Source organism: Gorilla gorilla, chromosome 10, assembly GCF_029281585.2.
Source record: "Gorilla gorilla gorilla isolate KB3781 chromosome 10, NHGRI_mGorGor1-v2.1_pri, whole genome shotgun sequence".
NCBI classification, from domain to species: Eukaryota; Metazoa; Chordata; class Mammalia; order Primates; family Hominidae; genus Gorilla; species Gorilla gorilla.
The window spans coordinates 135,898,464-136,039,140 of record NC_073234.2 but is presented as its reverse complement, the minus strand read 5'-3'; the positions used below and the strand labels follow the sequence as shown (position 1 = coordinate 136,039,140).

General features: G+C 46.6%; 4 protein-coding genes, 1 long non-coding RNA gene and 2 pseudogenes across 9 annotated transcripts; 5 read left to right on the top strand and 2 right to left on the bottom strand.

The window, feature by feature from the left end:
* The first annotated feature begins 19,445 nt into the window (after positions 1-19,445).
* Positions 19,446-19,996, top strand: LOC129525888 (large ribosomal subunit protein uL5-like; annotated as a pseudogene).
* Positions 19,997-32,769: 12,773 nt separating this feature from the next.
* POP5 (POP5 homolog, ribonuclease P/MRP subunit) lies at positions 32,770-35,136 on the top strand. Of its 2 annotated transcripts, none has more exons than XM_004054008.5 (5): positions 32,770-32,832; positions 32,918-33,060; positions 34,258-34,407; positions 34,584-34,667; positions 34,769-35,136. In XM_004054008.5, the coding sequence occupies exons 1-5, from the start codon at positions 32,813-32,815 to the stop codon at positions 34,861-34,863; spliced, it is 492 nt and encodes a 163-aa protein (XP_004054056.1). In that variant the 5' UTR covers positions 32,770-32,812; the 3' UTR covers positions 34,864-35,136. The 2 variants fall into 2 exon arrangements, with proteins under 2 accessions (XP_004054056.1, XP_018893698.1); XM_019038153.4 differs by having other exon boundaries at positions 34,530-34,667.
* Positions 35,137-37,279: 2,143 nt separating this feature from the next.
* On the bottom strand, positions 37,280-78,909 carry RNF10 (ring finger protein 10). 3 transcript variants are annotated; one of them, XM_004054005.4, is made up of 17 exons: positions 78,264-78,909; positions 66,522-66,718; positions 61,820-62,019; positions 59,730-59,820; positions 57,071-57,255; positions 56,855-56,991; positions 53,636-53,796; positions 51,451-51,576; positions 50,903-51,179; positions 50,583-50,716; positions 49,341-49,458; positions 49,001-49,102; positions 47,238-47,393; positions 42,893-42,993; positions 38,484-38,541; positions 38,222-38,380; positions 37,280-37,577 (listed from the first exon to the last, which is right to left on the bottom strand). In XM_004054005.4, the coding sequence occupies exons 1-17, from the start codon at positions 78,418-78,420 to the stop codon at positions 37,501-37,503; spliced, it is 2,436 nt and encodes an 811-aa protein (XP_004054053.1). In that variant the 5' UTR covers positions 78,421-78,909; the 3' UTR covers positions 37,280-37,500. The 3 variants fall into 3 exon arrangements, with proteins under 3 accessions (XP_004054053.1, XP_018893697.1, XP_055214137.1); XM_019038152.2 differs by lacking the exon at positions 78,264-78,909 and adding an exon at positions 73,754-73,850; XM_055358162.2 differs by lacking the exons at positions 37,280-37,577; positions 42,893-42,993 and having other exon boundaries at positions 78,264-78,905.
* Positions 78,910-84,013: 5,104 nt separating this feature from the next.
* Positions 84,014-109,680, top strand: COQ5 (coenzyme Q5, methyltransferase). The gene is made up of 7 exons (XM_004054006.4): positions 84,014-84,282; positions 91,923-92,072; positions 97,495-97,716; positions 102,841-102,947; positions 107,981-108,069; positions 108,878-108,989; positions 109,074-109,680. Exons 1-7 carry the CDS (start codon positions 84,081-84,083, stop codon positions 109,173-109,175), a joined length of 984 nt encoding a protein of 327 aa, XP_004054054.1. The 5' UTR covers positions 84,014-84,080; the 3' UTR covers positions 109,176-109,680.
* Positions 84,221-91,911, top strand: LOC109029126 (large ribosomal subunit protein eL29-like; annotated as a pseudogene).
* A 4,796-nt stretch (positions 109,681-114,476) lies between the features above and the next one.
* DYNLL1 (dynein light chain LC8-type 1) lies at positions 114,477-116,886 on the bottom strand. Of its 2 annotated transcripts, none has more exons than XM_063694406.1 (3): positions 116,745-116,886; positions 116,408-116,559; positions 114,477-114,897 (listed from the first exon to the last, which is right to left on the bottom strand). In XM_063694406.1, the coding sequence occupies exons 2-3, from the start codon at positions 116,537-116,539 to the stop codon at positions 114,760-114,762; spliced, it is 270 nt and encodes an 89-aa protein (XP_063550476.1). In that variant the 5' UTR covers positions 116,540-116,559; positions 116,745-116,886; the 3' UTR covers positions 114,477-114,759. The 2 variants fall into 2 exon arrangements, with proteins under 2 accessions (XP_063550476.1, XP_018893696.1); XM_019038151.4 differs by having other exon boundaries at positions 116,408-116,545; positions 116,745-116,874.
* LOC109029125 (uncharacterized) lies at positions 116,880-125,810 on the top strand. The gene is made up of 2 exons (XR_002008147.3): positions 116,880-117,138; positions 120,836-125,810. It is a non-coding gene; the product is annotated as an uncharacterized lncRNA (long non-coding RNA).
* The last annotated feature ends 14,867 nt before the right edge of the window (positions 125,811-140,677 follow it).

The following is a 140,677-nucleotide window of genomic DNA, read 5'->3' as shown; positions in this document are numbered from 1 at the left end:
AAGACATTGTTTTAAAAATGAAACTGTAAGCCACAGATCAAAAGAAAATATGCATTATATAAATATGACAAAAGACTGAATATATAAATACTCAGTATCCAGAATATATAAATAATTCTTACAACTAAATAAGGAGAAAGCAGATAATCCAGTGTATTAGTCAGGGTTCTCTAGAGGGAGAGGACTAATAGGATAGATGTATATATGAAGGGGAGTTTATTAAGGAGTATTGATTCACACGATCACAAAGGGCAGTCCCACAATAGGCCATCTGCAAGCCGAGGAGCAAGGAAGCCAGTCCGAGTCCCAAATCTTCGAAAGTAGGGAAGCCCACAGTGCAGCCTTCAGTCTGCGGCCAAAGGCCCAAGAGCCCCCGGCAAATCACTGGTGTAAGTCCAAGAGTCCAAAAGCTGAAGAACTTGGAGTCTGATGTTCGAGGGCAGGAAGCATCCAGCATGGGAGAAAGATGAAGGCTGGAAGACTCAGCAAGTGGGCTCCTTCCACCTTCTTCTGCCTGCTTTATTCTAGCCAGACTGGCAGCTGATTAGATGGCACCCACCCGGATTGAGGGTGGGTCTGCCTCTCTCAGTCCACTGACTCAAATGTTAATCTCCTTTGGCAACAAACTCTCAGACACACCCAGGAACAAAACTTTGCATACTTCAATCCAATCAAGTTGACACTCAATATTAACCAACACAAGTCCACTCCTTGTCAACTTGAACCCATATACATCTCCTGAAATCATACATAACCTTCAAATAAAGACAATAATAAGGTCATAATTACACCCAACATAATATGGCTATCCTTTGTGCAACCGGTAGCACGCTAATCCTTAACCTAAATGCTATCACATAAAGTTAACAACACTTAAATGCTGATATGAAGTCAGTAAATCTTATGTCACATGATAAAGGAAAAAGAAAGGAAATAAAATGAAGACATTTTCTTAGTACAAGTGTATACAGGCACAAACATATTCTTAACAAAATAAGGAGGATATTCAATATTCAATGCAATTACAGTCCTTGTTTCTGCCACCAGTCACGTGGTGGTAGTTGTATTATGACTACCTTCTTCTACTACCCAAACTGTATTCCCTTTGCCTTCAGCAAGCACCTCAGTGGGTTGTGGTTTTTTTTTGCCTGGTGGAGTGACCCAAACCTTCATTCCTGTAGGGTCTGGGCCATTTGCAGTCCTGCCTGGATTGGGTTGTTGTTGTTTCCCATTGACCTTAATCACAGGGCACGGGAATACTAAGAGATGCCCTCTGGGATCTCCTGTATTTCACGCATACTCTTCCTTACCTCCATTGTGGAGCAGTACACTGATTTCATCTTGATAGTCTGAGTCAGTCACCCCAGCCAATACTGTAACTTTCTTCTTAGCCCGTTGACTTAGAGGCAGGAGGAGCCCAAAGTATCCAGGTGACAATCTTAACTTCCACTTTAATGGAATCATTGTTGTGTCTCCTGGTGGCAGTGTTCCTCCCTCTGGAACTAAGACCTCTAGGCTAGCAGAACATAATGTTGCGGGAACAAGAAGCAAAAATTTTGCTAGTGGGTCACTTGGGGTGTCGGTGATTGGTGCCACTTCCACTTCCACCCCTGGACCCATTAATCCTGGCTATGGGGGAAACAGTACCATATATTGGACACTGATTCAGAGCATATGTGGTCTTCTGGAGAACTTTGCCCCAGGCCTGCAAACTATTGTCACCTAGTTGGCACTGTAATTGTGACTTCAAAAGGCCATTCCACCGTTCTATCAATCCAGCTGCTTCGGGATAATGAGGAACATGGTAAGACCAGTGAATTCCATGAGCATGAGCCCACTACCACACTTCTTTAGCTGCAAAGTGAGTGCTGTGGTCAGAGGTAATGCTGTGTGGAATACCATGACGGTGGATAAGGCACTTTGTGAGTCCATGGATGGTAGTCTTGGCGGAAGCATTGCATGCAGGATAGGCAAAACCGTATCCAGAGTGTCTATTCCGGTGAGGACAAACCACTGCCCTTTCCATGATAGAAGAGGTTCAATATAGTCAACCTGGTTCCAGGTAGCTGGCTGATCACCCTGAGGAATGCTGCCATATCGAGGGCTCAGTGTTGGTCTCTGCTGCTGGCAAATTGGGCACTCAGCAGTAGCTGTAGCCAGGTCAGCTTGGTAAGTGGAAGTCCATGTTGCTGAGCCCATGCATAACCTCCATTCCTGCCACCATGGCCAATTTTTTCATGGGCCCATTAGGTGATGACAGGGGTGGCTGGGGAAAGAAGCTGAGTTGTGTCCACAAAATGAGTCATCCTATCTACTTGATTATTAAAGTCCTACTCTGCTGAGGTCACCTTTTGGTGAGCATTCACCTGGGATACAAATATCTTCACAGCTTTTGACTACTCAGAGAGGTCCATCTACATACCTCTTCCCCAAATTTCTTTGTCACCAATTTTTGAATCATGCTTTTTCCAAGTCCCTGACCGTCCAGCCAAACCATTGGCCACAGCCCATGAATCAGTATATAATCACATATCTGGCCATTTCTCCTTCCAGGCAAAGTGCACTACCAGGTATGCCACTTGAAGTTCTGCCCACTGGGAAGATTTCCCTTCACCACTGTCCTTCAGGGATGTCCTAGAAAGGGGCTATAGTGCTGCAGCTGTCCACTTTGGGGTGGTGCCCGCATATCATGCAGAACCATCTGTAAACCAGGCCCTAGTGTTCTCTTCCTCTGTCAACACATCACAGGGAACTCCCCATGAGGTCATCGGTGCAGGCTGGGGAAGAGAAGGCAGGGTGGCAGGAGTGGAGTTCATGGGCATTTGAGCCACTTCCTCATGTAACTTACTTGTGCCTTCAGGACCTGCTCAAGCCCCATCATGTACATACTACTTCCATTTGATGATGGAATGCTGCTGTGCATGCCCAACTTTATGGCTAGATGGGTCAGAGAGCACCCAGTACTTGACAGGCAGTTCAGGTCACTTGGTGACTTGATAACCCATCGTCAAATGTTCAGTTTCTGCCAAAGCCCAGTAACAGGTCAAGAGCTGTCTCTCAAAAGGAGAGTAGTCAACTGCAGAACATGTCAGGACCTTGCTCCAAAATCCTAGAGGCCTCCACTGTGATTCATCTATGGGAGCCTGCCAAAGGCTCCAAACAGCATCCCTGTCTGCCACCGACACCTCAAGTGCCACGGGATCTGCTGGGTCATATGGCCCAAGTGGCAGAGCAGCTTGCACAGAAGCCTGGACCTGTTGCAGAGCCTTCTCCTGTTCTGAACCCCACTCAAAACTGGCAGCCTTTCGGGTCACTCAATAAATGGGCCAAAATAACAAACCCGAATGAGGAATGTATTGTCTCCAAAATCCAAATAGCCACGAGGCGTTGTGCCTCTTTCTTGGTTGTAAGAGGGTCCAAATGCAGCAACTTATCCTTTACTTAGAAGGGATATCTCAACGGGTCCCACACCACTGGACCCCTAGAAATTTTACTGAGGTAGAAGGTCCCTGAATTTTAGTCGGATTTATTTCCCATCCCTTGGCATGCAAATGTCTCATCAAGTTGTGTGTGTTTGCTATTTCTCGCTCACTGGATCCAATCAGCATAATGTCATCAATGTAATGGACCAGTATGATATCTTGTGGAAGGGAAAAACGATCAAGATCTCTGCCAACCAAATAATGACACAAAGCCAGAGAGTTGATATACCCCTGAGGTAGGACAGTGAAGGTATATTGCTGGCCTTGCCAGCTGAAGGCAAATTGCTTCTCGTGGGCCTTATGGACAGGAATGGAGACAAAGGCACTTGCCAAATCAATGGCTGCATACCAGGTACCAGGAGACATGTTAATTTGTTCAAGCAATGGAACCACATCTGGTACAGGTACAGCAGCTGCAACTGGAGTCATCACTTAGTTAAGCTTACAGTAATCCACTGTCATTCTCCAAGATCCATCTGTCTTCTGCATAGGCCAAATAGGAGAGTTAAATGGGGATGTGGTGGGAATCACCACCCCCGCATCTTTCAAGTCCTTGTTGGTGGCACTAATCTCTGCAGTCCGTCCAGGAATGCAATGTTGTATTTGATTTACCATTTTTCTAGGTAGAGGCAGCTCTAACGACTTCCATTTGGCCTTTCCCACTATAATCGTCCTCATCCTACCAGTCAGGAAGCCAATGTGGGGGTTCTGCCTGCTGCTAAGTATGTCTATGCCAATCATGCATTCTGGTTGGGGAAATGACCACAGGATGAGTCCGGGGACCCACTGGACCCACTGTAAGTTGGACCTGAGCTAAAACTCCGTGAATTACCTGACCTCCATAAGCCCCTACTTTAACTGGAAGACCACAGTGTTTTGAGTTCCCTGGAATCAATGTCAGCTCAGAGCCAGTGTCCCATAGTCCCCCAAAAACCTGATCATTCCCCTTTCCCCAGTGCACAGTTACCGTGGGGAGGTCTGCCTGGGGAAGGATGGAAGAAAGATTAATGGTATCGATTGTCAGAAAGGTAGTGGGGTTCTTCCTCAAAGGGACTTGGCCTCCCCTTTATTCAGGGGTTCTGGGTCTGTAAACTGGTTCAAGTCTGGAAATTGATTGAGGGGCCGTGATTCTCTGTTTTTATAATTCAAATTAGTCTTTTGTCCACTTGACCTGGAAGTTTTCTGCTTATACAAATTAAGTAAGAATGCAGTAGGCTTCCTCTCCATTTCATTTCTAGGAATACCGTGATTAATTAGCCAATGCCAGAGCTCTACATAAGTCAGACTATTCTGATTGCTGCTTTGCCTCTGCTGTCCATTATGGTAACTATACCCACCTTGCCTCTGACAGTTGAGTGCCGCCACTTGGCCCCTGACACCTCAGGATCCAATTATTCCTGTTGCATTTAAATTTTCTAATTGAGTGACTGCAGTTCCCACTGTAAGATCTGGCATACAGAGAAGAGCACTCACAGGGCTCCTCAGGGATGCAGGTGCTCCCCTCTCAAATCTATTTCACAAAGTATTGGTGGAGGGTATGTCTTCTGGACCCTCCCAGCTGGAATGAGTAGGTCTAAAGTGACTAATCCATTCCAGCATCCCAATCTCCCTAAGCCTTTGGATCCATTCCTCTATATTAAACCAAGAGAGATCAGGCATTTCCAGCTCGTTCACAGTGGGCCATCTTTTGATTCCTATTTCAGCTAACCAAGCAAATAAACAGAACATTTTTTTAACTCCCCAAGCTGCAACATTAAATGCAGGATCCCTGCTTAGTGGGCCCATATCAATAAATTCAGCCTGATCCAACTTCATGTTCCTTCCACCATTATCCCACACCCTTAAAATCCATTCCCATGCCTGTTCTCCAGATTTTTGCTTATATAAGTCAGAAAACTCAAGCAGTTCTTTTGCAGTGCAGCACACCTCCTTGAGGGTCACACTCTGAACCTCACTTCTACGGGCCTGCCGGGACTTGAGTCTAGTTACAGGTCTAGAAGCAAACAGGGGTGTTGGTGGTGGGTCCTGAGGAGAATCAGCATTGTCTTGCCTGGCAACTGCCTCAGGGGAGGCCATCACTGTTGCCTCAGACAGTGCATGGTTAATCTCCTTAGACAAAGGTGGAAAGGCTGATGACAGCATAGGTGGGGAGGGGATGTTGTCACCACTAAGGGTGGGGAGACTGTTTCCTCTGGCAAAAAAGGCTCATCAGCGTTTACATGCTCAGTGTCCCTGGCTTCATCAGGTTCCTCCCAAACGTCCCCATTCCAAGTTGCAGACCCCATTCCTTTCCAATCAATGCCCTAACTTTAACAGTAGATACCTGGCGAGACTGAGCATGCACCTTTCCTTGCAGGTCAGCCACTCTCATGATAAGGGTGTGTGTCTGATTTTCCACAATTTCAGCCCTTTGTCTACAGGAGATAAGACTCTCATTCAGGGCAATCTTAGAAGACTTGAGGCTCAGTATGTGCTTCTGGAGCTGGGAGTTAGAACCCCTGAGCTCATCCTTTTCTTTCGTCACTTTGTCCAGCAAACTTAGGAGCAATCAACCAACTTCATTATATTCCTTGGTTCTCCACAAATGGCCAAAGGTATTACGTATAGAGTCACTAACTTCCTTGCCTTTCGCCTCTCATGAGTGGTGGATCAGGCGTATCAAAAGCATTTATTTTGCATAACTTTTTTTTTTTTTGAGACAGAGTCTCGCTCTATCACCAGGCTGGAGTGCAATGACGGGATCTCTGCTCACTGCACCTCTGTCTCCTGGGTTCAAGCGATTCTCCTGCCTCAGCCTCCCATGTAGCTGGGACTACAGGCAAGCGCCACCACACCCAGCTAATTTCTGTATTTTTAGTAGAGACGGGGTTTCCCCATGTTGGCCAGGATAGTCTCGATCTCTTGACCTCGTGATCCGCCGGCCTCGGCCTCCCAAAGTACTGGGATTGCAGGCATGAGCCACCACGCCTGGCCCTATTTTGCATAACTTTCTAAACAGTTCACCCCAAGGACTATCAGTCTTCTCCATACTATTAGAAGTAGAGTCCTTAGCATTTTTGGGTCTAATCAAATTAAGCAGCCAACTCCAGAGACCCCAAAACCAACTAAAAAAATCCATCCTTAAAATTCTGTTCCTCGGCTGGGCGCAGTGGCTCACATGTGTAATCCCAGCACTTTGGGAGGCTGAGGCGCATGGATCACCTTGGGTCAGGAGTTCGAGATCAGCCTGGCCAACATGGTGAAACCCCATCTCTACTAAAAATACCAAAAAAAAAAAAAAAATAGCTGGGCATGGTGACAGGAGCCTGTAATTCCAGCTACTCAGGAGGCTGAGGCAGGAGAATCACTTGAACCCGGGAGGCGGAGGCTGCAGTGAGCCAAGATTGTGCCATTGCACTCCAGCCTGGGCAACAAGAGCAAAACTCTGTCTCAAAAAAAAAAAAAAAAAAAAAAGAAATTCTGTTCCTCTAGAACCACCCCATTTTCAGTACCAAAATCTGTATTAGTCAGGGTTCTCTAGAGGGACAGAACTAACAGGATAGATGTATATATGAAGGGGAGTTTATTAAGGAGTTTTGACTCACACGATCACAAAGTGAAGTCCCACAATAGGCCATCTGCAAGTTGAGGACCAAGGAAGCCAGTCTGAGTCCCAAAACCTCAAAAGTAGGGAAGCTCCCAGTGGCAGCCTTCAGTCTGTGGCCAAAAGCCCAAGAGCCCCTGGCAAATCACTGGTGTAAGTCCAAGAGTCCAAAAGCTGAAGAACTTGGAATCTGATGTTCGAGGGCAGGAAGCATCCAGCATGGGAGAAAGATGAAAGCCGGAAGACTCAGGGAGTCTGCTCGTTCTACTTTCTTCTGCCTGCTTTATCCTAGCCGCTCTGGCATCTGATTAGATAATGCCCACCCAGATTGAGGGTGAGTCTGCCTCTCTCAGTCCACTGACTCAAATGTTAATCTCCTTCAGCAACACCCTCACAGAAACACCCAGGAACAATAATTTGCATCCTTCAATCCAATGAAGTCGACACTCAATATTAACCATCATGCCCAGTGAAAAAAAATAGGCTAAATAATTGAACAAAAACTTTACAGAAGACATACAAATGGCAAATAAGCATGATGAAAAGATGCTCAATATCTTCAGTTGGCAGGGGAGTACAAATGAAAACCATAATAAGTCACCACTACACACAGACTAGAATGGCTAAAATTAACAAGACTGATGATACAAAGTGTTGGTGAGGACATGGAGCAACTGGAGCTCTCATAAGCTGCTGGTGGGAGTGTAAAATGGCACAATTACATTGGAAAAGTTTGGCAGTTTCTTATAAAGTTAAATATACACTTCCCATATGATCTAGTAATTCTCCTAGCTATTTGCCTGAGACAAATGAAACTATCTGTCCACACAAAAGGCATACATGAACTTCATAGCAGCTTTATTCAGAAGTGCCCCAAACCAGAGACAACCCAAATGTTGCTCAACAAGAGAACTGAATAAATGACTTGTGTTATATTGATATGGTGGAATAGTATTGAGCAATAAAAAATAAGTAATTATCAGGCCAGGCACAGTGGCTCACACCTGTAATCCCAGCACTTTGGGAGGCTGAGACGGGAGAATCGCTTAAGGCCAGGAGTTTGAGGCCAGCCTGGGCAACATAGTGAGACCCCCATCTCTACAAAAAAAAAAAAAAAGGAAAAGGAAATTAGCTGGGCATGGTGGCATGCACCTGTAGTCCCAGCTACTCAGGAGGCTAAGGCAAGAGGATCATTTGAACCAGGCTGGTCTCAAACTTCTGACCTCAGGTTATCTGCCCGTCTCAGCCTCCCAAAGTGCTGAGATTACAGGTGTGAGCCACCGTGCTGGCAGTAACTGTTCTTATCAGTTGAATGTAGTGACAGATAGCAGATGGGTGATTACCTAGAACAGGGCCAGGAGGATGGACTGCAAAGACGCCTGTAATCCCAGCACTTTGGGAGGCTGAGGTAGGTAGATCACCTGAGGTCAGGAGTTCGAGACCAGCCTGGCCAACATGGTGAAAACCCCGTCTCTACTAAAAATACAAAAATTAGCTGGGGGTGGTGGCGCGTGCCTGTAATCCCAGCTATTTGGGAGGATGAGGCCAAAGAATCGTCTGAACCTGGGAGTTGGAGGTTGCAGAGAGCTGAGATCATGCCACTGTGCTCCAGCCTGGGCAACGGAATGAGATTCCATCTCAAAAAAAAAAAACTTCATGGCCAGGCACGGTGGCTCACGCCTGTAATCTCAGCAGTTTGGGAGGCCGAGGCAGGCAGATCACGAGATCGAGATCAAGACCATCCTGACCAACATGGCGAAAACCCATCTCTACTAAAAATACAAAAATTGCTGGGTGTGGTGGCGCATGCCTGTAATCCCAGCTACTCGGGAGGCTGAGGCAGGAGAATCACTTGAACCCGGGAGGCAGAGGTTGCAGTGAGCTGAGATCATGCCACTGCACTCCAGCCTGGCGACAGAGTGAGACTCTGTCTCAAAAAAGAAAGAAAGAAAGAAAGAGAGAGAGAGAGAGAGAGAGAGGGAGGGAGGGAGGGAGGAAGGAAGGAAGGAAGGAAGGAAGAAAGAAGGGAAAGAAAGGAAAGAAAGAAAGAAAGAAAGAAAGAAAGAAAGAAAGAAAGAAAGAAAGGAAGGAAGGAAGGAAGATCTTCACCTGGGTTCAATTCTTGGCTCTGCCACTTCCTAGTTTACAATCTTGGGCAAGCTATTTCACTTTTCTGTGACTGTATTTTCTCATCTGAAAAGAGAATAATACTTTCTTTCATGGTAAAGTAATAATAATAATCATTCTCTTACAGGATCTTTGTTTTTGTTTTTTCAGATAGCCCCATAGGGTTTTGAGACTTAAATGGAATTTTTTTGTTTTGTTTTGTTTCGTTTTGTTTTGAGATGGAGTCTCACTCTGTCGCCCAGGCTGGAGTGCAGTGGTGCAATCTCGGTTCACTGCAACCTCTGCCTCCCTGGTTCAAGTGATTCTCCTGCCTCAGCCTCCTGAGTAGCTGGGATTACAGGTGCCCAACACCACACCCAGGTAATTTTTGTATTTTTAGTAGAGATGGGGTTTCACCATGTTGGCCGGACTGGTCTTGAACTCCTGACCTCAAGTGATCCTCCCACCTCAGCCTCCCAAAGTGCTGGTATTACAGGCGTGAGCCACCGCACCCAGCTTAAATGGAATTTAAATTAGCTAATTTATTGAGAACCATGGCAGCCAACCTCCACGAAGGCCTCCAATGGTTTCTGCTTCTCGGGATTCAAGCACCTCCACATTAAATAGGGCTGACCACTGTCACCAATAGAGATAGTGGAAATGACAGCCTGTGGTTTTTGAGATGAGGGAGGCCATAAAACACATTGACCACTCTTTTTTTTTTCTTTTTGTTTTTGTTCTTTTTTCTTTTTGAGACAGAGTCTCACTCTGTCACCAGTCTGGAGTGCAGTGAGCCGAAATTGGGCCACTCCGCCTTCCGGGTTCAAGTAATTCTCCTTCCTCAGCCTCCCGAGTAGCTGGGATTACAGGCACGTGCCACCACGTCCAGCTAATTTTTGTATTTTTAGTAGAGACGGGGTTTCATCATGTTGGCCAGGATGGTCTCAATCTGTTGACCTCGTGATCTGCCCGCCTCGACCTCCCAAAGTGCTGGGATTACAAGTGTGAGCCACCGTGCCTGGCCTTTTTTTTTTTTTTTAAGACAGAGTCTTGCTCTGTCGCCCAGCCTGGAGCGCAGTGGCATGATCTTGACTCTCTGCAACCTCTTCCTCCCAGGTTCAAGAGATGCTCTCCAGCCTCAACCTCCCAAGTAGCTGGGATTACAGGCACCTGCCACCACACCTGGCTAATTTTTGTATTTTTAGTAGAGACGGGGTCTCACCATGTTGGCCAGGCTGTTCTCAAACTCCTGACCTCAAGTGATCCGCCCGCCTCAGCCTCCCAAAGTGTTGGGATGACAGGCGTGAGCCACCGCGCCTGGCCTGATCACTCTTTCATGGGGAAGCCAACCACCATGTCATGAGGACATTCAAGCAGCCCTGTGGAAGGGTCTGGATGGCAAGTAACTAAATCCTCCTGCCAGAAGCCAGCACCAGCCTGCCAGCCATGTGGGTGAGCCGAGTAGGTCCTTCAATCCCAGGCAAGACTTTGGGTGACTGGCTGACATTTTTTTTAACCTAAGTATTTTATTTAATTTTTTAATTTTTATGGATACATCGTAGGTACATATACTTATGGGGTACGTGAGATGTCTGGATGCAGGCTTGCAATGTGAAATAATCACATCATGGAAAATGGGGTACCCATCCCTTCAAGCATTTATCCTTTGTGTTGCAAACAATCCAATTACACTCTCGAGTTATTTTAAAATGTACAATTAAATTATTAGGCCGGGCGCAGTGGCTCACGCCTGTAATCTCAGCACTTTGGGAGGCTGAGGCGGGCCGATCATCTGAGGTCAGGAGTTTGAGACCAGCCTAGCCAACATGGTAAAACCCCATCTCTACTAAAAATACAAAAAATTAGCCAGGCTTGGTGGTAGGCACCTGTAGTCCCAGCTACTCGGGAGGCTGAGGCAGGAGAATCACTTGAACCCAGCAGGTGGAGGTTGCAGGTGAGATCGCACCACTGCACTCCAGCCTGGGTGACATAGCAAGACTCCAACTCAAAAAAAAAAATTTAATTTAATTTAATTTAATTTAAAAAATAAATTAAAAAGCTAAAATGCAACAACAATTTTATATATATATATATATATATATATATATATATATAAAATTGACCATAGTCACACCCTGTTGTGCCATCAAATACTAGGTCTTATTCATTCATTCATTCACTTTTTTTTTTTTTTGAGACAGGGTCTCACTCTGTCACCCGGGCTGGAAGGCAGTGGCATGATCTCAGCTCACTGCAGCCTTGATCTCCAGGCTCAAGCCATCCTCCCACCTCAACCTCCCAAGTAGCTGGGACTACAGACATGCACCACCATACCTGGCTAATTTTTGTGTGTGGTTGCGGGGGTAGAGAAGGGATTTTGCCATGTTGCCCAGGCTGTTATTCTTTCTTTCTAGTTTTTTTTTTTTTTTTTTTTGTACCCACGACCACAACTTCATGAGCCAGAACCGCTCAGTTAAGCTGTTCCCAATTCCTGGCCCACAGAAACCATGTAGGGTAATAAATATTATTGTTTAAAGCCATAAAGTTTTGGGGTAATTTGTTACACAGCAGTCAATAAACTAATATGAACACTACCAGTATAATAGCTAATATTTATTAAGTATATATTCTATCACTTACTATTCCTACCCCCATTACTACTAGCAGGGAAGAGGTCCGATATCCTCCATTTGCCCATCTGGGGCACTTCCCCAGCCTGCCATGTGCCCAAGGAGACTCAGCTGTTCAGACTCAACAGCCTTCCATATCCCCTGGCTTCTAATCTGGTTTGGGCAAGGAGGAGCCCCCGGGAGGAGACTGAAGGGAGAAGGTGGAGTGACTCAGGGTATTTATGCATCTGCTTCCTCCTGAAGGGCACCTCAGGCTGGTTAACAGAAGGTCACAGCTTCTCTTTTTTTTTTTTTTTTTTTTTTTTTTGAGACGGAGTTTCGTTCTTGTTGCCCAGGCTGGAGTGCAATGGCGCGATCTCAGCTCACTGCAACCTCCGCCTCCTGGGTTCAAGCGATTCTCCTGCCTCAGCCTCCCAAGTAGCTGGGATTATAGGCATGAGCCACCACGCCCGGCTAATGTTGTATTTTTTAGTAGCGACGGGGTTTCTCCATGTTGGTCAGGCTGGTCTCAAACTCCCGACCTCAAGTGATCCGCCCGCCTCGGCCTCCCGAAGTGCTGGGATTACAGGCGTGAGCCACCGCGCCCGGCCTTGAGACCTCATCTCTACAAAACATAAACAAAATTAGTTGGGAGTGGTGGCAACTGCCTGTAGTCTCATCTACTCTGGAGGCTGAAGTAAGAGGATGGATGGAGCCCAGGAGGTAGAGGCTGCAGTGAGCTAACAAAAAAAAAAAGGAGAACCCCTGCTTTAGAGAAGGAAATGGAAATTCAAAGAGGAGCAAATGGGAAACCAACAGGGGCCACCTGGGGGTGTGCTCAGCAGCCAATAGGCACTAGTGGAAGCTTGATAAATATCTGAATTAATGAGTGAATGAATGACTTGCTGTCACTGGGAAGGACCCACCTGCCCTTACCATAGGTGCTGGAACAGCAGGTCAGTATCTGAACTACTTCAGCCCGACACTGGTGACCAGTTCCCTTGCCCAGCCCAGAGTCTTAAGCTTCAGGAAGTTTTGCATTGGAAGGATTAACACACAGCCCGGGACACCCAGGAAGCAGCCCCCAAGCTCAGTGAGAGACTCAAGAGTTATTTTTGAAAAGCAAGCAAGGCCTGCAGGCGGCCCTGGCAGAGGCAGAACGCAGAGCTGGAAAGAAGAGCCAGGAGCAGAGAGAGAACAGACAGCTACCACAGAACCCACGCCCCACACCTGTGACGTGGGCCCCACGCACGGCGACATAACATGGTGGCAGAGGCGGGGAGGCGTCCTGTGACCCCTTGGGAATTTTATTTTAATTGTGGTAAAATATACATCACATAAAATGCATCCTTGGGAGTTTTTACTGCTCCCGCCCCAGGCTGAATGACATTGAGGACTGGGTTCCCACAGGAACAGGGAGTGGGAACACCAGCCAAACACATTTGCATCCAAATGGTGTGTGAGCTTTTGCTCAAGTCTGGGAAAATCCTGGAACTGGAGGGAGGGTCATTGCTCTGAGGCAAAGTTGGGGGTCTGAGGATTAGGACACAGGTGACAAAATTAACATTAGCGGTGCATGGTGGCGCATGCCTATAGTCCCAGCTACTCGGGAGGCTGAGGCAGGAGAATCGCTTGAACCTGGGGGTGGCAGTTGCAGTGAGCTGAGATCGCGCCACTGCACTCCAGCCTGAGCAACAGAGCGAGACTCCGTCTCAAAAAATAAAAAATTAAAATGGTAATTAAAAAAAGAAACAGATAACAGCCTCTATCCCTGCAAAATAGTGGGGTGGCAGGAGTGGCTGTGGGGTCCGGGAGGAGGGGAGCAGGTGCTGGCCCTCGAGGTAGGGCGGGGAACTGCGGGCACGGAAAAGGAGCAGCTGAGCAGCAGAATGCGGCTAATGAGCCGTGCAGGTGAAGGGAGAGGTGTCTGCAACGGGGTGGAGGTCGCAGGCAGCCAGAGGGAGCCATCAAGGCCCCAAAATAACTCCTGCTTCTGCAGGAGAAACTGGAACTAATCAAGGTGGGAATAATCCGCAAATCCCTCAGAGAGGGGCTGCTAAGAGGCCTTGTGTTTCCAAGCAGGGATTAGAGGGGAAGAAAATAAACAAAAGATGGAGTTTGTCCTGGAAAACGGTGCCAACATGAAAGCAAGTTCTTCCTAGGGCCTTGGTCAGAGGGCCACCAGTAGCTAATATCCATTGAGCGCCTACTATTGTATGCCTGATGCATTCATATGGCTACGCATGTGAGCTCTGAAGTCGGCCTGCCTGGATTGGAATTCCTGCTCTACTTCCTGCTAGCTGTGTGACCTCCGAACAGTTATTTCCCCATTCTGAGCCTCAGTTTCCTTATCTGGAAAATGGGGATAAAATTCATACCTGCCCCACAGGGTAGTTGAGGATAAGTGCTTGATACATGTGAACTTTTATTATAATAGAAATATTTCCAGGGGCTCATTTCCTGGGATTACCGGTGGCTCATACCTGTAATCCCAGCACTTTGGGAGGCCGAGGTGAGTGGATCACCTGAGATCAGGAGTTGGAGACCAGCCTGGCCAACATGGCAAAACCCTGTCTCTACTAAAAATACAAAAATCATCCAGGTGTGGTGGCAGGTGCCGGTAGTCCCAGCTACTTGGGAGGCTGAGACATGAGAATTGCTTGTACCCGGGAGACGGAGGTTGCAGTGAGCTGAGATTCACTGTGACTCCAGCCTGGGTGACAGAGACTGTCTCAAGAAACAAAACAAAACAAAACAAATCTTTCCAGCAATGCTGGGGAAGAGGGTTAGGTTTTGTCTCCTCATTCTACAGGGTAGTGAACCAAGGCTCAGAGAGCCCAAGGTCACATGGCTAATAAGTGAAAGTGTCAGGATGGTGACTCATGTGAGTCTAAGTCAGGAGCATGTGAATTCACTAGCCCGGGCCACCCTGCTCGCTCCTCAGTGGGCAGGGAGGAGGGCAGTGGCCCACAGGCAGGGCGCAGCCCCTCACCCACCGCCTCTCTCTGGGCCCCATGCTGGGAGCAGATACAGCATGCACGTGGGAAACAGCCTCCGGGTGAGACATGTACAGTGGAGAGGGACGCGCACTGCCCTTGAGCATGGAAACTTGGCTGAGTTCTTTCCTCTCTCTGGGCCTCAGTTTCCCCAGTTGCAGAACACGGGCTGGTAACAGGTGACTCGAGTCCTGGAGAGTCTAGATTCTTGCTCCCTGGTTCTCTGGTGAGTATCCGGTGCAGGCAGCAGTGAAACGAGGACAAGAGAGGGACCTGGGCCACTGCCAGGCGATCTCCCCTTTGTCACTTCCCTCCCTTCTCCTGGTGAATAGTTCCAGGCAGAGAGAACAGCAAAAGCAAAGGTCGGGAAATGAGAGCGAGCATGGCACGTTTCGGGAGCTGCAGGTAGAAGAATCCAGTCACCCGGTTTATTCATTTATTCAATTATTTAATCAACGTTTAGTAACCTGGTTTACTCATTTGATTATTCAACCAGCATTTATCACTGTGTGCCAGGCAGTGTTGGAGTACTGGGGATACAGCAGTGAACAAAACAGAAAAAACCACCATCTTCACGAGGCTCATTCTTTTTTCTTTCTTTCTTTCTTTCTTTTTTTTTTTTTTGAGATGGGATCTCGCTCTGTCACCCAGGCTGGAATGCAATGGTGCGATCTCGGCTCACTGCAGCCTCCACCTCCTGGGTTCAAGTGATTCTCCTGCATCAGCCTCCTGAGTAGCTGGGATTCAGGTGTCTGCCACCATGCCCGGATAATTTTTTGTATTTTTAGTAGAGACAGGGTTTCACCATGTTGACCAGGCTGGTCTCAAACTTCTGACCTCAAGTGATCCAACCACCTTGGCCTCCCAAACTACTGGGATTACAGGAGTGAGCCACCCCACTCAGCCTCATGGGGCTCATTTTAATTGGGGGAGATGGAAAAACCAAGTAAACAAATCAATACCCAGAATCATTTCAGCATGGGATAAGCATTTACGTGAATAAAAGCTAATACGTGTAAAGCGTCTGCTATGGTCAGGCATTGCCAACAGATGTTAAATAATTTGATCCTTGCTACCACAAAATGAGGCTGTAATCACAACTCCCACCTTACAGCTGAGGAAATTGTGGCTTAACAGAGAAGTTAAGTAACCTGCCCAGTGCCACACAGCATTGGAGCAGGTGGAGCTGTGATTCAAATCCAGGCCATCTGGCACCATTGTGCTGGCTGGTGAGGAGAGCACTAAATAGGGCAACTTGTCCAGGGAATAGCCCTCTAAAGAGGTGACATTTGAGCCAGGACGCATGAGAAGACATCCGCCATGCAAAATCCAGGAAGCAGAAGGTTCCAGATGGAGGGAACATTGAGTGCAAAGGCCCTCAGGCAAGTAGGGGCTTCACAGGTTGGGAGAAGAGCGAGGAGGTCAGTTTTAGCTTGAGGAGAGGATAGAAGAGGTCAGAGCGGTGCGCGGGGCAGACACGTGGGGTTGGGGAGGAGCCTCCTCTGTCCTCCTCAAGGAGGCCCAGGAGACGTTCCCAGGAGCCTCCCGGCAGGTCTGAGGGATGCTTGGGAAGCAGGGCCTGAAGTCGTTCTGACAGGTGTGGCTCGCCTCCTCTCCCCTATCAAGTCGATGAGGCGTGGTCAAAGCTGATCTTCCCCGGGGCCCATTGCTGGGAAATGAGTGCAGCTGCAACCTGCCGTGTAGCCTCAGCCAGCAGCACCCACAGGTGGCCCCCTCCCTGACTGATGGGGACATGGAAGGGCTCGTCTCATTCTTCCCTCTTCACCCTAAATCCACATCCTCCCTGGCCCTGTACCTCCCACAGAGCCACAAATGAGGGGCTCCCATTCTCCAGTAGAGGCTGGACTACCTAGCTCCTGCCCTCAGGGTGCCCCCCAGAGGTCTGAGTCCAGTCCCAGCTCAGGGAGGGAATGGGGTGTTCCCCAGCTTGGTCTCAGAGGGTCTGAGAGTCAAGAGTCTGACCTTAGGGAGAAATCTTGGGGGGCTGGAAAGGGATCCACGTTCCTAGTCATATAGACCTAAATTAGAGTCCAGACTCTATCCCCATGTGGTTTTGGGAAAGTCGCTTCACCTAAGTCTCAGTTTCATCATCTGAAAAATGGGAATAATCACACTACCTACCTCATAGGGTCAATGTGAAAATTACATATAACATGGCTGAGAGGGGGCTTTCTGGGGCTGGAAATGTTCTATATCTTTACCTGCAAGGTGATATATAAAATTCAATGAAATGTACATTGTAGGGTGGGCTCATGCCTATAATCCCAGCACTTTGGGAGGCTGAGGCGGGTGGATGACTTGAGCGCAGGAGTTCGAGACCAGCCTGGGCAACATGGCAAAACCCCATCTCTACTAAAAATACAAAAATTAGCCAGGTGCGGTGGCAGGTGCCTGTAATCCCAGCTACTCGGGAGGCTGAGGCAGGAGAATCACTTGAGCCTGGGAGGCAGAGATTGCGGTGAGCCGAGATCATGCCACTGCCCTCCAGCCTGGGCAACTCTGTTGGAATCTCATTCTTGAGATTCCATCTCAAAAATAACACCGCCACCATGGTAGATTTATACATTTTACCGTATGTATGTTACAACTCAATTTTTTTTTTTTTTTTTTTGAGAACAGAGTCTTGCTCTTTCGCCGAGGCCGGACTGCAGTGGCACTATCTCGGCTCACTGCAAGCTCCGCCTTCCGGGTTCACGCCATTCTCCTGCCTCAGCCTCTGGAGTAGCTGGCACTACAGGCACCCGCCACCGCACCCAGCTAATTTTTTGTATTTTTAGTAGAGACGGGGTTTCACTGTGTTAGCCAAGATGGTCTCGATCTCCTGACCTCGTGATCCGCCCGCCTCGGCCTCCCCAAATGCTGGAATTACAGGCGTGAGCCATTGCACCCGGCCATAACTCAATTTTTTTTTTAAATGCAAAGTACCTGACCCATGGCTAGCCCCGCATAAATGTTAGGTAGTATTAGCATAAAGTGTTCCATAAATATTTATTGAATATATTTGTTAAATAAGCCCTTGTAAGTACCCTTCCATGTTTTATCATTTATTTGATTCCCAGGGCTCCTGGGGCCTGGATGCCTACGGGAACTCAAACTCAATATGTCCATGACTGATTTCCTTCACCTCATTCTTGCTTCTCCCCAGGCTTCTCTAACTGCCCAGTGGCTCAACCCATAAATGTGGATGATACCCTGCCTGCCTTTTTCTGTTCTTCTTCTCTCCAACCCCTTACAGCCAACTTATTACCAAAACTTCCTGTAGTAGACTCTCTCCAAAGACGGCCCCCAACCATTCCCCCGCCACCCTATAAGGGCATGCTGACCTCCCATCAAGAGGTAGAGATTGAGGCTGGGCACGGTGGTTCACGCCTGTAATCCCAGCACTTTGGGAGGCCGAGACGGGCAGATCACCTGAGGTTAGGAATTTGAGACCAGCCTGGCCAACATGGTGAAACCCCGTCTCTAGTAAAAGTACAAAAACTGCCCAGGCATGGTGGCACACACCTGTGGTCCCAGCTACTTGGGGGACTGAGGCACAAGAGTCACTTGTACCAGGAGGTGGAGACTGCAGTGAGTCAAGATTGTACCACTGCACTCCAGCCTGGGTGACAGAGTGAGACCCTGTCTCAAAAACAAACACACAACAACAAAAAATAGATCAATGACATAAAGGTAGGAGCTAATACCATAGAAAAATTAAAAGAAACCATAAGGCCAGGTGTGGTGGCTCACGCCTGTAGTCCCAGCTACTCGGGAGGCTGAGGCAGGAGAATCACTTGAACCTGGGAGATGGAGGTTGCTGTGAGCCGAGATCATGTTATTGCACTTCAGCTTGGGCAATAAGAGTGAACTCCATCTCAGAAAAAATAAAATAAATAAAATAAAATAAACCACAGGGATAAATCTTCATGATCTAGGATTTAGCAACAGATTCTTCAATTTGACACTGAAATCACAAGAAACAAAAGAAAAAAGAGACAAACTGGATTTCATGAAAAGTAAAAACTTTTCTGCATCAAAGAACATTATCAAGAAAGTAAACAGGCAACCTGCAGAATGGGAGGCAATATATGCACATCGTATGTCTGATAAGAATTTAGTATCCAGAATATATAAAGAACTCAACAACAAGAAGACAAACAACCCTTCTAAAAAATGGGCCAAGTGAGCCAGGCACGGTGGCTCACGCCTGTAACCCCAGCACTTTGGGAGGCCGAGGTGGGCAGATCACGAGGTCAGGCGTTTGAGACCAGCCTGGCCAACATGGCGAAACCCTGTCTCTACTAAAAATACAAAAATTAGCCAGGCGTAGTGGTGGGTGCCTGTAATCCAAGCTACTCAGGAGACTGAGGCAGGAGAATCGCTTGAACCTGGGAGGCAGAGGATGCAGTGAGCTGAGATCGTGCCACTGCAGTCCAGCCTGGACAACAAGGACAAGACTCTGTCTCAACAAAAAAAAAAAAAATGAGCCAAGTAAGCTAACAGACATTTCTCCAAAGAAGATAAACAAATGGCCAGAAAGCATATGAAAAAGATGTTCAACATCATTGGCCATTAAGTAAATGTAAATCAAAACCACAATAAGATATCACAAAGTAGGATGGCCTTAATTTTTAAAAAGGGGGCAGAGCTCTTCCTGTTCTCCGTCATGGCACAGGATGAAGGTGAAAAGGAGAACCCCACATGGGAACTTTGCATTCACAAGCTCTGCCTCGACATCTGTGTTGGGGAGAGTAGAGACTGATCCCTGCAGCCAAAGCATTGGAGCAGCTTGCAGCCTGGACCCTGTGTTTTCCAAAGCCAGATACACTGTCATATTGTTTGACATCCGGAAAAATGAAAAGCCGAAAATGCTGTCCGCTGCATAGTTCAAGAGGCCAAAGCAGAAGAAATCCTGGAGAAGGGTCTAGAGGTACGGGAGTATGAGTTGAGAAAAAATAACTTCTCAGATACTGGAAACTTTAATTTTGGGATCCAGGAACACATCAATCTGGGTATCAAATATGACCCAAGTGTGGGTGTCTATGGCCTGGACTTCTCTGCGGTGCTGAGTAGGCTGGGTTTCAGCATCACAGACAAGAAGCGCAGGACAGGCTGCACTGGGGCCAAACACAGAATCAGCAAAGAGGAGACCATGCGCTGGCTCCAGCAGAAGTGTGATGGGATCATGCTTCCTCGCAAATAAATTCCCGTTTCTATCCAAAAAGCCAATAAACAGTTTTCAGGGAAATATAAAACAAAATAAAATAAGAAGTGGGGAGAGAAATAACAAGTGCTGGCTGGGTGCGGTGGCTCGTGCCTGTAATCCCAGCACTTTGGGAGGCCGAGGCCGGCTAATCGCCTAAGGTCAGGAGTTCGAGACCATCCTGGCCAACATGGTGAAACCCCATCTCTACTAAAAATACAAAAATTAGCCAGGCGTAGTGGCGCACACCTGTAGTCCCAGCTACTGGGGAGGCTGAGGCTGGAGAATCGCTTGAACCTGGGAGGTGAAGTTTGCAGTGAACCAAGATCGTGCCACTGCACTCCAGCCTGGGCAACAGAGCAAGACTCCATCTCAAACAAACAAACAAACAAACGGAAATAATGAGTGTTGGTAAGGATGTGGAAAAATAGACACTTCTGTTGTGTTAGTCCATCCAGGCTGCTATAACAAAGTACTGTAGACCGGATGGCTCATAAACAACAGAAATTCAGCCAGGCGCGGCGGCTAATGCCTGTAATCCCAGCACTTTGGGAGGCTGAGGAGGGTGGATCTTTTGAGGACAGGAGTTTGATACCAGCCTAGCCAACATGGGAAAACACCATCTCTACTAAAAATACAAAAAGTAGCCGGGCATGGTGGCTGGGGCCTGTAATCCCAGCTCCTCAGAAGACTGAGGAAGGAGAATCGCTTGAACCCGGGAGACAGAGGTTGCAGTGAGCCGAGACTCTGCCACTGCACTCCAGCCTGGGCAACAGAGTGAGACCCTGTTTCAAAAAAGAAACAACAACAACAAAAACCAGAAATGTATTTCTCGTAGTTTTGGACCCTGGAAGTGTGAGGTCATGGTGGCCAGCATGGCCGGGTTCTGGTGAGGGCCTTCTTCTGGGTTGAAGACTGTGGACTTCTCATCGTCCCCTCACGTGGTGGAGAGAAGGCAACAGTGTTCTCCGGGGTCCCTTTTCTAAGCACATTCATCCACTGATGAGGGCTCCACTCGCATGGCCTGTTTACTTCCCGAAGGCTCCACCTCCTAATGCCATCACTTCATGGGTGAGGATCTCAATATATGATTTTGGGGAGGACATGAACATTCAGTCCATTGCACTCATCCATTGCGGCTGGGAGTGGAAAATGGTGCAGCTGCTGTGGGAAACAATTTGGCAGTTCCTCAAAAAGTTAAACATAGAGTTACCATATGACACAGAAATTCCATTCCTAAAGAACTGAAAGCAGAGACTCAAACAGATCCTTGTTCACCAATGCTCATAGCAGCATTATTCCCAAGAGCCAAAAGGTGGAAACAAGCCAAATATCCATCAACAGATTAATGGATAAACAAATGGTGGTCTAGCCATACAATGGAATATTATTCAGCCATAAAAAGGAATGAAGTGCTGGCGCATGCTACAACATGGGTGAACCCTGACAACATCATGCTAACTGAAAGCAGCCAGACACCAGAGGTCACATATTGTATGATTCCATGGATCTGAAATGTCTGGAATAGGTAAACCCATAGAGACAGAAAGCAGATTCATGGTTGTCAGCGGCTGGGGGGAGGGAGGATGGGGAGAGATTGCCATATGGGTATGGAGTGATAGGAAAGTGTGAAACTAGGAAGAGGTGGTGGTTGCTCAACATTGTGAATGCACTAAGCTGAGGCTCCCCCCAACCAACAGCCCTAACTGAGCACCCAGCCGGCAGCCAACAATGACTGCCAGCCACGTGGGTGAGGCCACTTGGGACCTTCCTGCCATCCCAGCAACCCCACGTGATGCAGAACTGCCCTCTCACCCTACAGAATCGTGAGAAAAAAATAGTGTTGTTGTTTTAAGGCACACAGTTTTGGGGTGATTTATCGTGCAGCAAGAGGTAAACAGTTCTACGTGTAAACACTTTGCAAAGCCACCCGTTTCTCTCTATCCCACCACCCTCATCCAAGTCCCTCTTCTCCCTCCAGGCAGCAGCTTCCTCCCCAGGGTCACTACCTCCAGTCCAGCCGCCTGAGGTCTATTCTTCCCTGCAGCCAAAGGGAAGCTTCCAGCTCCCAATCTCATTCCCTCAGCCATCCACTCAGTATCCAAGCATTCAGTGTGCCCAACAAGGCCCTGAGGGACCCGTCCCTGCCCATCTCTGCAGTCCCAGTCCCCCTCACCCACACCTCTATCCCCTACAACTCACAGTTCCTGGAACTCAGCACGTCGCTTCCTTAGCACAAGCAGTTCCCTCTTCCTACAACACTCTTTCCTACCTTCTCTCTCTTCCCCTGGCTCTTTTTCTCCTTCAGGCCTCAGCTCAGACACCACCGGCTCCAGGAAGCCTTCCCTGACCACCTGGGCTGAGTTAAGTGCCGCCTCCAGGCACCTGTTTACCCCCGTTCTTACAAGAGCAGTAGCTGCTCTTGCCTTTTGTTGTTGTTGTTGTTGTTGTTGTTGTTGTTGTTGTTGTTGTTGTTGAGACGGAGTTTCACTCTTGTTGCCCAGGCTGGAGTGCAGTGGCACGATCTCAGCTCACTGCAACCTCTGCCTCCTGGGTTCCAGTGATTCTCCTGCCTCAGCCTCCTGAGTAGCTGGGATTACAGGTGCCCGCCACCATGCCTGACTGATTTTTTGTATTTAGTAGAGACAGGGTTTCACCATGTTGGTCGGTCTGGTCTTGAACTCCTGACCTCAGGTGATCCGCCCACTTCTGCCTCCCAAAGTGTTGGGATTGCAGGTGTGAGCCACCGCGCCCAGCCTACCTTTTTAACAACCCGTCTCACCACCTAGTGAGCAATATCAGGGCAGGGACAAAGTCCTCTTTTGTTCTCAGAGCCTAGTGCAGGCCTGGCACAGTAAGTACTCAGGGAAACCCAGTGGAAGGGAGGTAGGAATTCTGTAATGCAGGCTGGGGACCTCACATCTCACATGAGACTGGTACATGAGTGAGGTTGGGCTGTGGGCTTCCCCGAGCCTCCCTTCTCCCAAGAAGGCCCTGGCCACTTGGAGAGGCCTGGAGCAGAGGTCAGGGAGGGACCACTGGGGGCTGAGGTCATAAATGTCCAGGCTGAGGGAGTGGAGTCCTCCTCCAAGTGCCAAACGCCTGGGCAGTAACAAGTGAACGACATGTCTGTCTCCCCTATAAAGAGTGTCCCAGGCCAGGCACAGTGGCTCATGCCTATAATTCCAGCACTTTGGGAGGCTGAGGAGGCAGATCACCCAAGCTCAGAAGTTTGAAATCAGCCTGGGAAACATGGAAAAACCCCATCTCTACACAAAATACAAAAAAAAAAAAAATTAGCCAGGCATGGTGGCGCATGCCTGTAGTCCCAGCTACTTGGGAGGCTGAGGTGGGAGGATCACCTGAGCCCAGGGAAGTGAAGGCTGCAGTGAGCCATGATTGCACCACCGCACTCCAGCCTGGGTGACAGAGTGAGATTCTGACTCACAAAAAAAAAAAAAAAAGTATCCTGGCCAGGAGCGGTGGCTGACATCTGTAATCCCAACACTTTGGGAGGCCGAGGTGGGCAGATCATGAGGTCAGGAGTTCGAGACCAGCCTGACCAACATGGTGAAACGCCATCTCTACTAAAAATACAAAAAAATTAGCCGGCTATGGTGGCATGTGCCTGTAATCCCAGCTACTTGAGAGGCGGAGGCAGGAGAATCGCTTGAACACGGGAGGCGGAGGTTGCAGTGAGCAGGGATCGCCTCACTCCACTCCAGCCTGGGCGACAGTGTGAGACTCTGTCTAAAAAAGTGTCCCGATAAAGAATGTCATGCAGTGGTTACTTCCATGGGCTATGCAGGCAGGCAGACTGGGTTTCAAATCCTAGCTCTGTTACCTCCCAGTTATGTGACCCTGGAGGAGTGACTTCACCTCTCTGATGTTCGCTCTGCTCATCTATAAAACTGAGCATAATACGGCCGGGCACCGTGGTTCACGCCTGTAATCCCAACACTTTGGGAGGCTGAGGCGGGAAGATCACTTGAGGACAGGAGTTCAAGACCAGCCTGGGCGACATAGTGAGACCTCATCTCTACTAAAAGTAGAAATAAAAATTAGCCAGTCATGGTGGCATGCACCTATAGTCCCAGCTACATGGGAGGCCAAGATGGGAGGATCGCTTGAGCCCCAGGAGTTCAAGGTTGCAGTGAGCTATGATCATGCCACTGCACCAAAGCCTGCAAGACAGAGCAAGACCCTGTCTCAACAAAAAAAGGAATCTGGGGAAAACACAATAACAATAGTACAAAGAATAATTCACTCAGTCTTTACAACCATTAAAGGAGGTGGGTACTCTCCTTGTGCCCATTTTATAGATGATGAAATTGAGGCCTGAGGGCGTGCAGGACATAGGTAGCTGAGGCTGGATTTAAACCAGGCAGTCTGAGTCCTCCAACCCTTTAATCACCGCCCTATGCTGCTCTCAAAGCCCCAAGGCCTACCTTTCCTATAAGTCTGGCTGCTGCTCACCAAACAGATCAGCTGCATGATCTCAGGCATGTGAACCTTTCTCTGGGCCTTAGTTTTCCCACCTTCCCAGAGAGGATCACAGAAGTCAGTGCTGAAGGACACTCCCTTTTGGTTTAACAATCCAGGCCATGGCCAGTGTCTGGCTGGAGCTGGTGACCCACTGACCAGCTAGCCCCAGCTGGGGCAACACACTCCATGGGCTGGACTGTCACAGGCGGGTCACCGCACATAGACAGCTGTACCATCCCCTCCACATTGGTGGGGTTCTGGCCTCTGCCCATTTCCAGCCCCCCAGGGTCCTTGAGGGAGGCTGCAGCGGCCACCCCCAGATGTCTATTCCTGTCCCTGGCCTAGCGCCGTGCTGGGGAAGCAGCAGCTATTTTGAGGTCCTTCTCCCTCCAAGTGTGAGCGGTGGGAACGCGCTGGGAACATCCCGAACTGGGAGGCCGCCCGCCCGCCCGCCACAGCCTTGCCTTGGATCCGGGCCACACCAGTCCTGTGGCTCTGCCTCTTCTCCTAAGATCAGCTCTGGCAATGTGATCAGCTCTGATCACAGCCACCGCCCTGGGATAACCCAGGAGAACTGATTGCAAGGGGCTTCTGCTGGAGATGGGAGCACAGGGTGGCTGGGCTTTGCCCCTGGGGGGAGAACTGGACCCACTAGCTGGGAGAAGGAACCACTCTGAGCTTGAAATTGGGGACAACATTGAAAACAGTACTATAAAAATACCTGGCCAGCCGCAGTGGCTCATGCCTGTAATCCCAGCACTTTGGGAAGCCAAGGTGGGAGGATTGCTTGAGCCCAGGCCTTTGAGACCAGCCTGGGCAACATAGCGAGACCCTGTCTCTATTACATTTTAATGTATATTTTTAAAAAATACCTGACATTTCTTGAGTGCTCACGATTAAACAGGCCTTGTTCTAAGCATGTGACATGAATGTAAACTGTTTAATCCTCACAGAAAGGAAACAGGTTCAGAGAGGGAAAGTGACTTGTCCAAGGTCACACAGCCAGTAATGGCTGAATGAAGACTTGAACCCAGGTCAGCTGGCTCCAGTTCATGCTTTTAATCACTTTTCTCCCCTCTGAACACTCCAAGCCCAGGGGCTAATATGAATTAGGAGAAAGACCACTAGCTTGAAGAGTCCATACCTCTTTGTAATTGGGCCAGGCAGACTACCTCTGTGAGCTCAGCTCTCTCATCTCTGAGATGGGAATAATGATAGTACCCACTTCCACAGCTAAGGTAAGGACTGGTATTAACATACCTTGGGGACTGGGGCTCAGTAACTTTTTTTTTTTTTTTTTGAGACAGCCTCACTCTGTCACCCAGGCTGGAGTGCAGTGGTGCACTCATGGCTCACTGCAGCCTCAACCTCCTGGGCTGAAGCAATCCTCCCACCTCACACTCCCAAGTAGCTGGGACTACAGCCAAGTGTCACCATGCCTGGCTAATTTGTACTTTTTTGTAGAGACGGGGTCTCACTTTGTTGCCCAGGCTGGTCTTGAACTCCTGGGCTCAAGCAATCCTCCTGCCTCAGCCTCTCAAAGTGCTGGGATTATAGGCATGAGCCACCGTGCGTGGCCAGTAACTTCTTTAAATTATGAAACTAACATATGCACATCTCCATTTGTCTTTTCAGGATGCTACAACAAAAATACCACAGACTGGTTGGCTTAAACAACAAATATTTATTGCTTTTATTGCTCACAGTTCTGGAGGCTGGGAAGTCCAAGATTAAGGTGCCAGGAGATTCTGTGTCCTCATGTGGCAGGAGAGGGAGAGAGCACTCTCTGGGGTCCCTCTTTTTTTTTTTTTTTTTTGGAGACAGGACCTTGCTCTGTCACCCAGGCTGGAGTGCAGCGGTGTGATCTCAGCTCACTGCAACCTCTGCCTCCCAGGCTCAAGCTCAAGTGATTCTCCTGCCTCAGCCTCCTGAGTAGCGGGGATTACAGGCATGCACCACCACGCCCAGCTAATTTTTGTATTTTTAGGAGAGGCAGGGTTTCACCATGTTGCCCAGGCTGGTCTTAAACTCCTAGAATCAAGTGATCCACCCACCTCAGCCTCCCGAAGTACTGGGATTACAGGCATGGGCCACAGTCCCCAGCCTGGGGTCCCTTTTATAAGGGCACTAATACTATTCATGAGGGTTCAACTCTTATGACCTAATCACCTCCCAAAGGCCCCACCTCCTAATACCATCATCTTAAAGGTTAGGATTTCAGTATATTAATTTGAGGGAACATAAACATTCAGCACACAAACATATGGCAAAATAAAATGGAAAAACAGAGGACATGGTAGAAACTAAGGCCTTCCTACTTCACACCTGAATTCCTCTCCCCAGAGGTAACCACCATCAACAGCTTCTTGGGTCACCCTTTGGAAATTTTCCATGCAAATAAAGGCAGAGAAGCCATATAGAACAGTGGTTAAGAACATGGACTGCCTGATCCAAATTCTGGCCCTGCTGTGGACACGCTACGTGAAGCTTAGGCCAACAGTTTGTTCTCCCTGAGCCTCAGTTTCCTCATCTGTAAAATGGGGTTAATAAAACCAAGTACCTACTTTATAGGGTAGTTCTCAGGATTAAATGAGTCAGTCTAGGCAGTGTTTATTTGTTTATTTATTTATTTATTTTTTGAGACAGAGTTTTGCCCTGTTGCCCAGGCTGGAGTGCAGTGGCACAGTCTCAGCTCACTGCAACCTCTGCCTCCTGGGTTCAAGCGATCCTCCTGCCTCAGCCTCCCGAGTAGCTGGGATTTACAGGCAACTACCACCATGCCCAGCTAGTTTTTTGTATTTTTAGTAGAGATGGGGTTTCACCATATTGGCCAGGCTGGTCTCGAACTCCTGACCTCAAGTGATCCGCCCACCTCGGCCTCCCAAAGTGCTGGGATTGCAGACGTGAGCCACTGCGCCCAGCCTAGGCAGTGTTTAGAATGAACATTCCCTGGCCCATAGTTGTCCTATAAATACACACATACAGTGGACCCCTTCTGGTAAACACTGAGGTGGCCTTTTGCTATAACCAACAATGCTGCAAGCAAGACACATCCTTGTTCACCTGTCATTTGGCACAAATGCGACAATCTCTGTGGGAGAAATTGCTGGTGGAGAAATTGCTGGGTCAAACGGTAGAGCCCTTGTAATTTCAATTAATTTTTGGATGAGCGAATTCTCACAGCAGGCAGGGACAGGGAAAGAGGTTCACAGGGCAGCGAGGACAAAGGAGGAGCAAGATGCAATGTTTTGACTGAAATCCAGGGAGGGCTGCATCTGTCCCAGCAACCTGGAGGATGCGGCAGCTCCCCAAGCCCCTGGCTAAGCAGATGGAGGGTTTAATTTCATCTAGATTGTCCCCATAAGGGTTTTACAGAAAATTGGTTAAGATTTGAGGAGTAGGAGCCTCTTACGAGCAGCGGCTGCTTAATAAAATGCTGGAGCAGATACAGTTTCCCTTTGCCACCATCCACAACAGCAGCATCTGGGCTCTGACAGAAACCCCTCGGATGCCAAAGTCACCTCAGAATGGTACCCCAGTTGCACTCTCCTTCCTCAGCATCTTTCTAGGTCCCAGAATACAGAGTAGAGAGCAAGGGGTTAAGAGCACGGGTTTTAGGGTAAGATAGATGTCCACCCAAATTTACTGTGTCAACTTGGGCAAGCCATTTTCCTCCCTGTGTCTCAGAGGATAATGGGCCCTAACTTCATGAGGCTGATGTGAGGACTCAATCAATCAAACCCAGAAAAGACAGTGGCCAGCACACTGGGAGAGCCCAATTAATGATCACCCAGGAGACACGGATGAAGAACAAAGACAGTGATCCTGGCTGGACACGGTGGCTCACACCTGTAATCCCAGCACTTTGGGAGGCCAAGGCAGGCAGATCACATGAGGCCAGGAGTTCGAGACCAGCCCAGCCAACATGGCAAAACTCCGTCTCTGCTAAAAATACAAAAAATAGCCAGGTATAGTGGTGGGCACCTGTAGTCCCAGCTACTCAGGAGGCTGAGGCAGGAGAATCGCTTGAACCTAGGAGGCAGTAGTTGCGGTGAGCCATGATGGAGCTACTGCCCTCAAGCCTGTGGGACAGAGTGAGATCCTGTCTCAGAAAAAAAAAAAAGACAGGCCGGTCGCAGTGGCTCACGCCTGTAATCCTAGCACTTTGGGAGGCCAAGGTGGGTGGATCACGAGGTGAGGAGATGGAGAGCATCCTGGCTAACACGGTGAAACCCTGTCTCTACTAAAAATACAAAAAATTAGCCAGGCGAGGTGGCACGTGCCCGTAGTCCCAGCTACTGGGGAGGCTGAGCCAGGAGAATCGCTTGAACCCGGGAGGCAGAGGTTGCAGTGAGCTGAGATCGCGCCACTGCACTCCAGCCTGGGCGGCAGAGGGAGACTCCATCTCAAAAAAAAAAAAAAAAAAGAATCTGAGAAGTCCCAGGACGACTGTAATAATGCTAACAGTAATGACAACAGTGACCACCCCATTGATCCAGGGGATACCTGACTCGGCTAAGGGCACAGAATGGGGTCAGACAGACGTGGATTGGGCTCTATTGTGCACCTGGGTGAGTTGTGATGTCGCACCTGGGTGAGCTCACGTCTCAGAGCCTCATCGGCTTCCTCACCTGGGGAGGATAATGGCTCTGCGGCCCGGCTGGGGAGAGAACCGAGGAGGGGTTGGGGTGTGAGCCCCCGCCGCTGCCCCTTCACGGCCGGGGCACACCCCTGTCGCCGTCCAGCGGATCTCCGGGCCCCGGGGAAGACGGCCGCTCCTCCTCCATGCCTCCGCGGGCGGATTCCCCCGCAGCCTCCCGCGCCGCGCAGCGGGGACCCGGGTGATTGCAAACAGCCGCCGGCCTCATTAGGAGACTTGTAATTAGCGGCTGGCGCAGCCCGAGCCGGCGCGCGCTAATTACCGCGGGGAGCCCGTCGCGCCGCCACCGCACCAGCCCGCCCGCCCGGCCACCGCCGGCGTCTGCACCCTCCTGGGCCAGAAGAGGCCGGGCCTGGTCCAAGACTGGGAGGTCGCGGGCCGTGCCAATGTGCTTCCTCCCGGGGCTGTGCCTGTGGGGGAGAAGTAAATCATTCGTTCAGAACAGCGTTTACTTGCCGGGGGCGGTGGCACACGCCTGTAATCCCAACACTTTGGGAGGCCGAGGCAGGCGGATCACTTGAAGTCAGGAGTTTGAGACCAGCCTGGCCAAAATGGTGAAATCTCTACTAAAAATACAAAATTAGCCGGGCGTCGTGACAGGCGACTTAATCCCAGCTACTCTGGAGGCTGAGGCAAGAGAATTGCTTGAACCCGGGAGGCAGAGGCTGCAGTGAGCCGACATCGCGTCACTGCACTCCAGCCTGGGCGACAGAGCAAAAAACTGTCTCAAAAAATTCCTGTTGTTTGGCTATATTTTCTTTTTTCTTTTCTTGTTTTTAAGACAGTCTTAAAAATCAGTCTCAAAAAACAAACAAAACAAAATAAACAAAAACAAAAAAAAAGGGCTTACTATGCACTCGCTGTGCCAAGCATTTTGTCCACATGACCCCGCTTAAACTTCATATCCACCCACGAGGGAGGAATCATTGTTATCCCATTGCACAGATGAGGAAACTAAGATCTGAGACATGAATTAACCCTCCTGACAGCACCTGGCCGGGTCAGTAAATGACGGAGTGGCGAATCGAACCTCCATCTGTCGTCTCTCCATCTTATTACACTAAATGGACGAGTGAAACCCTGCACGGGAGAGCACCAACCGTGTTGACCAGAACAAGGAGTCAGCTGGCTTTGGGTTCGAATTCTGATCCTGCTCCTAACTGGATACGAGGCTTTGGTCTGAGCCCCAACTGCATCTATAAAATGGGCGAAGCATTGCCGTTGAAATGAAGGCTGGGAAGTGTTAGGAGTGACATTTCTATGAGGGGTGGAGCGCTCAGGAGTTGGGGGTGTCTTGCTCTCTCCGCGCACTTTGGGCCTCTGGCGCCCCCTGTTGGCCAAAGGAGGATGTCGCAGACACTTTCTGGTGAAAAGTTGTTCTTGGGTGGAGTGCCGTCACTGTCACTGGTCCCTCGGCAGGGCCACGGCGTTCCCTCTTCCTATTCTTTTCTTCCCTACCTTCCCCCACATCCCTCCTTTAAGGTGGCCAAGAAGAGTGGGAGATGGGAAAATTCAGAACTCATTCCAGATCTTGCAAAAATCGGTTGTGAAAGCTGCCTCCATTACAGACCTCACAGGACCAGCCAAGGCCAAGACACTTCTACAAATAATCAGGGATGGGCATAAAGACTAAGCTACAAAGCCATGCATCAAAGTATTAGGTATAACAAGAAAACCTAGAAATAATGTAAACGTCTACCAAGGGGATACTGACCAACTTCATAGTGGTACGTCCAAACAATGCAATACTGCACAGCTAAAAAAACAGTATTGTTGCTGAAGAGCTGACATGAAAATATAGCCAAATGGCCAGGCGTGGTAGCTCACGCCTGTAATCCCAGCACTTTGGGAGGCCGAGGTGGGTGGATCACCTGAGGTCAGGAGTTCAAGACCAGCCTGGCCAACATGGGGAAACCCTGTCCCTACTAAAAATACAAAAATTAGCCAGTTGTGGTGGCATACACCTGTAGTCCCAGCTACTTGGGAGGCTGAGGCAGGAGAATCGCCTGAATCCAGGAGGCGGAGGTTGCAGTGAGCTGAGATCGTGCTCCAGCTTGGGCAACAGAGTGAGACTCCGTCTCAAAAAACTAAATAAATAAATACAAAAATTAGCTGGTCGTGGTGGCAGGTGCCTGTAATCCCAGCTACTCGGAAGGCTGAGGCAGGAGAATCGTTTGAACTCAGGAGGCGGAGGTTGCAGCCAGCCAAAATCGTGCCATTTCACTCTAGCCTGGGCAACAAGAGCAAGACTCTGTCTTAAAAACAAAAAAAGAAAAAAGAAAATATAGCCAAACAACAGGAATCAATCTTACAATCATGTTGAGCAAAAGAAGCCAGACACAAAAGAAAACATGCTGGAGAACATTTATATAAAGTTTAAGAACAGGCAAAATTAATCTAGCAGGGTAGAAGTGGTAATAGTGGCTGATAGCAGTAAGCAATTTGACTGGAAGAGGGCTCAGGCAACCTTCTGGGATACTGGAAATGCTCTTTATTTTAATCTTGGAGGTGGTTATAGAAGTCTATCCATATGTAAAAATTCATTGAGATGTACACTTAAGAATATGTACTTTATGTAATACCCCATAAGACATTTTTAAAAAAATACTTAAAAATAAAAGAAAAAACATAATTTAACAGAGGGCATAGTTCTCAAGCTGTTTTCTCTGTCTCAGGACCCCTTTACACACGTTACTGAGGATGCCCAAGAGCTTTTAGTTTTGTGGGTTATATTTACTATGGACATTAAAGTTGAGAAACGTTTAAAAAATATTTACACAATTCCTAGAGCAGTGACGTCATCACGTCAAGCAGCCTCTGGAAAACTTGACTGTTCACTCTGAGAGAATGAAAAAGACAAGTAACATCTTAGCATTATTATGAAAGTAATTTTGACTTCGGGGACTCCCAAATCGAGTGAGTTTAGGAAATCTCAGTGGTCCCCAGACGGCACTTTGAGAACCACTGGCGCAGGGGGAAAATGACAGAAGAAAACACACTACACGACAACAGTTATTCTCTGTCAGTGCTGGGATTATAATTTATTTGCTTCTTTGTGCTTTTCTGTTAAAAAAAAAAAGGTAAACAGAAATGGAAAATACAATGACCACGTATTGTTTCTGCGAGCAAAAAACGAGACGGCACACTCGCCTCCCTAAGATTGCTGAAAGGCCCAAACAGCAATAGCATATTTAGCTGTATGGAAGGATTAAACTGAGCTCAAACCTGAAAATAAAGGTCCGATTTCCCGTTTGTCAATCCCTGGGCTGTGAGGTGCAGGGTCTTGCCCTCAAAAGCTCCACCGTTCACCTTGGGGAGAGAATATACTCGCATACATAACTGTGGTGCAAGGTTCCCAGGGCCCCAAGGGTAGCGGCTGCATCCTACACACTATTGTAAACTTCAGTGTGCAACAGAACCATCCATTACAGCTGCAAGCCGCTCCATCCCGGGGTTCAGCCCTCAAACTAGTCAGTGACCCTCCGCAGGACGCATGCGCGCTTACAAACGCAGCTGGGCGGGGCTTGAGGGAGCTGACACACTTCGGCCTCTCAACTTTCTAGCTCCGCCCTAATATCCTGTCTCCTTCTCTGAATGGCTGAAAGGCTGCGGAAGCAAGCTTCCCATTGGCCGCGGACAGAACTCACATCCGGTTTGCACCGGACCGGAGAGCGCGGAGGCAGCCATGGTGCGGTTCAAGCACAGGTAAGCATTCCCTTCCAGACCCTCCCAGTGCCTTGCTGGGTCCTCGCGGTCCCGCTAGTGTCTACCTTCCTCTCGCCTGCCGCAGGTACCTGCTCTGCGAACTGGTGTCTGACGACCCCCGCTGCCGCCTAAGCCTCGATGACCGAGTTCTGAGCAGCCTCGTACGGGACACGATCGCCAGGGTGCACGGAACTTTCGGCGCAGCCGCCTGCTCCATCGGCTTCGCGGGTGCAAGGGCGCTGGGGGAAGAGGGGAACCCGGGAGGATGGCGGGATGTGGAGGGGGCAGGCGCCGGAGGAAGAAAGAAGGGGCACGAGTGGCCAAGCCCGTGCACCGTTTTTTGTAAGGTATCTCTTTAAGCGCCTGGGACCCCAAGCGAGAGTCCGAAATTAGCAGAGCGCTAAAAGGAGGGGCCCGAAGGCAGTGGGGCTTTGAGCTAGAAGCCTCTTTTTACCTGCTTGACAGGTAATTTCTGTAATTGGTTGTGATTGAATTTGATAGGGTAGAGAATTAAATGAGGGAAGCTGTGTATACTTCCTAGTAAGAGCTATTATATGACCGATTACATTGACATCACATGGAAAAAAATTGTCAAAAGTACCCCGGGAAAGCCCTTAAATAGTTGGTAAAGTACAGAACACATGATTGTCAATATATGTAAACACAGGATGAGCTAGGACAGAGGGGCCCTTCTTTCACACCACTTAAATTAGTTCCCTCTTTTACCTTGTTTGAGATTGACTTCTGGAGAGTTAAATGCAGATAGACTTAACTCTCCTAAGTCAGGTGAGACTCAGAGCTGACTGCTACAATAATTACAGAGCCCAAATGCAGTAAAACAGCCTGTTTTTCAGGCAAGGGTTTTGTGGGGGTTTTTCCTAAATTAAAATGGATCGCCTCCTACCTGCTCCTATTTATTGAATTAACTAGTGAATTAGAAAGCATTTTAAATTCTAAATTCATTCACCAGTTCTGAGTGGTGTGCAACACAGTGGGTGTTTTGGCTTTTCTCTTTTACTCGCTGATAGATCTACGTGCCACTTGCCTACAACATACTTTTGGCACATAGTAGGCTCTGTTACTCCAAAGTTTTCCTTTTTTCTTTTTGAGACAGTCTGGCTGTTGCCCAGGCTGCTGTAGTGCAGCAGCGAGATCGGGGGTCATTGCTGCCTCTGCCTCCTGGGTTCAGGCGATTCTCCTGCCTTAGCCTCCTGAGTGGCTGGAATTACAGGCGCGCACCACCACACCCAGCTAATTTTTGTATTTTTAGTAGAGACGGGGTTTCATCATGTTGGCCAGGCTGGCCTCGAACTCCTGACTTAAAAGTGATCTGCCCGCCTCAGCCTCCGAAAGTGCTGGGATTACAGGCGTGAGCCACCACACACAGCAAAAGTTTTCCAAAATGATTTTTCTTTCCTGTTGTAGTTCGATACCTCAATGCCTATACTGGAATAGTGCTACTTCGATGCAGAAAAGAATTCTATCAGCTTGTGTGGTCAGCTCTTCCCTTCATCACATACTTGGAGAACAAAGGACACCGTTACCCGTGCTTTTTCAACACGTTACATGTGGGAGGTAAGAGTGAGGTGGTATGGCTACTGATTTTCAATTGGTGACACGTTCACAGTTCAGTCTAGACTGGTGGGTGGGTCTTCCTGCTGTCCCGCTAACAAGACACTTCCCCCTACCTCTGAAAGTCTGTAAGGTCGAGACTTTTCACAAGCTGTTGACCACAGTAACTCATGTGCCAGGTACAATAAGAACATGTCAGAAGTTCCTAATTCAGTACAACAGGAGACAGCTGTTGATCTTGTTGCAGAACTGCACTGATGAAGGTAAGCAACACTAGCCCAGTGCCCACTGAGCAGTGACTGACCTTAAGCTGAAGAAATCACTCCCAAAGGTATCTTTCATCCCTGTTATCTGCCTTCTCCAGGAGAGCGGGAAGCTATCCAGAAGTCTGTGACAAGAAGCTGCTTACTAGAGGAGGAGGAGGAGTCAGGTGAGGAGGCTGCAGAAGCAATGGAGTGAACCTCTGCTCCCCACACAGCTGGCTACACTGCTCAGGCTTCAGGCCCACTTGTTGAACAGAACAATCTGGGTAGCAACAGCATCTTCCACAGTTTTCCAAACTGGATAGCTGCCAACCAGCGGACATTACCCACTTGAAATGGAGTACTCAGTTAAACTGAAGTTGCCTTTACCTAGCATTCCCTGGTGAAGTGTTGCAGGTTGTGAACTCTGTAGACATCTTTATTGCTTGGCTAAGAGTAGATTTAATAAATGTATCTGGTTTCTGTGGCATTTAGCATACTTATATTACAAAAAGGGCTTATGGAGTCCATGCTTGGCCAAGTCTCTGTTCTCTCTCTATCCCTAGCCTTGGTGGGAAGACTGACTCCCTATGTGGTACTAAACTTTTTTTTTTGAGACAGTCTCAGTCTATCACCCAGGCTGGAGTGTAGTGGCCCAGTATCGGCTCACTGCAACCTCTGCCTCCTGGGTTCAAGCAATTCTCCCACCTCAGCCTTCCAAGTAGCTGGGATTACAGACGTGCACCACCACGTCTGGCTAATTTTTGTATTTTTAGTAGAGACGGGGTTTTGCCATGTTGGCCAGGCTGCTGTTGAACTCCTGGCCTCAAGTGATCGGCCTACCTCGGCCTCCAAAAGTACTGGGATTAAAGGGTGAGCCACTGTGCCCGGCCTAAATTTTCAATACTTAGCCTTCTACCTGAAGCCTTGTACCCCCGGCCCCATGATGGGCCCTAAGCAAGCCAAGTCATTTGGAATAGAAATATTAGTTGAGACACAGCAACTGAACTGGCAGAGATCTATAGCCCATCTCAGTACTGAACCACAGGGTCTTACAGATACCAGATTCCTTGCCAACAGTTAATCAGGTAACTTAAAAAATACAACTTTGGGCCGGGCGCGGTGGCTCACACCTGTAATCCCAGCACTTTAGGAGGCTGAGGCGGGCAGATCACAAGGTCAGGAGATCAAGACCATCCGGTCTAACGCAGTGAAACCCTGTCTCCACTAAAAATACAAAGAATTAGCCGGGCATGGTGGCGGGTGCCTGTAATCTCAGCTACTCAGGAGGCTGAGGCAGGAGAATGGCGTGAACCCGGGAGGCAGAGCTTGCAGTGAGCTGAGATCCCGCCACTGTACTCCAGCCTGGGCTAGAGCGAGACTCCGTCTCAAACAAAAAATGCAACTTTTGCAGTTGGGGTGGGGGGGTGCTGGCCTCATCTGACATTACTGCATGGTCATGTAGCAGCTGTCCACTTAAGGAACTTAAGGTAGTTTTTGTAGTTCCGCTCTTCTTTATTGCGCCTTACCCTGAAGACAAGTCAGACTGCCATACTCACAGGAAGTAGGAACGGCGGGAGACTTGTGATCCAGGTTTGATCTGCTACCTACTGACATTTCTGGGATCTGTTTTCTCCATAATACAATGGATGAGACTGAAAGTACCATACACATTTAACAGAAACACTGGTGATTCTGGCTTCAACATGCCCCCTCATCTGGAGGCCAGAACACCCTCATCCATCCAGGAAATTTCCTGATAGGATTTCTTTTAAAATGGCAGGTTAAAGCTAAGCCCAGCTCTAGAACCATTTAAACCTGACACCAGAAAAGACAGCCTACAATATCATAGTAGCTGTCACGTTAACCTATTCAAGAAATAACTTGTCTAGCTAACCTGTAATGAACTTAACAAAACAAAAAGCTCACATTGCTTGTGCAGGTGATTTATTGCAACTATTTGCCTTCGCATTCTAATGCACCTAGAGGTCACTTTATTAAGCAGCAAAAGAATTCACATCAAATTCAGCTCAAACCAAGGCATAAGAAAACTGCTCTAGATGAGAGGGAGATGGTGGCAGTGCTACCGCTTCAGATGGCCCTGCTCTCCTGCAGCTGTACCAGACTCCTCCTCCTATGACTCAAGCCAGTCACTGAAAACAAGCTCGATCTTAGGGGTAGCAGGTCTCAGGGCTTCGTGAGTTACAGCTTTCCTTACCAACTCAAGCCATGCTCAAGAAGAGGCAAAACCCTCCTTTCACACATGCAAGTGCCAAGGACAGCCTACTCCATTAAGCTGGCACCACAGCCTGGCCATGTGTCAGAAAAAAAAAACCTGCAATTCAAACTGGGTGTCCTAAATCCATTTTATTCCCACCCGTTTCTTTAACAAGGAGAACTAAATAGGTAGTAAAGATTCAGCTGTTTTTTAAAAGACAAACTGAGAGGTGTGCTGAGTCCAGGAAGCCCTGACATGATGCTACAGCAGAGCAGTGTGTGCCATTCTGGGTTGGACTGCTCTAATGCATCTCAAAGGGGACTCAATCTTATTTTGGGTTGAGAAAAATTAATTACACATGGGTCAAAAAGACTAAACTGGCAATGAACTAAAAACCTTGGCAGGAAGAGATCTCTTGTGAGTGTCAATACTTTATTTTGGTGTAAAGACAGGAAGCTGGAAAATACACTGTATTTAAAATTTTCTTGGTTCCCCCTCACATTGTGGAAACCCCCTCCCCCCCCAGAGCTAATCTGTTCAAACTCAAATACTTAAAAATTACAGCAGCCAAACAAAAGCATGGGGGAAAAAAAAAACAAAAAAACCAGATGGAGAAGGTAGCCTGGGCCAGTAGTATCACTTGGTGTGGACGACTGAGGTGCTGAACAGGAGCTTCTGTTTCTGTTTTTTTCTTTTCTTTCCTCCTTTCTCTTCTAAAGGGAGACACAGAAAGAGAGCTTAACTTAAAATGCCATCCCTTGTCCCCTGGCCAGTTTTCATTACTGGGAGTCACAGAGTGGGAGCTAAGAGTGGAGGCTCTGGAATTAGACTGCCTAGATGCCAGTACCAGTCTTGGTATACACCAAGTGGGTGTCTTTGGGCAAATCACTTTTACCCCCCTGGACCTCAGTTTCCCCATCTGTAACGTGAGGTACACCCATTTAACATGGTTGTTGGGAGAATAAAATTAGCACAGTGCTAGGCACATAGCACGCTATACATATGTGATTCTTGTCTAGTCATGAACAGAGTGCAACAGGCTTCGAGACTGACTTCTCCATCTAATTAGCCACCCTGTACCAACTCAAGATTCTAAAGGATACAGGTTGTACACCCCACTGTATCTTGGAAGAGTTCCTCAGAATTTCACTTTGAGGCGTCATCAATTTCTCTGGGGTGGCAAATAGGTCCTATCTGACATACCAAATGGAGTATTATTTAAATGACACTAGAGTGTGCTGAAGGGTTCAGAAGGGAAAGAGCCTAATTAGTGATGTCTGCCACTGAATCCAGGCGGGAATGGCAGTACATGTGTAGTATGTTTGACAACCCTGGGCACTCCAGCCTCTGCCCTTACCAGAGAGGGGATCTGAAGTAGCTGGTGTGTCCAGTTTCATGAAGGCTGCTTCAATAGCTTGGCTGAAGGAATTTTGAAAACTGGGCACAGGAACACGGTCTGAATTATCACTCTCCCCGTCGCTGTCCACAGGGGCAGGAGGAACTAAGCTGTTCTCATCTAAAAAATACCAGTGTTAAAACTATAGAAACAACTCTTTTTCTAGAAATAGCCTTTTATGGAAAGAAGCCAAACTCCCCCTTCACCAGTGGACCATCCTCACCTTTCTTTGGAGCAGTTTTGGGCCACACATCTGCTTTTGCTTTTCCAACCCTCAGCATCTGCCAAAGTAGGAAAGAAGTGGAGGAGAGAATTTAAGTAGCTGGTCCAACTTCTTTTCCAGACCTACCTTGACTGATTGGAGAGGCACAGAATGAACTATCACCTTTGAAAAGATTTTCCAGGTACTTCTCTCCTTAACACACTGTTCTAGTCATGTCCTCTATATCCTGGCTAATGGAAATGGCAATGAAACCCACAAGGTAGTAAACCATAAGCTGTTTGTTCCTTAGGAAATGGGTAAAGAACACTGCACAGAAGGCACAAGAGATTCTTACTGAGACCCTCAAATTGGGAATTCCGACTTTCTGGTTAAGTTTTTCTGCCCTTCCTGGGACCCCTAAAAACATCGAGCTGTCGGGGGAAGCAGTGGGTAGTACCCTCCAGTTTTTGTTTTTTAGACAGTTTAGCTCTTGTTGCCCAGGCTGGCGTGCAATGGCACAATACTGGCTCACTGTGACCTGTGCCTCCCGGGTTCAAGCAATTCTGTCTCAGCCTCCCAAGTAGCTGGGATTACAGGCACCCGCCTGGCTAATTTTTGAATTTTTTTTTTTTTTAGTAGAGACGGGGTTTCACCATGTTGGCCAGGCTGGTCCTGAACTCTTGACCTCAGCTAATCCACTCACCTTGGCCTCCCAAAGTGCTGGGATTATAGGCGTGAGCCACTGTGCCCGGCATAGTACCCTCCAGTTTTTTTTGTTTCGTTCGAGATGGAGTTTCACTCTTGTTGCCCAGGCTGGAGTGCAATGGCGCAAATCTTGGCTTACCGCAACCTCTGCCTCCCAGCTTCAAGTGATTCTCCTGCCTCATCCTCCTGAGTAGCTGGGATTATAGGCATGCACCACCACGCCCAGCTAATTTTTGTATTTTTACTAAAGACGGGGTTTCTCCATGTTGGTCAGGCTGGTCTCGAACTCCTGACCTCAGGTGATCCGCCCACCTTGGCCTCCCAAAGTGCTGGGATTACAGGCATGAGACACCGTGCCCAGCCAAGTACCCTCCAGTTTTAAACCACATGGCTACTAAACTTCAGTTACCTAAAGCCATGAAAACTAACTAAACTCTCTCCTGACACCACTTCAACAGCCCCTCACTACCTTTTAGTCTGCTTTTCCAATAGCTCCTTCATCATTAACTTTCAGATCCAACCACAGGCCAGTAAAATTCCTGCAAGGACAATAAAATCAGAACAATCCTCATGCCCCTGAGGAATTTTCATTCCACTTGGCCAAGGCCAGCTTTATAACTGCTGAAGGCCACTATGAGCCCCAATTGCAAATATGCCACTTAAAAGGCAGGGAACATTTTATTCCTGGAAAAATATCAAGAGACAAACCCCATGTGGTTCAAGCAGGGATGCCTTGTCCTTAAATCATATATTCCAAAGTGAGGAATGCCTATTACTCAAGATGAGTTTGTGTTGGCAGATGCTGATTTCATTAAATAACCTTTCTTCATTATGTTCCACTTTGGTGAACTTCTCTCTTTGTCTCTAGGAGTTTGGGTCTCCTATGGTTTAGACATTTGACCCTCACAAGCCTCATGTTAAAATCTGATCCCCAATGCTGGAAGTGGGGACCTAATGGGAGGTGTTTGGGTCATGGGGGTGGACCCCTCATGAACAGATTAATGCCCTCCCTGGGGGATGGGAGACCTATTCTCACATTCATTCCTGAAAGAGCTGATGAGTGATGTCTGCCACTGGATCCAAGTGGGAATGGCAGTACATGTGTGTTTGACAACCCTGGGCACTCCAGCCTCTGCCCTTACCACAGAAGGGATCTGAAGTAGCTGGTGTGTCCAGTTTCACAAAGGCTGCTTCAATAGCTTGGCTGAAGGCTATTTTGAAACTGGGCACAGGAACACGGTTGTTTAAAACGGCCTGGCACCTCCTCCCCTCCTTGCTTCCTCTTTAGCCATGTGATCTCTTCACAAGCAGGGATCCCTTCACTTTGTGTACCATGAGTGGAAGCAGCCTGAGGCACTCACCAGATGCCCAGTCCTCCAGCCAGCAGAGTCATGAGCCAAATAAACTTTTTTTTTTTTTTTTGATAAATGACTCGGCCTCGGGTAATCTTTTATACCCACACAAATGGACTGAGACAGTATCCAAATAGTTTGACATGTGAATTGTTTTACTCTTAAAAGGTAATCAAAATGTCACCTATGTCTTATTCTTACCAAAATGTTTAAATGTTTAACCTGAATCCATTCATGAGAAATCATACAAGTCCAAACTGTAGGATATTCTATAAAACAACTGGCCATGGAAGGGAAAAAAAAAAAGAGGGGATATGGGCAAAGGAACGGTTATAGATCAAAGGAGACTAAAGAGACTTGACAACTAAATGCAGGGAATAACGGGATTCTGCCCTGAGTTGAAAATGAAGGACGCTGAGACAAATGGGGAGATATAAATATGCACCATATTAGATATTATTGTGGCAGTGGAATTTCTCTAATGTGATCACTGTGGTTCTATAGGCAAATATCCCACTTTCTTTGGCATGTATCTCCTAAGTACTTAGTGGTAAAGTATCATTCAGGATATCCGCAACTTCTTTTCAACACAGAAAACAGAGAAAGCAAATATATAACAGCAAAATAATAACAATTAGTGAATCTAGGTCAAAAGTTTAAGTGTTCATAATACTATTCTTTCAACTCTGTATTTCAAAATAAAGTTCAAAGGAAAAAAGCAATAGCAATAAAGCCTAGTTTAAAAAAAAAAAAAAAAAAAAGGCCAGGCGCAGTGGTTCATGTCTGTAATCCCAGCACTTTGGGAGGCTGAGGCAGGTGGATCGCCTGAGGTCAAGAGTTCTAGACCAGCCTGGCCAACATGGTAAAACCCTGTCTCTACTAAAAATACAAAAATTAGCTGGGCATGGTGGCAGGCGCCTGTAACCCAACCCCAGCTACCCGGGAGGCTGAGGCAGGAGAACTGCTTGAACCCGGGAGGCGGTGGTTGCAGTGAGCCGAGATCACGCCATTGCACTCCAGCCTTGGGGACAGGAGCAAGACTTCAACTCAAAACAAAACAAAACAGAACAAAACAAGTATTTGGCATAACTCCTGGGAGCCACTTGTTAATCATCTCTGAAGTCCAGCAGTTAATTTTCAGGATCCCCCTCTCTTCTCACCTCACCTCCACAATTATTTCATGTTCCTTGACTTCGGAACCCTCCTTACCAAAGCTCAATTCTTGCTTATTTCTCAGTACAAACTGCTGTAATTACATAAGAAAAATCCGTATCAACTGCTCTGAAGAACTGTCAATGGCCGGGCATGGTGGCTCATGCCTGTAATCCCAGCTCTTTGGGAGACTGAGGCGGGCAGATCACGAGGTCAGGAGATTGAGACCCTACTGGCTAATACGGTGAAACCCTGTCTCTACTAAAAATACAAAAAATTAGCCGGGCGTGGTGGCAGGCACCTATAGTCCCAGCTATTCGGGAGGCTGAGGCAGGAGAATGGCATGAACCCGGGAGGCGGAGCTTACAGCAAGCCAAGATCGCGCCACGGAACTCCAGCCTGGGGGACAGGGAGACTCCGTCTCAAAAAAAAAAAAAAAAAAAAAAAAGAACGGTCAAGATAATGATTCTGCACTAGCCTCAAAGAAGTTTATACGGACTTCTTACAAGGGCACATGTCAAGCTGTCCATCCATCTTCCTCACTTATCTGAATGCAGGAATGCTGAATATTAGCTTGTTATCTTAGAGATTAACAAAGTGGTTTCACAGCAAGCCTCACTAGCCTATCGTTCCCCCACCCAGCTCCAAGGAAGCTGCTTTGGCTAGGTGCAGTATAACCAAGACAATCTTCCCCTCTCAAAGTGAAGAGAAATGGCTTATTTTATGTAACAGATAGATACCACCTGAATCAGAGGTCCTAGAACCAGAGACCAGTTAAAACTGATGCTGTATCCCCAGCCCCTACAATAGTATCCAGTACACAAGCTATCAAATGATTTTTAAAATATTCTAAACTCTGATTCTGCCTCAGCTATTCTTGGCCTCTTTCCTGGGTACGTCTACAGTAACATCTGAGGACTAAATCCATGAGCTTTCCTCTTAAGAATGCCTCCCATGATTATTAGAGTCAGTGCAACATTAGCCTGTTAAGTCTCTCCTTTTCCAACAGAGCGGACGTCCATGACATAATCTGCCCTCAACCAACTCCATGCTGCATAAAGCTCCGACAGGCAGTTAACTTCCCTCCTACCCATCAGATGACTCAATTTGTCCAGCCGTATTAGAATGAGAGGTAACAATCCCTGGAGGAGGTTCCCATAATAATGAGCAGCAGAGTTCATGTTAAATACCCCTGGGCTGCTTCACAAGCAAAGGATTTACCTGGGCAAAGGAAGGGAAGGGAGAGTCTTCTTCCAGACTCCCAACGCAGAATGAGGGACTGCCCTGACTGGCAGTGGGTGACAGAGGGGTCAGCAGAAAGTCTGAAAGGGAACCAGAGACCTGATTATATTCGTCACGTTCCAAGGGGTGTCCTTAACAAGAGAGATGAGTGAGCCCTGAGTCAGGTCTGGAAAATTACAAATCATCCCCTCAAAAAAAAAGCAAACATTGATCCAACTTTCAACTCTTCCATGTTCTTAAAAAGCCAACAATATCACCAGTGAAATCAGTGACCGGTAAAGGAAGAGGGAAGAGCTTCATCGTTACAGTAACTCTAGAAGTCATGGTAGAATCTACTCCAACTGTAAGAAAAGTCTTTGCTTTTGAAATGCTATACTTTCCACAAAGGCTGGCTCTCAAGGATAGGTACTGTCAGGGACTGGTTTTACAAGGATGAAACAGCTCCAAGAAAATGATAAAATTTAATCAGCTCAGCCTTTACATTCCCGATAGTAGACACTATGACCTGGGAGTATCCAATTAGAATCCAAGACACATCAACAAGATCCAGCACAAGGATGCAAACTTTTCCCTGATACTCCCTAGGTAATACACTTCTCTATCCATTCTGACTAGAGCTGAACACTTCCCACAGATGAGTCTATCCACTGCCCTGAACAGTGTTGGACGAGAGGGGCCCTATTCTCTCCCCCAGCAGCAGGCCCTCACATGGTCAGTACTCTTATTACTAGGACCAACCAATTGCTCTTGCTTAAATACATTAAAAGCTTAAACTTTCAGAAAAGCCGGGTGCGGTGGTTCACGCTGTAATCCCAGCACTTTGGGAGGCTGAGGTGGGTGGATCACCTGAGGTCAGGAGTTCAAGACCAGGCTGGCCAACATGGCAAAACCCCATCCCTACTAAAAATACAAAATTAGCTGGGCATGGTGGCAGGCACCTGTAATCCCAGCTACTTGGGAGGCTGAGGCAGGACAATCACTTGAACCTGGGAAGTGGAGGCTGCAGTGAACCGAGATCGTGCCATTGTGCTCCAGCCTGGGTGACAGAGCAAAACTCCATCTTAAAAAAAAAAAAAAAAAAAAAGGCTGGGTGTGGTGGCTCACGCCTGTAATCCCAGCACTTTGGGAGGCTGAGGCAGGCAGATCACGAGCTCAGGAGATCGAGACCATCCTGGCTAACACGGTGAAACCCCATCTCTACTAAAAATACAAAAAATTAGCCAGGCATGGTGGCACGCTACACAGCTACTCAGGAGGCTGGGGCAGGAGAATCGCTTGAACCCGCGAGGGGGAGGTTGCAGTGAGCCAAAATCACACCACTGCACTCCAGCCTGGGCGACAGAGAGACAGACTCCATCCAAAACAAAACAAAACAAAACAAAAAAAGCAGCTTTCAGAAAAGACAGTATGTGAAAACACAATCTTGGTATCACAGATAGGCTGGGCACAGTGGCTCAGGCCTATAATCCCAGCACACTGGGAGGCCGAGGCAGGCGGATCACTTGAAGCCATGAGTTTGAGACCAACCTGGCCAACATGGCGAAACCCCATCTCTACTAAAAACACAAAAATTAGCAGGGTATGGTGGTGCTGCCTGTAATCCCAGCTACTCGGGAAGCTGAGGCACAAGAATTGCTTCAACCTGGGACGCAGAGGTTGCAGTGAGCCGAGATTGTGCCTTGTGCCACTGCACTCCAGTTTGGGCGACAGAGCGAGACCCTGTCTCAAAAAAAAAAAAAAAAAAAAAAAAGATGCATATCACCAATAATGTATTTAATGATCTGCCACAGTCCTTCGTATGCTCCTTTTTCAGTTAAGCAGAAGAGCGTCACAGTAGTGCAGTCCTCAAGAACCAGGTTCTAATCCCAGTTCTTGCCACTAAGTACCTGCCTCAGCCACAGGTTCCTAATCTGCAAAATGATATGCATATGAACAAAATGGTCACCACAAGTTTTAAATATTCCAATGATGGACACTTTGTTAAGAATGCCCGACAGAGGCCAGGCACAGTGGCTCATGCCTGTAATCCCAGGACTTTGGGAGGCCAAGGCAGGTGGATTACCTGAGGTCAGCTGGCGGATCACCTGAGGTCGGGAGTTTGAGACTAGCCTGACCAACATGGAGAAACCCTGTCTCTACTAAAAATACAAAATTAGCCAGGCGTGGTGGCATATGCCTGTAATCCAAACTACTTGGAGGCTGAGGCAGGAGAATCGCTTGAACCCAGGAGGCAGAGGTTGCAGTAAGCCGAGATTGCAATATTGCACTCCAGCCTGGGCAACAAGAGCGAAACTCCATCTAAAACAAAACAAAACAAAACAAGAATGCCTGAGAAATCAGACGTAAGCATCAAAAAGTATCTCTCTTGGCCAGGTACAGTGGCTCACACCTGGAATCCAAGCACTCTGGGAGGCTCAGGCAGGAGGATCACTTGAGCCCAGGAGTTCAAGACTGCAGTGAGCTAATGAATGCATCACAGCACTGAGCAAGACCCTATCTCTTAAAAACAAACAGGCTGGGCACAGTAGCTCCCACCTGCAATCCCAGCACTTTGGGAGGTTGAGGCAGACAGAACACTTGAGGCCAGGAGTTCGAGACCAGCCTGGCCAACATGGAGAGACCCTGTCTCTTATTAAAAATAAAAAATTAGCCAGGCATGGTGATGCACACCTGTAATCCCAGCTACTCATGAGGCTGAGGCAGGAGAATCGCTTGAACCCGGGAGGCAGAGGTTGCAGTTAGCTGAGATTGCACCAGTGCACTCCAGCCTGGGTGACAGAGCTAGACTCCATCTCAAAAAAAAAAAAAAAAAAAGAAATTAATAAACCATGTGCCAGGCAGATGAAGACCACAAAAGATAGTTCTCTGAAATTATAGTAACTCTTTAATAAATGTTTAATTTCATAACACTTTAAACATTCTTTATACATAAGACAAACTTTTTGAAGGCTAAAGGCCCATTTGAACATTTCAATCCAGTCTCATTCCTTAGAATGTAACACTACTACCAATTTGGAACACATCTGTCTCAGTATTTTTCTTTTTTTTTTGAGAGGGTCTGGCTGTGTTGCCCAGGCTAGAATGCAGTGGCCCAATCTGGGCTCACTGCAACCTTTGCCTCCTAGGCTCAAGCCATCCCCCCACCTCAGCCTCCCAAGTAGCTGGGACTACAGGTACACATTACCACACCTGGCTAAATTTCGTATTTTTTGTAGAGACAAAATTTGGTTGGTCTTGAACTCCTGAGCTCAAGGGAATCTGCCCACCTTGGCCTCCCAAAGTGCTGAGATTACAGGTGTGAGCCACCGTGCCTGGCCTTCAATTCTTTTCTATACATTTAATATTTTTTTATTTCCTCCCCTGCCTTCTAACAGAAGTTTTTCTATACATTTACATATATATATATATATACATACACACACACACACACACACACCCATAATGAAATGCTTTAGTTTTGTGGTGGTGGTGGTGTTTTTTTTAAACCCACGAACATTTATTCTTGTTCTACAAATTACTTTTATCTTCCCATTAGTACGTGAATAGAAGAACTACATTCCCTTCTTTAACAGGTGTGATTTTTTTTTTTTTTTTTTTTTGAGACAAAGTCTCGCTCTGTCGCCCAGGCTGGAATGCAGTGACGCAACCTTGTCTCACTGAGACCTCCGCCTCCCAGGTTCAAGCAATTCTGTTGCCTCAGCCTCCCAAGTAGCTGGGACTACAGGCGCCTGCCACCATACCCTGCTAATTTTTGTATTTTCAGTAGAGACAGGGTTTCACTGTGTTGGTCAGGCTGGTCTTGAATTCCTGACCTCGTGATCCACCCGCCTTGGCCTCCCAAAGTGCTGGGATTACAGGCATAAGCCACCACGCCCGGCCTTCTGGTGTGAAACATTTTACAGTATAAATACTATAATTTAGTCATTTTCTTACTGGTAGGCTTTCTAAACTGTTTTTTTTTTTTTTTTTGAGCTATTAAAACGATGCTACAATAAAGAGACATGTACAAAGATGTTTAGGCATACAGGGGAGTATCTCAAACAAAAACTAGAAACAAAAATAGGTGGGTCAAAGGGAAGACTCCATTTTCAACTATCCTGCCTAAAGAGCTCCTTGAGGTGCTTAGAAGCTGGCAGGGTAAAGCAGTCAGTATAGCAAGTGGGAAAGATGAATAAAAGAATTTGATGTACCTCAGGACTACCAAAGTAAGGTTATGCCCCTGAAGTCCACACCATGCTGAGTGGGCCGGGGTTGTAAACTCAGACACCAAAGCTTTGCATAAGGTCTAACTGATGGGTGAATTCATTAAATTTCACCTGTTTACCTGCATGGGAACCTGGACTTCTGCTGAGAGGAGAAATGGAGAGGGCCCCATGGCCCTCGGTGCTGGTGGGACCCAAAGCAGAATCAGAGGAGCAGGTGTAAGAATTGAAGGCAGGAAACTGCTGTAGATTCTCGAGGGGAATGTGGACTTCTGGGTCTGCAAAGGAAAGATAACCCTTGTAAACCTATTTACAGAATTCAATTTTTTTTTTTTTTTTTGAGATGGGGTCTCACTCTGTCACCCAGGCTGGAGTGTAGTGATACGATCTCTGTTCACTGCATCCTCTGCCTCCCAGGCTCAAGCGATCCTCCCACCTCAGCCTCCCGAGTAGCCGGGACCACAGGCACGTGCCACCACACCCAGCTAATTTTTTGAATTTTTAAAGAGATGGGGTTTCACCATGTTGCCCAGCCTGGTCTTGAACTCCTGAGCTCAAGTGATCTGCCCACCTTGGCCTCCCAAAGTGTTGGGATTATAGACGTGAGCCACCACACCTGGCCTGAATTTTTCAAATAGTTTCCAACAGTTGAGGACATCACACATGCGGCACACCCCCAAAGGTCTAGAGGATGCAGACAGAAGCTAAAACCCAAATTTACAATAACTGTCCTTCTATAATGTCTTTAATATAGTTAACCTTGTTCTAACTATTCATAATTGAGGCTGGGTAACAAACATGCAGGTTAATTACACTGTTCTACTTGTCTTGATATTTCCATAATAAAAAGGTTAAAACAAAAAATCCTATTCCTGAAATATCAGTTTTCTCAAAGTTCAGGACATGTGCCAAACACCTACACAGTGTTGGGACCCCAAGTATACACTTGTCCCACTTGAGATATAAAATGTATGTTTCCATGCCATATGGAGTCAAAACACCAAAGTCCTTTTCTGGGCCAAGGACTCAGTTCCTTGTGTTCTAGTGGATAATGGGACCTCATGTCACACTAATCCCCTGGATTCAATGAAACTTATTTTGGAGAACCAGATCAAAAGGCTGTGCTGGCCGGGTGCGGTGGCTCACGCCTGTAATCCCAGCACTTTGGGAGGCCGAGGCGGGCGGATCACGAGGTCAGGAGATCCAGACCATCCTGGCTAACACGGTGAAACCCCATCTCTACTAAAAATACAAAAAATTAGCCGGGCGTGGTAGTGGGCGCCTGTAGTCCCAGCTACTCGGGAGGCTGAGGTAGGAGAATGGCGTGAACCCGGGAGGTGGAGCTTGCAGTGAGCCGAGATCGCGCCACTGCACTCCAGCCTGGGTGACAAAGCAAGACTCCGTCTCAAAAAAAAAAAAAAAAAAAAGGCTGTGCTTACTGCTACGAAAGATCTCTTAAATCCAACTTCCTGCACTTCCTAGTCTATCAAAGTTTCCATCTTATCAGACCCACCTGGCAGACTTGCTGTGTATAGCTGGTCCCTTTAATAAAGAATCAGAGGTAAGGTCAGTGATCCAGAGAGCATGGGGAACGATGGCCCCCAGCATTCTTAGCGAAGCCCCAATTCCCATCTCTGGAACAGGTGTATATCACCCACTATTACCAAGGCTGAATTTCCTCTTAATCCTTACTATGTGCTAGGCACTTTGACCCATATTAACTCATTATATTTGCAAGCAAGCCTATTAAGGAGGTGCTCTCATGATTCACATTTAAAAGTTGAAGAAAACAAGTGGCTAAGGTCTGGCTCCTGGGTCCCAGACACAGAGTTCTATACAATGATGTACAGCAGTGCTAGTCAAAGATGAAAGTTCCTGAACTTACACTTGCCCTGTTTCTTGTTCTCCTCTATCTCAATCCTGCGCTCTCGGCGGCGTTCCTCCCGAGCCTTCTTTTGGCGCTGACGTTTCCTCTTCTCAATGTCATCTGCAGATTGGTCGGGTTGTAAAGAGGTAGACCCAGGACAACCTGGTCATTACCTCCTCCCAGTATTAGCAGCTAAGCCCACAACAGTAGGCCCAGCTGGACTAGATGAACAGATGAAGTGTTTAGGAGGTACTAAGACTCATGATACAGTTCCATAAGTTTCCTCCCCCGCTGGGTTTCTAGCCACAAGAATCCCTGAACCCTACTATAAAGAGAAGCAGAGCAGGGGCATTCTCACCTGAGAACATCTCTAGGGTTTCCTTAGAGACCACAGGAGGTTGCAAAGCCAGTTCACAGATGCTGAACTCACAGGTGAGTGGCAAGTGAGAGAGATATCTGTGACGCTGTCGAACATCCTACATTGGAAAAAGGACCAATACTCAAGCAAGCCTAACTCTGAAAGCAGGGGGTCCTAACCCCGATATCCAACAATATATACATAACACAGCCAGCACTGGGGTTGGAAACAGTAGTGCTCAATTATCCTCATTTTGAAAAGCCAAAGAGAAACTGTCAACCTACAGCAAGGTGGAATAAGCAACCAAATCCAGTTATTTTTGGTTTGTACTGCAAAGGAGTGAACTGAGTCCAGCAACAAATAATCTAAAGCCCATCAGCTGTTTCTGATTTTTTTCAAGGGCCCACAGCTGAGGGGGATGAACAGAGAAGATAAAGTTATTTGTTGGCAGAAAAACAGAACAGAAAAAAACCTGGGAACCACTGACAGAATTAATAACTGGGAAGGAAGATAAAGCAGATCTCCCTATTGAAAGACACTTGGCCTGAAATAGTAGAAAATGAAGCCCAATTTTTTTTTTCTGAGACATGGTCTTGCTCTGTCGCCCAGGCCGGCTCACTGCAGACTTGATCTCCCCAGCTCGGGTGCTCCTTCTGCCTCAGCCTCCTGAGGAGCTGGGACAACAGGAGCACATCATCACACCCAGCTAATTTTTTTTTGTATTTTTTGTAGAAATGCCCTGGCTGGTCTGAAACTCCTAGCCTCAAGCAATCTGCCTGAATAGGCCTCCCAAAAGTGCTGGGATTACAGGTGTGAGCTACCACATCCAGCCCATTTATTTTCATTTCTATTCTTTTTCTGCATAAGTTTGATGAAAAATTTATAGTACTCAAAGAGTCTAATTTTAAATCTTACAACAAATTTGTGACATTTCTCCCAAGCAATAAGGAGGATAAGAAACAAAAATAAACTCCATCTTGAATAAAAGAAATATCTACATCCCCAAACTACAATCAATGAACCAGAGAAGCAGGGAACAGCACTAACTGATTTAACAGAACCCTGGCATGCTGAGGGGACACTTCACTTACAAAGAATTCAGAGCACCATCACTGACAGAAAGACTAAAAATACAAAAACTAAAGGCCTTGAAGGTTTGTGAACTTAGGATGACTAGGCCTACCTCAAAGAGATTAGGTTAATGCTGCTGCCTGACCCTCCATTTCTACAGGAAGGCCTCACCTCAGACATGGAGTAGCCAGCAATCTCCACCACAGTTGCTGAGATCTTCTCGGGGCTCCTCTCCAGGCTGCCGTACTCCCGCACGAGGCAGCGCACATTCACAGGGTGCAGGAACATATGCTGTCCATCTTCCGCTGAGGACAAGGGGCTCTATCATACACCAGTCTTGGCCAGTCCCCAGAAGGCTCCCCACCCCTCCCCATGCCCAAGGGCTCAAGCCACCCAAGCCACAGGATCTAGTGGCGCTCCTCTGCTTAGAGCACAGGGTCACCTCTGAAACACCTCCGCGGCAACCCAGCCCTCTCTTCCGGCACCCTCACCTTGGTAAAAGTAGTAACAAGGAGAGCTGCTGAGGCGTGTGAAGCCTGACTTGGTGATGGGTTCCTGCTGGCTGGACTCAGTACAAATGGTCCCCTCTTTAAGATTGTCATCTGCTAACTCCAAGTCATCACAGGCCTCTGGCAACCCCTCAGGCTCTGGTTCAGACACTGCTTCCTCCTCTTCTACCAGAGGGAGAGCAAGAGGTCTAGAAGGAGTGTCCAGAGAACAAACTTCCGTGGTTTCTTCATCGAAGGCAGACAGATACTCCAGCACACCCTGTTGCAGCAAACTCTAAGTCAACAGAAAGTATATCTCCTGCTTTCCGAAAGCAATGTGGCAAATGCAGACCTAAGAGCCAAGCTCCCTAGATGTTTATCTTAGCTGTCGTGTTCACTGATTTAACACCCCTGGGGAAAGAACTAATAACAAGCATACAGAAAATACTCATTGTCCCCTCTTGAGAAAGTTTAGATCTCACAGTAATGCCTACCAGCTCAATGACAGCATTTGAGGAATGGCAGCCACTTAGTAACAGGAACACACTAACCTTCCTGGGTTGAAAAACAGACTCCTTCGCCAAGGGAGCCATCAGCACCAGTTGTTCCAGAGCAGCCACAACACCAGTGACCTCCCCTCTGCTTCCAGCCAATCCCGACAGAGCCTCTTCCCGAGTCTAATGTGGCCAGAGAGAACACCAGAGAAGGTTAAGTTTCCAGACACACACTTAGCTTGAAGGACAAGGGCTTAGAATGGCCTCTCAACAGGACCAAAAGTTAAAAGGCAATGAGACCCAATGGGAAGGAGTTAGGTGCTTAAATATCTCAACTTTTGAGGGAAACAGGAAGCAAAAAGCATGCAATACCCACTAAGGATTGGAATCTGCTTAGAATCTGACACCGGGGAGTGTAAATTAGTTCAATCATTGTGGAAGACAGTGTGGTGATTCCTCAAAGACCTAAAGACAGAAATACAATTTCACCCAGCAATCCCATTACTGGGTATATAGCCAAAGGAATATAAATCATTCTACTGTAAAGACACATACGGCCGGGTGTGGTGGCTCATGCCTATAATCCCAGCAGTTTGGGAGACTGAGGTGGGCGGATCACCTGAGGTTGGAAGTTCAAGACCACCCTGACCAACATGGAGAAACCCCATCTCTACTAAAAATACAAAATAACCCAGGCATGGTGGGGCATGCCTGTAATTCCTGCTACTCAGGAGGCCGAGGCAGGAGAATCACTTGAACCTTGGAGGCAGAGGTTGTGATGAGCCGAGATTACGCCACTGCACTCCACCCTGGGCAACGAGAGCAAAACTCTGTCTCAAAAAAAAAAAAAAAAAGAAAGAAAAAGAAAAACCAAATATCGCACGCATGTTCTCACTTCTAAGTGGGAGCTAAATGATGAGAAAACATGGACACATAGAGGGGAACACACACTGAGGCCTATCAGAGGGTGGAGAGTGGGAGGAGGGAGGGGACCAGGAAAAATAACTAATGGGTACTAAGCTTAATACCTGGGTGAAAATCTGTATAACAAACCCCCATGACACAGGTTTACCATGTAACAACCTGCATTTGTACCCCTGAACCTAAAAGTTAAAAAAAATAAATAAAAGAGCATCTGATACTAACAACACTACACAAAAAACTTCCAGAACAGAAATCTAAGAACATGAAACTAACCTAGTTTTTACAAACTATGCTCAGACAGAGGTCCAGAGTAGTAGGAAGGGTTTAGCTAACTCCACCTCAGCCTGGACAGCTCTAATTCTGTGTAGCCTTTCTTATGCCTGTAATGGCATTTGAACAAATACGGCTGCAACGTATTATAGAAAGAAAGCAAAAGTTAAATATACAGGACTCTACCCAAGGAGCCCTTGGGAGTCAGGGAGAAGGGAATTCAAATACCAGCTGCATCCCTTACTAGCAAATTACCCAACCCAGGATTCAGTTTCCTCATCCATGAAAGGGGATAGTTCTATCTACCACACTAGAAGCTTAAGTGAGATAAATGTGTATAGCACAGGTCCTATCAAATGCTGATCACTCAATAAATACGGGCTTCTACTGCTCTAAGCTAGATCGGTGGTTCCAGGAGCGTGGTCTGGGGATGAGCAGCCATCAGAATCACCCTAGAACTTGTTATATGCAAATTACTGAGCCTACTGAGCTTAACCTATGCAATCAATATCTCAAAGTGGGGCCTAACAACCAGTGGTTGTGATGCTTCAAGAATCTCTGTTGTGGAAGATAAAAGACCCAGGGAATTCTATTCTTGTGTAATTCTTGCCGTTTCAGGTACTCCTAAGGCATACTGGGCAGGCCATAATACCTTCTCCACAATGTCTTTCAAAACACCTCTAGAATAGAATCTTAAGTATTTTCCCAGAAAACAAAGAACTCTAACTTGCTTTAAGAACATAGCTAATCTAAAAAACTCCACTGTCACAATTAGTTATAAAATCATTTTGACTTGCTCCTTTCAGCTCTAGAAAGAGCTTTAAAAGCCCTAGGTTAAACCTTCTCTACTGTCATCAAACAAAGCCCAAAACAAATTGGCTTTTTTAGCCATTCTCTGCTTATTGTCTTAAATGTGGAATGGAACTAACTTAATCCCCAGCGTCCATCATCTCACCCCCGACAGAGTGAAAAGGTTTAGCATTTCTGGTTTTCACCACAGAACGCCGAGAAAGTGAAAAGGTTTACCATCTCCAATGCATCCTCTCACCTTGAGCTCCTGGATAGCTGCCTCAATAAAGCAGGACTCGGGAGTGTGCTTCTCCTCTGCCAGCTGCTGCTCTAGTGCTACTTTCTCCTCCAGAACTACCCGGTGCAGCACCTGCTCCTTAGAGGCCAGCAGCAACTTGGAGTACTGGCTGTGCTGTTCATCTATAAGAATGCCAGCAAGATCAAAGAAATGCAACATTCAAAGCTCATGACGGTGTAGCTAAATAGGAATTTTCAAATACAGCCTTTTCTCTGGGGTGAAAATGGGGTAATTTAGCATGATTTCCTAGAAAATAATTTAACAATGGTCTTAAAATAAGGTCTGTAGCTCTGCTCTTGATATAAGAAATCTAAGAAACCCAGAGATGTAGTCAAAACTTTAGTCACGCATTTATTATTACAGCATTGTATGTAATATCAGAAAAGCTCAAACCAGCCAGGTACCATGGCTCACACCTGTAATCCCAGCACTTTGGGAGGTCAAGGCGGGTGGATCACTTGAGATCAAGAGTTCGAGACCAGCCTGACCAACATGGTGAAACCCCGTCTCTACTAAAGATACAAAAAAATTAGTCGGGCGTGGTAGGGCATGCCTGTAATCCCAGCTACTTGGGAGGCTGAGGCAGGAGAATCGCTTGAACCCAGGAGGCAGAGGTCGCAGTGAGCCAAGATCATGCCACTGCATTCCAGCTTGGGCAACAAAAGCGAAACTCTATCTCAAAAAAAAAAAAAAAAACACACACACAGAAAAAGAAAAGCTCAAACCAACCAGTAAAACCAATAATAAAGAATAAAGAAATGGTGGACCAGCGCAGTGGCTCACACCTATAATCCCAGTACTTTGAGAGGCCAAGACAGGAAGATTGCTTGAGTTTAGAAGTTTAAGACCAAGCCAGCTGGGTGTGGTGGCTCACGCCTGTAATCCCAGCACTTTGGGAGGCTGAGGCAGGTGGATCGCCTGAAGTTAGGAGTTCGAGACCAGCCTGGCCAACAAAGAGACACCCTGTTTCTATTAAAAATACAAAAAATTAGCTGGGCGTGGTGACGGGCGCCTGTAATCCCAGCTACTAGGGAGGCTGGAGTAAGAAAATCGCTTGAACCCAGGAGGCAGAGGTTTCAGTGAGCCAAGATCGCACCATTGCACTCCAGCCTGGGCAACAAGTGCAAAACTCTGCCTCAAAAAATAAAATTAAAATTAAAAAAAAATAACACCAGGCGGAGCACGGTGGCTCACACCTGTAATCCCAGCACTTTGGGAGGCTGAGGTAGGCGGATCACAAGATCAAGAGATCGAGACCATGCTGGCCAACATGGTGAAACCCCATCTCTACTAAAAATACAAAAACTAGCCAGGTGTGGTGGTGCGTGCCTGTAATCTCAGCTACTCAGGACGCTGAGGAAGGAGAATCTCTTGAACCTGGGAGGCGGAGACTGCAGTGAGCCAGGATTGCACCACTGCACTCCAGCCTGGCAACAGAGTGAGACTCCATCTCAAAACAAAAACAAAAACAAAAAAAGCACAACACACACACACAAAAAAACAAAAATTAGCCAGGCGTGGTGGCAGGTGCCTGAAATGCCAGCTACTCAGGAAGCTGAGGAAGGAAAATCGTTTGAACCGAGGAGGTGGAGGTTGCAGTGAGCCGAGATCACACCATTGCACTCCAGCCTGGGAAACAGAGGAAGACTCCGTCTCAAAAAAAAAAAAAAAAAAAAAAGAGTAGTTCAAGACCAGCCTATCAACATAGCAAGACCTCATCTCTGCTAAAAATAAAAATAAAAAATTAACTATACCAGCATGCCCAGTTAATTTTTTAAAATTAAAAAATATAATTTTAAATTAAAAGTTAAATTAATTTAATTAATTAAAGTAATTAATTTTAATTATTTTAATGAATTTAATTAAAAGTAATTATTGCCACTGCACTCCAGCCCGGGCGACAAATAAAGGGTTAATGACATGATGGTATGTTCATTAACGAAAATTCTGTGGACACTAAAAGTGGTTTTCTTGGCCGGTCAGTGGCTCACGCCTGTAATCCCAGCACTTTGGGAGGTAAGGCAGGCAGATCACTTGAGCTCGGGAGTTCGAGACTAGCCTGCCAACATGGTGAAACCCCGTCTCTACTAAAAATACAAAAAAAATCAGCCAGGCATGGTGGCGGGCACCTGTAGTCCCAGCTACTCGGGAGGCTGAGGCACGAGAATCGCTCGAACCCGGGAGGCAGAGGTTGCAGTGAGCCAAGATCATGCCACTGCACTCCAGCCTGGGTGACAGAGCCAGACTCTGTCTCCAAAAAAAAAAAAAAAAAAAAAATATATATATATATATATAAAATATTATATATGTATAAATAAAATAAAAATAAAATTTATCAATCTTTTACAGCATCTATCATTTCAGCCTGGTTCAAAAATCCACCCATATCTGAGGATTTTTTTTTTTAATTAATACACATTTTTAATGTTTTAAGTTGTTAAACATTTAAACAGTCAAAATCACTAGGAAAAAAATATTACACACACACACATTTACCACCCAAATGAGAACACACAATCCTTCAGACAGATGCACATCTGAGGATTTATAAAGAAATTGTCCTATATTTTCTTTTAAATAAAAGGGTTAAAACTTTTGGATTTTTTACATTTACTTCTTCAATCTATCTGGAATTAATTTCATGAATGGTATGAAATAGGAATCTAATTTTATTTTTTCCTTAGGGAGAATCAATTGTTTCAATACCATTTATTGAGAAATCTATCTTTTCCCCAGAGACTGAAATGCTATTTTAATCAAATGCTCATTTCTGCATGAAACACACGGAATACATCTCTGGCATTCATTGTGAGCACTTATCACACTCTTTATCCTAATGGCCAATCTACCAGTCTGTCTCTTCTATCGGACTACTGAGTTTCTTGACGACAGGCACCAAGACTGGCTGACCACAGAATCTCTAAGACTGGGCACAGTGAAAGACACTATGTAATAAAACCTTGTAAAATGAAAAATTAGGATGTATAGATTAAACAAACTTGAAACCAATAATTAATCTACTCTCTACAAACCCCACCCTAACCTACTGGAATCCTGTGACTAATATGAACATGCCAGATGTGCCCTGCCCAAAGGCTTCACTTTCTGATGCTTAGATATATTCAATTACCTTAAAGAATGTACCCAGGATTATTTGTCCCCAAAATTTAAAGAACTCACCTCCTAGATGAATGGGATGGTCTACATTCATCCATTTGGATTTGGGCAAAGCCACCAACACCCCTTTCTCCCTCTTCATCAGCTGCATCGTAATGGTATCACCAACAACATACTGATGTGACTCTGTGGCAACAACACTGAAACATGGACACTTATATGTAGCAGGGCAAGGAGTGAACAGATTGGGATCTAACTGAGTAAATGTCTCAATCTCACCTCTTGAGATCCTTCTTATGCACAGAACTGTAACAGATGGGACATTTACTCCACGTCTTCTCACTCAGTGAAAGATAGTGCAGGATGCATGCCCAGCAGAAGATGTGTCCACAACGGGTTATCTTGGCTGCAGTAGGTGGATAGAGGCATATTGGGCAAGATGGCACTTCATGGCTACAAATGCGCTGAAACAAAATGCCACCAGAAGGTTCACTGCTTGAAGAATTGATTAGGGACTGTCAAAGTTTTAGGCCTCTCTACTCTCTCATCCCCATCTCTCTCATCTCTATCCCCGTACATCCTTATACTCAACATATCTTCCTAAAATTGTTTACAATGTAGGTACATGTATGATAATTTTTTTCTTTTTTTTTTTTTTTTTTTTTGAGATGCTCCACCTCCCTGGTTCACGCCATTCTCCTGCCTCAGCCTCCGGAGTAGCTGGGACTACAGGCACCTGCCACCACGCTCAGATAATTTTTTAGTAGAGACGGGGTTTCACCGTGTTAGCCAGGATGGTCTCGATCTCCTGACCTTGTGATCCACCCGCCTCGGCCTCCCAAAGTCCTGGGATTACCGGCGTGAGCCACCGCGCCTGGCTTTGTATGATAGCTCTTTAAGCAAAGCATTAAGGAAACCATAATAACCGTTAAATATAATAAAACTAATACACAACAGGTATTTTGGGGGTTCTACATTAAATAGAAAAAAATGACAAATCACTATATTCCCATTTATAAAAAAACTTAATATGTATGCATAAAGGCCTAAAAAGGGTCTAGAAGTAGTCTACCAGTAACTTCCAACAAAGAACGCATTAAAAGACTTCATTTTTTAAATAAAACTTAAGTTTTTATGCTTTCTATGTCATTCTCAGATGATTTTATAAATTTTCACAGTAGTGAGAGTTCAAGCTTTTTTTTTTTTTGAGACAGAGTCTCACTCTGTCACCCAGGCTGGAGTGCAGTGGCGCCATCTCGGCTCACTGCAAGCTCCATCTCCCGGGTTCACGCCATTCTCCTGCCTCAGCCTCCCGAGTAGCTGGGACTACAGGCACCCGCCACCGCGCCGGGCTAATATTTTTATTTTTAGTAGAGACGGGGTTTCACCGTGTTAGCCAGGATGGTCTCGATCTCCTGACCCCGTGATCCACCCGCCTCAGCCTCCCAAAGTGCTGGGATTATAGGCGTGAGCCACCGCGCCAGGCGAGAGTTCAAGCTTTAAGGTCAAAAGCCCCTGCTCATAAAGAAAAAGTGCCCATCATTTTGAAATTATTATTCTTCAACAGATACCCTACTAGGACCAACAAGGGGATACCTAGAGTTTATAACTTCAGTAGAAAACACATCAGTGGCTTTGAAAGTGCAACTGAAGCTGGGCGTGGTGGCTCACGCCTGTAATCCCAACACTTTGGGAGGCTGAGACAGGTTGATCACTTGAAGCTGGGAGTTTGAGACAAGCCTGGACAACACGGTAGAACCCCGTCTCTAATGAAAATACAAAAATTAGCCAGGCATAGTGGTGCACGCCTGTAATCCTAGCTACTCAGGAGGCTGAGGCATGAGAATTGCTTGAACCCAAAAGGTGGAGGTTACAGTGAGCCAACGTCGCGCCACTGCACTCCAGCTGGGGCGACAGAGCAAGACTGTCTCAAAAAAAAAAAAAAAAAAGAGTCCAGGTATGATGGCTCATGCCTGTAATCCCACCACTTTGGGAGGCCAAGTCGGGAGGATCACCTGAGGTCAGGAATTCAAGACCAGCCTGACCAACATGGAGAAACCCCATCTCTACTAAAAAAAATACAAAAAAAAATTAGCTGGGAGTGGTGGTGCATGTCTGTAGTCCCAGTTACTCGGGAGGCTGAGGCAGGAGAATCGCTTGAACCCGGCAGGCAGAGGTTGCAGTGAGCCAAGATTGCACCACTGTACTCCAGCCTGGGCAACAAGAGCAAAACTCCATCTCAAAAAAAAAAAAAAAGTACAACTGGGCCAGAGAGAGTGGCTCACGCCTGTAACCCCAACACTCTGGGAGGCCAAGGTGGGTGGATCACTTGCAGCCAGGAGTTCAAAAACAGCCTGGCCAACAAGGTGAAACCCCGTCTCTACTAAAAATACAAAAATTAGCCAGGAGTGGTGGCAGGCGCCTGTAATCCCAGCTACTCAGGAGGCTGAGGCATGAGAATTGCTTGAACCCTGGAGGCAGAGGTTGCAGTGAGCCAACGTCACACCACTGTACTCCAGCCTGGGCAACAGAATGAGACTCTGTCTCAAAAAAGAAAAGTACAACTGTGTGGCTCATTCATGTGCCTCCCTGCCACAAGGCTGAGGCCTACTTTGATAGTGATTGCTACGAATGGCTGCCAATGAAGCAATGGCCCTGTAATGAGCCCAACCCAGGTCAGGAGGGTAAGGGGTTACTACTTCCCAGCTTACACATCTTCAGATCAGAGCCTTTCATACACCATCCCTACAGGCCAGAGCCAATTAGTCACAAAATGGACTCCAGGAAGAACCAGGAACTGACCTCTGGGAAACATCTATAGAAAGGCCAGGCAGAAAACGGTATCAAGCAGTGCACACAGCCAACAGCTGCTGCGTCACCACAGTGCCTTTATTTAGTGCTCCCATTCATAGCTTGTGGGCTTGGCTGAGCTACTCACCACTTGTTCCACAAAGTCCCAGTTAACTAATGTATCAGGATCAGCAAAATGAGCTGTGTAGTCTTGGTCTTCAGACACCACAAATTGGCAGCTAGAAATAGGAAAGAAGACAGGAAAAAGCTAGACTGTCAGGATCTACCAATAAACCCTCAGCAGAAATTGTCATCTATTCACTTAGAAATCAAATGCAGGCCATTAGCAGCCCTGGTTCATGAGGCACTGCACTGGGACCTCAGCCTCAGTTCTGAGCTCCAGCTCTGGAAAGAACCCAAAGACTCAGCAGGCAGAAGTCTAAATCCATGAACTGTTTTCTTCTGCTTCCAAGTCCAGCCAAATTCCCTGAAGGCATCCCTTGAACTAAAATTAACCTAGACTGTGACTCCATCAAACAGCAGTAAGCCAGATTTCCTCTCTCACCCCTTAGAACCCCAGAAAATGGCTAGTCTTCAAGGCAGTTGAAAAGACTGTTCTCGGCCAGGCACAGTGGCTCACACTTGTAATCCCAGCACTTGGGGAGGCCAAGGTGGGTGGATTACTTGAGGTCAGGAGTTAGAGACCAGCCTGGCCAACAGGGTGAAACCCCATCTCTACTAAAAATAGAAAAATTAGGCCAGGCGTGGTGGCTCACACCTGTAATCCCAGCACTTTGGGAGGCCGAGGCAGGTGAATCACGAGGTCAGGAGATCAAGACCATCCTGGCTAACACGGTGAAACCCCGTCTCTACTAAAAATACAAAAAAAAATTAGCCGGGCGTGGTGACACGCACCCGTAGTCCCAGCTACTTAGGAGGCTAAGGCAGGAGAATCACTTGAACCTGAGAGGCAGAAGCTGCAGGGAGCCGAGATCACGCCACTACACTCTAGCCTGGGCGACAGAGGGAGACTCTGTCACCAAAAAAAAAAAAAAAAAAAAAACAGAAGACTGTCATCAATATTTGAAACCAGTTCATCAGTTCATATAAAGTACAAAATGGTTACTTCAGTCTAGATCCAAAGTCAAATCTTAAATTATGACTAAGGCCACACAAAAGGAAACAAAAGGGGATCATATTTGAGCAAATGTATGCCAAGCACTTCAACTTGTCATTCAATTGTCTCTTAAGAAATTTTCTCTTCCTGGTTGGGTGCCGTGGCTCACGCCTGTAATCCCAGCACTTTGGGAGGCCGAGGCGGGTGGATCATGAAGTCAGGAGATCAAGACCATCCTGGCTAATACGGTGCAACACCATCTCTACTAAAAATGCAAAAACAAAATTAGCCAGGTGGTGGGCGCCTGTAGTCCCAGCTACTCGGGAGGCTGAGGCAGGAGAATGGCATGAAACTCCGGGAGGCGGAGCTTGCAGCGAGCTGAGATCGTGCCACTGCACTCCAGCCTGGGTGACAGAGCAAGACAGACAGAGCAAGACTCTGTCTCAAAAAAAAAAAAAAAAAAGAATTCCTCTTCCTGGCTGGGCGTGGTGGCTCATGCTTGTAATCCCAGCACTTTGGGAGGCCGAGGCAGGTGCATCACAAGGTCAGGAGTTCGAGAGCAGCCTGGCCAATATGGCGAAACCCCGTCTCTATCAAAAAAAAAAAAAATACAAAAATTAGACGGGGGTGGTGGTACGCACCTGTAGTCCCAGCTATTCGGGAGGCTGAGGCAAAAAAATCACTTAAACCCGGGAGGCAGAGATTGCAGTGAGCCGAGATCACGCCACTGCACTCTAGCCTGGGTGACAGAGCAAGACTACATCTCAAAAAAAAAAAAAACTTTCCTCTTCCTTATAAAGGAGAGACTAAATCTCAAAGCTGTTAAGTTACTTAAGGTCAAAGGCTGAAACAAGATTCAAATCTAGGTCCAATTCCAAACATGTTTTCTACCTTATCATGATACTAACAGTTATTTAAGCATTATATTAAGTACCAAAAACATCCACCTGGAAAGTGGGTAAAAGAAAGGAAGGGCGGGGCAGTGGCGAACAGAAAAAGAACGAGACTAATTCCCTTTCTGCTTCTTTCCCACAATAGCTTAAAAAAAGCCTCTCACAGTGGCACCACAGCTATCCGGAGAGTCCTACTTTCCCTTTCCTCTGAGGGGTAGCAATACTCACTTGGCCTGTAAAAAGAGTTCCTTGTTAAAAGGCTTATGTCCCCACTTGTTCCTCTTTCCCCAGCTACCATGTCCACTGCCTTCAAAGTGACCCGTCTGGCCACGGGGTTCAAAAGTGAAATTCAACAAGTGGTTCAGGTTGATCTTCTTAGGACCAGAGAACTGGGCAGGGCTAAACTCTGCCCGTTGAGCCTCTGCTACCTAGAGAGAATGAGAATGAATCAGTATTTCAGATTAGGATGACACTGATTTATAGCAGAAACCCAAAAAAACCCTCCTTTTACACAGCTTTTTTTTTTGAGACGGAGTCTTACTCTGTCATCCAGGCTGGAGTGCAATGGCACGATCTTGGCTCACTGCAACCTCTGCCTCCCAGGTTCAAGTGACTCTCCTGCCTCAGCCTCCTGAGTAGCTGGGATTACAGGCGTGTGGGATTAAACCACACCCAGCTGATTTTTGTATTTTTAGTAGAGACAGGGTTTCGCCATGTTGACCATGCTGGTCTCCAACTCTTGACCTCAGGTGATCCACTCACCTCAGCCTCCCAAAGTGCTGGGATTACAGGCATGAGCCACCTCGCCCGGCCAGGAAGAGGAATTTTTTTTTTTTGAGACAGAGTCTCACTCTGTCGCCCAGGCTGGAGTGCAGTGGCGTGACCTCAGCTCAAAAAAAAAAAAAAAGTATGTAGCATTTCCTCTTATGCAGTCTTCCTCCTAAGATGTGCCTGCTTCCCGTTCTCCCGCTGTAAGTTCCCTGAGGGCTCCCCAGCCATGTTTCCTGCACAGCCTGCAGAACTGTGAGTCAATTAAGCCTCTCTTTTTCATAAATTACCCAGTCTCAGGTAGTTCTTAATAGCAATGAGAGAATGGACTAATACAGTCTTTAAAAATAAATACAAAGCTAGGCAACGGTAATGCACACCTGCACTCTCAGCCACTCAGGAGGCTGAAGAGGGGCACCTGAGACCAGGAATTCAAGTCTGCAGTGCACTATGATACACCTGTGAAGAGCCACTGCACTCCAGCCTGGGCAACAGGGTGAGATTCTGTGTTTAAAAAATGAAATCTAAAATTTAAAAATAAAATCAGGATGGGTGACCAGGAATAGTAGCTCATGCCTGTAATCCCAGCTCTTTGGGAGGCTGAGGTAGGCGGATCACCTGAGGTCAGGAGTTCGAGACCAGCCTGGGCAATATGATGAAACCCCATCTCTACTGAAAATAAAAAAAAAAATTAGCCGGGTGCAGTGGCAGGTGCCTGAAATACCAGCTACTCAGGAGGCTGAGGCAGGAGAATCGCTTGAACCCGAGAGGCAGAGGTTGCAGTGAGCCAAGATCACACCATTGCACTCCAGCCTGGCATCAAGAGCAAAACTCCATTTCAAAAAAAAAAAACAACACTAGGATGGGCGCAGTGGCTCACATCTATAATCCCAGTGCTTTAGGAGGCCAAGGAGGGAGGATCATTTGAGGCCAGGAGTTTGAGACCAGCCTAGACAACACAGGGATCCCATGTCTCTACAAAAAGTTTAAAAATTAGCCAGGCTTAGTGATGCATGCCTGTGGTCCCATCTACTTGGAAGGCTGAGGTGGGAGGATAATTTGAGCCCAGTAGGTCAAGGCTGCGTGGGCCACGATCATGCCACTGCACTCCAGCCTGGGCAACACCACAAGACCCTGTCTCAAAAATAATAAATTAAAAATAATTAAATACAACTGGAGGTATACCATCCAGTCAGATAACTTCCTTTTTTATATTAACAACCAAGCTTAAAGATAATGCCGCATTCTGGGCCGGGTGCGGTGGCTCATGCCTGTAATCCCAGCACTTTGGGAGGCTGAGGCGGGCGGATCATGAGGTCAGGAGATCGAGACCATCCTGGCTAACACAGTGAAACCCTGTCTCTACTAAAAATACAAAAAATTAGCTGGGCATGGTGGCAGGCGCCTACAGTCCCAGCTACTCGGGAGGCTGAGGCAGGAGAATGGCGTGAATCCAGGAGGCAGAGCTGGCAGTGAGCCGAGATCACGCCACTGCACTCTAGCCTGGACGACAGAGCGAGACTTCGTCCAAAAAAAAAAAAAAAGCAAACAAAAAAACGCCACATTCTCCACATTCTGTTTGCTTGTGCAACACAGGAAGCCCAAGACTTCCAGGTCATCCCTTATTTTTCATCTCCACATGGCTCTGATCTCTTTAATCAAACAGTCTTCCACCCTTAATGCCCCAAACTTAGATCTAAGAGCTTGTGCTCAGTCAACAAAATCCTCCACATTCTCAACCTTTTATCATCTTCAGCTTGTCCTAGCTGGCCCACTCACTTTCTCTGACGCCACTCATACTTCCTGATTATCCTCGCAATACCCTGAACTCCAGGTCCTTGACCTCCTCTCTTCCAATTAGCTTGCCCCTCCCATCTCAGCCAACCACAACTACAGGTTTCCCTTCTACAGCTGTAATGTCCAACACAGCAGCCAGTAGCTACATGTAGCTACTAAGCACTTGAAATGTGGCTGTACCACGTGGTAAACTTATAGATTTTAGATATATTGAGTTTAATATATTAAACGTATTAAAATGGACTTTTTACTTCTCTAGCGCAGGCAGCTAGAAAATGTATGATTACACACATGGCTTGATCTATTAGACAGGAGTGTTCTGTAGTCTAGACCAACAACCACAACCTCTTCCACTATCTTAACTTTGAGCATTCTGTTGTCCAGACAGGAATACACTCCTTCCCCAGGTTTAGTCCTGACTCCAACAATTCTTTACCCCCACTAGGACCTCCAAATCAATGATCCAACCCCTCAGATTTGGCTTAGATCCTGTGGTCCACTGCCCACTTCCTTTTTTAAATTTTTATTTATTATTTATTTATTCACTTATTTATTTGGAGATGGAGTCTTGCTCTGTCGCCCAAGCTGGAGTGCAGTGGTGCGATCTCAGGTCACTGCACCTTTCACCTTCTGGGTTCAAGCAATTCTCCTGCCTCAGCCTCCCAAGTAACTGGAATTACAGGCACCTGCCATCACGCCCGGTTAATTTTTGTATTTTTAGTAGAGACAGAGTTTTGCCATGTTAGCCAGGCTGGTCTCAAACTCCTGGCCTCAGGAGATCCACCCTCCTTGGCCTCCCAAAGTGCTGGGATTACAGCTGTGAGCCACTGCGCCTGGCCCCATCACCCACTTCTTCATATATCTGCTGTATTCACCTGGCAAAACCTTCCCCTGATTAATTCAACTCTTTTCCTATTCCACATCAGCCCTGGAGCAGACAAACAGGGTTAACAAATACAACCACAGCAACCAGCCTCACCACAGTAGACCCTCATGTGCCTGGAAGTACTACAATCCTAGTACGCTTCTGCAGTCCATTCATTCCCTCACTTTCCCAGACAACTCCTTCACTCCTCAGGCTTCCAAATCTCCTCTTGGCTCACCTTATATATTCCATTGAGAAAATTAGAACAATCAGAAAAGAATTCCAACTACCTCCGAACCCACCTCCATCACCAGGCCTTCCTTTTGTTACTGGGGATGAACTGGTAGAGTTCCTATCTAAGACAACTGCTCCACTTCTCACTAGATCTCAAGGACTCAAGGACATTGCTCAGCAATTCTCTCCCTTTTCCCCACATCACTTTGCCTCTCACCAGAACCATCCCATGAGCAGAGACAAGCTATCATTTCCCTAATCTTAAAATCCCTCAGCCGGGTGTGGTGGCTCACGCCTGTAATCCCAGCACTTTGGGAGGCCAAGATGAGAGGATTGCTTAAGGCCAGGAGTTCAAGAGCAGCCTAGACAACATAGTGAGATCCACTCTCTACAAAAGAAAAAGAAAAAAATTAGCCAGGCATGGTGGCATGCACCTGTATTTCCAGCTACTCAAAGCTGAGGTGGGAGGATCACTTGAGCCCAGGAGGTCAAGGCTGCAGTGAGCCATGATCATGCCAATGTACTACAGAGCAAGACCATCTTAAAACAGAGCAAGACCATCTTAAAACAACCATATAGTGTGCTCCCTTGCTTCTTTTAGTCTCTCTCAAAATCCACCTCCTCAGAGAAGGTGTCTTTAAAGCACCTTCTAAAACTGTTTTCCTTGTTACTCTCTATCCCTTTACTTCCCTCAGTCTATATATTTTTTTTATCTGTCTTACTCTATCATAATTGCATGGTATGAAACGTAATTTACTCTATCAGTCTCTTGTAGATAGGCATTTAGGTTATTTCCCAATTTCGCAACTACAAACAAAGCAGTGAATACCCTTGTACATAAATGTCTTTATGCACTTACAGAAGCATAGCTAAGAAACTCCTAAAAAAAATTTGAGACTATAGATATATGCATTTTACATTTTGCTAGATTACAAAGGCAAATGTCATTAATGTCATTTTATTACCTAAATATTCCAAAAAGTACCTCTAATTCAAGAGTGATAACAGAAAGACCATACAAATTAAGGAACCCCAAATTTGTCATAAAGGAAATTTTCCTTCCTCCAAAGAAATTTTCATAACCTTCAGGGGAAAAAAGGAGGCAAGGTTTCAAACCTGGTTAACCCTCTCACCTACTCAAGACTGCTTTGATTATCTATTCCTCTACCCCTTGTTTCCGTTCTCAACTACTGATAAACTGGGGGACGGGGGATGGGATCAAATCTCATGCTTATGCTCTAGAAAGGACATTCTCAAATTCCATACCTCATCTCGTCTTCCACCATTAAAAGAAGAGCTAAAGAGTTTGCTGCTGCCGCCGCCCCTTTGAGGAGGCATCTTGTTAAAAGTCTTGCTTTTCTGTGAACTGGAGCGACGGGATTGGTTGTTAAAACTTTCATTTTTGGGGTAGGAAAGTTCACGTTTGCGATTATAACGCTTGGATCCACTGGAGTTCTTTCCATCTGAAAGCAAGAAACACAAAAGAACGTCTTAAGATGATACATTCACTTAGCCAACTGCCCTCCACCTCCCAGCAAAAAATAAGGGTGAATAGGCCCTTTGACCACCTTCAGGAATCTGGGTTTGGGCCAGAGCAGGAGTGCTTTGAGCAAGACAACACATAGTAGAGTGTTTTTTTCTTGCAATAATGAAGCCTAACGGGTCCCCTCCCTCAAAACAAACACAGCGTAGATCAAACCACATGGATTCTCAATCCATAATGTCTTTACTTTACACAGCTTAACCACTGTCCTTGTAAAAGTTCAGTCAGATAAAGTTACAGGAAATGAAACAGCCATTCTGTATTAAGGAAAAGTATTTTACCTGGTAACAGGACAGAAGAGATTCCTTTTTAAATTACCAAATTCTATACTACAAGGGGTTGTCCTAGGCCTTAGCAAATATATTCAAAAGGCATAACAGCAAAACCGTGTTTACAGAAGCTCTAGAGGTCAAATTCAGAAGCTGTTAAATTGACAGAACAAAAGAAGCTGAGCTCTAAAAGCATACTGGGGGCTGGGCGCAATGGCTCACGCCTGTAATCCCAGCATTTTGGGAGGCCGAGGCAGGTGGATCACCTGAGGTGAGGAGTTTGAGACCAGCCTGGCCAACACGGTGAAACCCCATGTCTATTAAAAATACAAAAAATTAGCCGCGCATGGTGGCGGGCACCTATAATCCCAGATACTTGGGAGGCTGAGGCAGGAGAATTGCTTGAACCTGGGAGGCAGAGGTTGCAGTGAGCCGAGATCGTGCCACCGCACTCTAGCCTGGGCAAAGAGCAAGATTATCTAAAAAAAAAAATTTAATTACATAAATAAAAGCATATTGGATCAGATTGAGTCATATCCTTTTTAAAAATGGCCAGGCGCGGTGGCTCATGCCTGTAATCCCAGCACTTTGGGAGGCCGAGGTGGGCGGATCACGAGGTCAGGAGATTGAGACCATCCTGGCTAACACAGTGAAATCCTGTCTCTACTAAAAATACAAAAAAAAAAAAAATTAGCCGGGCATGGTGGCGGGCACCTGTAGTTCCAGCTACTCGGGAGGCTGAGGCAGGAGAACGGCGTGAACCCTGGGAGGCAGAGCTTGCAGTGAGCTGAGATCGTGCCACTGCACTCCAGCCTGGGCGACAGAGCGAGACTCCGTCTCAAAAAATAAAAAATAAAAATGTTGTTTTTCTCTTCAATTATAATATGTGTTCAATTCTGAAAATAGTGTAGAATAATTTAAAGTTGCCAGTACCCACAGAGCACTAACTCATTAACATTGTTTTCCTTTTAATCTCCACTTTACATACGTGTCACAAATCTTATATAAAATGACAAGCATAGAAGATATATTGTTTTCTGCTTACTACTCTGTGAGCATTTTTATGCATCCCTAGTCTTCAAAAGCATGATTAATTGCTGTACCCTTCTTGGCCACATACTTACAGAATAATGTAACCAATCTCCCATTGTTGTATATTTAGGTGGCTTCTAATTGTTAGTTAGTTTAATATAATACCATTGGGAGTCTCTACACAGAGGCTTATGTGATTATGTCAAATTCTCAAAAAGTGGAACTGACAGATAAAATATGGTCATTAAAGCCATTTACACATTCCTAGGTTGCTTTCTAGAACCGTTACACCGATTTATTTATACTCTAACAACATAATAATTACTTATGCACTTTATTTATTTAGAGACAAGGTTTTGCTCTGTCACCCAGGCTAGAGTGCAGTGGCACAATCTCGGCTCACTACAACCTCCACCTCCCAGGCTCAAGCCACCCTCCCACTTCAGCCTCCTGAGCAGCTGAGACTACAGGCACTCACCACCATGTCCAGCTGATTTTTGTGTTTTTTGTAGAGATGAGGTTTGCCTTTGTTGCCCAGGCTGGTCTCAAACTCCAGAGCTCAAGTGATCCATCTGCTCAGCCTCCCAAAGTGCTGGTATTATAGGCATGAGCCACCACTCCCAGCCAATTTTTTTTTTTTTTTTGTAGAGTTGGGGTCTCACTTTGTTACCCTGACTGGTTTCCAACTCCTGGACTCAAGCAATCCTGCCTTGGCCTTCCAAACTGTTAGGATTAAAGGCATGAACCACCATGCCTGGTTTATCTTTTTTTTGTTTTTAACAGTCTCACTCTATTGCCCAGGCTGGAGTGCAGTGGCGCAATCTCGGCTCACTGCAACCTCTACCTCCCGGGTTCCAGCAATTCTCCTGCCTTGGCCTCCCAAGTAGCTAGGATTACAGGCATGAGCCACCACGCCTGGCTAATTCTGTATTTTTAGTAGAGATGGGGTTTCGCCACATTGGCCAGGCTGGTCTCGACCTCCTGACCTCAGGTGATCCACTCACCTCGGCTTCCCAAAGTACTGGGATTACAGGCATGAGCCACCACGCCCAGCATGTTTTATTCCCCCAGGGTGGAAAGCAGTGGTGCCATCATAGCACACTGCAGCCTCAACCTCAGCTTAGCATCTTTCCAACTCAGCCTGCCAGCTAGGACTGCAGGTGTGCACCACCACACCCAGCTAATTTTTAAATTTATTTTGAGACAGGATCTTACTTTTGTCACCCAGGCTGGAGTGCAGTGGCATGATCTCGGCTTACTGCAGCCTCCATCTCCTGGGTTCAAGCAATCCTCCTGCCTCAGCCCCCCAAGTAGCTGGGACTCCAGGCATATACACCATTCTTGGCTTATTTTTATATTTTTGACATAGACGGGGTTTTGCCATGTTGCCCAGACTGGTCTCAAACTCCTGAGCTCAAGCGATCCACCAGCCTCAGCCTCCCAAAGTGCTGGGATTACAGGGGTGAGCCATCAGGCCCGACCTAATTTTTTAATTTTTTTGTGCAGACAGGGGTCTCACTATGTTGCCCAGGCTGGTCTCAAACTCCTGGGCTCAGGCGATCCTCCAGGCTCAGGTGATCTTCCCATCTCAGCCTCCCAAAGTGCTGGGATTATAAGCATGAGCCATGGGGTCTGGCCCCACTTTTATCTTATTACAATGATTCTCAATCTTGCCAGTTCATAGGAATCACACAGATGAGCTTTTATGGAATTCCTATGCTCAGGCCTCACCCTCTAAGATTCTGATATAACTATACAAAAGTACCCGTCTGCAGACCTGTAATATTATCTGAGTAATTTTTTAAACTTAGAAAAAATTATTTCTTGGTAAGTACAATCACCAGCTTTTTATAGCAGGCTAAATAAATTCAAGGTTAAACAATGCCTCAGAAAGAAAAAAATGTAAGTTAATAAATCAGAGACCAAATTTTGAAAGCAACCACTTCACGCCCATAGTCTGTCAACCTCACTGTATAAATGAGATGTCATTCTCTGCAAACCTGACCACCTAAAACCTGGGAGTCAATCTAAACCATGTGAAATGGCAGCAATGTAAACAGAACAGTCACAGAAACAGACTAGGTTCACTCCTACCAGTTACCCTTAAATCCTGCTTACGGACAGTGACCCTTACCTTAGTTACAATTTAAGGCCAGGCATGGTGGCTCATGCCTGTAATCCCAGCACTTTGGGAGGCCAAGGCAGGCAGATCACATGAGGCCAGAAGTTCGAGACCAGCCTGGCCAACATGGTGAAGCCCCATCTTTACTAGAAATACAAACATTAGCCAGGTGTGGTGCCACACGCCTGTAATCCCAGCTACTTGGGAGGCTAAGGCATGAGAATCATTTGAACCCGGGAGGCAGAGGTTGCACTGAGCTGAAATCATGCCACTGCACTCCAGCCTGGGCAGCAGAGTGAGACTCTGTCTCAAAAAACAAATAAATAAAGTTAGAACTTAAAAACTAAACTTTTACCTATTACTTCAGTTAGCAACAGTTAGTGTCAAACATGGCACTAATAGTAACAATTAGAAAGCAAAGTTTCAGCGCTGGACTTGGTGGCCCATGTCGGTTATCTCAACACTTTGGGAAGCCAAAGCAAGAGGATCACTTGAGTCCATGAGTTTGCGACCAGCCTGGGCAACACAGCAAGACCCCATCTCTACAAAAAATTTAAAAATTAGCTCAATGTGGTGGCACACCCCTGCAGTCCTAGCTGAGAGGCTGAGTTGGAAGGATTGCTTAAGCCAAGGTTGAGGCTGCAGTGTGCTATGATGGCACCACTGCTCTCCACCCTGGGCTACAGAGTGAGCCTCTGTCTCAAAAAAAGAAAAAGATAAACCAGGCATAGTGGTTCAAGAGTTCAAGGATGATGGCACCACTGCTCTCCACCCTGGGCTACAGAGTGAGCCTCTGTCTCAAAAAAAGAAAAAGGCCAGGCACGGTGGCTCACGCCTGTAATCCCAGCACTTTGGGAGGCTGAGGCGGGCGGATCACGAGGTCAGGAGATCAAGACCATCCTGGCTAACATGGTGAAACCCCGTCTCTACTAAAAATACAAAAAATTAACCAGGCGTGGTGTCGGGAGCCTGTAGTCCCAGCTACTCAGGAGGCTGAGGCAGGAGAATGGTGTGAACCTGGGAGGTGGAGCTTGCAGTGAGCCAAGATTGCGCCACTGCACTCCAGCCTGGGCGAGAGAGTGAGACTCCATCTAAAAAAAAAAAAAGAAAAAGATAAACCAGGCACAGTGGTTCAAGAGTTCAAGGATCTCTTAAGCCAAGGAGTTCAAGGTTTCAGTCAGTTATGTTTGCACCACTGCATGCCAGCCTAAGTGACAGAGCGAGAGCTTGTCTCAAAAAAAAAAAAAAGCCAGGCACGATGGCTCATGCTTGTAATCCCAGCACTTTGGGAGGCCAAGGCAGGTGGATCACGAAGTCAGGAGATAGAGACCATCCTGGCTAACATGGTGAAACCCCATCTCTACTAAAAATACAAAAAATTAGCCAGGCGTGGTGGCGGGCGCCTGTAGTCCCAGCTGCTCGGGAGGCTGAGGCAGGAGAATGGCGAGAACCCGGGAGGCGGGGCTTGCAGTGAGCGGAGATCGCGCCACTGCATTCCAGTCTGGGTGACAGAGTGAGACTCTGTCTCAAAAAAAAAAAAAAAAAAAAAAAGGAAAACTCAGGGGATGCAGAACCCCAGCTAACTCAGCCACATTCTCTTGCTTTGCTTTCCTTAACTCCATTTCACATCACCTCAAGCAAAGGAGATTCTACGAGGATAGGTATATAAAGAAAACACATATCCCCCAACCTCATTATCCAAGACTGTTTCAGATGATCCTGGACCCTACCTGTTTGACCCTAACTGCTGCTTTCAAGATGCACCTCATGGTTTGCACAGATTTAGGTAAAGCCAGATTCTACCTGGCAAGGGCTTATTAAGAAAGTAAACTGGCCAGACACGGTGGCTCATGCCTATAATCCCAACGCTTTGGGAGGCCGAGGCGGGCGGATCACCTGAGGTCGGGAGTTCGAGACCAGCCTGACCAACATGGAGAAACCCCGTCTCTACTAAAAATACAAAAAATTAGCTGGGCATGGTGGCGCATGCCTGTAATCCCAGCTACTCCGGGGGCTGAGGCAGGAGAATAGCTTGAACCCGGGAGGTGGAGGTTGCGGCAAGGCCGAGACTGCACCACTACACTCCAGCCCGGGCAACAAGAGCAAAACTCTGTCTCAAAAAAAAAAAAAAAAGAAAGAAAAAAAGAAAGTAAACCGGCACTCAGCAAGAAGGCTGTCTTCATTTCTTCACTTATTACCACACTGGCAAGGAAACAGTTTCATAATGCTTACAGAAATGCTCACTGATAGACAGTAAACTGCTCACTTCCAAAACACATAACAACTGACCACATCATGATTAGTGATTTTAGTTGCCAAAATCAACTCGTTTCTCGTCTTCCACTTACCTAAGGGTATGAAGACAGATATGTCAAGTGAGAGACTGGCTCTTATCTCTAGACCCAGGCAAAAGGCAGCTAAAGGTTGAAGGTACCATCAGGCCTGGGACCCAGAGATAAAATTCAGAGTATTATTTTTGAAATGTTTTGTGGACAACTTGCCAGGATATACATGGGAAAAACTCGAGGGTAGAACAGGAGTGATAAGATGATCCACTTTAGATTTTGGAAAACAGAAAAAATATCAAGTTCCTGGGAGAAGGAACTATGAGTGAAGTTTTAAATCTCAGAGTGGTGGTTGTCAATCCTGGCTGCACACCAGAATCACTTGCACAGACTTTTTAAATTATGAATGCCCAGGACCCACGGGTTCAATCTAGGCTTAAAGAATCAGAAAAAGGCCAGGCACAGTGGCTTATGCCTGTAACCCCAGCACTTTGGGAGGCTAAGGTGGGAGGATCATTTGAAGCCAGGAATTTGAGACCAGCCTGGGCAACATGGTGAGACCCCCATCTCTACAAAAAAAAATAATAATAAATTCCTAGGAAGGGGCCCCACACACTCCTATTTTTTTTTTTTTTTTTAAAGTTCCTCACGAGGTCAGGAGTTTGAGACCAGCCTGGCCAACACGGTGAAACCCATCTCTACTAAAAATACAAAAATTAGGCCGGTGTGGTGGTAGACACCTGTAATCCCGCTACTCAGGAGGCTGAGGCAGAAGAATTGCTTAAACCCGGAAGGCAGAGGTTAAAGTGAGCTGAGATCACGCCACTGAACTCCAGCCTGGGTGACAGAGCAAGACTGTCTTGAGGGAAAAAAAAGTTCCTGAGGAGATTCTGATGCACAGCCACCACTGAGAACAACTGCCAAGAACTACCGTCAAGACACATTCCAAAATGGACAAGACCACTAAACTCAGGCTCCAGAGTCGACAAATAAATGACTTAAAAACTTAACCCAGCTTCTCAGTTGTTCCACATTTCCCTAATGGAAAGGTCTCCACCAAGTAGCAGTAGGTATATCTCAGCCTCCCCCCATTACCAAATTAAGGGCCACAAGTTTTTCACAGTTAAATTACTTGGCATCCTCATTTCTAGCTCTAGTTCTAACAGGTGGCTCAGCCTAGAGGTCAGAATACCAGTCAGCAAGTTTCTGCTGCTGATTCATGCTGTAATCACAAGCAAGTTGCTTACCCATCATCCAGAGTAGTTGACAAGCACCTCCAGAGGGGCAACATATGGCCTTACTACAGAATCAACTGACAACAAATTGAATCCAGCTGAAATTAGTAATTCTGAATGAAAGGAAGAGAGAGGTGGTATCAGGAATGATGCACATGCCAGTAAGTTATCTGCTTGCTAAGTGTGATTATACAAAGCTTATTGAAAAATACCGCCTAGGACTTCATAAAAATTTACTTGGACAAATCACTCTTAACACTGCTAAGCCTCTATTTTCTTATCTGTGAAACAGGACTAATATTCTACCATACTTCCTCATAGAATCATGAGGATTAAGAAAGAAAACTTCTGTAAAATGCCTACCATAGTGGCTGACACACAGTTTTACTATGATTTGAAAGCCTATCATTAATAAATCCAAATCGTTCCTGTCAAGAGCACCCACTAGACTTCCAATGAAGCCATGTAAACCAAGGAATCCAGCCAACGGGCCCTGAAATTCTTTTAATTTCTCTAAGTGGTTTTACTGAAGGCTTCAAATCACCTCAATTTTCAAAGCCATTAAAATCTCCAGGTCCATTTACAGCTCAGAGGCATTCTTCAAGGCAGATTACCACTAGTAACCTGGTTTCTGGTACCAGAATAACAGGAAGAATGCCAGGGCAGTGCTTCATACCACCAACCTCAAAATAACTGCCTCATAATACCTGACCTTCCCTTAACCTCCCTGGCAGTTCTATCGGCCCAGGGGGATGGGACAAGAGTCTGGTTCCTGGCCAGAGTCCACTGTCTGCCCATAAACGGCCTACCTTCTCTCTTGCCTCTCTTTCTTTGCTCCCTCTAAATGACTTTCCCCACTTTCTAACCCACCTTCTCTCCTCTGAGCTATATTCACGGGATATTTACTGCTGCATGTTCTCAGAAATACCTATTAACACTACTGGAATGAAGCTGTAGGAATATAATCAAGAAAAGGAATGTTATATAAATGTTCGGGCAATTAGCCCAGGCAAAGAAACTGTGGTATGCGACTCTAGCCGGAAAGATCAAGAAAATCCTGGTAGCCAAATTTACATATTTCCTGTGTACAAATGAAGGGCAAATTTAAGCCAGCCACTGGAACAAAATCTCAAAGAAATTAATCATGTAGCTAGGAAGCAAATGGCCATTAATGACAGTTTACAGAATAGAAACCAAAGGGCTTTCTTCCACGAGGTAGAAAAGGGGGAGAAAAAAAGTGACTTAAATATTTGAATACTGAAAACTCTTGCTCTTTTCACCTTGACAAAAGATAAACTATCTTTTCACCTTACGCTTGTTTTCCCCTCAACTCAGTACTCTGTAATTCAAGAGGTCCTTACAATGATTCCCAGCAGAATCAAGTATATGAAGTGTTCAGCTTATGAGATACTGCAGAAATCTTTTTATGGGATTATGCAGAGCGTGAGTGTACCCTTTTGTTAGCGCAACCCTCTCATCGTGAAGTCATTGCATCAGAGCTCCTGAGTATCTGCTGTAGCAGCACTGGTCTTAGCTGTTACGTTCCTAAGGCAGCTTAGTTTCAACTTTAAAAATCAGCCAATATCCAGAGTTTCCTAACCTTTTAATCTCCACATATTCTGCCTTTTAATTTGTTCCTAAATGCAAGCAGTGGATTATGGCTAGTGAAGAAGCATGGATTTGGCTACAAAGCCCATCCTTCCTTGCTAAGCAAACACGCACAGCAGAAGCCAGAAAAGCAGACACTGGCGGTGGCAAACATGGTCAAGCTTTCTAACACACACATTAAACAAAAAAAAAGAATGCTGCCTCAAGGCACACATGTGTATTTGTAAAATCTAACAAAGGGCCTTTACATGAGTTTTTGTTTTTTTTTAGACGGGCTGGAGTGCAATGGTACAATCTTGGCTTACTGCAACCTCCGCCTCCCGGTTTCAAGGGATTCTCCTGCCTCAGCCCCCCGAGTAGCTGGGATTACAGGTGCGCACCACCACGCCGGACTAATTTTTTGTACTTTTAGTAGAGACGGGGCTTCACCATGTTGGCCAGGCTGGTCTCAAACTCCTGAACTCAGATGATCCACCTGCCTCGGCCTCCCAAAGTGCTGGGATTACAGGCGTGAGCCACCGCACCCAGCCTACATGAGTTTTTACAGAAGTTTTCCTGTTTTGAGATGGGGTCTCGCTCTGCCACCCAGGCTAGAGTGCAGTGGAGTGATCGTGGCTCACTGCAACCTTGAACTTCTGGGTTTAAGTGCTCTTCCTCCTCCCCTGCCTCAGCTTCTTCACAGCTGGGACTACAGGTGCGTGCCACCACGCCCGGCTCATTTATTTTTTTGTAGGACAGGGTCTCAAACTCCTGGGCTCAAGTAATCGGCCTGCCTCAGCCTCCCAAAGTGCTGGGATTATAGCCACCCAGCCCATTTGAAATGTTAACAATGACAAATACTTGCTTTGGTCAAACTACTATAGAATTCTGTATCATCTTGTCGGGTAATCAGAGTTAATTCCACTAACCAACATATTCAAAGTGAAGGACATAGCAGTAAAATTCCTTAAATACCTGTTTGTTTGTTTTATTTTAAGTTGTCACAAGCTTTCACCTACTGCTATAAGAAATAAACTTAAGGCATTTATTGCAACTGACTAATGAATGTATGTTAGTGGCTTAAAGAGGAGCCCCAGAAAAATTAGTTGAGAATTCAGACAGTTGGAGAACCAAATCCTTAACATACATCTGGGAATAGAGTACAAAAATAAACTTACTTATCAATTGCTTTGAACAGACCACTCTAAACCAGTTCCAACACTGACCAAAAGGACTGGTTACCTTCTATCTTTTGAGGGATCTATGGCAAAGCTACCCATGTGCAGAACTGCAAAATCAGTCTGCATACATGCCATTTCCTGACACGGCCCGAGAACCCATACTCCTAATGGTCTCACACCAGGTAAACAAGTTTGCCATATCCAGCAGGTGAACTCTGAGCGAGTTAGCAGACCTTACAATTTTTTGTTTTTTTTGTTTGTTTTAAGTCAGCCTTAGTTTTCTTTTTACTGTTTAGAGATGGGGGTCTCTGTTACCCAGGCTGGATGGTATGCAGTATCGTGATATAGCTCACCACAGCCTCAACTTCCTTGAGCTTAAGCGATCCTCCCACCTTACCCTTCCAAGTAGGTAGGGTTACAGGTGTGTGCCACCACACTCGGCTAATTTTTTTTTTTTCTTATGGAGACGAGGGTCTTACTATCTTGCCCAAGCTGGTGTGAAACTCCTGGGCTCAAGCTATCCTCCCACCTCAGCCTCCCAAAGTGTTCGGATTACAGGCATGAGCCACCGCTCCCGGTCTCACTCTAAACAGTTTTTTTAATCTTGACAAGTTTTAAACTGGACCTCCACATTTAGGGACTTCAAATATTTCCCTCTCTGCCACAACATCCCCACTGTCGCTGAATACACCTTCCTATTACTGCTAATGTAACTGAAATACAAAAGAGAGCAGAGATTAGTACAAACTTCGAAATAAAATGAAGAACACCGGGACTCTAGCCTCTGCCAACTCCTAACATCCTGCCTGCTCAGTTTATTCCTTCTTTAAATATGAACAATTTCACCCTGGTAGACAAGTCAGTGACTGGCACAGTGAAAACACAGGTAAAAACTTCACCTAGTACTTGGCACATGTTAAGCCCTCAATTAAAGGTAGCTATTATCAACATGGTCATAATATTGACAGACTTGATTACAGAAATAAAACCTTCCCTGTTAAAGGACAATCCTATAGTCCAACACACAACCATAGACATTGTGTGTATTTGGCGCAAAATAGACGTCAGATACCCTAAGACCTCAGTTCATTTGTTTTGTTTTTAGTTTGTTTTTTAAGTTTATTTAATTATATTACCTCCACCTACCTTCACAAGTAAGTAAACTCGGGGCACTCACTCAAGGTCTGGCAAACTGGGACCCAAAAAGACTGAATTCATAGTCTGCGCTCTTAACCCCACAATGAATAGCCACTGAAGGATGAGTTCCTCTTCAACAGAGGAATGGATCTGGGACCAGGTTATTAAATAAGAGATCTCAGTTTGAAAGGTCCTTGGGCCCTCACCCACCCGTCTAAACGTGAACACTATCCAATGTTAATTCAACATTAAAGGGTAGAACAACTTAGTGGTTTTAGGAGCGTGGACTGATGAGTCACACAAACCAAGTCTTAAGGCCTGCTGTGAGCCAAATACTAGCTGGGTGACCTTACCCTTTCCCATCATATGTAAAATGGGGATAAGAACAGCACCTGCTTAATCGAGCAGTTTTGAGTATTAATGTAAATGATCCACGTAAACCACGCAGCACAGCGCTCATTAACGTAACTGCAAATAATGAGAGCCATGGAAAAGGGCAGGTAGGAGCTATAAAAGAAAGTGGAGCCTGTCCCCGAGTAACCCAGCCGATGAGAGCAACGACTCTCCCCAGCAGCAGGGGCAGTCGCCCCCGCCCACTGCCGCAGGCCCGCCCTTACCGCTCTTGGGTTTAGACTCGCCGGCTGGCCCCGCCGAGGCGGAGCGGGGCGGCTGTTGCCCTTTGCTGCTGCCCGAAGAGGCGGAGGAGCTGTTGGAGCCGCTGTTCTTGTCCATGTCGGAGGCGGTGGCGGCGGCGTTGGGGGAGCTCAGCGGCATCAACGGGGGCCTCGGCGGCGACGGCGGTCGGAGCGGAGCGGGCGCGGCGGGGACCCAGGCTCATGGCGTTCAGGGCCGGCGGGGGTCGGCGGCGGCAGCGGTTCTCGGCCTTCATGGCGACATTTTTCCCTGTTTCCTTCCTTGGCTTCTCAAACTAGGAAGAGAAGCGGCGGACGGGGCTGTTAAGCCCGGCGGCAGCGGCGACCGAGGACGAGGAGGCCGGGGCTCGGGAGTCCGGGCCGGGCCTGGCGGGGCGGAGGCTGCGGGGGAAGGGGAGGCGAGGGAGGTTGCGCGAGCCCCGCCGGCCGGCCGGCCGGACACGCTCTCCCGCCGCGAGGCAGGGGAGAGGGCTGGCTGTCTTGGTGTCGGGGACTAGTGTCTCCGACACAGCAACGGATACTCGCCCCTGCGCCGAGGCCGACCTGCTCCGGGAATGGCGACGAGTCGCCAAACAGCATCTCAAAGAACCCGGATGGACTGTATATATAGTGGAGCGGGGGTGAGGTATTCTGGGAAATGTAGTTTTTGCCTACATCCGGGTCTCGTGGTTTGTTTTTTGGTTTTTGTTTGTTTGTTTTGGTTTTGTTTTTTTTTATTTCCTCCCCCACCTCCGCCCCAACCCCACTGTGAGGGCATTCAAAATAATGGGACTTGCAGTTGCTCCAAGTCGAGGTTTTTCACTTAGTACACTAAAAATACAGTAACAATAATAATATACACTGATAATAATGTAGCCAAACATTGGAATACCTGTGGAACTCGTTTATAGACTCGTTTGATTTATGGTTCTTTTTTTTGTTTTGTTTTGAGGCGGAGTCTCGCTCTGTCGCCCAGGCTAGAGTGCAGTGGCGCGATCTGGGCTGACTGCAAGCTCCGCCTCCCGGGTTCACGCCATTCTCCTGCCTCAGCCTCCCGAGTAGCTGGGACCACAGGCGCCCGCCACCACGCCCGGCTAATTTTTTGTATTTTTAGTGGAGACACGGTTTCACCATGTTAGCCAGGATGGTCTTGATCTCCTGACCTCGTGATCCGCCCACCTCGATCCGCCCACCTCGGCCTCCCAAAGTGCTGGGATTACAGGCGTGAGCCACCGCGCCCAGCCAATTTATGGTTCTTATTCTAGCGTTAATACCAATTGATTTATGGCCTTTAGTCTATCTCATATTAGGAATAATAATAATAACGTTAATAATGACAATACCTTACATTTAATATCACTTTACGGCACTTCTTCACACAGTACATCACTTTATTTCTTTAGCCTGGCGTGGCGGTGCGCACCTGTGGTCCCCATTACTCAGGAGACAGAGGCGGAAACAGGCCGTAGGCAGTGGTTCATGCGTGTAATCCCAACACTTTGGGAGGCAGAGGTGGAAGGATCCTTGGAGGCCAGGAGTTCCAGACCAGCCTGGGGAATATAGCGAGACCCCTGTCTCTAAAGAATAAAAATATTTTTTAAAAAATTAGTTGGGCAGCCGGGCGTGGTGGCTCACACCTGTAATTCCAGCCCTTTGGGAGTCGGGGGGGGGGGGGGGCAGATCACTTGAGGCCAGGAGTTCAAGACCAGCCTGGCCAACATAGCAAAATCCCGACCCTATTAAAAATACAAAAATTAGCTGGGCTCTGAATAAAATAGTTTGAATAAAACTAACTTTAATTTAAAAGAGAGAAAGAAAAAAAAATTAGCCAAGCATAGTGGCTGTGGCTGCACACCTGTAGTTCTAGCTACTCAGGAAACTGAGGTGGGAGGATCACCTGAGCCCAGCAGTTGGAGGTTGCAGTGAGATACGATCGTGCCAGTGCGCTCCAGTATGAGTGACAGAGAGGGAGACCCTGTCTAAACTTTTTTTTAAAAAGTAGAAACAGAGAACAAAAAGCAGATTAGTCATTTCAAAATTACTTTTCTTGTAAAGGTTTAAGCAGAATGGACTTCCTTATGTGGGGTAAAACTGACCAGTTTGGGGATTTGATGATTTCCCAGAAGGTCAGATAAACAATTTCGTTTAGGCGTGGTTGGGTAGAACTTCACCTTGAGTAACTCTGTTTTGGTTTGGTCTACTGTGCTGAAGCTCAGTGCAAAACAATGGGCTCCTATAAATTGTATTTAACAGCTGTTAACATTATCACATTTAATCTTCTCAATAACTAAATTTTAGACTAAGTGTGCCTGTAGTCCCAGCTACTCAGGAGGCTGAGGAGGGATGATCACTTGAGCCCAAGAGTATGAATCCAGCCTGGGTAACACAACAAGACTGTGTCCCTAAATAAATAAAATTTAAAGATGAGTAAATGGACTCCCAAAGTTCAGATAATTTGCCTATTATCACATAGCTAACAAGTGATGTTCTTACCTATGAGACAAGCAGTTCCTCATTTTACAGATACAGAATGAGATTTAGAAAATCATGCATATGGGGCCGGGCGCAGTGGCTCACACCTGTAACCCCAGCACTTTGGGAGGCCGAGCCGGGTGGATCAACAGGTCAGGAGTTCGAGACCAGCCTGACCAACATAGTGAAACCCCGTCTCTACTAAAAATACAAAAAAATTAGCCAGGCGAGGTGGTGCGCGCCTGTAATCTCAGCTACTGAGGAGGCTGAGGCAGGAGAATCACTTGAACCCAGAAGGCACAGGTTGCAGTGAGCCAAGACTGTGCCACTGTATTCCAGCCTGGGCAACAGAGCGAGACTCCATCTCAAAAAAAAAAAAAAAGAAGAAAATAATGTATGTGGGTCAGGTGCAGTGTAATCCCAGCACTTTTTGGGAGGCCTGTAATCCCAGCACTTTTTGGGAGTTCGAGGCGGGCAGATCACGAGGTCAGGATTTCGAGACCAGCGTGACCAATATAGTGAAACCCCGTCTCTCCTAAAAATACAACAATTAGCCGGGCGTGGTGGTGCACACCTGTAGTCCCAGCTACTTGGGAGGTTGAGGGAGGACAATCGCTTGAACCTGGGAGGCGGAGGTTGCAGTGAGCTGAGATTGGGCCACTGCACTCCAGCCTGGGTGACAGAGCGAGACTCTGTCTCAAAAAAAAAGAAAAAAAGAAAAAAAAAGGAAAATCATGTATGTGGCCAGGCAAGGTAGCTCAATCCCAACATTCTGGGAGGCTGAGGCAGGAAGATCACTTGATGTTAGGAGTTTGAGACCAGCCTGAACAACATAGTGAAACCCATTCTCTACTAAAAATTAAAAAACAAAAAACAAAAACATATGGTTTACAGATATAGATGCTAAGACTTTGGGAATCATATCACACCTATTTGTACTTTGGAAAATTACAAATGATTCCCTTCCAACCATAGTAGTTTGAGATTCAAAAGATCACATAGACATGCTATTAAGGAAATGACCAGGGCCAGGTGCGGTGGCTCACGCCTATAATCCCAGCACTTTGGGAGACTGAGGTAGGCAGATTGCCCAAGCCCAGGAGTTCAAGACCATTCAGGGCAACATGGCAAAACCCTGTCTCAACAAAAAATGCAAAAATCAGCCCAGTGTGGTGGTGCACACCTGTAGTCCCAGCTACTCAGGAGGTTGAGGTGGGAGGATGGCTTGAGCCTGGGAGGGTGAGAAGTGAGCTATGATTGTGCCACTGCACTCCACCCTGGGTGACAAAGTGAGATCCTGTTTCAAAATAAAGAATGAATGAATAAATAAGTAAATAAGACCAGCCTAGCCAAAATGGTGAAACCCCATCTCTACTAAAAATACAAAAATTAGCGCCAGGCATGGTGGCTCAGCACTTTGGGAGGCTGAGGCGGGTGGATTATCTGAAGTCAGGAGTTCAAGACCAGCCTGGCCAATATAGCGAAACCCCATCTCTACTAAAAATACAAAAATGAGCCTGGCATGGTGGCGCATGCCTGTAATCCCAGCTACTAGGGAGGCTGAGGCAGGAGGATCGCTTGAACCCAGGAGACAGAAGTTGCAGTGAGCCGAAGTCATGCCACTGCACTCCAGTCTGGGCAACAGAGCAAGACGCTACCTCAAAAAAAAAAAATGCCTTCCAACAGTCATTGTCCTACTTCACTTTTTACAGGTTTTCCTCCACAAATCATATGAAATAAGAGAACAGTGAAATACTGTTGGTCTGGATACTTAATCTGATGTGCAGAAGGAACAGCCCTAAATCCTGATATCCATTCTTTTATATAACTAGATATGGAAAATATAAGATTCTTTGATGAGACTTTATTTATTTATTTATTTATTTTTGAGATGGAGTCTGGCTCTGTCACCCAGGCTTCAGTGCAGTGGTGCAATCTCAGCTCACTGCAACCAGTGACTCCTGGATTGAAGGGATTCTCCTGCTTCAACCTCCTGAATAGCTGGGACTACAGGTGTGCACCACCATGCCTGGCTGATTTTTGTATTTTTGTAGAGACGGGGTTTCACCATGTTAGCCATGCTGGTCTCGAACTCCTGACCTCATGCAATCCGCCCACCTCGGGCTCCCAAAGTGTTGGGATTACAGGCATGAGCCACCGTGCCCAGCCACTTAATTTCTTTTAACAAAGACATGAGAATTATGGATACATGGATGAATCATTTCGCCCTTGTATCCTTCCTCTTTTTTTTCTCATCACTATACCAACGAGGACCTTCTATCATTCTTAAAATAAAAGAGAAAGAAACAGAAATCCCAGCGCAGTACTTCCCAAACGAAAGCGGTTAGGTGTCCATCTGCCAGGCTATATTAAACCAGGAAGAGAATTTTCATTTCAAAACAGTTTCTTCTATTGGCGCTTTCTCCTCGTGAAATATTTACAGGAAACATACATTTAAAATGGAATGAAAGCAGAAACATACAGTAATCCAAGCAAAACTCAAGAACGTCCATTCTTTATTTTGCACAAGACAGTCTGCATTACCCTTGCCATTAAAAAAAGACTGAAAATCTGGGGCTGAAGTAAAACACCCATGACATGCCACCTGGAGCTAGGAATGTAGCTTTGTGTCAGCAGGAGACCAAGTGTGAGTGGTGGTTCTGGCTTGCTAAGTGGATACCAGAGCTTTCGTTCCCATTTATGAGCTTCCTAGGTTCATAAAACGGACAGAACAAAGAAGTCTGTCCTATGTTTATTTTTCAGAGTAGTCTAACATATGTTTCTCAAGAATGGTCTGCAAATCTTTTGCATCAGAATCGCCAGAGAAATTTGTTTAAATAGAGATTAAAGGGATATAGGTCAGATCAAAATCTCTGGTAGTTGGGGACCCAGGAATCTTCATTTTAAAACTTAAACCAAGTGATTCTTACGCTCAACAAAGTGTGCAGGAATTGGCCCCGTGATCTTGGCTTTTTAACCACACCATGCCTCAATTTCCCCCTTCTGCACAAGACAACAAGAGTTCCTGGATATCTTGCAAGTTAGTACTTTTCTGCCTAGCCGGATTCAGAGACATGGCCGCTAAGAGGTGACCCGGGGCTCCCCTGAGATCCCCTGATTCCTGGTGAATTGTAAATTCAATTTGAGAAGAGAGAGAGAAGGGATTTCCGATACTTAAAGACCACCCTTTGGATCCTAGAGATTATGCCGGCACAACAGTGTATCAGATTTCAGGGCGCGTTCGGCTAATAATGTTGCCGGCCAGCCGCCGTCGTTCGTCGAGTGACGCAACAAGGCGTACTCTCTGGCCGTTGTCACTCGACTACCAAGATGGCGGCCCCCGGGAGCTGTGCTCTATGGAGCTATTGCGGCCGTGGGTGGTCGTGGGCGATGCGGGGCTGCCAGCTCCTCGGGCTTCGTAGCTCTTGGCCCGGGGCCCCACTAAGTGCTCGGCTCTTGTCCCAAGAGAAGCGGGCAACGGAAACGCACTTTGGGTTTGAGACTGTGTCGGAAGAGGAGAAGGGGGGCAAAGGTGAAAGGGGCGAGAGGGCGGATGGGAGGGATCTGACCGTCCATGGTCTGGGTTCTTCTGGCCAGTTAGGGTTGATTTAACATCCAATTAGTTCCAGTGTTGTTGTCTGTGCAGTTATGATTTTTTTTTTTTTTTTTGGAGACAGAATTTCGCTCTTGTTGCCCACACTGGAGTGCAATGGTCCGATCTTGGCTCACTGCAACCTCCGCCTCCCGGGTTCAAGCGATTCTCCTGCCTCAGCTTCCCGAGTAGCTGGGATTACAGGCGCCCGCCACCACGCCCGGCTAACTTTTTTGTATTCTTACTAGAGATGGGGTTTCACCAGGCTGGTCTCGAACTCCTGACCTCAGGTGATTCGCCTGCCTCGGCCTCCCAAAGTGCTAGGATTACAGGCGTGAGCCACCGCGCCCAGCCAAACGCCCCCTTTTTAAAAGCAGAATACTGATGACTAAATCCCATCAACTGAGCGTTTGTGATGTGCCAGGCAACGTACAGACATTATTTTCAATTCTCATTCTCAACATTCCAGTAGTGGGTATTGTTATTACCATATTACACGTGAGGAAATTGAGACTTAAAGGTTAAGCAAGAAGTTGCCCAGTTGAACATACCAGTAAGTGGCAGAACCAGTATTCAAACCCAGTTTAATCTGAGTCTGAAGCCCCCGTTCTTTACCTCTAGAGAAAAATAGGGGTTTTTTTTGTTGTTGTTTTTATTTATTTATTTATTTATTTTGAGACGGAGTTTCGCTCTTGTTGCCCAGGCTGGAGTGCAATGGTGCAATATGGGCTCACTGCAACCTCAGCCTCCTGGGTTCAAGCGATCCTCCTGCCTCAGCCTCCTGAGTAGCTGGGATTACAGGCATGTGCCACCATGTCCGACTAATTTCGTATTTTTAGTAGAGACGGGGTTTCTCCACGTTGGTCAGGCTGGTCTTGAACTCCCGACCTCAGGTGATCCACCCGCCTTGGCCTCCCAAAGTGCTGGGATTACAGGCGTGAGCCACCGCCCCCAGCCTGAGAAAGAAAGAAAGAGAGAGAAAGAAAGAAAAAAAAAGAAAAGAGAAAAGAAAAGAGGGAAGGAAGGAGAGAAACTATCTTCTGTGTGCCTCAGCTTCCAAATTTGCCAAGTAGAACTAATAGTAACCCTTCTTCTCTTGGAGTTCTTGTGAGTATCAAAATACTTGATACATGAAAGCACTTTAAACAGTCCCTGGCATTTAGTAATTGTTCAATAATGTTAGATATTGTTGAGCAGTTTCTTTTTGTCAGCACTGTGCCACAGGCATAGGAAAGGAAAAGGAGTGTTTTTAAACTCTGCTAGCACTATTTATAATGATGAAGGAATTGGCCCATTTTACACATTTGTTAAGGTGAGGCTCTGAGAGGTTTCTTTACTGAGTCACCCAGGAAATAAGAGAAAGTGCCCACAGTGGAATTTCCCATCCCCTTAAAGTCTACCCACCTCAACCTTGCTAATACATAGCTCTATTTTAACACTTTGAATATCGAATTCAAATTATTATTTGTTTCACAGGATTGAATGCCCAGAAAGCCAGGACAGTGGCTCATTCATTCCTATTTCCTCAGTGCTTGACACACATTAGGAGCTTGATAATTGCTTATGGAATGAAATAAGTGCAGCCAAGTACGATAATACCAAGTATTTCATTTTATTTTATTTTTTACTTTTAAGACTAGTCAAGTGCAGTAGCAAGCACTTATTAAGGTTCTGAAACTTTCTAAAATACTTAACATTAATTCTTGTAAATAAAACTGTAAAATAAGAACTATTAGCCCAGTTTTCTTTGAGATGGAGTCTCTCTCTGTCGCCCAGGCTGGAGTCCAGTGGCTTGATCTCGGCTCACTGCAACCTCCGCCTCCCAGGTTCAAGCGATTCTCCTGTCTCAGCCTCCTGAGTAGCTGGGATTACAGGCGTCTGCCACTGTGCCCTGCTAATTTTTGTATTTTCAGTAGAGAAGGGGTTTCTTTTTTTCTTTTTCTTTTTTTTTTTTTGAGACTGAGTCTCTCTCTCTCACCCCCAGGCTGGAAGGCAGTGGCGCGATCTCGGCTCACTGCAAGCTCCGCCTCCTGGCTTCAGGCCATTCTCCTGCCTCAGCCTCCTGAGTAGCTGGGACTACAGGCGCCCACCACCACGCCCGGCTAATTTTTTGTATTTTTTTTTTTTTAGTACAGACAGGGTTTCACCATGTTAGCCAGGATGGTCTGGATCTCCTGACCTCGTGATCCACCCGCCTTGGCCTCCCAAAGTGCTGGGATTACAGGCGTGAGCCACCGCACCTGCCAATGTATAATCAACATTTCACAATGTATAATCAATGTATAATCAACATTTCACACAGTGGCAAGCAAGGAAGAAGTTAACTACTGAACTAAATATGAATTCCAGATTGGGGACTGAGATTGCAGTACAGACAGTCCTTGCTGTGCACAGTAATGCAAGACTGTGAAAATGTGTAAGCTGAAGTCAGACACAATGACCTTAATCAATGGGAAAAATTAGAATTGTTTTATGACCTTTAAAAATTATCAACCATCAAAAACCCTGTCAGTTATAAATATATAGTGAAATGAAAAAATATATACTAAAGTTGATATTTATTTACAGCCAGATGCGATGGTTCACACCTGTAATCCCAGCACTTTGGGAGGCCGAGGTAGGCACTTGAAGTCAGGAATTTGAGACCAGCCTGGCCAATGTGGTGAAACCTCATCTCTACTAAAAATACAAAAAAAAATTAGCTAAGCATGGTGACGCACACCTGTAATCACAGCTAATTAGGAGGCTGAGGCAGGCGAATTGCTTGAACCTGGGAGGTGGACGTTGCAGTGATCTGAGATTGTGCCACTGCACTCTAGCCTGGGCGACAGAGTGAGACTGTCTCAAAAAAAAAGAAAAAAAAATTCTAATAAAAAATTAGAAACCTTGGAATTAAATTATTTCCTTGTAAAAAAATTGCCAAGAGTAGGCCGGGCGCGGTGGCTCACGCCTGTAACCCCAGCACTTTGGGAGGCCGAGGCGGGCGGATCATGAGGTCAGGAGATTGAGACCATCCTGGCTAACACGGTGAAACTCTGTCTCTACTAAAAATACAAAAAAATTAGCCGGGCATGGTGGCAGGCGCCTGTAGTCCCAGCTACTCCGGAGGCTGAGGCAGGAGAATGGCATGAACCCGGGAGGCGGAGCTTGCAGTGAGCCTAGATCCTGCCACTACACTCCAGCCTGGGCGACAGAGCAAGACTCTGTCCCAAAAAAAAAAAAAAATTGCCAAAAGTAGTTTGAGCACTATTTACCACCTTCTTGTCATATGAAATATCTTTTCTATGCCTTGGCAAATTGCCGTATTTCTTTCTAAGTTTTTATCTACTTCTGATATTTTATCCTTTGTGCTTTCAATGTTATGAAATACCTCCAATAACTCCTTTAATGTGAAAGTTTTTGCTGGCATCACTTCCTCTGGGACATCTTCAACCTTTTTGTCACAGCTCCATTTCTTGTTCATGTTGGTAAGTTCATCTTCCTGCAGTTCCTCTGGCTGTATGTCTAGAGTCTCTCCAGTGGCAGCAGTGTCAATATTCCCACAGTCATCTATTTCTCCTATAACTCCACTGACACTCAATTTGAATTTCACTTCCAGCATTATCAGCATTTTCATTTTTGTTGCTCAATTCCCTCTTTCATTTATCCAGTTATGCCACATGTGTTTTATCACTGAAAGATAAGGAGGCAATACAAGTACATGCTTTACTGTCTGTGAACTGAGTAACTGATGCAGTGACCAGTCACCTAAAGTCTGGGAAAGAAGTGCGTGATTGGTTGCTGAACATGTTGTGTATCTGTTATTTACATAGTGATTTGTAGACTAAAGAATGTATTTTATGTAATTACTCATATTTAATATACCATTGTACTTGAATTGTGGTATTGGGGGACTGGTGTTGTTTAGCTAAACCACAGTAACTGAAATTCATGCCTATTGGAACATGCAAAGCCAGGACTATTTGCTTATTTATTTATTTATTTATTTATTTATTTTTATTTTTTTGGAGATGGGAGTCTCGCTCTGTCGCCCAGGCTGGAGTGCGGTGGCACGATCTCAGCTCACTATAAGCTCCGCCTCCCAGGTTCATGCCATTCTCCTGCCTCAGCCTCCCGAGTAGCTGGGACTACAGGCGCCCACCACCACGCCCTGCTAGTTTTTTTGTATTTTTAGTAGAGATGGAGTTTCACTGTGTTAGCTAGGATGGTCTCGATCTCCGGACCTCGTGATCCCCCCGCCTCAGCCTCCCAAAGTTCTGGGATTATAGGCATGAGCCACTGCGCCCAGCCTTGTTTATTTATTTTTGAGACAAGTTCTCACTATGCTGCCCGGGCTGGGGTACAATGTCTATTCACAGGCACAATCATAGCACACTGCAGCCTTGAACTCCTGGGTTCAAGCAGTCCTCTCCCATTAGCCCCCCGAGTAGCTGGCACTCCAGGCGTGTGCCACCATGCCAGCAAGGACTATTTATACCGAGTGGGGTTAGCCTTAGTGTCCCCCAGACACCCCAAAAGATGCTCAAAAGAGCAGGCTGGGCGTGGTGGCTCACGCCTGTAATCCCAGTACTTTGGGAGGCTGAGGTGGGCAGATCATGAGGTCAGGAGTTTGAGACCAGCTGGCCAACATGGTGAAACCCCATCTCTACTAAAAATACAAAAATTAGCCAGGCATGGTGGCAAGTGCCTGTAATCGTAGCTATTTGGGAGGCTGAGGCAGGAGAATCACTTGAACCTAGGAGGAGGAGGTTGCAGTGAGCCGAGATTGCGCCACTGTACCCCAGCGTGGGCGACAGAGCTAGACGCTGTCTCAAAAACAAAAGTCCGGGCACGGTGGCTCACACCTGTGATCCCAACACTTTGGGAAGCCAAGGCGGGCAGATCTGAGGTTAGGAGATCGAGACTATCCTGGCTAGCAGTGAAACCCCATCTCTACTAAAAATACAACAGATTAGCTGGGCATGGTGGCACGTGCCTGTAGTCCCAGCTACTTGGGAGGCTGAGGCAGGAGAATTGCTTGAACCCGGGAGGCGGAGGTTACAGTGAGCCAAGATCATGCCACTGCACTCCAGCCTGGGTGACAGAGCAAGACTCCGTCCCAAAAAAAAAATTAAAAAAAAAAAAGGAAAGAGCGCACTTGGAAATCCAAAGGTTGAGAATAGGAGTTGAAGTTTGAGTTAAAGGCGGGCTCTGTAGTCTGATTCAGCAGAAGAGAGTCATGTTTTCAATCTGTGTAGCACATTTCATCTGAGGAACTCAAAGCATCTCCTCTTCATTATCCAATTCAGCCTTCTGGCAGGGAGATAGGGAGCTGGCACTGATATAGCCGTCTTACGGGCAGAGAAACTAAGGTGAAAAACAGTTAAATGTAACTTTAAGGCTGGGCGTGGTGGCTCACGCCTGTAATCGTAGCATTTTGGGAGGCTGAGGCGGGCGGATCACGAGGTCAGGAAATCGAGACCATCCTGGCTAGCATGGTGAAACCCTGTCTCTACTAAAAATACAAAAAATTAACCGGGCGTGGTGGCGAGTGCCTGTAGTCCCAGCTACTCGGGAGGCTGAGGCAGGAGAATGGCATGAACCCGGGACGCAGAGCTTGCAGTGAGCCGAGATTGTGCCACTGCACTCCAGCCTGGGCGACAGAGCGAGACTCCGTCTCAAAAAAAAAAAAAAATGTAACTTTAAAGGGAAACACTTCTGAGAGTCTTGGATAGTAGACTTTCTCTCTTTAGCTATCCCAGATTCCACAGTCTGTGTTGATCCTATGGAGAAGACTCATGAGAGCCCTCTAAATTGTGACTTAGCCCTGATTCACAGCTTGGCATCTAGGTGCCCACCAAATTGTACCTGAGGTTCTTCTCACTGATACAGGCAGACATGAGCCGAGGTCTTTCCATCCATTAATCATGCATCTTTCATCTTTATTTTGAAACAGAGTCTCTCTTCGTCGCCCAGGCTGGAATGCAGTGGTCCAATTTCAGCTCACTGCAACCTCTACCTTCCAGGTTCAAGTGATTCTCCTGCCCCAGCCACCCAAGTAGCTGGGATTACAGGTGTGCCAACCATGCCCAGCTAATTTTTGTGTTTTTACCAGAGACAGGGTTTTGCCATGTTGGCCAGGCTAGCCTTGAACTCCTGGCCTCAAGTGAACCACCCCCCTTGGACTCCCAAAGTGCTGGGATTACAGGCAAGAGCCACCGTGCCCTGTATGCATACTTCTAATAGATCTTGTCTTTTATTATAGTAACCAGGAGAAAAATTCCAATTTCCCCCACCCTATCCTTTAAGAAACAGAAACATCTGTTTAGTACCAGGTATATGGATGGCATTATTACAAAGTAGTAGTCCTAAGTAATAATAATTAAGACAGCAGAAAAGAGGTTGATTTCTTCCATGAAGTACATTTAAGCCTCTTATTAAAGAGGTAATGTGATGCCATCCACGACTTAGGAGCAGCAGCAGGGAGCAGGCTGTGGAGAGGACCAGTGCAGACATGGCCAAGTCTAAGAACCACACCACACACAGCCAGTCCAGAAATGGCACAGAAATGGTATCAAGAAACCCCGATCACAAAGATATGAATCCTATTTTTTTTTCTTTGAGATGGAGTCTCGCTCTGTGGCCCAGGCTGGAGGGCAGTGGCGCCATCTCGGCTCACTGCAAGCTCCCCCTCCCAGGTTCACGCCATTCTCCTGCCTCAGCCTCCTGAGTAGCTGGGACCACAGGCGCCCACCACCATGCCGGCTAATTTTTTGTATTTTTAGTAGAGACGGGGTTTCACCATGTTAGCCAGGATGGTCTCGATCTCCTGACCTCGTGATCCGCCCGTCTCAGCGTCCCAAAGTGCTGGGATTACAGGCATGAGCCACCGCGCCTGGCCGATAAGAATCTCTCTCTCTTTTTTTTTTTTATAAGAATCTCTTAAGGGAGTGGACCCCAAGTTCCTGAGGAACATGCGCTTTGCCAAGAAGCACAACAAGAAAGGCCTAAAAAAGATGCAGGCCAACAGTGCCAGGGCCACGAGTGCATGTGCCGACGCTATCAAGGCCCTTGTAAAGCCCAAGGAGGTTAAGCCCAAGATCCCAAAGGGTGTCAGCCGCAAGCTCGATCCACTTGCCTACATTGCCCACCCCCAGGCTTGGGAAATGTGCTCATTCCTGCATTGCCAAGGGGCTCAAGCTATGTTGGTCAAAGGCCAAGGCCAAAGATCAAACCAAGGCCCAGGCTGCAGCTCCAGCTTAGGCTCCCAAAGGTGCCCAGACACCTACTAAGGCTTCAGAGTAGATGTCTCTGTCTGCCCACATGAGGACGGAAGGACTGGTGTGACCCCCTGGACTGCCATCTGCATGCGGCTGGGGTCCTCTTGTGCTATTTGTGCAAATAAATCTGAGGCAGGAAAAAAAAATAAATCAATAAAGAGGTAATGTTAAGGTGTAGATTTGGGCATCAAGCATTATGACTTAGTTTCACCTTGCAAAGACAGGTCACTTCAGGGGAAAAAAGCTTCCTCCTTTTTTGTTTAGGATTTTTCTAAGGGAATACTGTTAATAGCACTATTGTGTGTGTTTCTCCCATGTCAGTCTATCAGGTGTTTGAAAGTGTGGCTAAGAAGTATGATGTGATGAATGATATGATGAGTCTTGGTATCCATCGTGTTTGGAAGGATTTGCTGCTCTGGAAGATGCGCCCGCTTCCTGGGACCCAGCTGCTTGATGTTGCTGGAGGCACAGGTAATGTCGAGTTTGGTATCCTTCACTACCATTGAGCATGTTTTACAGAAATTAGTCTCTCTTATAATGAGCTAGCTCACCTAACACGAGGCGGAAGATGGTGATTGAAAATCTGCATACTTATAACTTCTGAGAAAGGCACGCACTTATCTTTTTGACTGAATATCAATCAAAAGCATAGAATAACAGTTTTGTGCCTGTCACTTTTTTTTTTTGAGATGGAGTCTCACTCTGTCGCCCAGGCTGGTGTGCAGTGTCTCAATCTCAGCTCATTGCAACCTCTGCCTCCCAGGTTCAAGCAATTCTCCTGCCTCAGCCTCCTGAGTAGCTGGGACTACAGGCGCACTCCACCATGCCCAGCTAATATTTTGTATTTTAGTAGAGACGGGGTTTCACTATGTTTCCCAGGCTGGTCTCGAACTCCTGAGTTCAGGCAGTCCGCCTGCCTCGGCCTCCCAAAGTGCTGGGATTACAGGCATGAGCCTGGCCGGTGCCTGTCTGCCTGTCACATTTCCTTTTTTTTTTTTTTTTTGGAGATGGAGTCTTGCTCTGTCTCCCAGACTGCAGTGCAGCAGCGGTGCAATCTCGGCTCCACTGCAACCTCCACCTCCGGGGTTCAAGCAATTCTCTGCCTCAGCCTCCTGAGTAGCTGGGATTATAGGCATGCGCCCCACGCCTGGCTAATTTTTGTATTGTTAGTAGAGACAGGGTTCCACCATCTTGGCCAGGCTGGTCTTGAACTCCTGACCTCATGATACACCCGCCTCGGCCTCCCAAGGTGCTGGGATTACAGGTGTGAGCCACTGTGCCCAGCTGCCTGTCACATTTCTAAAATACACAGATTGGCTGGCCGCAGTGGCTCACACCTGTACTCCCAGCACTTTGGGTGGCCACGGTGGGTGGATTGCCTAAGGTCAGGAGTTCAAGACCAGACTGGCCAACATGGTGAAAACCCATCTCTACTAAAAATACAAAAAAAAGCCAGTGTGGTGACTGGTGCCTGTAATCCCAGCTACTTGGGAGGCTGAGGCAGGAGAATTGCTTGAACTGGGGAGGTGGAGGGTTGCTGTGAGCTGAGATCGTACCATTACACTCCAGCCTGGGCAACAGAGCAAGATTCCATCTCAAAAAAAAAAAAAAAAAACAACGCAGGATTACAAAGGAAAAAGTCGAATTTTTGACCAATGACATTTCACCATCTAAATGACTGTTTTATCTTCTGCTTAACCTTTAACCCCCTTTTCTTCTTTTTTAGGGGATGAGAGAAGCCTTTTATCACTTTATATAAGTTTTTGAGGCTGCCTTTTCTGCTTGATTTACTATCACATCAAATATCAAAAGTTTGTGCACAGTGCTTTGTTACTTCTTGTACACTGAGCATTTGGAGAGAAAAATGTCATGATTTTACACAATGCGTCTTGGTGATGTCATTGTACATGTTAAATTACATTAGAGGCTGAGCGTGGTGGCTCACACCTATAATCGTAGCACTTTGGGAGGATCACCTGAGGTTAGGAGTTCAAGACCAGTCTGGCCAACATGGTGAAACCCCGTCTCTACTAAAAATACAAAAATTCAGCTGGGCGATGGCGGGGTGTGGTGGCTCATGCCTGTAATCCCAGCACTTTGGGAGCCCGAGGCGGTCGGATCATGAGGTCAAGAGATCGAGACCATCCTGGCCAACATGGTGAAACCCCGTCTCTACTAAAAATACAAAAATTGGCCGGTTGTGGTGGCATGCGCCTGTAATCACAGCTACTCAGGAGGCTGAGGCAAGAGAATTGTTTGAACCCAGGAGGCCGAGGTTGCAGTGAGCCGAGATCAAGCCACCACACTCCAGCCTGGGTGACAGAGCGAGACTCTGTCTCAAAAAAAATAAAAATAAAAAATAAAATTAAATAAAATAAAAAAATAAATAGCCGGCAAGGTGGTGGGCGTCTGTAATTCCAGCTACTCAGGAGGCTGAGGCAGGAGAATCACTGGAACCCAGGAGGCAGAGGTTGCAGTGAGCCGAGATTGTGCCATTGCTCTCCAGCCTGGGCTACAGAGCAAGACTCTGTCTCAAAAAATAATAATAATAAAAAATAAATACATAAAATTACATTAGAATAATATAAAATATAATGTAATAATTTGATAATTAGTAATGATAGAGTAATGTATAATAATAAATTACAGTAGAACAATCTCTATACTTGAAACATATTTATCTGTAGCTATGTTGGTGTGATCCTCTCCCCAAATGGAAGCTCAGAGGGCAAGAAGACACCTTGCTCTGTAGAGGGTAATTTAGCAGAATCTACCAAAATCTAAAATGCATATTATAAGCCTAGGATCCCACTTTTTTTTTTTTTTTTTGAGTCCAAGTCTCGTTCTGGTTGCCCAGGCTGAAGTGCAATGGCGCAATTTCGGCTCACCGCAACCTCTGCCTCCTAGGTTCAAGCGATTTTCCTGCCTCAGCCTCCTAAGTAGCTGGGACTACAGGCATGTGCCACCACACCCAGCTAATTTTGTATTTTTAGTAGAGACGGAGTTTCTCCATGTTGGTCAGGCTGGTCTTGAACTCCCAACCTCAGGTGATACACCCACCTCAGCCTCCCAAAGTGCTGGGATTATAGGCATGAGCCGTCATGCCTGGCGGATCCCACATTTTCAATTCTTCTTTTTTTTTTTTTTGAGATGGAGTCTTGCTCTGTTGCCCAGGCTGGAGTGCAATGGCATGATCTCGGCACACTGCAACCTCCGCCTCCTGGGTTAAAGTGATTCTCATGCCTTGGCCTCCCAAGTAGCTGGGATTACAGGCGCCCATCATCATGCCTGGCTGATTTTGTGTATTTTTAGTATAGGCAAGGTTTTACTATATTGGCCAGGCTGGCCTCAAATTCCTGACCTAAGGTGATCCGCCCACCTTGGCCTCCCAAAGTGTTGAGATTACAGGCCTGACCCACTCCGCCTGGCCTCACATTTTCAATTCTATGTCGCCTAAAGAAAAACTTCCACAAAGATTTAGTCACATATACGCTCATTGCATCACATTTAATAGTAATTAAAAATTGGAAATAACCTATTTCTTCCCAATAAGGACATGGCTTTAAATTAAGGCATATCCAGTCTATGAAATATTGTTTATCTATTTAAAACAATAAGGAAAACTTACAAGTAATGATGGAAAGGTTGCAAGGACATATTAAGTGGGAAGAATAAGAAAACACGTGGTATAACAATGTATACAATATCGCTGTTTATGTTTTTAAATTTTGTTATATGCATACCTATAAATATATTGAAATATTGTGCTCGCTTCAGTAGCGCATATACTAAATTTGGAATGATACAGAGAAGATGCACAAAATAATTAATATATTGAAATATATGGCCGAGCACGTTGGCTCACGCCTGTAATCCCAGCATTTGGGAGGCTGAGGCGTGTGGATCACGAGGTCAGGAGTTTGAGACCAGCCTGACCAATGTGGTGAAACCCTGTCTCTACTAAAAATACAAAAATTAGCTGGGCGTGGTGGCACACGCCTGTAATCCCAGCTACTCAGGAGGCTGAGGCAGGAGAATCGCTTTAACCTGGGAGGCGGAGGTTGCAGTGAGCTGAGATCATGCTACTGCACTCTAGCCTGGGAATAGAGCGAGCCTCCGTCTCAGGAAAAAAAAAAAAAAAAGATATAAAATAAAAAATGACTGGAGAATACCTAATTGGTTGGACATATGGGAGAAACAAGGATATATTTCTTGGAAATAGTGTAGGAAAAACAAAGACAAGGAAACAGCTTTTTTTTTTTTTTTTGGGAACGGTCTTGCACTTTCGCGCAGGCTGGAGTGTGGTGGCATCATCTCGGCTCACTGCAACCCCCACCCCCCAGGCCTCAAGTAATCTTCCCATCTCAGCCTCCCAAATAGCTAGGAATACAGGCATGTGCCCCACACCTGGCTAATTTTTGTAATTTTTTTCGTAGAGACTGAGTTTCACCATGTTACCCAGGCTGGTCTCAAACCTCTGGGCTCAAGCAATCTGCCTACCTCAGCCTCCTGAAGCCTGAAGTGCTGGGATCACAGGCGTGAGCCACTGAGCCCAGCTGGAAACAGCATTATAAGAAAGGAAATATAGGGCCAGGCGCAATGGCTCATGCCTGTAATCCCAGCATTTTGGGAGGCCGAGGCGAGTGAATCACCTGAGGTCAAGAGTTCGAGACCAGCCTGACCAACATGATGAAACCCTGTCTCTACTAAAAATACAAAATTAGCCAGGTTTGGTGGCACATGCCTGTGATCCCAGCCACTTGGGAGGCTGAGGCAGGAGAATCACTTGAACCTGGGAGGCAGAGGTTGCAGTGAGCTGAGATCGCGCCATTGCACTCCAGCCTGGGCAACGAGCAGAAACTCCATCTCAAAAAAAAAGAAAGAAAAGGAAATATAGAAAAGAGAGGAAAAAAGAAAGGAAATAGGATTCTACAAAGCACTGGATTTGTCCTGAACAATATTTACCAGGTCACAGTATTATAAACACTTGATTTTGTTTTTTTTTTTTTGAGACGGAGTCTTGCTCTGTCGCCCAGGCTGGAGTGCAGTGGCACGATCTCGGCTCACTGCAAGCTCTGCCTCCTGGGTTCATTCTCCTGCCTCAGCCTCCTGAGTAGCTGGCACTACAGGCACCCACCACCACGCCTGGCTAATTTTTTGTTGTTGTTGTATTTTTTTAGTAGAGACGGGGTTTCATCATGTTAGCCAAGATGGTCTCGATCTCCTGACCTCGTGATCCACCCGCCTCGGCCTCCCGAAGTGCTGGGATTACAGGCATGAGCCACTGCGCCCGGCCTCAGTTTTTATTTTATTTATTTATTTATTTATTTTTTTGGGATGGAGTTTCGCTTTTGTCACTCAGGCTGGAGTGCAATGGCGCTATCTCGGCCCACTGCAACATCCGTTTCCCAGGTTTAAGCTATTCTCCTGCCGCAGCCTCCCAAGTAGCTGGAATAACAGGCGCCTGCCACCACACCTGGCTAATTTTTGTATTTTTAGTAGAGACGGGGTTTCACCATGTTGGCCAGGCTGGTCTCAGACTCCTGACCTCAGGTGATCCCCCAGTCTCAGCCTCCCAAAGTGCTGAGACTGCAGGCATGAGCCCAGCCCAATTTCTTTAATTAAAAAAAAAAGTTAGTGTTGAAATGAGTAGAAACTTCCACGTTCACACACTCAGCTATGATTGTGCCTCTGCACTCCAGCCAGGGTGATGGAGTGAGTCCCTGTCTCTAACAAAAAGAAGAAAGGACTTGGCTTTCAGCCACACTGCATCCAGTTAGCTAACACAGGTATTCCTGTGCCTCTGTTACCCCTTTGAGTTTTAGGAAATGCTGTTTCTTCCTTTTTTATTTTTGTTTTAGTCTGCATCTTTCCTCATGTTGGCTTCCCACAGGTGACATTGCATTCCGGTTCCTTAATTATGTTCAGTCCCAGCATCAGAGAAAACAGAAGAGGCAGTTAAGGGCCCAACAAAATTTATCCTGGGAAGAAATTGCCAAAGAGTACCAGAATGAAGAAGATTCCTTGGGCGGGTCTCGTGTTGTGGTGTGTGACATCAACAAGGAGATGCTAAAGGTTGGAAAGCAGAAAGCCTTGGCTCAAGGATACAGAGCTGGTGAGTCCTGCAGAAGGCAGACACAGGGGAAGTATTTGTATCTTTATAGAATAAGGTGGAATATGTAAAATATTGAAATGCTTTATCTTTTGGCTTTCAGAAACTTATAGATGGGCAGGTTGAAGATGATTTATATGGCTGAATCTAGTTTGTGTGCTGTTATATGCATTATTTATGCATAGCAGCCCATTGAGTGAGCTTACCCAGCCCTATGTGACTGGGATCACTAGATCCCAAATAAGTCAAGAATCTTACCCAAGTCACACAACTTCTCAGTGGCAGATCCCAAATTGGAGTTGAATCTTCAGATCTCAGCTCTGAGACCCTGAGACAGAAGTTTTGCTGTCATTTCCCAGCAGCTTCAGGGTGACTTCGGTGTATCATTCCCATTCTTGAACCATTCCATTTTCCTGTCCATACTAGGATAGTTTGATTGCTGTGCAACTGGACCTCTCATCTCCTGTAAAGAAAGAACTTCTGGCTGGGCCCATGGCTCACACCTATAATCTCAGAACTTTGGGAGGCCACAATAGGAGGATTACTTGAGCCCAAGAGTTCCAGGCTGCAGTGAGCTATGATTGCACCTCTGCACTCCAGCCTGAGTGACAGAGCGAGACCCTGTCTCTAAAGAAATTTAAACAATAAAAAAGTAAATAACTTGCCCTTCAGCCATAAGGAGTGCAGTTAGCTAGCAGCCTCCACCTATTAGCACATCAGCCTCTGCCTCAGCTTCCAAGGGAGGCCAGGCTCTTTTGTGGCAGCCAGTAGCCAATGGCTGAACACTGTGGGACTACTAGGGCCTGGATATTTTCCAAGCAAGACTCTTTAACAGCCAGCCTTTGTTCTGGAGGTCCCTACTGGGTAGGCTGAGCCTTTGTCAGATCTGCATTAAGGTCTAAAGGCTTTTCTTGCTCAGTCTTTCTTCCTCTCCCTTTGTCTACTCTGTGTTTCCCCTGCCACACACACAAAAAATTATTATACTCCTTGGTCCATCTCAGCATGTTTCTCAGAAGACCCATCTGATACACTCAAAGAAACACTCGTGAACAGTACTCCTCACACTTCCCCACTGTGGTAAATACGAACAGCAGATAGGCAGATGACTGCATGCCTATCTCTGTGAGATTACTGCAAGCTCAAAATGGATGATTTGTGTGCTAGCTTAAAAATGTAAATTGTGGCAGCGAGGTGGCTCATGCCTGTAATCCCAGCACTTTGGAACGCTGAGGGTGAAGGATCGCTTGAAGCCAGGAGTTCAAGACCAGCCTAGGCAACATAGTGAGACTCTGTCTCTACAAAAAATTTAAGTTAGCCAAGTGTGGTGGTACACACCTGTAGTAACAGCTACTTGGGAGGCTGAAGCAGGAGGATCACTTGAATCCAGGAGGTCGAGACTGCAGTGAGCCATGATCATGCCACTGCACTCCAGCCTGGGCAACAGAGTAAAACCCTGTCTCAAAAAAAAAGCAAATTTGGCCAGGTGTGGTGGCTCACGCCTGTAATCCCAGCACTTTGGAAGGCTGAGGGGGGGTGGATCACCTGAGGTCTGGAGTTCAAGACCAGCCTGACCAATATGGAGAAACCCTGTCTCTACTAAAAATACAAAATTAGCTGGGTGTGGTGACACATGCCTGTAATCCCAGCTATTTGAAGGCTGAGGCAGGAGAATTGCTTGAACCTGGAAGGTGGAGGTTGTGGTGAACCAAGATGGTGCCATTGCACTCCAGCCTAGGCAACAAGAGAGAAACTCCGTCCTGGCAACTGCACCCTGTTGGCCCAGTTTTTGTTGTTGTTGTTGTTTCTGAGACAGAGTCTCGCCCTGTTGCCCAGGATGGAGTACAGTGGAGCGATCTCGGGTCACTACAACCTCTGCCTCCCGGGTTCAAGCAATTCTTGTGCCTCAGCCTCCCGAGTAGCTGGGATTACAGCTGTGCAGCACCATACCCGGCTAACTTTTTTGTATTTTTAGTAGAGACGGGGTTTCACTGTGTTGGCCAGGCTGGTCTCGAACTCCTGGCCTCATGTGATCTGTCCACCCATGCCTCCCAAAGTGTTGGGATTACAGGTGTGAGCCACTGCGCCCAGCCCAGCTTTTCAGAGCCGCTATTCTGCCCTCTTCCATGCTGGCCAGGGACCACAGATGGCCACTGTGAGGGGCAGTGGTATATAACAAAGAACGTCCCTCAGGTCAACATCAGCATTTCTCTCCTTCTCCTCCCCCACCATGAGTGTCTATGGTTATTTTAGCTCAAATCTTCCTCCTCTTCCTCCTCCCACCCCCAGAAGGAGCTGCCTAGACGAGCTACAGCCCACTTGGCCCCCAAGCTGAAGGGCTCCTTTGTTAACCATCGATACTGGTCAGAAGGCGGACAGTCGCTAGTGTTTTTAGACAAAGGCACTATGTTTCCTTACTCCTACTGACAAACATGTTTCCCTTCTCTCTGGTACTCAGCCATAAAGAACGGAAAACAAAGATATTGAAATGATAAGCAGTGTTCCATTTCTGGAATCATCTCTTCCATTGCATAGCCTGCCCGTCGAGCTCTCCTAAGCACCAAGACAAATGCATCTGCATAGGAATTATTAAGTGCCCCATAGTACAGATTTATCTTTCCTCCTTGTTTTATCAGTCTCCAATAATCATACCTTTGCAAAAACATCATGAAAAGTAGAAACTAAGTAGGAGGACCCTAGAAATTATTTAATAAATATAAAAGTTAATGTGTGGTCGGGCGCGGTAGCTTATGCCTGTAATCCCAGCACTTTGGGAGGCTGAGGCAGGCAGATCACCTGAGGTCAAAAGTTTGAGACCAGCCTGGTCAACATGGTGAAACCCTGTCTCTACTAAAAATACAAAAATTAGCCAGGCGTGGTGGTGCGCGCCTGTAATCCCAGCTACTCAGGAGGCTGAGGCACGAGAATCTCTTGAACCCAGGAGGTGGACGTCGCACCACTACACTCCAGACTGGGTGACAGAGCGAGGCTCTGTCTCAAAAAAAAAAAAGTTAATGTGTAACTTAACTACTTTTTTTTTTTTTTTGTGAGACGGAGTCTCGCTCTGTTGCCCAGGCTGGAGTGCAGTGGCGCAATCTCGGCTCACTGCAAGCTCCACCTCCCAGGTTCACACCATTCTCCTGCCTCAGCCTCCTGATTAGCTGGAACTACAGGCACCTACCACCACGTCTGGCTAATTTTTGTATTTTTAGTAGAGACGGGGTTTCACCATGTTAGCACGGATGGTCTTGATCTCCTGACCTCATGATCCGCCCGCCTCGGCCTCCCAAAGTGCTGGGATTACAGGCGTGAGCCACCACACCTGGCCAAAATCATTATTTTTTATGCTATTCTTCCATATGGATGTTTCATGATTCATATAACCAATAACCAATTGAGAATTCTTTTTTTCCCCAATGTTTTGCATGTAGCACAACTTTGTGACATTCTTATTTGTAATTTTTGCATGGATTCATTCGTTTACTGACTGTATAACCTTAGTCAAATGTTTAAACTCTAATAACTACTTCATACTAGGAGGTGATATGCCATAGCTGTTGAAAACATAGGCTCTGGGTTCCAGTCCATCTGTGTAACCTTGGGCAAGCAACCTTTCTCTTTTTGCTTTTTATTTTTTCGAGATATGGTCTTGCTGTGTTACCCAGGCTGGTCTTGAACTCCTGGGCTCAAGCTCTTCTCCCACCTCAGCCTCCTGAGTCTCTGGGATTACAGGTGCATGCCACCGTGCTCAGCTCAGACTTTAAACCTTTCTGATGTTCACTTTGCTGACCTGAAACATGAGGATAATGGTAGTAACTCTCTCACAGAGTTGGTATGAGGATATACTAAGATAATCTATCTAAAGATGTACATAAAATAACACAGACCCTGCCACTTGATAAGGGCCCTCTAAGCAGTAGCTGTGATGATGATGTCAATGTCCTTTCCCTAAAAATCAAATCACTGGGTCAAAAGGCATACTTTCTTTTTTTTTTTTGAGACAGAGTCTCGCTCTGTCACCCAGGCTGGAGTGCAGTGGCGTGATCTCAGCTCACTGCAACCTTCACCTCCCGAATTCAAGCAATTCTCCTGCCTCAGCCTCCCCAGTAGCTGGGACTACAGGTGCATGCCACCACGCCCAGCTAATTTTTTGTATTTTTAGTAGAGACGGGGTTTCACCGTGTTTCGATCTCCTGACCTCGTGATCTGCCTCCCTCAGCTTCCCAAAATGCTGGGATTACAGGCCTGAGCCACCGCACCTGGCCAGGTATACTTATTTTTAAGGCCCTTGTTAGATACTGTTAATTTGCTTTCCAGAAAGGTTATTTTCATTTACCTTCCTCTATACAGTCTTCTTTTTGTATTTTACATCTAATTCGCTGTAGGTTGTATAATGTTAAAGTCTAATCAAGATCCTTGGAGGACACAGCCACCCTGATAGGGGCCTCTGGTGATCTCTGAATCTCAGACCTGGACACGCCGATGCTCTATGATTCCAATAAAACCAGTAAAGCTCTGCTAAATTCTGTACTTAGAGTAACTCAGTTAATACTTTTAGTAACCCTATAAAGTAGGCACTAGTTTTTAACTCCATTTTACAGATGAGGAAACAGACAAAGTAGTTTATTCAAGAATACACAGGCCAGGCACAGTGGCTCACATCTGTAATTCCAGCACTTTGGGAGGCCGAGGCGGGAGGATTGCTTGAGCCCAGGAGTTTGAGACCAGCCTGGGCAAGATGACGAGACCCCGTCTCTACAGAAGAAATTTTTAAAAACTAGCTGGGCAGGGTGGTGTGTGCCTATAGTCCCGACTACTGGGGATACTAAGGCAGGAGGATCCTTTGAGTCCAGGAGTTTGAGGATGCAGTGAGCTGTGTGCCACTGTACTCCAGCCTGGGTGAGAAAGCAAGACCTCCCCATGTCTAAACAAAATAATAATGATTGATTAAAAATATAAAAGGAAAAATATGTATATATAAGGAATATGGTGAAGCTGGGATTAGAATCCAGGCAGCCTAACCACCCAGGACTTGGGCTCTCCAGCTCAATGCTCTACATGAAATGAATTCACTGGGGGCAGGAAAAACAGCTACCCACACTGAGACCTGGAACTCACTTTCTCTTTCAGGACTTGCATGGGTATTAGGAGATGCTGAAGAACTGCCCTTTGATGATGACAAGTTTGATATTTACACCATTGCCTTTGGGATCCGGAATGTCACACACATTGATCAGGTATGAATGGCTGCATCCTCAGCTTGTATGACTCTCAGGAAATTACCTCTGTTGTAGAGCTACAGTGAGTGAGGAAAGAAGGAGAGTTTTGTTTTTTGAGATGGGGTCTTGATATGTTGCCCAGGCTAGTCGCAAACTCCTGGGCTCAAGCAGTCCTTCCACATCTGCCTCCCAAGTAGCTGGGATTACAGGAACCTTACAGGAACCCACCACCACACCCAGGGAGAGAGAGAGAGAGAGAGATAGATAGATTTTTTTTTTTAATCTTAAAAAAATAACGTTTAAGGGCTTGGCGCTTGAGTGGAATGCCTGTTTGAAGTTTAGGGTCCTCAATCCTTTAAGTTGACAAATTTTCTAGTCACAAAATTGAAAAAGACTGAAACCACAGAGCTGATCTCCATAGAAGTCTGTCTTACTTGGATTGGTATTCACATCTTCGGGATTTAGTCTTGCTCTAGCCTTTTGTGTATTTCCTCATACTTGTGAAGCTGCCTGACCCTGTGAATTTGCAGAAAATCAGAGACATGTCAGAGGCTGACAAAGACAAGGGCCCTCAAACACTGTTTTGACAAAAGATAGCTGGATTCATGGCTTTTCTACAGGAAAAGGGGAACGTTTAGCTCTTAATCTGATGGAGCTCTTCTTTGTTCCTACTTTATTTTTTGTAGAGATGGGGTTTTGCCATGTTGCCCAGGTTGATCTTGAACTCCTGAGCTCAAGTGATCCTCCCACCTTAGCCTCCCAAAATGCTGGGATTACAGGCCTGAGCCACCATGCCTGGCCTTTATTCCTACTTTAATATTCTGTTCAAAACACTTGAAGACCATGTGCAAGGCAAAGAGTTTCATTTCAGTAACGTGGTCTCTGGTTGCCTGGGTCCTCTGGTTAAGTGTTAAGTTCTTTATGGTGTTCATCAGCTTGGTTTGCATCACCTTTCCTATGTCAGTAGCCAGTTTATTATTTTGTTGAATGAAAACTTTTTTTTTTTTTTTGAGACAGAGTCTTGCTCTGCTGCCAGGCTGGAGTGCAGTGGCGCGATCTTGGCTCACTACAACCTCCGTCTCCTGGGTTCAAGCAATTCTCCTGCGTCAGCCTCCCGAGTAGCTGGGACTACAGGCGTGTGCCACCACACCCAGCTAATTTTTGTATTTATCAGTAGAGACGGCGTTTCACTATGTTGGCCAGGATGGTCTCTGTCTCTTGACCTTATGATCCTCCCGCCTCGGCCTCCCAAAGTGCTGGGATTACAGGCTTGAGCCACCACGCCTGGGGAAAAAAAATTTTTTAATAGGTTCAAAGTTCAAAAGGTACAAAAGGTTATATGTGACAATCTCCCTCCCATCCTTGCCTCCTCTCCCATTCAATGCTTCTCCCTTCAGACAGTCACCAGCTTCTTGTGTATCTTTGCCAAGATGTTTTGTGAATTGGTTATGATTCACATAACTCATAACCAATTGATATTTCTTTTTTTTCCTATGTTTTGCATGTAGCCCAACTTTGTGACATCCTTATTTGTAATTTTTGCATGGATTCGATCATTTGTTTACTGACTAACCTTAGACAAGTGTTTGTGATGTTTTGTGCCAAGGTGTATATACTATTTTCTTTCTTTTTTCTTTTTTTTGTTTGGAGACGGACTCTCACTCTGTCACCCAGGCTGGAGTACAGTAACGTGATCTCAGCTCACTGCAACCAGTTGAGAGTTCAACCTCAGCTGGTCTTGAACTCTTTGGAGGCCTCCAGGCTGGCCTCCCAACTCTTTGGGAGGCCGAGGTGGGCAGATCACGAGGTCAGGAGATCAAGACCATCCTGGCCAACATGGTGAAACCCCGTCTCTACTAAAAATACAAAAATTAGCTGGGCGTGGCGGCACGAACCTGTAGTCCCAGCTACTTGGGAGGCTGAGTTGGGAAAATCCCTTGAACTCAGGAGGCGGAGGCTGCAGTGAGCCAAGATTGCACCACTGCACTCCAGCCTGGGCGACAGAGTGAGACTCCACCCCAAAAATAAATAAATAGATAGATGGATAGAATAAAAGTAAACAAGTATTTCTTCGAGATTTTTCCTTGTAAGTACATAAAGAGCACTGGCTCTTTTTATTTTTTTATTTTATTATTATTATTATTTTTTGAGACAGAGTCTCACTCTGTCACCCAGGCTAGAGTGCAGTGGAGAGATCTGGGCTCATTGAAACCTCCGCCTCCTGGGTTCAAGTGATTCTCCTGCCTCAGCCTCCCAAGTAGCTGGGGTTACAGGCATGCGCCACCATGCCCGACTAATTTTGTATTTTTAGTAGAGACGGAGTTTCTCCATGTTGGTCAGGCTGGTCTCGAACTCCCAACCTCAGGTGATCCACCCACCTCAGCCTCCCAAAGTGCTGGGATTACAGGCGTGAGCCACTGCACCTGGCACTTTTTAAAATAGTTGAATAGAGGCCGGGCGTGGTGGCTCACACCTGTAATCCCAGCACTTTGGGAGGCCAAGGCGGGTGGATCATGAGGTCAGGAGTTCGAGACCAGCCTGACCAACATGGTGAAGACCCCGTCTCTACTAAAAATACAAAAATTAGCTGGGCGTGGTGGCGCGTGCCTATAGTCCCAGATACTTGGGAGGCTGAGGGAGAAGAATTGCTTGAACCCGGGAGGCAGAGGTTGTGGTGAGTTGAGATCGCACCACTGCACTTCAGCCTGGGCGACAGAACGAGACTCCGTCTCAAAAAAAAAAAAAATAAGAAGTTGAATAGTTTCCATTTATATTTATATTTCATAATGTAGTCTCTTATTAATCGTTAAAGATGCTTCTAATCTTGTGCTATTCAAACACTTGTCTTTTGACAATTGTTTGAACAGCAAATTTTAAAATGACTTCATTTCATAAAATAGAATGTGCTGGGCACAGTAGCTCACGCCTGTAATCCCAGCACTTTGGGAGGCCGAGGCGGGCAGATCACTTGAGGTCAGGAGTTTGAGACCAGCCTGGCCAACGTGGTGAAACCCTGTCTATACTAAAAATACAAAAATTAGCCAGGCATGGTGGCGGGCATCTGTAATCCCAGCTACTTGGGAGGCTGAGACAGGAGAATTGCTTGAACCCGGGAGGTGGAGGTTGCAGTGAGCCGAGATTGTGCCACTGCACTCCAGCCTGGGCGACAGAGCAAGACTCCATCTCAAAAAAATAAATAAATAAATAAAAATAGAATGCATCCCAATGAGTTGAGCAGAAGACATTGGCTTTATAGACACAGAAAGACTGAAGAAAGCAGAGAAGCAAAGAACAAAGAGTGTATTATTCATCCTTTCAAAACTACTTTTCTTGAAAGGCTGTGATAGGGAGGCAGAATAATAAAAAAAAATAGGCTGGGCGTAATCCTATAGTGCTGTAATCCTAGCACTTTGGGAGGCCGAGGTGGAAGGATCACCTGAAGTCTCTAGTTCAAGACCAGCCTGGCCAACATGGCGAAACTCCATCTCTACTAAAAATGCAAAAATTAGCCGGGTGTGGTGGCATGTAACTGTAGTCCCAGCAACATGGGAGGCTGAGGCAGGAGAATCACTTGAACCCAGGAGGCAGAGGTTGCAGTGAGCTGAGATCGTGCCACTGCACTCCAGACTGGGTGACAGAGCGAGACTCTGTCTAAAAAAAAAAAATTTTTTTAAACAGGAGTGTTGGAGAAATTGACTGTATCTCTTTCTCCTGATCTCTCTAGAAGGTCAGCTGACAACTTAGTTTCAGTTTGGTGATGTGGAACTATGGAGTCAAAAGTTGGGTGACTCCATCTTGATTCTTAGTCTGGTCTGTTGGAACCTAGTGCAGAAACAATCCAAAACAATGGCTTCCTATACTTTTTATTTAAAAGTGAATAACCGGCCAGGCATGATGGCTCACACCTGTAATCCTAGCACCTTGTGAGGCCGAGGCGAGTGGATCACTTCAGGCCAGGAGTTCAAGACTGGCCTGGCCAACATGGTGAAACCCTTTTTCTACTAAAAACACAAAATTAGTTGGGTGTGGTGGTGCATGCCTGTAATCCCAGCTACTTGGGAGTCTGAGGCAAGAGAATCACTTGAACCCGGGAGGTGGAGGTTGCAGTGAGCTGAGATCATGCCATTGCACTCTAGCCTGGGCAGCAAGAGCGAAACTCTGTCTCAAAATAACAAACAAATAGGCTGGGTGCGGTGGCTCACGCCTGTAATCCCAGCACTTTGGGAGGCCGAGGCTGGCAGACCACCTGATGTTGGGAGTTCGAGACCAGCCTGACCAATGTGGAGAAACCCCGTCTCTACTAAAAATACAAAATTAGCCGGGTGTGGTGGTACATGCCTGTAATCCTAGCTACTCGGGAGGCTGAGGCAGGAAAATCGCTTCAACCTGAGAGGCGGAGGTTGTGGTGAACCGAGATCTTGCCATTGCACTCCAGCCTGGGCAACAAGAGCAAAATTCCACCTCAAAAACAAACAAACAAAAAATTAGCAGGGCATGGTGGCAGGCACCTGTAGTTCAGCTACTCGGGAAGCTGAGGTAGGAGAATCGCTTGAACCTGGGAGGCAGCGGTTGCAGTGAGCTGAGATCACACTACTGTACTCCAGTCTGGGTGACAGAGCAAGACTCCATCGCAAAAAATAAAAATAAAAAATAAAAAAAATAAAAGTGAATAACCCACGTACATGTGCATTCCCACAGTAGAAGCATTTCTGTAAGATAGATTCCTTGAAGTAAAATTGCTTTATCAGAGAGGATATCCATTGTGATTTTGATAGGTAACTCTAAACTTACCCTTCATGCAATTGTACCAATCTGTAGTCAATTTAGATTACCCCAACTAACTTTGTCTAGTCACCGGCAGCAGAATGCCTATAGCATTTGGGATACATAGGGTTATTGCTCCTGTTACAGCTTCCCAAGTGAGAACAAACAAGAGGTTTGTGGGCCATGATAACTTTTTTAATGCCTGCAGAAGCTAAAGCTGTCTTGGCCTCATGGAATTGAGTGAGGTCTACTGAGGAGTGTGTCCTGTTGTTCCTTGTCTTGCTCAGGCACTCCAGGAAGCTCATCGGGTGCTGAAACCAGGAGGACGGTTTCTCTGTCTGGAATTTAGCCAAGTGAACAATCCCCTCATATCCAGGTTGGCATTGTTGATAGGGCTTTATCTTCATCGTATAGCCAAGGTTTCCCACCCCGAAATGGATTGAAAATAGCCAGTAAGCTATAAGCATGAACTTTGTAGTTCAGAGTACCAGAGGTCAGCCAGTTCTGAATGACAATACCTAGGCCACAAGAGTCTCAAACCAGACCCAAGTTGGCTTACATATGTATATTAAGAAATTGACTTAAAAGCCCCTATTTAAAAATCAGGAAATGCCTGGTCCAATGGTAGTGGGTTATCAGAACTTATTAGTGGCAATAACGTTGCTACTCAACCCCCCTCTGATAAATTTGACTGGCTTAAAAAAAAAAATCAGGAAATTTGGGCCAAGTGCAGTGGCTCATGCTTGTAATCCCAGCACTTTGGGAGGCTGAGGCGGGAGGATCACTTGAGGCCAGGAGTTCAAGACCAGCCTGGGCAACATAGTGAGACCCTATCTCTAAAAAAAAAAAAAAAAAAATTTAGATCAGAAAATTTTCCATAAAAATCTGAATTTCCAGCTTCACTTGAGAAATCAGATACATGGCAGCCCTGGGTAGGCCTGTCTCCCCACATGCCACAGGGAGGGCTGAGTAGTAACTGTCCTTTCTCCACTTCATAATACTTCCTAACTGTACCTGTCAGCACTTCTACTGGTCTTGTACCTGACCCACTTAATTCAGGTTCTTGCTTGATCCCTATAGGCATTTGAGTTTGTGACCCCAGGTTTAGTCCTTCTTTCTTCTTATCTAGGGAAGAAGTGAGGGGCATGTTCTAATCTTCATCTTTTACCTTTTTGTTTGCCTAGGCTTTATGATCTATATAGCTTCCAGGTCATCCCTGTCCTGGGAGAGGTCATCGCTGGAGACTGGAAGTCCTATCAGTACCTTGTAGAGAGTATCCGAAAGTTTCCGTCTCAGGTATGAAACTTCTATAGCTTTAAACAAAGGCCCTACAGTGATATCCAGGCTACCCTGGCTGTATCATCTTTCCTTGTGTTTCAGGAAGAGTTCAAGGAGATGATAGAAGATGCAGGCTTTCACAAGGTGACTTACGAAAGTCTAACATCAGGCATTGTGGCCATTCATTCTGGCTTCAAACTTTAATTCCTTTCCTATCATGGAGCATGAACCAGTCACATCCTGTTGAAAGCCTGGAACTGAAGGATAATCTGGCAAATGAGACAGCAGCAGAGCATCTCCTCTTAAGGATACGTGCCTTGGACTCATGTTTGAATCGAACAGTCTCAAAGCGGAAGAACAAATTCTTGTCACTTTTTTACAGCTTTCTTTGGAGCTGCTTCAGTCCATCTCCCGGAGGCATTTGGTCTGTATCTTTGCTCAACTGCTAATTTCTCTTGGCTGTAGGGTGTGTGGTTAAGGTACAACCACCCCTAAAGCTCAGTTTTGAAGGGAGTGTATTTATAGCTTCTCTGTTGGTGCTGCCTTCTAGAGGGATAATAGATCATTTGAACCCAATGACGATTTTTAACCAGAAAATTTAATTGTACCTGAATCAACCTTTCAGCCTAGGACGAAGTCTAGGCCCAAGTCAGAGTATTAATGATCATGAGAATTGTGTGCTGAACCAGTAAACGAGTTTACCTTTTGATGGTACTTGTCATTTTTTCTTGAAGGGGATAAGGAAAATATATTTTTCTTTTACTTTTTTTTTTTTTTTTTTCGAGATGGAGTTTTCCTCTGTCACCCAGGCTGGAGTGCAATGGTGCAATCTCTGCTCACTGTAACCTCCACCTTGTGGGTTCAAGCAGTTCTCCTGCCTCAGCCTCCCAAGCAGCTGGGATTACAGGTGCGTGCCACCACACCTGGCTAATTTTTTTGTATTTTTAGTAGATAAGGGATTTCACCATGTTGGCCGCGCCTGGCCAGGAAATATATTTATCATCATTCTTTCAGTCCTCTTCCATAAAAAGCTACTATGTAGGTTGGGTGCAGTGGCTCACGCCTGTAATCCCAGCACTTTCGTAGGCCGAAGCAGGCGGATCACGAGGTCAGGAGTTTGAGACCAGCCTGGCCATGGCCAGCATGGTGAAATCCTGTCTCCACTAAAAATACAAAAAATTAGCTGGGCATGATGGTGTGCTCCTGTAATCCCAGCTACTCAGGAGGCTGAGGCAGGTGAATCACTTGAACCCAGGAGATGGAGATTGCAGTGAGCCGAGATCGTGCCACTGCACTCCATCCTGGGTGATAGAGGGAGACTCTGTCTCAAAAAAAAAAAAAAGAAAGAAACCTTTTCACTAAGTCCTTGTTGGAAAATAAATGTACCAGGAAAATCCTGCTTTCATGTCTTATATAGGGAGCTTTTTTGTAAGAGTACACTTGTTTTATAGCAAAAAAAAAAAGTTTGAAAACGATGTAAGCTAACCTTCAGTACTCAGAGATGGAGCTGAGCAGACTTCTTGTCTCCTTGTTATAGTCTACTGTTGTCTTTCTTTTTCATTTTTTGTCATTTTCTTTTTTTTTTTTTTTTTTTGAGACGGAGTCTCGCTCTGTCACCCAGGCTGGAATTCAGTGGCGCGATCTCGGCTCACTGCAAGCTCCGCCTCCCAGGTTCACGCCATTCTCCTGCCTCAGCCTCCCGAGTAGCTGGGACTACAGGCGCCCACCACTGCGCCCAGCTAATTTTTTTGTATTTTTAGTAGAGACGGGGTTTCACCATGGTCTCGATCTCCTGACCTCGTGATCCGCCCGCCTCGGCCTCCTAAAGTGCTGGGATTACAGGCGTGAGCCACCGTGCCTGGCCTTGTCATTTTCTAAACTTCTCCCTGAATACAGTCCACTGTTTGACATTAAAATGAGGCCATAAATTTTTTTAAGAGACAGGGTCTCGCTCTGTCACTCAAGCTGGAGTGCAGTGACCTGATCATAGCCCACTACAGCCTAAACTCCTGGGCTCAAGCAGCCCTCCCACCTCAGCCTCTTAAATAGCTGGGTCTACAGGCATATGCCATAGTGCCTGGTTAATTTTTTAATTTGTAATTTTTTTTTTTTTTTTTTTTTGGAGACCGAGTCTCCCTCTGTCACCTAGGCTGGAGTGCAGTGGCGTGATCTCGGCTCACTGCAACCTCCGCCTCCCAGGTTCAAGCAATTCTCCTGCCTCAGCCTTCCAAGTAGCTGGGATTACAGGTACCTACCATCATGCCCGGCTAATTTTTGTATTTTTAGTAGAAACAAGGTTTCACCATGTTGGCCAGGCTGGTCTCGATATCCTGACATCAGGTGATACGCCCACCTCAAGCCTCCCAATGTGTTGGGATTACAGGTGTGAGCCACCATACCTGGCTGCCATAATTTTTTTTTTCTTACTAGAGACAGGATCTCCCTGTGTTGCCCAGGCTGCTCTCGTACTCCTGGGCTCCCACCTTGGCCTCCCAAAGTGCTGGGACATGAGGCACTGCACCCAGCCATAAATATTTTGAGTGTGGATGAATCATAAGGTTTTAAAGAGGTCTTGCTAAGAAATTGCAGAAATTGGTCCGGCACAGTGGCCTATGCCTGTAATCCCAGCACTTTGGGAGGCCAAAGAGGGCAGATTGCTTGAATCCAGGAGTTCGAGACCAGCCTGGGCAATATGGCAAAATCCCATCTCTACAAAAAATAAAAAATTAGCCAGGTGCGGTGGTACACACCTGTGGTCCCAGCTATTTGGAAGGCTGAGGTGGGAGGATCATCTGAGCCCGGGAGGTGGAGGTTGCAGTGAGTCGAGATCACGCCACTGCACTCTAGCTTTGGTGACAGAGTGAGACCCTGTCTCAAAAATGAATTGCAGAAATCAGTCTGTGACTTGGCTAACAGTTTGTGGATAACATAGTTCAAAGGTATGTGAAAGGGCTTCAGATACGCTGCTTCCTGACCCAGCACAGTAAGGATCATTTACGTGCCTTCACTTAACAAGATCTTGCCCTGTCATTAAAAAGCTTCTAGAAAGAGCTAGCTATATACAACTCTCTCAAAGAACAGCAGCTAAGAGCATGATAAATGCTTAGAAAAACTTAGCTTACATTTTCTTTTCAGCCAGCTGGAGCCTATTGGCTTTTGAAATTAACAGGAAGGAACAGGCACTGGAAGGAGCTTCATAAACCATCAACCCAGTCTTATCTCCATAGCAACATGGTTTTCTCACATCTGAATAAAAAAACAAAAAAGCTGCCAACTTGACAGTAAATATGGGACAGATCAAATTCAACTAAACTCCCAATGTCTAGCTATCAGTCTTGAATCAGCTTTTGGGTCTGTAGCTAGAGACAGATCATCCGTTCTGAGTAGGGCTTAACTGGACAAACGAAAGCTTTGGAGGCCAAATTCCTTGTGGGCTTCAAATAGAAATATAGCCAGGTCACTAAAGAGGGAAAAGGGATAGAAAAAATATGAATTAGGCCAGGTGCGGTGGCTCACGCCTGTAATCCCAGCACTTTGGGAGGCCGAGGTGGGCAGATCACAAGGTCAGGAGATCGAGACCATCCTGGCTAACATGGTGAAACCCTGTCTCTACTAAAAGTACAAAAAAAATTAGCCTTGCATGGTGGTGGGTGCCTGTAGTCCCAGCTACTCGGGAGGCTGAGGAAGGAGAATGGCGTGAACCTGGGAGGCGGAGCTTTCAGTGAGCCGAGATCGCGCCACTGTACTCCAGCCTGGGCGACAGTGAGACTCCGTCTCAAAAAAAAAAAGAAAAGAAAAAATATGAATTAAACCAGGTGTGGTGGCTCGTACCTGTAATCCCAACACCTTGGGAGGATTGCTTGAGCCCAGGAATTCAAGACCAGCCTGGGCAACACAGGGAGACTCCAGCTCTACAAAAAATTCAAAAGTTAGCTAGGCATGGTGGCATGTACTTATGGTCCCAGTTACTTTGGAGGCTGAGGTGGCAGGATCACTTGGGCCCAGGAGGTCGAAGCTGCAGTGGGCTATGATCACACCACTGCACTCCAGTCTGGGCAATAGGAGTCTAAAAAAAAATGAAAGTTAGAAAAAAGGAACATTTTCGGTCTGTTTATATAAATACAAACATAAAATTACCCCAGTTGCAGTCTCCTGTTTATTCCACAGTACCTCATCCTTTTTTGCAGGCAGCAGGGAAAAAACTGGCACAATAGTCAAAATTGCCGGGCTTGGTGGCTCACGCCTGTAATCCCAGCACTTTGGGAGGCAGAGGTGGGCAGATTACCTGAGGTCAGGAGTTCGAGACTAGCCTGACCAATATGGTGAAACCCCATCTCTACTAAGAATACAAAATTAGCCGGGCATGGTGGCACATGCCTGTAATCCCAGCTACTTGGGAAGCTGAGGCAGGAGACTTGCTTGAACCCAGGAGGCAGAGGTTGCAGTGAGCTGAGATCGCGCCATTGCACTCCAGCTTGGGCAACAAGAGCGAAACTCTGTCTTAATTTAAGTCAAAATCTGGCACCTCTACCCTGAAACCCTTCCAACCCTAAAGTAGCACAACTTTGCTAGGATTCTTAAAACCACACATTCTGAAGAAAAATAAACTTCCAAATATGTTACTGACCTAATTCTACTCTTACAATGGGAGTTATCACCCATCAATTCCAATCTATCGCCCTCTTCTGTGTAGCAGTTGCCTAGCTGCTTAGAAATCCCAATGGCATCTTAGAGATCCATGGGAAAACATAGGCTAACTACAAGTCAGGACCCTTCTTGCAGTTTCCCAAGATGGGTGTGGGTTGTTCCAGCCTGTCTTATTTCCTTTCCACCTACAAGTCTGCCATATTTGCTTTTCTACGACTGCAGTCCTCTTAAAATTGATAGCAGGAAACCTTTGATAGCTACTTGTCCCCAGCTTTAATTGGGTCTTTTCAGGAAAAGGCAACAATTCACACTTGTTCCTGACCACAGCAAAGCACAGCACAGCAGGCTGATAAGGTCTTTGCAGGAATTTACATTATTAGAAGAGCATGAAAACTGCTGCTCAGAAACATTTACTTTCCCCTAAGGCCACCTTCTTTCTAGGCAGGGGAGGGGGCTGGACAAGGGTCCTGGAATCCATTTCATTATCCCAACTTTGTTTTGAGCTTATTTCCATTTTATAGCCATAGAAAGCTTCAAGTGCTACTACACACCCATCACCACCACCTGAGGCCAAAGGCCCAGAACATTCTATAGCACTGTCTTAACAAATATCCTTAAACACTGATTTTTTTCAGATTAGGACTAAAGATTTAATTTAAATGTTTCTTTATCATGCACTGCATTTCTCAACATGCACAACAGTTGCAGGATGGGTGAGAGAATGTGACTAAAGAGTACTGAAATACCCCACAGAAACTTAACTTCTTTAAGGATGGACTCATCCCCACCAACCTGGACATCTGATCAAGTGACCGTCTTCAACGCTGTTATTTGAACAAATTGTAATTCACACACATACACATCTGCAACAGATTTATTTTTTAAAGGAATGGATTTTGAGAGAAAACAACGTGGGCAGAAGTATGGAATAGAAAATAAATACAAATGTAGGCTATTCTGCTAATTGTTTTATAACCACGACAAACTAGTACAGAGAATGCCCTGTACAAAACACAACAAAGGTTCAAACATCGAGATGTTCCCTTAGCAAGGCTGAAAATTTCAGTCTCTGGTATTTGGAATTTAGGCTGCAGTCCTTGTTTTTGGATGGATCACTGGGTGTGTGGCACAGTCCATGCTTTTAACCAGATTTGAACAGAAGAATGGCCACTTGGCCCAGGTAGAAGTAGATGAAGTGTTTGGTTTCATGTGTCACATAACTACCGAAGTTCCTCCCCACGATGCAATGCCAGGTGGGATTGTACTTCTTGTCAAATTCCTGGGAAAGACAAAAGAAAAGAACTAGAATTTTAATTACCAGAGGTCAGTGTTTGCCTCTTGGATAAGCCAGAGCCTGTAGGGGCAGAAAGGAGGAACGTCAGCATCTGCAAATTCTTAGAATGAAAGAATGTTCCCCAGCTCCAAGCCGCCTACATAGTACATTAATACAAACATACTTGCAGTCTGAGCGAAGATGGGAATGGAGGCTGAGGAGGTCAAAGGACGAAAGGTCAGCCTTAAAGACAGGGTGTTTTGTTATGGTAATTACACCTTCATACCTTCTATAATATTCATTGACAGACGGTGACATCAACAGGTGTAGTTTATCATGTTCTGTGTAGAGAACTAAACTACCCTACTGTATTTGCCATGCCCCCAATTCCAAGAAAACGGCAAAAAATTAGCCCATCCCATTCCTCATCACAAAGATCTTAACTGCACCCCTGCAACACAAGACTTTTCCAATAGGACAAAACTTCAAACAGCATTGTATACCAAATGATTGCGGATCAAAATTAAATTTACAGGGACACAATACTGAAGCACTCCACTGTTGCTGTAAAAACTGCTGGAAACAGAATCTGTCAACTGGCCAAATTTTATCCTCAATTATTATCCAAACAGCCGTCCTCTTCACATCTATCTGGATGATGCTAATCTACTACCCTGTCCACTAGGTTAGCAAGTTGTAGGAACAACTGTTCACCATTTCTCCCACCCTAAGAGGTACTGGGGACTAGAATGCCTGTGGGGGGCATTGGGTGGCAACGGTTATCTTTCTCTGCAAAATTCTTACAAGTGTTTGTGGAGCGTCACACAAGATTTAGCTACTCTAACTGCACGCAGTGCGAAAACCTTTTAAAGCTAGGAAGGGGAGTAACGCTCTTGCAAGCTAGACGCACGCACTGCTGCGTTTGTCAAAAAAGGCATTTATTTCTGTTCCATCTGAAGTCTTTCATCTTCCCATTCTCGACTGGAACCCTCCCACGGCTTAGGCTGCCAGCTTTCTTCCCTTCCAGCAAACACTGCTCGAGAAGTTGGCAGTCCTGCCGGCTTTCTAGACTGCCATTTACCAAGCCCCTACCCCAGCCCCCAGCCCCGCCACCACCCACCTTCACTCAACTCCCCACTGGAAGGCTGGCAAGATCTCCTCCCGGCCCGGCTGGAAACACCCACGCAGCTCCCCCCCTCCGGAACACCCAGATGGATCCTCGGCGCAGGAACCACACAGAAGGGGGAACCGCTGCTCCCTGATCTTAGATACCGTTGCTAGGTGGCGCTTTCCCCCCGCGGAGCTGGGTAATTAAAAAAAAAAAAAAACTTCGGACGCCGGGGGTCTGGTCTTCTCCACAGGAGCGCAAAATGCATCTGCGTCCTTTCTGGAAGCTTCTACGCCCCAAGCCGCCAGCGGTGTTCCCGGGACCTGTCAGGCGCCCTTAGGAAAGCAGGATCGGGGGGAAGGAAACCCCTGCTCCCGGCTGCGTATCGGCCCCCGCGCCCATCCTCACCTTCTTGATATGAGCCGCAATGTCCTTCTCTATGTTGTATTTCTCCAGCGCCTGAGTAGCGCACTCCACCGAGTCCTGTTGCATCTCTTCCGACATGTCCGCATTTTTGATCACGGCCTTTCGGTCGCACATGGTTACCTAGTGGGCAAGGCCTGGGGTAAGGGGTTGAGTTGGGCCGCGCCCCCCAGGCACTAACTGCCCCCACCCCGGCCGGCGCCACCACGGGACGACGCCCCCCACCCCACTTCTCAGGAAGCGCGGGCTACGCGGAGGGCTAAGTCCGGAGTGGGGCGAAATAAGGCAGCGAGGACACCCCCTGGCCCCCCGAGTTTCTCACCGTGGAGAAGGGGGCTGGCCGACTGCAACGGTCTCCTGGGGGAGGTGCTAGCACAGTTCAGGCCCAGCTAGAGCTACCGTCGCTACCGAAGCCGTGGCGCATCTAAGCAGCCCCACGCCAGCCGCCGCCGCCTAGTGCTCAGGCCCCGCCCTGCTCCCGCCGGCCCCGCCCCTCTCCGCGCGACCCTATTGGCTTGACGCAGCCCACGGCATTCTTCCATTGGTCCATGGACTCCATGGTTCCCTCAGGATCTTTCTCCTGCATTTTGTTGCAGACCACAATGCACCGCTCACGGCGTCGGTTGCCCGGGCAATGGGCCGCACGCGACGAGGCACACACACCCAGAAGGTGGAGCCCCGGCCCGGTTACGAGGACCACCCAGCTGTCTGGCGAGGTAGGAAGGGAGCTTCTGCCGGGGCCAAGGGAAGTGATTCCAAATTCACGGAGGTTGTCCCAGGGTGTGTTCTCGAACAACAGTCTCTAGAAGTTGGTGGCCATTCCTGCCCCCACCCCCCCACCACGACAGGTCGCACGATCTCGCACCCCAGGTTAGCAGGATTACGACAGAGGTGGCCTCTCCCTTTACTGAAAGGGTATCTCTGAAGCAGGGCCGGCTTCGTGGGTAAACCAGCAGTGCAGCCTCACAGGAGGGACCCTTACGTTTTCATTTTGCACTGGGCCCCATTTGTAGTCGGTTCTGCTCTGAAATATTTAGGAGAGGGCATCCTCAGGATTGAGGGAGGGCTTCAAGGAGGGACGGTGTTTCCTTACGAATTAAGGGATTATCCCCAAGAGTGGGGTCTCTGCCAAGCAATGCGGACATCCTTTAAGGGGTTGGGGATGGGGATCCGGGTGGATTTGGGAGTGTTGAGCCCCGGGGATTTTGTCCAGGGTGAGGCTTCTTGCTCAGGTGAGGCAGTCTTTCCTGTGTGGGAGAGATTCTTGGTTGGGATTTATCTCTGAGGAGGAGGTATCCTAATGGACGAAAAAGCGGCCGTTAGAGAGATGACGTCCCCTCTGGCTTAGGGAGGAGACACGAAGTGGTCTTGGGGGAGTTGAGGGACAAGTCAGATCTGGATTTAAATCCCAGCACTGTCATTTACTAGCTATTTGAATGTCTTCTTTAAGTAAAGGAGGACTAAGTGTAAAAGGAAACCAGTTCATACGCTTGTTAGCAGTATTAAACATTTGAAGTTCTCTCAGCACAATGTGAGGCACATAGTAAATGATCAATGAATCTTATCAATAATTGTCAGTTTATACGACTATCCCAAAGGCCGCAGCAAGGTTTTGAACAACCAGCTCTGAAATGCCTATAATGTATTTTTCGAACCTCCATAAATAAGTTATCAGGTTAATCATGTATCTGGAAGCCTCCTATTTACATTTCTACATTTTCTTCTGACCATCTACTCTCATTACTCCTTAAAACAATTTGTGGCTGGGCATGATGGACTCACACCTGTAATCCCAGCACTTTGAGAAGCCGAGTCAAGGGGATCGCTTGAGCTCAGTAGTTGGAGACCAGCCTGGGCAATATGGCCAAACCCCATCTCAAAAAATAAAAATAAAACAATTTGAGCAGAAGCACACAACTCCAGAAAGAAAAAGATGGGAATAGGCCGGGTGCGGTGGCTCACGCCTATAATCCCAGCACTTTGGGAGGCTGAGGCGGGTGGATGACCTGAGGTAAGGAGTTTGAGACCAGCCTGATCAACATGGAGAAACCCCATCTCTACTAAAAATACAAAATTAGCTGGGCATGGTGGCGCGTGCCTGTAATCCCACCTACTCAGGAGGCTGAGGCAGGAGAATCACTTGAACCCGGGACACAGAGGCTGTAGTGAGCCGAGATCGCGCCATTGCACTCCAGCCTGGGCAACTCCGTCTCAAAAAAAAAAAAAAAGGAAAAAAATGGCAATAATTAGAACCTCTTCAGGTTCAACATATGCATATCAATTAAATCAACAGCTTTTTCCAGTTCCATGTTTCTAATGATGAGATTCAGGGTTTGAGGAGTTATGATATTACTATAGTACCTCTCTTGAGGAAGAAATAGGTTGACAACAAGTGAGGACCCTGGAAATGCAAATGACACTAAAGTAAAGCCACGGTGACTCCACTAAGTAGAAACCCCAGGGAAATTTCCTAAATCATCCTCATGATTTTTTTCCATATCTACACTACACTACCCCTGTTATTATTTATTTAATTTTTACTATAATAATACTATCATTATAATATAATAATGTAATTGTTCATTAATAATACCTTATATGGCCGGGTGTGGTGGCTCACGCCTGTAATCCCAGCACTTTGGGAGGCCGAGGCGGGCGGATCACGAGGTCAGGAGATAAAGACCATCCTGGCTAACATGGTGAAACCCCATCTTTACTAAAAATACCAAAAAAAAAAAAAAATCAGCCGGGCGTGGTGGTGGGCGCCTGTAGTCCCAGCTAGTTGGGGGGCTGAGGCAGGAGAATGGCGTGAACCCCAGAGGCTGAGCTTGCAGTGAGCCGAGATCGCACCACTACACTCCAGCCTGGGAGACAGAGCGAGACTCTCTCAAAAAAAAAAAATAAATAAATAATAAAAAATAATACTGTATATAATATTCTATTTAATAATTTTATTTGAACTCCCTTTATTTTTTAAATAAGTATACTTTTTATTTTATTTTATTTTTTTGAGATGGAGTCTCACTCTGTCGCCCAGACTGGAGTGCAGTGGCGCGATCTGGGTTCAAGCGATTCTTCTGCCTTGGCCTCCTGAGTAGCTGGGATACAGGTGCACACCACCATGCCCGGCTAATTTTTCTATTTTTGTAGAGGCAGGGTCTTGCCATGTTGGCCAGGCTGGTCTTGAACTCCTGAGCCCAACTGATCCGCCTGCCTTGGCCTCCCTAAGTTTTGGGATTACAGGCGTGAGCCATCGCACCTGGCCTAATAAGTATGCTTTTAAAAGACAAATATATATCATTACCATAAGTGGAAAGCCAGTCTCATTGGCCATAAATAGAAGGTAACTATAAAATATAAATATTAGAATATAAAACATTTGTTTTTGCATTGTTAAACTGATCTCAGACACTATGAGTGATATGTGTCCTGCACTTGGAAAATGCTACCCTCGAGGAGGGTTCTTAAATGGGGTCCACGGCCAGATTGCAAAGGTTTTCCAAGCCCTCTGGAATTATGCACAAAAATGTATGTAGTGCTTACAGGCATTTTTCCAAAGAGAGGATCCTTAGCTTCCATCAGATTCACAAAGGGATTCAGAACCTAAGGAGGATTAAAAAAAAAAAAAACTCTTCTACAATAACCCAGACTCCTAGAATAAATGTGAGATTCCTTCGCCAGGTCCCCCTGAAGTGGCCCATATAGGGTTCTGTAGCATCACACATTTCGGCAACTTACTATATCTACTCCTGCCTGATAAACTTGCTTAAAAATCCTTCTAAGCCTGAAAACCTGCATTTTTCATTCTTGCCACAGGAAATTATAACTAGGGGTTAACGTTTCTGAGAACACGGGCTTTGGAATCAACCTAAGCTATGAGCTCCTTCAAGTTAGTTAACCTCTCCAAGGCACAGGTTCCTGATTGTTATTTTTTATTTTTATTTATTTATTTTTTTTGAGACGGACTCTTGCTCTGTCACCCAGGCTGGAGTGCAGTAGTGCGATCTCAGCTCACTGCAACCTCCCCCTCCCGGGTTCAAGTGATTCTCCTGCCTCAGCCTCCCGAGTAGCTGGGATTACAGGCGTTTGCCACTACACCTGGCTAATTTTTGTATTTTAGTAGAGACAGGGTTTCACCATGTTGGCCAGGCTGGTCTCGAACTCCAGACTTCAGGTGATCCACCCACCTTGTAGGTTCCTGATTTTTAAATGGAGATCACATCTTCGTTATAGGTTGGTGGCAGGGATTATATTAAATAATGCATCTAGAGACCTAGCCACGGTATAATAAATAGTAGCTATTGCCACTGTATATTGAGACCTTACCATGTGCCAGACATTTAGACACGTTATCTCATTGGCTTCTCATAACAATTCTACAAGGTAAGAACTGTTCATCTCTTTATTATACAGATGAAGAAAATGAGGTTCAAAGAGATGAAGTCTCTTGCCTAAAGTCAGTGACAGAAAGTGACAGAGCTGGGATGTGAATCCTGGTCTGACTCCACAGTCCCACATGGTAGATGGAACCTCTGAGCAACACCTAAACAAAGGGAGCTGATGCCTCCGAACAGAGTGATGTCGCTGGAGACACTAAGCATCGTCGGCCCCTGGCGGGAGCTCCCTAAATATGTGTTGGATGGATGGATGGATGGATGGAAGAAAGGATGGATAGTTCAGAGTACTTCAGCCTTGATTCCTCCGCAACAGACACCTCAAACTTGACCCTACATTGGTTCTTGGCCATCGTGATCTTCCTTGGACAGAATCACCTTTCAGCTCCGGTCATCAGACTTTCCCAGGGCCCTCAGAAAGCCCTTCAGAGTTGTTACTCACAGGCAGGCTGAGGGATTCCTTGCGGGGTCTGCAGCTCTCCTCACCTCATCCACAAGTAGGACCGTGGCCTGTGCCTCACTACTGCCCCAGGATCACTCTGTTCCCAGCCCAGTCCAGCAATCACTTGTCTAGCTTTCTGGGACCTTGAGTACTTTCTTGAACCATGAGTCCTGTGACCACCCTAGCAGCTCTAACCCTCCCTTATCTGAAAGGAAGTGTGAGGTGACCTTGCAGGTCCCAGAGTTGATTGAAGACCCCATCCAGAAAGAAGGCACCCTGTGGGAGAGATTGCAAGGCCTAGGTCTGAATCCGGAAGCTTCCACCCCATGGAGAAGGGCTGGCACCAGCCTGGGGCTGACAGTGGAGCTGAGCTTTGGAGCCAAGGACTGTACTGCAGTGCAGGGACAGTGAGGCCAGAAAGGCTGAGACAACTCAGGGAAAGAAAACCTCCCTTCTGGCTAATAGTCAAGCACTGCCTGAGTGGACCAACACTCTCTTGTCCACAGGGGCAGCAGATGAAGACACATCCAGAGAGGACTAACAGGCCCCCTCAGCTCCCAGTCAGAGGGCAGAGCAACACAGAACAGACATTAAAGGAACAGACTTTGAGGCCAGGCAGCCTTGGGTGTGCATCTGTCCCTACTAAGCCATGTGACATTAAGCAAGTGAGTCCACCTCTCTGAGCCTCAGGTTCCTCATCTGTAAAATGGGGATTATAAGAGTTCTTGTTTCTCAGGGACAATGTGAGGATTAAGTGAGATGATACACATAGAGAATGTGGTGCAGTACTGGGCACATGGCAAAGATCAGTGATGCTAGCTACCACTTATCATTAGTGTTCCTGTAGACCAGGACTTCTCAACCTTGGCACTATTCACCTTTTGGGCCAGAAAGTTTTTTTTGTTGTTGTTGTGGGGAGCTGTCCTATGCATCTGAGGATGTTTAACAGCACCCCTGGCCTCTACCCACTAGATGCCAATCACACCACACCCCCAGTTTCAACAACCAAAAATGTCTGCAGATGGTGCCGAATGTCTTCTGGAGGGTGAAATCACTCCCCAGCAGTTGAAAAGCACCACCCTAAACAATCTGGACTGAATTTGAATGTCACAGATCCCAAGCTCACAGCTCCATGTAAAGGCCACAAGGCAGGCAGGCCTACTTGCAGATGAAGGAACGGAAAGAGCAACAATTACAGATCAAGCGGCTAGCTCTGGTGTAGACTAAGAGGCGGGATCTGTAGTCTGCTCTAGGAGCTAACAAGGCCTCTGTGACTCAGTAGGTGACCTCAGTGTCACTCTTTAATTATATGCAAAGTGGTCTTGTGTTAACTCTTAATTATTCTAGGGCTCCAAACAAGAAAATAGGTAGTTGGTATCTGATTTCTGGCATCAAGATCCTGATTCATTGACTGGGAGAAAATCTGACTCTCCAAAACTCTTTCAGAGTTCATTTAGCCCTTCATTTATGACTCTGGGGAGATTTCTGAGCAAGAGCTAGGTGTCAGGCCCTGTTCCAGGTGCTGGAGATGCACAAGAGAACAAAATAGGCAAAGTTTCCTTTTTATGGAACTTAGAGCAGGAGAATAAAGATAAAAACAAGCAAAAATATTTATCTCTGATAAGGGCAATGGATAAAAATAAAGTAGAATAGGCTAGGCACGGTGGCTTACGCCTGTAATCCTAGCACTTTGGGAGGCCAAGGCGGGCAGATTGCCTGAGCTCAGGAGTTCGGGACCAGCCTGGGCAACACGGTGAAACCCCGTCTCTACTAAAATACAAAAAATTAGCTGGGCGTGGCAGCATGCACCTGTAGTCCCAGCTACTTGGGAGGCTGAGGCAGGAGAATTGCTTGAACCTGGGAGGCAGAGGTTGCAGTGAGCTGAGATCGCGCCACTGCACTCCAGTCTGGGTGACAGAGTGAGACTCCACCTCAAAAAAATTTTAAAAAGTAGACTAAGAGAACCAAGCATCGCTGGGTGAGGGGTCTTGTTTTAAAGAGTTTTCTAGGAAGACCTCTCTGAGAAGGTACCATTTGAGCCAAGACTTGATGACCTGGCTCCTGCATGAGGATGGAAGGTGGGGAAGCTGATGGGAGCAGCGAGAGAGGTGGGAGCAGTTAGAGGCTATTGCAGCAGTCCAGGTAAGAAGGAATGGTGGCTTGGACAAGGAGGTGGTAGCAGAGATGGGGCAGAGATGGCCAGATTCCAGATGTATTCTGAAGGTAGAGCTGACAGATTTGCTGAGGAACTGGATGCAGAATAGGAGGGAACCAGAGGCAGTCAAGGATGACTCCAGATTGTGAGCTGAACAATGAGAAGAATAGATTGAGATGGGGAAGTCTGGCAGAGGAAACAAGAAGTTCTGCTTTGGCCATGTTAAGTTTGAGATGCCTATTAGATATTCCAAGTGGAGATGTCAAATATGCAGTTGGATATATGAGTTCTGGGAAGAGGGCCAGCCTTGAGCTATAATTTGGAGAGTCATCAGCTTATAGGTGACATTTAAAGCAATGGGACTGGATGAGATCACCACTGAGGGCGGAGTACGTGTAGATGGAAGTAATGCTTATTCAGCTAGCAATATTCTCTGAGCGTTTACTATGGGCCAGGCCCGGAGCTAGGTGCTAGGTACAGAGATGGACTTCCTTTGGCACCTGCCCCAGAGAAGCTCTATTACTTACTTAATTTTCCTGCCTAAGTGCTTTGGCCATGTAGAGGATGAGCCTTGAGTTCCTACCCTGTCTCTTAGTCACTTAGTCCTTTTTTTTCTCTTTTTTCTTTTTTTGAGACAGAGTTTCGTTCTTGTTGCCCAGGCTGGAGTGCAATGGCATGATCTTGGCTCACCACAACCTCCGCCTCCTGGGTTCAAGCAATTCTCCTGTCTCAGCCTCCTCAGTAGGTGGGATTACCGGCATGCACCACCACATCGGGCTAATTTTTTGTATTTTTAGTAGACATGGGGTTTCTCCATGTTGGTCAGGCTGGTCTTCAACTCCCGACCTCAGGTGATCCACCCGCCTCGGCCTCCCAAAGTGCTGGGATTACCTGCGTGAGCCACCGCACCCTGCATCATTTTTTCAGCAGACATTTGTTGAGCACCTGCTTGATACAAGGCACCCATCTAGGCACAAGGGACATGAAGCGAGTCAGACACAGTTCCTATCCTTTTGGCGTTTACATTTTATATGTGGAGACAGACATTGAACAGGATGCACACAGGATCACAGGATGTGACAAATGCAGTGGAGGAGAAAGATAGGCTGGTGTGAGAGCTGTTAATGGGGGCTCTGCTCTAGCCTGGGAGACAAGGAAGGCTTTTCCAGGAGTCACATTAGAGGAACAATCTATACAAGCAGGGAACTAGGCTGGGGGAAGTGCAGGGAGCTTTTTAGGTGGAAAGAACAGCATGTTCAAAGGCCTGAAGCTGGAAGGAGGCTGGCTGACTTGGCTCCAGAGAAGCTGTTGGGGGAGTGTGGGAGAGACAAGACAGGGAGTAGGGGTGGGGAGAAGCCAGACCTTTGGAATCTTGTAAGCCTGGTTAAGACACGTGGACTGTATTCTGCGGCCACCAGTGGCTCTGTTGAGGTGGGAAATTAAAGAAAAGTAAAATTAAAAAGAAAGAGAAATAAGTTTTTCTGTATTAGGCTGACTTGTCCCAGAGGCAGCAATAGGCACAGGCCAGACCCAGGAAAATTCTTCATAATATTATCTAATGTGCTCTGGAGATTCTCCCAGTACTCCCTCAACATAGGGAGAAGAAAAACAAATTTTCCTTTGTTTTATGGAATGAGTTTATAGATTCCTGTTCTCTGTAACTAGTGACTTCAAGTATTGTTTTATCTAAGCAGTGGAGTGAAGGTCATGAGCCTCTGAGCTGGCCTGAGTTACGGCCACCTGGGCGCCATAGTGAAGGTTATGGGATAAGCCTGTGCCTGGGCAAACCTAGATAAGGGACATCTGGGTTGCTTGGCAACGGTCATGTGCAATCCTGAGTTTGTCCTGCCTCTATATCCCTGCTTTCATGCCACTGTAAGCTTGCTTCAAGCTAGCCCACCCCCTTTTGTGAAGTGTGTATAGAAGTCAAGTGCTGTCTTTCTTCCGGGCCCAGTCTTTTGGACGTTGAGTCAGCTGGGTCTGAGTGCACTCAATAAATGATTCTCCTGTTTTAGATTGAGACCATCCTGACTAACACGGTGAAACCCCGTCTCTTCTAAAAATACAAAAACAAAATTAGCCAGTCGTGGTGGCGGGCTCCTGTAATCTCAGCACTTTGGGAGGCCGAGGTGGACGGATCATGAGGTTAGGAGATTGAGACCATCCTGGCTAACATGGTGAAACCCCGTCTCTACTAAAAATACAAAAACAAAATTAGCCGGGTGTGGTGGTGGGCGCCTGTAGTCCCAGCTACTCGGGAGGCTGAGGCAGGAGAATGGCGTGAACCCAGTAAATACTGCACATGTGTAATGAGCCGAGATCGTGCCACTGCACTCCAGCCTGGGCAACAGAGCAAGACTCCGTCTCAAAAAAAAAAAAAAAAAAAAAACAGGCCGGGCACGGTGGCTTACGCCTGTAATCCCAGCACTTTCGGAGGCTGACGCGGGTGGATCACGAGGTCAGAGATCGAGACCATCCTGGCTAACACAGTGAAACCCTGTCTCTACTAAAAATACAAAAAATTAGCCGGGTGTGGTGGCGGGCGCCTGTAGTCCCAGCTACTAGAGAGGCTGAAGCAGGACAATGGTGTGAACCTGGGAGGCGGAGCTTGCAGTGAGCCGAGATGGCGCCATTGCACTCCAGCCTGGGCGACAGAGCGAGACTGCGTCTCAAAAAAAAAAAAAAAAAAAAGATTCTCCTGTTTTAACCCGAGGTCTCTCTCTCATCCTCCTGAATCCCACAACACTGAAAGGTAGTGGGTAGGGAGTCATATGATCAGAGGGCCACTGAGGTGGGCAGGTTAGTAGGGCAGCCAGGACACCAGTGAGGAAGTTATTGATTGTTGCCTCTTTGCTTCAGGCTCTTGGTTTCTCCATTTTAAACATCTGTTTGCACTCCAGGTGCAGTGGCTCATGCCTATAATCCTAGCGCTTTGGGAGGCTAAGGCAGGAGGATGGCTTACCCAGGAGATGGAGACCAGCCTGGGCAATATAGCAAGACCCCATCTCTACCAAAAATAAAAATAAAAAATTAGCTAGTATAGTGGGGTGTGCCGGTAGTTCCAGCTACTCAGGAGGCTACAGCAGGGAGGATTGCTTGAGCCCAAGAGTTCAAGGCTGCAGTGAGGTATGATTGCACCACTGCACTCCAGCCTGGGCAACAGAGCGAGACCCTGACTCAAAAACAAAAACAGAAACATCTGTTTGCAAAGCCCTGGTTCTCTCAGGGGACAGAGAGGGGAATGCAAAGAAGTTGTTTTTCTCTCTCGGTAAGAGCAGAACTCTTGGTACCCCCAAACTTATCATCTGAGGATCACAAAGCGAGAGCTTAAGGCTATACATAATAATCTGTTTCTTCCAGGAGCCACTTCCCCCAAGAAACTCCAAAGGTATTATTTCATTAGCAGGGTGCCAGGTGGTTTTGGCCAGGGCCTCTGCAACTCTTTTCTCTGTGACCATTTTCCATTTCGGCTCATATAAATCAACCTACCTGAATTTATGGGTCCTTTACTACAAAGCTATAAAGTAAAATAATGTAATTAGTGCAGCCAACTGCAGCTGTTCTCAAACTCAATGTCACGGCCATTACACATGTGAAATATTTACAGGGGTTTTAATCAATTTTCTTTCCTGACACCCGTTTTTTTTATTAAAATTACAAAAATAATAAATGCACATGGTAGTAGATACAGAAGAACACAAGGAATAAATTATAAATGTTAACTGTACAGAGATAACCATTGTCAATATTTTGTCTTAAATACATCGTCTATAGATAAGAACATATTCATATCATATAATACCTATCACACTGTATGTATCTTTTTTTTTTTTTTTTTTTTTTTTTTTTTTAGACAGGGACTTACTCTGTCAAATAGGCTAGGGTGTAGTGGTGCAATCGTACCTCACTACAGCCTCAAACTCCCAGGCTCAAGGGATCCGACTGCCCCTCCCTCCCAAGTAGCTGGGATCACAGGTGCACACCACCACACCTGGCTAATTTTTTTGATTTTTAATAAAAATGAGGTATCGCTGGGCGCGGTGGCTCACGCCTGTAATCCCAGCACTTTGGGAGGCCGAGGCGGGCGGATCAAGAGGTCAGGAGTTCGAGACCAGCCTGACCAACATAGTGAAACCCCGTCTCTACTAAAAATACAAAAATTAGCCAGGCATCGTGACAGGCGCCTATAGTCCCAGCTACTCGGGAGGCTGAGGCAAGAGAATGGTGTGAACCCAGGAGGTGGAAGTTACAGTGAGCCAAGTCGTGCCACTGCACTCCACCCTGGGTGACAGAGTGAGACTCCGTCTCAAAAAAAAAAAAAATAATAAAAATAAATAAATAAATAAATAAATAAATATATAAAATGAGGTATCACTATGTTGCCCAGGCTGGTCTCGAACTCCTGGGCTCAAGCAATCCTCCCACCTTGGCCTCCAAAAGTGCTGATATTATAGGCATGAGCCACTGAACCTGGCCAATGTATCATTTTTGTTACCTGCTTTTCGTAATCCCAGCACTTTGGGAGGCCGAGGCAGGTGGATCACGAGGTCGGGAGTTCAAGACCAGCCTGGCCAAGATGTTAAAACCCTGTCTCTACTAAAAATACAAAAATTGGCTGGGTGTGGTGGTGGGCGCCTGTAATCTCAGCTACTTGGGAGGGTGAGGCAGAGAATTGCTTGAACCTAGGAGGTGGAGGTTGCAGTGAGCCGAGATCGTGCCACTGCACTCCAGCCTGGGTGACAGAGCAAGACTCCATCTCAAAAAAAAAAAAAAAAAGCCTTCTACAACATAACTATTTACTTATGTATTTTTAAAGATGGGGTCCCACTCTCACCCAGGCTGGAGTACAGTGGTGCAATCCTAGCTCACTGCAGCCTCAAACTCCTGGGCTCAAGCAGGCATCCTGCCTTCGCCTCCCAAAGTGCTGGGATTACAAGCGTGAGCTACTGCACCCAGCCTAATTTTAATAGCTTCTTAATAGTCCATGCGGCCAGGGGCGGTGGCTCACGCCTGTAATCCCAGCACTTTGGGAGGCCGAGGTGGTTGGATCACTTGCGGTCAGAAGTTCGAGACCAGCCTGGCCAATATGGTGAAACCCCATCTCTACTAAAAATATAAAAAATTAGCCAGGTGTAGTGTTGCGTGCCTGTAGGCTACTTAGGAGGCTGAGGCAGGAGAATCGCTTGAGCCCAGGAAGCAAAGCGGAGGTTGCAGTGATCCGAGATTGCGCTATTGCACTCCAGCCTGGGTGTCACAGTGAGACTCCGTCTCAAAAAAAAAAAAAAAAAAGTGCATGCATAACTTCTTAAAACAATCACTTATCAGTGGACACTTAAGTTGCTTCCAGTTTTTCAGTATTGTAACAGTGCTTTGTTCTGATGAATATCTTTCAAAGATAAAAATAATCTTTTTAATTCTACTTTCAGAAGTAATAGGTACTCATTGTATAAAAGTGAAACACTGTAGAAATTTAGAATCTGAAAAAGAAAGTTCCTTTGTAAGATCTGTAATCTTACAACTCAAAGATAATGTTAAAATTTGATTTTTTCCCGGCATATAACAGGCTTTTTTCCTTTTTACCAAAATGGGATGATTCTGAGTTCCCTGTCACGATATATAAATCTACTTTATTCCTTTCATAAACTTCCATACACTTCCACCACCTGTCCCCACCCACCCACCCACATCTGTATACACACATTCTGCCTCCCTTGCCGTTACCCTGTATGAACTGTTCATGCTCCTATCTAAGGCCATCTCCCTGGCACTGGGTCCATCTCCTCTCATTCCTGTGACTGTCTCTTCTCCCTCTCCTGCATCATCAGTTTCCCCTGTCTACTGGATTATTCCCACCAGCGTGCAAACATGCTGTCATATTCTTTTAAAAATGCTTCCCTTGCCTACACATTCTCCTGTAGCTACCATCCCATCTCGGCTTTTCTCCAAGAGTTGTCTGTACTCCCTGTCCCCGATTCCTCACCTCCCATTCTCTCTTTAATCCACTGCACCCACACAGCTCAAATGTGGTGGTCACTGGTGACCACCATGCTGCTAAACACAGTGGCCAATTCTCAGTGCCCTTCATGGCCATACTTGTCACAGTTGCTCTCTTCCTCTGGGTCCTCCCTTGGCTTCCAGGACCACACACTCTCTTAGCTGTCCTCCCATCTCACTGGCTGCTCCACCTCAGGCTCCTCTGTTTGTTTCCCCTTTTCTCCATGACATCTGAAGGAAGAAGTGACCCAGGCCTTCTCTATTGGGCTACTTCTCTATTTAAACTCTCTCCCTTGGGAGTCTCCATTTTCATGGCTTTAAATTTCATGGCTCATGACTCTCAAATTTGTATTTTCACCCGAGACTTTGCCCCTGAATGCCCATCCCATATCTCTAAGTCCTATTTGAAATAGCTCTAGGGTGTCTAACAGCATCTGTCTCAAACCTAACACATCCAAACAGACCTGTTCTACTCCCAAACCTGCCTGCTTATCCTGCAGGCTTCCTCATCACTGTAAATAGCCACTGTATTCTTCCAGGTGCTCAGGAGAGAGATCTAGAAGTTTTCCTTGACTTGTGTATATTCCTCACACCTCACATCTAATCCATCAACAAATTCTTTAAGCTCAATCTTGAAAATATATCTCACCACCTTTGCTCTTCTTCTGACCTTTTTTTTTTTTTTTTTTGATACAGAGCTTCTCTCTGTCATCCAGGCTAGAGTACAGTAGCACAATCTCAGCTCACTGCAGCCTCCACCTCCCGAGTTCAAGCAATTCTTCTGCCTCAGCCTCCCTTGTAGCTGGGGTTACAGGTGTGCACCACCACACCCAGATAATTTTTGTATTTTTAGTAGAGATGGGGTTTCACCACATTGGTCAGGCTGGTCTCAAACTCCTGACCTCATGATCCGCCCGCCTCAGACTCCCAAAGTGCTGGGATTACAGGCGTAAGCCACCGTGCCTGGCCTTTTTTTTTTCTTTAAGAGATGAGGTCTTGCTCTGTTTTCCAGGCTGGATCCTGGGCTTGAGGGATCCTCCTGCCTCAGCCTCTCGAGTAGCTGGGACCACAGGCACGAACCACCATGCCTGGCTAAATTTTTCCTTTTTTGTAGAGATGGAGGTCTCGCCATCTTGCCCAGACTGGTCTCGAACTCATGGACTCAAGCAATCCTCCTGCCTCGGCCTCCCAAAGCCCACGTCTGGCCTGGGCTGTCTATTCTGTCTCACTGCTCTATGTGTTTATCTTTTTGCTGATACCACCCTACTTTGAATACTGTAACTTTATAGTGAGTCTTGAAGTTGGGTAATGTGAGTATGTGAGTCCTCTGACTATTTTTTTTTTCAGAATTGTTTTGGCTAATCTAGTACCTTTGCCTTTCTCTGTAAAAAAATTATTTTGGCTAGGCCGGGCATGGTGGCTCACGCCTGTAATCCCAGCACTTTGGGAGGCTGAGGCAGGCGGATCACAAGGTCAGGAGATTGAAACCATCTTGGCTAACACCGTGAAACCCCATCTCCACTAAAAATACAAAAAATTAGCCGGGCATGGTGGCAGGCGCCTGTAGTCCCAGCTACCTGAGAGGCTGAGGCAGGAGAATGGCGTGAACCCGGGAGGTGGGGCTTGCAGTGAGCCGAGATGGTGCCACTGCACTACAGCCTGGGCGATAGAGCGTGACTCCATCTCAAAAAAAAAAAAAAAAAATTGTTTTGGCAAATCTAGTACCTTTGCCTTTCTATGTTGCCCAGGCTGGAGTGCATTGGCTACTCACAGGCATGATCATGGTGTATTATAGCCTCAAACTCCTGGCCTCCAGCGATCTTCCTGTCTCAGCTCCCAAGTAGCTCCCAAGTGTGCAACTGAGACTATAGGTGCAGAACACAGTGCCCTGGCTTCTCTGTAAATTTTAGAATCAGTTTGTAGACAGTGTCTGGGAGGAAAAACTTTTTATCTACCCTCAGGTTTAGTCTTTGGGGGCCTGTGAATTAAACAGACGAAAGATATATTAACAAGAGAAGGCCAAGCGTGGTGGCTTACACCCATAATCCCAACACTCTGGGAGGCTGAGGCGGGAGGATCACTTGAGTCCAGGAGGTCGAGGCTGCCGTGGGCTAGCATCATGCCACTGCACTGCCCCATGGGCAACAGAGCGAGACCCCTGTCTCTAAAACAAACAAAAAGAAGACAAAATTTAATCATTTATTTTATTAACATACATATGGGAGTTCACCAGAAAGACTATCCACATTGTTAGAGATGGAAACTTTCAGCTCCTTCCCCCAACCTCCAGGGAGGGGAGTGGGGCTAGAGACTGGGCTCCAAACACTCTTGAACAGGAGGTTCCGAAAGTCTGGAATGATGAACGCATTGATGTGCTGGGAGGGTGGTGCACCTGGAGAGGACATGGAAGCTCTGTTCCCACCTCCTCCTGCTGTGCCCCGCCCCATGCCTTGCCCTATGCATCGCTTCCATTTGGCTGATCCTAGTTGTATCCTTTATAATAAACTGGAAAATGTAAATAAGGTGCTGTCCTGAGTTCTGTGAGTCACTCTAGTAAATTATTGAACCTGAAGGGGGTGAGTGGGAACCTCTGAATTTGTAGTAGGCCCAAGAAAAATGTGGGTAGCTGGGGCACCTCATTTGTGCAGGCATCTAAAGTGGGGGCAGTCTTGTGGGACTCAGTCCTTAACTTTTGTTCAGGGTCTGTGCTAACTCTGGGTAGTTAGTGTCAGAACTGAATAGAATTTTCAGAAGTCCAGTTGATCTCAGATAATTGAACAATTGGTGTGGAAAAATGACATGTATCTGGTGCCAGAGATAAAGACCGCACCACACATTTGGTGTCAGAAATAGTGTCAAAGATAAGACATCACAGGAAGTCACTGGTATTAGCACAGTGTTATACATACAGACTTCAATAAATATAAGAATCATAAACTACCAATAGGAAAAAAGAAATTAAGAAATATGTGAGCCGGGCATGGTGGCTCACGCCTGTAATCCCAGCACTTTGGGAGGCCAGGGTGGGCAGATCACGAGGTCAGGAGATCAAGACCATCCTGGCTAACATGGTGAAACCCCATCTCTACTAAAAATGCAAAAAATTAGCTGGGCGTGGTGGCGGGCGCCTGTAGTCCCAGCTACTCTGGAGGCTGAGGCAGGAGAATGACGTGAACCCAGGAGGCGGAGCTTGCAGTGAGCTAAGATCGAGCCATGACTCCAGCCTGGGCAACAGAGCGAGACTCTGTCTCAAAAAAAAAAAAAAAAAAGAAAAATGCTTTGAGGTGGAACAAAAGGCATAATGGGAGACAACAAGGCCTTTCAGAGGTATAAACTCAAAGGAAAGTTCTAGATTGGGTCACACAGGTCTGGGCCCCTTACTAAGTCAAGGACCTGAAGGCCGAGGAGGGCTTGGCCAGGCAAAGACTCGGGAGGCAGAGGTGGAGGGAGCAAAACAGTGTCCAGGGAGAGGAGCCAGCCCATGCAAAGACCTGGAGGAAGGAAAGGGACACAGGCTTCCAGACAGCAGATCCCAGAGAAGCTGCCAGGAGTAGCAGGAGCGGAGGAGTAGCTGCTTCAGGCACATCCTGAAGGCCAAGGTGAGGGTGTGGAGATGGTGTTGTCTCTAAGGGGGCAGACACTTTGTCCCCTCTGCTGTGTCCCTAGCATCTAGCACAGTACACACTGTAGATGTCAGTATCTTGGAGAACTTTTCATATCCACACATATGAATGTGGTATTTTTAATGTTTGCATAGTGTTCAGAACTAGAACTGTACATTTCCTGCTTAACCAGCCCCCTCTGGATGCAGATTGAGGTCCCCTCTAATTTGGGGGGAACCATAGGTTTTAATAAACATCCTCACATTTTGAATTCCGCTCCCCCTGAGCCCCATCTTCCTCACACGAGGAGGGATGATTGGATTTTTGCTTTGTCCCCTTCTGCTGTCCTTCTGTCTTCCAAACAAGCATCCTTTTGCTATTCACAGCTCTCCTTTGGACACTGTGAGACCATACTCCCCTCAAGGCCCCTTCCCCCAGACTGATCATGCCACCCCTTTACAGTCATCCTATTCAGGGATATACAATAAACATTTGTATGGTAAAGGCAACTCATACTGATTGCCAGTGAACATCTGAAATACTTAGGACTGACATGTGTAATCTAACCCAGCCAGGCTCTGATTTACATTAGGGCATCTCACTGTAAGTAGCTTGTGGCACTAGTGCAAGGAAGAACAGCCCTCACCTCCACCCCATGCTCTAACTGTGCTGAACTATTTAGCTTCCCGAAAGCCCCAAGCTTGCCTCTGTCCTCCCAGCTTTCTTTGCAGTGCTTTCTTTCTGTCTGGAATGCTTTTCTTCTCCTCTCATTTACCTGCCTAGCACCATCTGGTTCTTCAGGTCTCAGTTTAGAAGAGCCACTCCCTCCAGGAAGTCTTCCCTGAACACTCCCCTCCAGCCTGGGTTAAGAGCTGCAGGAGTGCCCTGAATTTCTTGTAGCACATATCTCATTTTGTTATAATTGCCTTTTTAAATTTTATTATTATTATTATTATTATTATTTTGGAGATGGAGTTTCACTCTTGTTGCCCAGGCTGGATGGTGTGATCTCAGCTCACCACAACCTCCGCCTCCCGGGTTCAAGTGATTCCTCTGCCTCAGCCTCCTGAGTAGCTGGGATTACAGGCATGTGCCACCATGCCCATCTAATTTTTTGTATTTTTAGTAGAGACCGGGTTTCTCCATGTTGGTCTCGAACTCCTGACCTCAGGTGATCTGCCCGCCTCAGCCTCCCAAAGTGCTGGGATTACAGGCGTGAGCCACCGCGCCTGGCCTATTACTATTATTTTTTACACGGAGACTTGCTCTGTCACCCAGGTTGCTGTGCAGTGGTGTGTTCTCGACTCACTGCAACCTCTGCTTCCCGGGTTCAAGCGATTCTCCTGCCTCAGCCTCCCGAGTAGCTGGGATTACAGGCACCTGCCACCATGCCCAGCTAATTTTTGTATTTTTAGTAGAGACAGTTTCACAGCCTGGTGCGGTGGCTCACGCCTGTAATCCCAGCACTTTGGGAGGCCGAGGCAGGTGGATCACCTGAGGTCAGGAGTTCAAGACCAGCCTGGCCAACATGGCAAAACCCTGTCTTTACTAAAAATACAAAAATTAGCTGGGCGTGGTGGCGGGCGCCTGTAATCCCATCTACTCGGGAGGCTGGGACAGGAGAATTGCTTGAACCCAGGAGATGGAGGTTGCAGTGAGCAACATCATGCCATTGCACTCCAGCCTGGGTGACAGATTGAGACTCCATCTCATAAAAAAGAAAAGAAAACAGACGTGGTTTCACCATGTTGGCCAGGCTGGTCTCGAACTCCTGACCTCAAGTGATCTGCCTGCCTCAGCCTCCCTAAGTGCTAGGATTACAGGCATGAGCCACTGTGCCCAGCCTGTAATTGCCTTTTTATTTTTTAGGCCAAGCATGGTGGCTTAATGCCTGTAATACTAGCACTTTGGGAGGCTGAGGCAGGAGGATCACTTGAGCTCAGGAGTTTGAGACAAGCCTAGGTAATGTAGTGAGACCCTGTCTCTATTTAAAAAAAAAAAAATTGGGGCCAGGCATGGTGGCTCATGCCTGTAATCCCAGCACTTTGGGAGGTCGAGGCGGGCGGATCACCTGCGGTAGGGAGTTCAAGACCAGCCTGACCAACATGGAGAAACCTCGTCTCTACTAAAAATACAAAATTAGCTGGGCGTGGTGGCACATGCCTGTAATCCCAGCTACTCAGGAAGCCGAGGCAGGAGAATCACTTGAACCTGGGGGTGGAGGTTGCAGTGAGCCAAGATCGTGCCATTGCACTCTAGCCTGGGCAACAAGAATGAAACTCCTTCTCAAAAAAAAAAAAAAAAAAAACAAAAAAAAACTTTTGGCCGGGTGCAGTGGCTCAAGCCTGTAATCCCAGCACTTTGGGAGGCTGACATGGGCGGATCACCTGAGGCTAGGAGTTCGAAACCAGCCTGGCCAACATGGCTTAACCCTGTCCCTACTAAAAATACAAAAAAAATTAGCCAGGCATGGTGGCGGATGCCTGTAATCTCAGCTACTGAGGCAGGAGAATCTCTTGAACCCAGGAGGCAGAGGCTGCAGTGAGCTGACATCGCACCATTGCACTCCAGCCTGGGCAACAAGAGCGAAACTCTGTCTCAGAAAAAAATATATATATTTTTTTACTTTATTTTTCAGAGATGGGGTCTTGCTCTGTCACCCAGGCTGGAGTACAGTGGCGAGACCCTAGTTCAAAGCAGCCTCCAGCTCCTGGCCTCAAGCCATCCTCCCGCTTCTACCTCCAGAGTAGCTGGGACTACAGGTGCACACCATCACACCCGGCTTTATTTATTTATTTATTTATTTATTTATTTTTATTTATTTATTTTTGTAGAGACGGGGTCTACTAGGTTTCCTAGGCTGGTCTGGAACTCCTGGGCTCAAGCGAGTTCCCAGAGTGCTGGGATTACAGGCATGAGCCACCACGCCTGGCTGTAATTGCCTTTTTAGTTGTCTGTGAATGGTGTGAGGGCAGGGTTGAGTCTTACTGTTGTATCCCGAGCACCAGTGCCCAGCACAGAGCCAGGCTCAATGTTCTATGGCTCGATAAATGTGGGTTGAATACATGAACAAATGTTGAGCAGACAAGGAGTGAAGCCACCACCAAAGTCCCAGATGCCATGTACATAACCCTGGGCTCTTAAAGCTGGGGTCCAAGCGTAGCACTAGATAAAAAAACCTGCTCTTGGCCGGGCGTGGTAACTCACACCTGTAATCCCAGGACTTTGGGAAGCCAAGACAGGTGGATCACTTGAGGTCAGGAGTTCGAGACCAGCCTGGCCAACATGGTGAAACCCAATCTCTACTAAAAATACAAAATTATCCAAGTGTGGTGGCAGGCGCCTGTAATCCCAGTTACTTGGGAAGTTGAGGCAGGAGAATGGCTTGAACCTAGGAGGCAGAGGTTGCAGTGAGCCAAGATCGTGCCACTGCACTCCAGCCTGGGCAACAGAGTGAGACTCCGTCTCAAAAAAACAAACAAACAAACAAACAAACAAAAAAAAAAACAAAGTCCGGGCGCAGTGGCTCATGCCTGTAATCCCAGCACTTTGGGAGGCCAAGGCGGGCGGACCACCTGAGGTTGGGAGTTCGAGACCAGCTTGACCAACATGGAGAAATCCCATCTCTACTAAAAAATACAGAATTAGCCAAGTGTGGTGGTGCATGCCTGTAATCCCAGCTACTCAGGAGGCTGAGGCAGGAAAATCGCTTGAACCTGGGAGGCGGAGGTTGCAGTGAGCCGAGATCGCACCACTACACTCCAGCCTGGGTGACAAGAGCGAAACTCTGTCTCAAAAAACAAACAAAAAAACCCCCCAAACACCCGCTGTCCTTCTAGCACCTTCAAGGAGTGTGTCACAACAAGACAGACTGGCAGCCCACGAGAAGGATGGTATTACAAAAGAAACTGGTCCCCAGCTGCCTAGCAAGGAATGTCTGTCAATGTGACATTCACAGAAGCCCTGCACATGTGCTGGCTGAGGGGGAGAGCCAGCCTCAGGCAGACAGAAGGAAGTTTAGCCACTGGGCATGTGTTAGCATGGGGGATGTGTAGCCTAGAAGCTTCCTGGCTTTCAGTTATTATTATTTTTTTTAACTTAAAAAAAAAAACTCCAGATAATTCCCATACTTGTTTTTTACCTTTAAGGAATGTATTTGCCTTGGAGGTGCCATTACTGAATTATATTGACACAGTTCATTAAAAATCTGCTTAGTATAAAACTGACTTGGGTCTAAAAAAATTAGGATTCTACTAAATAAATGCATCCTTTTTTGTTGCATTGAAAAACATTCTTAGTACTGTTATTAATCTTTTCACACCCCCCTACCCTTTGCTTGTGTTTCTGATTTACTCTGCTGTGAAGAAAGTTTTCAAGGTCTGTTACAGTGGAAAACGTTTTGGAAAAAGTTCTGGGTTGAGGGTAAGGAATTTAGAGCTTAGGAAATGAAATTTGGTGAAGCTGATGAGCTCATTTGCCATTTTGTACCTCAGTTCCACTTTTCTGGAGCTAGAATAACTGTTCTTTATATACTAGTTAATAAAATCAACAGGTGTTTACTAAGCACTTACTATGTGCCAGTACCATAGGGCTGTAAAGGGAAGTGATTGGTCTCAGTGATTCTTGGCCTTTTTGGGGGGAATGTGGGGGTACAGCTTATAGACCTTTGAGAATGATCAACTCCTACGCTGTCCTGTATGGTAGCCACTAGCCACATTTGGCTATTACAATTAAAGTTAATTACTGTTAAATATAATTTAAAAAGTTGGTTTCTCAGTTGCAGTAGCCACATTTTAAGTGCTCAATAGCTACATGTAACCAATGGTTACCACATAGAACTCAAATATAGAATGTTTTCATCATCCTAGAAAGTTCTGTGGGACAATGCTACATGGAGATTCTCCCCAGAATAAAAACACTTTTCTGCCCACATACAATATTTTGCATACAACTGTTACAACTTTGCAGGATCAGGGTCAGGAGGTGGAGGTTGAGGGGGCAGGGAGGCAGGAGTTCACTGATCCCAGAAGCCCATTAATCCAAGAAAAGGAAGCCCTGATATAAAAAGCTGTTTGAAAACTCCATCACAGAATTTAACAAGTTAGTAAAAATAAAGCAACCGAGCTGCTACAAATACAGTATGTTCACTTGAAGTAACTTCATATAAAATCAGGCCCTTGTGTTCCCACCTGTTTGGGCATATTCAAAGAAAACACCAGTTCATTATCTAAAAGTTATTGAAAAATAATGTTAAAGATTTTTTGCAATCTCTGAAAAAAACACCAGAGGGGAATTATATTCACAATATACTGCAAATCTTGAATTATCTTTCCCATTTTTCTCTTCTCATCCTCCCACACTTGACACTTGCTTTCCTAAAGCTCACCCCCAATTCCAAACTCTCTTCCAAACCTCCTAGTTCTGCTGCTGTTTCTCTCCTTCCTCCCCTGCATGGCTCAGTTCTTTATTATGTAGCTTTCCAGAATATGTTTTATTTTACTCCATCACACAAGTACAGTGGTAGAGAATGACAGAGAAAGCTCCCAGGGTGCTGTGACCAGGAACACGTTTCCCAGTGACTCATTCCGTAGCTCTCCTGCCAGGTGGGACCAGTTCCTCATTTTCTCAGATGGTCTACTCCCCCATCACTTCCTCTCTGCCCACTGATACCTAGGGCCAAGGTCTGGGAGGAGCTCATGACTGAGCCTGACAGAGAGGAAAATATTTTGCTGGGATGCCAGAGGGGACTGATGTCACAGAGAAAAGGAGAAAACCAGATGGGCAGGTTTGCAGCATGTTTTATGCCTGGCGTTGTTGGTTTTTTGTTTGTTTTAAATTTTTATTTCAATAGGTTTTTGGGGAACAGGTGGTGTTTGGTTATATGGATAAGTTCTTTAAGTTCTTTAGTGGTGATTTCTGAGATTTTCATGCACTCATCACCCGAGCTGTTGTTGGTTTTGGGATTTTTTTTTTTTTTTTGATGTTGTTTTTTTCAGTTGGGCACTGCCCTACACTCTGGTGGAGAATAAATGGCTTGCTGTGGGAACTGCATTAATTCTTAATAGTCTGCCAACATCAAAGGCTTCTTTTCAGTTTGGTGAAAAGAAGGACAAGCCCATTTCTGTAACAGGATCTCACTCTGTCGCCCAGGCTGGAGTGCAGTGGTGCAATATCGGCTCACTGCAACCTCTGCCTCCTGGGCTTAAGTGATTCTCCCCCCTCAGCCTCCCAAGTAGCTGGGACTATGGGTGTGTGCCACCATGCCCAGCTAATTTTTGTATTTTTTGTAGAGACGGGGTTTTAACATGTTGCCCAGGCTGGTGGTGCCTCAACTCCTTCTCTCTTCTTCCCTACTTGAACTCCTTGCCCCAGTCACACTAGTAGGGATTTTCCCTGGTCTGCTACTCTCTCTCCTATTTGGGTGATTTCTCATGGTGTCCTTTTATATGTTTTGAGACAGAGTCTCACTCTGTTGCCCAGGCTGGAGTGCAGTGGTGCAATCATGGCTAACTACAGCTTCAGCCTCCCAGGCTCAAGCAGTCCTCCCACCTCAGCCTCTTAAGTAGCTGGGACTGTCAGGTGCTGTGGCTAATGCCTGTAATCCCAGCACTTTGGGAGGCCGAGATGGGCGGATCACTTGAGCTCAAGAGTTCGAGATCAAGTAGCTGAGACCACAGGTGCATGTTACCATGCCTAGATAATTTTTTAATTTTTTTTTTTTTTTTTGAGACAGAGTCTCGGTGTTGACCAGGCTGGAGTTCAGTGGCGCAATCTCGGCTCACTGCAACCTCTGCCTCCCGGGTTCAAGCAATTCTCCTGCCTCAGCCTCCAAAGTAGCTGGGATTACAGGTGTGCGCCACCACCTCCGACTAATTTTTGTGTTTTTAGTAAAGATGAGGTTTTGCCATGTTGACCAGGCTGGTCTCGAACTCCTGACTTCAAGTGATCCACCCACCTTGACCTCCCCAAAGTGCTGGGATTATAGGCATGAGCCACCGGGCCTGGCAATTTTTAAATTTTTTGTAGAGATAGGGGTCTCACTACATTGCCTAGCCTGGTCTCAAACTCCTGGACTCAAGCCATCCTCCTGCCTCAGCCTCCCAAAGTGCTGGGATTACTGCCACTGCACTCAGCAGTCATGCCCTCATTTTTGTCTGAAATGCCCTTCCCTCTTCCCCCTGGTTAACTCCTACTGGTTCTTCAAGACTCTAAACATCTCCTCCCAGAAGCCTTCCTTAGAATCTCTAAGACTGTGGTAGGTGGCCCTCCGATGTAGTCTCAAGAAGCTTATGCTTATCACAACTGTACTCTACATGACCGAATAGCAACCTATATACACAACTCAAGGATGGAGCTGTATTATTGCATGCCCTGGGCCTCATACAGGACCTAAATCATAAATAATGTTGAATATCTAGATGAACAAAAAGTTTAAAAGGTGTCCCTGCCTAGAGTCTCTGGCCTTAGCAGAGAATGGAACCTATGAACCCTTTGAGCATGAAGTCATAATTGTGGTCTCATTTGTGTTCTAACTGCAAAGGTCAGTACAGGAATAAAGGGGGTTTCATGGATGATCATAAATGCCTCCTAATGATTTAGCTGTGCTCTATCTAATCCAAGAAGCCTGTACTAACCACATCCCTATATTTTCTGCTGGGTAACTGAACT

Bases quoted from the DNA above. Each gene is read 5' to 3' on its own strand.
- POP5 (XM_019038153.4), top strand. From the start codon at position 32,813: ATGGTGCGGTTCAAGCACAG. The intron at 32,833-32,917 runs GTAAGCATTCCC...CGCCTGCCGCAG, and splicing joins ATGGTGCGGTTCAAGCACAG to GTACCTGCTCTGCGAACTGG. The intron at 34,408-34,529 runs GTAAGAGTGAGG...TACCTCTGAAAG, and splicing joins CAACACGTTACATGTGGGAG to TCTGTAAGGTCGAGACTTTT.
- RNF10 (XM_004054005.4), bottom strand. From the start codon at position 78,420: ATGCCGCTGAGCTCCCCCAACGCCGCCGCCACCGCCTCCGACATGGAC. The intron at 62,020-66,521 runs GTATGGAATTTG...CATTCTCTCTAG, and splicing joins ATGGTGGAAGACGAGATGAG to GTAGCAGAGGCTCAACGGGC. The intron at 59,821-61,819 runs GTGAGTATTGCT...TCCTATTTCTAG, and splicing joins GAACTCTTTTTACAGGCCAA to CTGCCAATTTGTGGTGTCTG.
- COQ5 (XM_004054006.4), top strand. From the start codon at position 84,081: ATGGCGGCCCCCGGGAGCTGTGCTCTATGGAGCTATTGCGGCCGTGGG. The intron at 84,283-91,922 runs GTGAAAGGGGCG...CTCCCATGTCAG, and splicing joins AGAGGAGAAGGGGGGCAAAG to TCTATCAGGTGTTTGAAAGT. The intron at 92,073-97,494 runs GTAATGTCGAGT...GGCTTCCCACAG, and splicing joins TGATGTTGCTGGAGGCACAG to GTGACATTGCATTCCGGTTC.
- DYNLL1 (XM_063694406.1), bottom strand. From the start codon at position 116,539: ATGTGCGACCGAAAGGCCGTGATCAAAAATGCGGACATGTCGGAAGAG. The intron at 114,898-116,407 runs GTGAGGATGGGC...TGTCTTTCCCAG, and splicing joins TTGCGGCTCATATCAAGAAG to GAATTTGACAAGAAGTACAA.